The 139,909-nt window shown below is 38.7% G+C and overlaps 12 protein-coding genes, 1 long non-coding RNA gene and 1 pseudogene across 38 annotated transcripts; 7 read left to right on the top strand and 7 right to left on the bottom strand.

Annotated features, from left to right (window-relative positions):
- Positions 1–677: 677 nt before the first annotated feature.
- On the bottom strand, positions 678–13,119 carry LOC126596071 (transcription factor WER-like). 3 transcript variants are annotated; one of them, XM_050262540.1, is made up of 3 exons: positions 12,683–13,119; positions 12,030–12,159; positions 678–1,203 (listed from the first exon to the last, which is right to left on the bottom strand). In XM_050262540.1, exons 1-3 carry the CDS (start codon positions 12,798–12,800, stop codon positions 792–794), a joined length of 660 nt encoding a protein of 219 aa, XP_050118497.1. In that variant the 5' UTR covers positions 12,801–13,119; the 3' UTR covers positions 678–791. The 3 variants fall into 3 exon arrangements, with proteins under 3 accessions (XP_050118497.1, XP_050118496.1, XP_050118495.1); XM_050262539.1 differs by lacking the exon at positions 12,030–12,159 and adding an exon at positions 1,773–1,902 and having other exon boundaries at positions 12,683–13,115; XM_050262538.1 differs by lacking the exons at positions 12,030–12,159; positions 12,683–13,119 and adding exons at positions 1,773–1,902; positions 2,052–2,289.
- Positions 13,120–18,485: 5,366 nt separating this feature from the next.
- Positions 18,486–23,805, bottom strand: LOC126596070 (2-methylene-furan-3-one reductase-like). The gene is made up of 4 exons (XM_050262537.1): positions 23,327–23,805; positions 22,214–22,537; positions 21,933–22,092; positions 18,486–19,357 (listed from the first exon to the last, which is right to left on the bottom strand). Exons 1-4 carry the CDS (start codon positions 23,744–23,746, stop codon positions 19,092–19,094), a joined length of 1,170 nt encoding a protein of 389 aa, XP_050118494.1. The 5' UTR covers positions 23,747–23,805; the 3' UTR covers positions 18,486–19,091.
- Positions 23,806–24,004: 199 nt separating this feature from the next.
- Positions 24,005–27,044, top strand: LOC126596072 (uncharacterized protein At4g28440-like). Of its 2 annotated transcripts, none has more exons than XM_050262541.1 (3): positions 24,005–24,153; positions 24,648–24,916; positions 26,517–27,044. In XM_050262541.1, exons 2-3 carry the CDS (start codon positions 24,694–24,696, stop codon positions 26,705–26,707), a joined length of 414 nt encoding a protein of 137 aa, XP_050118498.1. In that variant the 5' UTR covers positions 24,005–24,153; positions 24,648–24,693; the 3' UTR covers positions 26,708–27,044. The 2 variants fall into 2 exon arrangements, with proteins under 2 accessions (XP_050118498.1, XP_050118499.1); XM_050262542.1 differs by having other exon boundaries at positions 24,017–24,153; positions 24,654–24,916.
- Positions 27,045–31,655: 4,611 nt separating this feature from the next.
- On the bottom strand, positions 31,656–32,959 carry LOC126596074 (uncharacterized). Its single transcript, XR_007613820.1, has 2 exons — positions 32,699–32,959; positions 31,656–32,015 (listed from the first exon to the last, which is right to left on the bottom strand). It is a non-coding gene; the product is annotated as an uncharacterized LOC126596074 (long non-coding RNA).
- Positions 32,960–37,046: 4,087 nt separating this feature from the next.
- Positions 37,047–40,042, top strand: LOC126596069 (polygalacturonase 1 beta-like protein 3). 3 transcript variants are annotated; one of them, XR_007613819.1, is made up of 3 exons: positions 37,047–37,214; positions 37,385–39,271; positions 39,714–40,042. XR_007613819.1 is itself a non-coding variant. In XM_050262536.1 (2 exons), exons 1-2 carry the CDS (start codon positions 37,143–37,145, stop codon positions 39,209–39,211), a joined length of 1,899 nt encoding a protein of 632 aa, XP_050118493.1. In that variant the 5' UTR covers positions 37,047–37,142; the 3' UTR covers positions 39,212–39,430. The 3 variants fall into 3 exon arrangements, 1 of the variants encoding a protein (XP_050118493.1); XR_007613818.1 differs by having other exon boundaries at positions 39,598–40,042; XM_050262536.1 differs by lacking the exon at positions 39,714–40,042 and having other exon boundaries at positions 37,385–39,430.
- Positions 40,043–46,765: 6,723 nt separating this feature from the next.
- On the top strand, positions 46,766–49,253 carry LOC126596346 (protein NUCLEAR FUSION DEFECTIVE 6, mitochondrial-like). The gene is made up of 3 exons (XM_050262900.1): positions 46,766–46,985; positions 47,315–47,433; positions 48,904–49,253. The coding sequence occupies exons 1-3, from the start codon at positions 46,810–46,812 to the stop codon at positions 48,921–48,923; spliced, it is 315 nt and encodes a 104-aa protein (XP_050118857.1). The 5' UTR covers positions 46,766–46,809; the 3' UTR covers positions 48,924–49,253.
- An 860-nt stretch (positions 49,254–50,113) lies between these two features.
- On the top strand, positions 50,114–52,661 carry LOC126596343 (uncharacterized). Its single transcript, XM_050262896.1, has 4 exons — positions 50,114–51,089; positions 51,245–51,457; positions 51,559–51,650; positions 51,747–52,661. Exons 1-4 carry the CDS (start codon positions 50,322–50,324, stop codon positions 52,468–52,470), a joined length of 1,797 nt encoding a protein of 598 aa, XP_050118853.1. The 5' UTR covers positions 50,114–50,321; the 3' UTR covers positions 52,471–52,661.
- A 699-nt stretch (positions 52,662–53,360) lies between these two features.
- LOC126596344 (uncharacterized) lies at positions 53,361–56,757 on the top strand. 3 transcript variants are annotated; one of them, XM_050262898.1, is made up of 3 exons: positions 53,361–53,552; positions 53,677–55,489; positions 56,425–56,757. In XM_050262898.1, exons 2-3 carry the CDS (start codon positions 53,718–53,720, stop codon positions 56,429–56,431), a joined length of 1,779 nt encoding a protein of 592 aa, XP_050118855.1. In that variant the 5' UTR covers positions 53,361–53,552; positions 53,677–53,717; the 3' UTR covers positions 56,432–56,757. The 3 variants fall into 3 exon arrangements, with proteins under 3 accessions (XP_050118855.1, XP_050118854.1, XP_050118856.1); XM_050262897.1 differs by having other exon boundaries at positions 53,672–55,489; XM_050262899.1 differs by lacking the exon at positions 56,425–56,757 and having other exon boundaries at positions 53,672–55,493.
- Positions 56,758–58,394: 1,637 nt separating this feature from the next.
- Positions 58,395–63,641, bottom strand: LOC126597288 (ubiquitin-like-specific protease 1D). 3 transcript variants are annotated; one of them, XR_007614207.1, is made up of 15 exons: positions 63,215–63,641; positions 62,888–62,945; positions 62,628–62,722; positions 62,273–62,538; positions 62,094–62,136; positions 61,782–61,867; positions 61,639–61,671; positions 61,432–61,527; positions 61,217–61,319; positions 60,714–60,811; positions 59,946–60,071; positions 59,738–59,852; positions 59,274–59,381; positions 58,778–59,155; positions 58,395–58,636 (listed from the first exon to the last, which is right to left on the bottom strand). XR_007614207.1 is itself a non-coding variant. In XM_050264069.1 (14 exons), exons 1-14 carry the CDS (start codon positions 63,563–63,565, stop codon positions 59,012–59,014), a joined length of 1,722 nt encoding a protein of 573 aa, XP_050120026.1. In that variant the 5' UTR covers positions 63,566–63,641; the 3' UTR covers positions 58,693–59,011. The 3 variants fall into 3 exon arrangements, 2 of the variants coding, with proteins under 2 accessions (XP_050120026.1, XP_050120027.1); XM_050264069.1 differs by lacking the exon at positions 58,395–58,636 and having other exon boundaries at positions 58,693–59,155; XM_050264070.1 differs by lacking the exon at positions 58,395–58,636 and having other exon boundaries at positions 58,693–59,155; positions 61,782–61,864.
- Positions 63,642–64,434: 793 nt separating this feature from the next.
- LOC126596014 (RNA-binding motif protein 25-like) lies at positions 64,435–69,514 on the top strand. 6 transcript variants are annotated; one of them, XM_050262442.1, is made up of 9 exons: positions 64,920–65,068; positions 65,462–65,544; positions 65,688–65,792; positions 66,365–66,609; positions 66,707–66,859; positions 67,038–67,452; positions 67,554–68,234; positions 68,340–68,938; positions 69,063–69,514. In XM_050262442.1, exons 4-9 carry the CDS (start codon positions 66,394–66,396, stop codon positions 69,312–69,314), a joined length of 2,316 nt encoding a protein of 771 aa, XP_050118399.1. In that variant the 5' UTR covers positions 64,920–65,068; positions 65,462–65,544; positions 65,688–65,792; positions 66,365–66,393; the 3' UTR covers positions 69,315–69,514. The 6 variants fall into 6 exon arrangements, with proteins under 6 accessions (XP_050118394.1, XP_050118399.1, XP_050118398.1 ...); XM_050262441.1 differs by lacking the exon at positions 65,688–65,792; XM_050262439.1 differs by having other exon boundaries at positions 65,688–66,609.
- Positions 69,515–77,769: 8,255 nt separating this feature from the next.
- On the bottom strand, positions 77,770–79,939 carry LOC126596015 (equilibrative nucleotide transporter 1-like). Its single transcript, XM_050262443.1, has 2 exons — positions 79,175–79,939; positions 77,770–78,676 (listed from the first exon to the last, which is right to left on the bottom strand). Exons 1-2 carry the CDS (start codon positions 79,707–79,709, stop codon positions 77,946–77,948), a joined length of 1,266 nt encoding a protein of 421 aa, XP_050118400.1. The 5' UTR covers positions 79,710–79,939; the 3' UTR covers positions 77,770–77,945.
- Positions 79,940–81,512: 1,573 nt separating this feature from the next.
- On the top strand, positions 81,513–111,379 carry LOC126595989 (probable LRR receptor-like serine/threonine-protein kinase At1g07650). 2 transcript variants are annotated; one of them, XM_050262396.1, is made up of 8 exons: positions 81,513–82,764; positions 83,025–83,069; positions 83,178–83,288; positions 83,371–83,484; positions 83,668–83,886; positions 83,969–84,084; positions 110,710–110,970; positions 111,063–111,379. In XM_050262396.1, the coding sequence occupies exons 1-8, from the start codon at positions 82,068–82,070 to the stop codon at positions 111,144–111,146; spliced, it is 1,647 nt and encodes a 548-aa protein (XP_050118353.1). In that variant the 5' UTR covers positions 81,513–82,067; the 3' UTR covers positions 111,147–111,379. The 2 variants fall into 2 exon arrangements, with proteins under 2 accessions (XP_050118353.1, XP_050118352.1); XM_050262395.1 differs by lacking the exons at positions 110,710–110,970; positions 111,063–111,379 and adding exons at positions 84,182–84,442; positions 84,535–84,717 and having other exon boundaries at positions 81,520–82,764.
- LOC126595988 (U-box domain-containing protein 19-like) lies at positions 84,787–87,159 on the bottom strand (annotated as a pseudogene).
- On the bottom strand, positions 90,243–128,746 carry LOC126595990 (aldehyde dehydrogenase family 2 member B7, mitochondrial-like). Of its 11 annotated transcripts, none has more exons than XM_050262404.1 (12): positions 128,358–128,744; positions 125,562–125,696; positions 125,284–125,426; positions 125,029–125,182; positions 124,716–124,945; positions 124,321–124,410; positions 123,874–124,047; positions 123,650–123,787; positions 123,490–123,544; positions 103,119–103,201; positions 102,953–103,014; positions 90,243–90,724 (listed from the first exon to the last, which is right to left on the bottom strand). In XM_050262404.1, the coding sequence occupies exons 1-12, from the start codon at positions 128,422–128,424 to the stop codon at positions 90,451–90,453; spliced, it is 1,605 nt and encodes a 534-aa protein (XP_050118361.1). In that variant the 5' UTR covers positions 128,425–128,744; the 3' UTR covers positions 90,243–90,450. The 11 variants fall into 11 exon arrangements, with proteins under 11 accessions (XP_050118361.1, XP_050118360.1, XP_050118357.1 ...); XM_050262403.1 differs by lacking the exon at positions 102,953–103,014 and adding an exon at positions 90,812–90,873 and having other exon boundaries at positions 128,358–128,743; XM_050262400.1 differs by lacking the exons at positions 102,953–103,014; positions 103,119–103,201 and adding exons at positions 90,812–90,873; positions 90,978–91,060 and having other exon boundaries at positions 128,358–128,743.
- Positions 128,747–139,909: the final 11,163 nt, after the last annotated feature.

The following is a 139,909-nucleotide window of genomic DNA, read 5'->3' as shown; positions in this document are numbered from 1 at the left end:
AATAACTTATTGTAATGGAAGGTACCAGATTCTAAGGGCTGTCTATTTCCCAGATTGTTTTATTTATGGACTTGGATTCTCTGCCCTCTCATTTCGATGCCCTTCTCGTACCCTTCTATTTTGTGTGGTCACGATTAATCCATGCTAACATTTTATATTATTTTTTATAAAAATAATAAAACAAAAAAAAAATAGTAATATAAAATATTGACGTGGCTTAACCGTGACCACACAAACAGAAGGGGCACCGAATTGAGAGCGCAGAGAATCCAAGTCCTTTATTTATCATCACAAGCTAGCGCAACTCGTGTTTTTTTGACAGACAGTACATTAGATTATGAGTTCAAAAGTTGATCTATGCAGCCGAAGTTCCGAGTTCCCTTTTTTCTTCATGTATTTATTAATAGGAAAATTAACGAAAATTGTTTGAAAATTTTGAGTTTTAATCAAAAGAACAAAAAATGTTATAAGTAAATAGTACTAGGAGTAACTTTTTAGATTAAAAATATCATTTTTGTTAAAAATAAACAGTACCATGATTGTTTCATTAAAACTCCCTTTATTTATATATACACAAATATATAATTAGTATGCAAATTTTAAATTTAGATTAAATCCAATTTATGTGTTGCTTATAATGCTAATTAAATTACATCTTACTTTTTCATGGCACATAATTCAGATAAGTGAAGATTATTATTGATCATAAACAAATCATTTATCAACTCAAACTTATGATCAACCAGAACAACCAGAACAAGTTAGAATTTTAACTACAACAGGTCAAGAGGTTATCCTTGTAGAAATTCCACCATGTCCCAGCTAATCATATTGCCATAACTAGAACAAGAAAGCAACTCAGTACAATGCTTGGCCATCCATTCTATCTCTTCTTCTTCTGCATTAGAATCCTCAGCTGCAACAATATCCATATGTGGGTTTTGATCATTACTCTTCGTGACGGAATTTGAGTCCGAGTCCGGCACCTCGAGTAGTTTGTGTTGCTGTACTAGTTTGTCTCCTGCCAGTTCTTGAGCAGCAGAAGAGCTGTGAGTAGTTGTTTTCGACGTCGAAACAACAGCAACTTTTCCAGATGTCTGCTGCTTTTTTATGGCGTTAAGCTTTTTGTACAAATGAGTTTTCCAGTAGTTCTTTACTTGGTTGTCGGTTCTTCCTGGTACACGCCCCGCAATCAGAGACCACCTTGGCGCAAATTAAACAGGATAATCAGTGATTAATTAACAACTTTAATAAGAATAAAACGAGTTGTGTTATGCGTGTACCCATCACGGAGTTAACTTATATTTACCCATATATATTTCAATTATTGGTCTTACCAGTACTCCAAAACAGAAGGGGATCTCGCTTCACTGTTTATGGAGCGAGATAAAGTAGTGCTCTCCTATTTGACTGTTTCGTGACCAAGTAGCGAGTATATATATAATGAATGTTTAGCGTTTAGTGACTTTGCCTTATTTTCTGGCTCAACATTATAACAAGGCTATTATACATGGTTAATACATGGTCACGAACACGTCAAACACAAGAGCATTAGCTATCAATAGTAGAGCGCGATCCCCTTCAGAAGGGGTTTCGTGTGTGTGTGTCGTGTATTATGTTTCTACATATATTGCCTGAGTATGTAAATTGCAATATATATATATGTGTGTGTGTGTGTGTGTGTGTGTGTGTGTGTGTGTGTGTTCCAACTTCCAACTATTATATGGAAAGAGGAAAAAGAAGATGAAATGAAGGAAGGATATAGCGATAACCTGTTTCCAAGGAGATTGTGAAGTCTGATAATGAGGTCTTCTTCTTCCTCAGAAAAATCCCCGCGCTTCACATTTGGGCTGAGATGGTTGAGCCACCTCAACCTGCAGCTCTTCCCGCTCCTCCTTAAGCCTACGTATATAACTAAATCAGTACTATAATTTTTACGAATAAAAAAGAATTTAAGTGCATATATTGCATAATTATACACTAGTACTATAGATTTGTGCAGCACATATATAGATAGATAGATATATAGATATACCACTGATAGCTCTTACCGGTGACCTTGGGAATGCGGTTCCAGCGGCCTCTTCCATGTACCCTTATGTAGTCCAGGAGAATCTCATCCTCCTCCTTTGTCCATAACCCCTTCTTGTACTCATATTCTCCTTCCATTTTTTCCGGCAACACACACAGATTAGGAGACAAATGAAAGGGCTCCGAGGGCTTAGATTTTAGAGGAAAGTTATAGCTTGTGTTTTAGATGTTCAAGTGTATATATATACATATAATTATGTAGTACTGAACTTGTTAATTTCCGGGTTTGCAGTAGTACTGCAGGGGAAGTCTTTTGTATTTTTGTAAATAATTTGGATTGTCGGCTAGGCAACCGGAGAGCATTGATTTCCATGGATTCAATTTAATTATAATATTATATTAGCTAACTACCTTGACAGTGAGTGGTCGACTCATGCACCTTGGTACATTTTGGTATATGGGATGAGACAGAACGCACTCATTTCACGTTTGGTGCGCGAATTTACTTGTGATATTTTGTCCCGTGAAATAAATTTTAGTTAATTTTGTGTGCCACCCTTCCCCTGGAACGACTTGTTCTAGCTCATGAAACACAAAATTATAACTTTTTTGGACAACAATACCCCTCTTCTTTTTCATTAATTTCACTATATACCCTTTCTCCCGTAGCCTCCCTCTCTTCTACCCTCCCTCTCTCTTGTAGCCTCCTCCTCCTCTACCACAAACCCAGCAACCCAGGCTAACCCAATCCCAATAAACCCATCTGAACCCAACCCCACCTTCCTCCCACCGCCTCCCTCCTCCCTGCTAGTCCCACAACAAGACCATCGCCCTTCGTCACGAAAACCTCAAGACCACGCACTCGCAAGATGTGGCCGACACCATTGCTTGAGGGATGGGATGGCGAGGATTAGGCGGAAGATGTGAGGGATGACATTGAGCTCGTCGGCGGTGGCTCATGTAAGGTTGAACTCGTCGGAGTGGATGGGTACGATTGTCATTTAATCCTTCATTCCATTCCGGCCTGAGCGTACACCAAACGTAGCATAAAACCTCCGTTTCATTCCGTCCTGCTCTGTCTCATTTTGTCCCGTTTCATCCTGCCTGCGTACCAAACAGTACCCTTGTGTCCAAGGACCAACCTAACCACTTGGGTGGCCTAGCTGCTAGAAAATGCAGCATCTACGAACGCAAGTATGTCCTTTCTCGATCGTTAACCTTCTACAAATTTTCAAATGATGTTTCATGTTGGTTTGGATTAAACACCTAAACATGTGTCATGGAGAACAGCAATCCCTTTCGTTCAAATTTCTTTTTCATTTTTTTGTGTCTATATAATTTAGTGTATCACAAAATCAATATTTTACGTGCGCCCAAATATGACTCGAAAGTAAAAGGAGAAATTACAAATTAAGAATTCTTTAGTTCTCTCGATCACATGATGTGCACCTTACGAGTTGGCAAAGCTATTGGTACATATATTAGTTAAACGTAGAATATAATCGCCATAAAATGTTTTCGTAAATTAAAGCAATGTTATATATGAACAATTGTTGTTTGATCGTCTAAAAGAACGCACGTGCACAAATGAACTTCCAAGAAAATGTAAACTTGCTTGCCCCAGTTATACTGCAGCTTCACTAAACTGACTAGTGTTGAGAAGCATCATCACGACATCTGAGAGGTACTGAGGATTTGAAATCACTGCCTGACCATCAGTACTAAATAGCAATAATATTCAAGTCCCTACATGTCATTTCAACTGCTGCATGCATGCATGTCCTTGTTTTTCAACGGAGAGAAACCATGTAAGCATCGTTGATCATGCACAATGCTTCACTGGTATATGGAATGCATTGATACAGTAAATGGTTGAATTTTAATGGGGTGGTGTTATTTACACTTATTTTTACTTCTCACACTTTCTTCTGAATTTTCAACCGTCAAATCAAATGCATGTACTCGGAATACAAAGAATACACTACATGTCATTATATAAGTGGTAGAAAATTTTATTTTTCAATTATCTCTCCACTTGTATAATTATTTATGATATATCATCCGCATTCCAAAAACAATGAAAATCTCTCCTATTGCATAGCTTGGTTTTCCTAATTTCCTAACGTATTACTGTTGCATGTTTCCATGACTTGACGGTCATTAAATTCCTCCTCCAACTCTTTGCACAATCTTAGCAAGTAACAATAATTTGTACTAACCTGTAGGGCAATCTAACAGGTTCACGTGCTACCGCACAGCAGTTGGTTTCCCTCACCTCTGATTGCAGTACTACTCTCTGCTCGATCTGTTTCTTCCACAAGCTGTCAAAACACTTCGGCTAAAAACCCAAGAAATCGTAAATTTATACATGCAGCATGCGTTGGTCAGGGTAAATTCCTGACTATTTACTTTAGGAAAGCTTTTGTTACAGGGATCACATTTAGAAAAATATAGTGTTATTCACACACTTGTTTGTATCTCTTACACATTTTTATTAATTTTTTGTCATTAAATTTCTTCATTTTATTCTATTTGATGGCAGAAAATTAAAAGGGTAGTTTTATTGGCACCCCACAATATTATGAATACACCCCGTTTTCTTTTATTTGGTTTGGACTTCCTATGTTACCCTTATTTAAATTAGATAAAAAGCAAACAAACAAAATCAGCACCACCTTCTTCACCATACTACTCCTCGACAGTCACCCACCAAATGATCTTAAGTATACCAAAACATATGCCGACTTACAATTAAAACTCATAGAAAGTCAATTCCTAGTCACTTACAATTAAACTCATAGAAAGTCACTTCCTAGTTGACTACGGAAGGATTGCTTCTCTGCAAGTAACATTTTTCCAGAATTTTCCCGCCCATCACGTCGGTATCCCTAGCTGATTAGGCTGATTTCGGCATTAAAAATTTCAATTTTATGGTATTCCATGTCTTGTAGAATATTAGCAAAAGTGAGAATTCTAGAGAGAGAGAACGGCGGGAAGGAGGTGGCTATCATTGGTCGACGACATTGACAAAAAAGGTGGCGGTAGGTGAGCTGTTGAGATAGGATGTTGGAAGGTTTTCATTTGTTAACTATTGTAAAAAGGTGGGGTGTCTTCAACAAATAAAAGGGCTAAAATTGGAATTTTAGAAAATAATTTTGAACTTGGGGTGTATTCATAAGATCGTGGGGGTGTTAATAAAAGTGCCCAAATTAAAAAGAATGTGTAAAAAATAAAAATAAATATGTCAATAGTACTATCCTAACCACGTACTAATACAAGGTGTGACTTGCTTGAAAATGTGGTACAAATAGTTGTACAATTGACATTTAATTTACTGAGAGGAGGCCAAATACCAATTTAGTTTTGGACGATACTATCAAACATATCAATGTTATTTACATGCAGTGGCGGACGTACATTACAACTAAGGCGGTCTCAAGACTATTTGGAATCTGAGAAATATACATATGGAGGTCTTCTAACGACTCTTCCAATATTTGGTATGAGTTCTTTTTGTGTTCACTAAGTGTTTAATGTAATACCTAGCTAGGCATAGCTCAACACCACTCGGCAGGTTGCGTCGAAAGTACTCGACAAATCCTCTTGACAACACTTATTAGATTGTTTCGGCATATGTCAATATCTATTCACATGAGTGCAACACGGTTCGGCTAACAACAACAAGCCCACCAAGTATTCGACAAAATATCTCAGTAAATAAATTAAATTTTTTTGCACACTTTTTTCTCTGTTTATATTAAAAAAAAATTGGACTTTAACATTAAAATCCTCCGATATTCGAAGTCTAGATCCGTCGTTGTTTACATGTGTAGTATGATTAATCTAGTCTATGGATTGGTATCCAGTATCAAAGAATATTTCTCCCCTTTGTTGCTTTTATGTCTTTAGTTGGTTTTTATTACTTGTTAACCTAATTTCTACAATCCACGCTAGCACAACACTGAGAGTTGAAAGAGATGGAGGAGGCCACAGTCCGCATAGCTTAATTATTGGTGACATTCTGGACAAATAATACAACGTTTTATAATTCAAAATTTTCACATAAATTATACGAAATTATACGATTAATTTGAGATACGTCATTTTGACAGATCTCATTTCATATTAGTTTTCTCAGATTATATACGTGAATCGATATGTATTGGATACCGGTCGTTGGGAAGTCATGATGAAGCAGTCAAATAATATACAACGATGTACACGTACGAATAGTAAATGTTGTCCATCAAACAATTAGGTGGAATATCAGTAGACGACTGATATTTACAGTGTATGTTGCTGTACAACATTTATGTTCTTCTGCCCAGGGATTAAATGATGAAACATCGCTGTAAAACTGCCACAGTTATATTAGAAAAACGGGTGAAAGAGAGAGCATTATCAGAAAGCAAACTCTCAAGCTGCTGTGGAATAATCAATCACTGCTTAAGAGTTACCCCTATATATATATATATATATATATATATATATATATAGCGTGGTGCTATTACACACCTATTTTTTCTTTTCACACATTTCTCTCAATTTTTGATATTGAATGAATTGAAGAAGATTAATACCTAGAATTAACAATGACGTGTGAGAAGTAAAATAGGTACGTGAATAGCACTTTCTATAAATATATATATATATATGTACGTATGTATGTATGTATAACAGCAGCTAGCTATACTGCAATATATATGGAAGGCGGATTCGTAGTACTACTTTTTTTATACAACTTTTGACACAAATTTTCATGGGACTCACATGTATTTATATGTATAGCAGTAGCTAGCTATACTGCACAATATATGTGATCTCATATTTCCAAAGATCCGAATCGTCTATCTTTTAGAATATCATTCATAGATAATTCTTACAAAAAATTAAATCAATTCAAAATCGTTAAGACATTTGTCTGTAGTGAAAAAAATAGACAAATACGGTTTAAAAAAAATCTTAAATCAATCTAATGGTCATATGATTTCAAATTTGGGTGATTTTGATACACTTAATATTTGAGGATATACCTAAAAGATATACGGTTCGGATCATTGAAAAACATTGTAGAACAAGTCCTACAAAAACTTATGTAAAAAAATTATATAAAAAAAGTAGTGCACACCCTGTATATATATGTACTGGGTCCACTTTAACTGGGTAGATTTGTATTATAAATATTGCAGTACAGATCTGTATATTTAACTTATGGACATCTTGGTTTTTGAATCGCTATGAATTCTCGTGGTAAATGCTTTTAAGGATAAAATACAAATCATTGTACTTGTTCTGGCCCTAACTGTTATCCATTTTTATCACAATTAATTCACTCGTGGTTAAAACAATTTACAGTATCAATTTGGTATTAATTCTCTTGTTGCAAAAAGAATTCACCATGTTTGTTAAAAAAACCATATGGTCCATTTCAATATAACTGGTATTTAAAAAACAATCACAAAATAAAGGGTTTGTTTGATAAATATTTAAATGAAGAATTATAGAGGGGAAAGAGGGTGCGGCGGCAAGAGGGAATTGGTGAATTCTGAAGTATATTTTATCTCATCCCGTTATATGGTAAGAAAAGGAGAATCCTTGTAATTCAAGTAAATCTTAATTAGGACACTATCTAGAAGATACTATAGAATTCCTAAAGAATTTACACAATCATTCCTAACTAAAGTAAGGCTGCAACAATTTTTTTTTTTTTTAATTGTGAGTTATGTTCAACTTATTGTCGGTTTAAGTTATAAGTGAGAAGTCTAAGTTATATTGAACTTAATACTACGATCTAGTAGTATTTCTCTTCACTTGTAAGTTAAAGGTTTTAGGTTCAATTTTCGCAAAAGACGAAATTGAACACATTATTATGGCAAGTCCATTGTAAAGTTTAGCCCACTCTTGCACCCCCCTCAGTATAGATACTATGGTTTGTTAAAAAAAAAAAATCGAGTTTTTCAAGGTCTAAAATATCGATATTATCCAAATATTTCCATCGAAATTTCCGTATTTTTAGACTACCGACATTTCTGATATCATCGATATTTTAGACCTTGATAGGAACTCTATGTGGTACTAAGTCACTCATGTATCTTACCATGCAATGTATAAAGTGTAAAATATTGTACTAATTCATTATATATAAATGATTATGGTGTGTCTAAACTTCTTTTATTAATTACTACATATTTTCTACACTCACAATGTTTGCCAGCTCGCTATATAATCAACTTAAATCAATTAAATCCATCATGCAATGCATTTCCTTCTAATTTTTGTGATAAACTAATAGATAATTGACTAAATAAACATCCTGCAAAGTTTCAATAAAAATTTCCAAGTTTTTCTTACAATTTCCGTGGTTTTTATTCAATTTTTATCGATACCGATAATATCCTGATATTTCCATTGAAATTTTCGTGTTTTTGGACTACTGATATTTTCGATATCATCGATATTTTAGACTTTGAATTTTCCCTCCTAATCTTGTGATGACATCACATTACCAGAGTTTCTTATTCGAATTGGGCTTTGGTAGACACCTTTCATTCCAAATTTGGTGATTGAGAAAAGCGAACTTGTTGACGGCCCAAAGGTTTAAATATTTGGGTTATACTCCAAATAAGCCCATCAACTACTTTCATCACTCAACAAAGGCCACGTTCTGGAGGTTAACCACGCCGTTTTCCAGTCAAAATCTTGTTCTCCAAGGCAGCTAGTCCGACGTACTGATCGTTATATGGGAATTTGGGGTTCAGTTTGTAACGTTGTAAGAAATCCAACCATGGGGAATTGTAAGAAATTGAACTACGAGGAACGTTAGGTACCAAAGACAAAGCAAGTCTTTTTGGCATCATGCTTCACATTCAGCAGGTAACCATGTAGATATTACTATGCTAGTATCATTTGGTTCTGAACAGTGCAGTGGTTTAAATTTATTGTACGTTGCATTTCAGGATCTTGTCTTGAAGTGCAATTGGACTTGGATTCAATGCCAACACAGAAAATGCGAGACTTGTACATGGAGTTCTTATGCTGAAAACAGCTGTTGTATGGCATCATTCATCTCTTAATCTTAATTATGTTACATTGACACGACATGTTTTATTGAAAGAATCCTTTTTGTTAGATTTTTCATGTCTGTGTAAACTCTAATAAAGCTCTGTAGTTCGTGGTTTAATCAGATGTTTGATATACCTTGATTGGATGAAAATAACTGAGTACTTTAGTCAGCTATTACATAAGAGGCTAAAAGAGAACCTCTTGGTACTTGAGGGCTACTAATTAATCCCAGATTTGAACTGCTACCAACTATTATTGGGTAACTTATTGTACCTCCTTTCATTCATTTTGATTTGCATCTTATTAAGGGACTAAAGAGAACCTCTCAATTGGCAGGTGGTTTGAAATGTTCATTATAAGGTTGGATGAACCATTGTCCTGGCCTCCAAGAATCTATGTATGGTAAATGTCTGATGCTTAATCAAACTCACAATATGCTTGATGCTAATATGATGTTAAGTTTTCATATATATTTTTTTTGTACTACTATGTTGTTATATATTGCAGCTCTGCCTCATTTTCTACTATGGTGCTATATCGTCCCAAGGTTTAAAGTCACAATTGATGCTCTTCAGTAAGCCACCTCTTGCTTGATGACAAATGCTCACATTTCTGATATTGCTATTATTAAACGAGAAATATATAATTGCACTCGTAATATAATCTTTTTAAATGTTTGAGTTTACATATGCGGGGTTATTGAACTTTTGAAGGTAATTTGATCTAGAGCTGGGATTGTGGAACTAAAGACTCTAATTTTAGGAGTTAGACTATGAGAAGCTTCCAGTATATTTTTTACGATCTCTATCATTATTTCAATATAGTGGAATGATATTTAGCACATTTGAGAGCTTCTAATCATTATTGCAATCTAACTGTTTACGAAAACTATGACTTGTAAGGTTGTGAATGACAATGAATGATGTATTGGATTACTTATGTTGTAGGCCACTTGTTTATTGAGTTGTTAACAACTTAAGTAATCTGATAGTCCAAATGAAATAAGGATTATGGAGTCTTATCCTTTGCAATTGACCTAAAAGAAATCTGATGGATTTCACTACAAAGATACAGTATCATGGTGGGGCTTAAACACTTAAGTGATAGGGTTCTACTTTCACAACCAATAATAGGCTGGTTATGATTAAACCCTAATGATATAAATACTATGGTTAAGTCCCTGCTTCCATACGTTTGTTCTCTCATTCACGCCAAACCCTATTCACGGTAGAGAGATATTTTGAAGTATTGGAAGTAGAAGACAACCTAGTGTTCATCAATGACTTCACCTTCATAACCATATCTTCCATATTTTACAGATAAGTTTAATATAATTAGTCGATCTCTATTTTATATTGATTTGTTTTATTCGTGATCCTAATGTCTTGTTGTTGTGATTTCAGAATATGTCTTACATGACTACCTCAATAGATTCATGGCTAGTCGATGCAGGGAGTTCAAGTTTGAGTTACATGAGAGTTTGGGTCGCCTGAGGAGCCATTAGCCAATCCTGTTGCAGAGATGGACGAGAGACCATGACAATGGGAGCTTTTGTGTGAACAGTTTCAGTCCACGACTTTTGATATTTTTTATTTGGTTCATGTGTAACATTCTTTCAAAGAAAAACTAATGAAAAGAGCTTGAAAACTTTGAGTTTTAACAATAAGGACAAAATCAAGGATAAAGTGAATAGTACCAGGTTTGACTTTTTAGTGTAAAAATGTGATTTTTTGTTAAAGTAAACAGTACCACGGGCTTTTCGTCAAAACTCCCTTCTTTCAATTGTTTTATGATTTAACTAACGATGCTTTTGTATAGCACTCTGGATGTACATTCAACATATCAATCAGTAAAATATTATTTCTTAACAATTGTCTATTATATTTTGATATGCATATGTAAGAGCTGAGCATCAAAGCATTTTTTTTATATAAATTAAATGTCTTCCTGACAAAACCAATTTGTCGGCCGAGAGAAGGTTGTGCCGACAAAATATCCATGACGACAAACACATTTTGTAGGCTAAAAAGTATTATTCATCGGCTAAAAAGGCTTGTACCGACAAAAATGTTTGTTGGAAAAGACGGAAAAGCCAACAAATAAGATTTCGACGGGAAAAGTTGAATCTTAGTCAAAGAAATACCAAAATTCATCAGCAAAAATCTTAGGCGACATGCTTTGTGCATCAAAATTGCCGACAAATTTTTTCCTCAGGAAAGACACTTTGCTGACAAATTTTGAATTTTGCCGAAACAACAGCAGCTTTTCTAGGTGTCTGCCGCTTTTTTATGGCGTTAAGGTTTTTGTACAAATGATTGTTCCAGTAGTTCTTTACTTGGTTGTCAGTTCTTCCTGGTACACGCCCCGCAATCAGAGACCACCTTGGCGCAAATTAAACAGGATAATCAGTGATTAATTAACAACTTTAATAAGAATAAAACGAGTTGTGTTATGCGTGTATCCATCACGGAGTTAACTTATATTTACCCATATATATTTCAATTATTGGTCTTACCAGTACTCCAAAACAGAAGGGGATCTCGCTTCACTGTTTATGGAGCGAGATAAAGTAGTGCTCTCCTATTTGACTGTTTCGTGACTAAGTAGCGAGTATATATAAAATGAATGTTTAGCGTTTAGTGACTTTGCCTTATTTTCTGGCTCAACATTATAACAAGGCTATTATCATGGTTAATACATGGTCACGAACACGTCAAACACAAGAGCATTAGCTATCAATAGTAGAGCGCGATCCCCTTCAGAAGGGGTTTGCGTGTGTGTGTGTCGTGTATTATGTTTCTACATATATTGCCTGAGTATGTAAATTGCAATATATATATAAGTGTGTGTGTGTGTGTGTGTGTGTTGTGTGTGTTCCAACTATTATATGGAAAGAGGAAAAAGAAGATGAAATGAAGGAAGGATATAGCGATAACCTGTTTCCAAGGAGATTGTGAAGTCTGATAATGAGGTCTTCTTCTTCCTCAGAAAAATCCCCGCGCTTCACATTTGGGCTGAGATGGTTGAGCCACCTCAACCTGCAGCTCTTCCCGCTCCTCCTTAACCCTACGTATATAACTAAGGCCTCGTTTGGGATTGAGGTGATTTTAAAAAAAGCCACTGTGAAAAAAAGCTGAGGGTCATTTTTGTGTTTGGTAAACTGAAAAAAAATGGCTTATTTTGGAAGCTGCTGTGAGAATAAGCTGAAAATCAAAGGAAAAGCTGAAGCTGCTATTTGCTGCTTTGAAAAAAAGCCAGTTTTTTCAAAGCACACGGAGCTACAGTGCTCCTTCAATGAAAAGACACACTATCATCCTGCTTTTTTTTCCAAAAGCACTTTCACAAAAAAGTTTACCAAACACTCTACTGGCTTTATTTCACAGCCGCTTATTCTCACAGCACAGCCGCTTATTCTCACAGCAGCTTTTTTTCAAAGCACAGCAATACCAAACCAGCCCTAAATCAGTACTATAATTTTTAGGAATAAAAAAGAATTTAAGTGCATATATTGCATAATTATACACTAGTACCATGCATTTGTGCATCATATATATAGATAGATTATAGATATATCACTGATAGCTCTTACCGGTGACCTTGGGAATGCGGTTCCAGCGGCCTCTTCCATGTACCCTTATGTAGTCCAGGAGAATCTCATCCTCCTCCTTTGTCCATAACCGCTTCTTGTACTCATATTCTCCTTCCATTTTTTCCGGCAACACACACAGATTAGGAGACAAATAAAAGGGCTCCGAGGGATTAGATTTTAGAGGAAAGTTATAGCTTGTGTTTTAGATGTTCAAGTGTATATGTATACATATAATTATGTAGTACCGAACTTGTTAATTTCCGGGTTTGCAGTAGTACTGCAGGGGAAGTCTTTTGTATTTTTGTAAATAATTTGGATTGTCGGCTAGGCAACCGGATAGCATCGATTTCCATGGATTCAATTTAATTATGATAGTGATACTTTGGATGCGGTCCCTAATCCTTAGTATTTAAAGTTTGATCAAAATCTCTTGACTTTGTACACCTCATTATAATTAATATATATATATTTTTATAGTTTCGATATTAATTGTTTGATATTTTATGAGATTTATAATCCTATAAATTTAAAATCCCTTATTATAATACTATTAGAAACGGTTAAAATAAAAAAATTCAAACATTTTGATTGAATAAATGAATAAAAAAAACTATGTAAAAATAAGAAATAATAAATGACAAAAGAATGTATCCATGGTGTTAAAAAAATTGGTACATTTTACAAAAAAATTGGTACATTTCACATATAACAAAGTGGTACATTAATAAAGAAGAATTGGTACATTATAAATAAATTAGAGTACAGATAAAAGATTAAAAAATTATGAGTACAAATGAATTTTTAAAAAATATAGGCGCTAAAAGAAATTAATGCATGGGTACAAAATAAAACTAAAAAGAAAATACTACAAATTTACAAAAAAAAATGTTGCAAATTAAAATTGTGTACAAACTAAAAATATAAATATATGATACAAAGTTTAGGCATAAAACATAAATATATCATATGTAATGTTTCTATCATTGATTAAAGGGAACTTTCATGAAAAAGGCTTGACTAAGTTTATTTTAATAAAAAATCATGTTATAACTTTTTTTAATTAAAAAGATTTAAATTTTAATGAAAAACCCTTAAATTTTAATAAGAATGACAAAAGAACTTAAATTTTAATGAAAAAGACATAATTTTAATAAAAAGGACAAAAAATTTGACGCACAGACTCACGGTACACTGTTTATGAAACTTACTACACTGTTTATGAAACTTATGACATTGTTTATGAAACTTATGAAACTGTTTATGAAACTTGTTTTCGCATAAACATAATAAATCAAAGAAAAAAACTTCTTTTTCTCTTTTTCTGGTACCCACTCATATGCCTCAAATGGGAAGAAGAGTTGAAAGCACATAAAGCATAATTTAATTTCTTAAATTCTCTTTTATTGTACCCACTCATATGCACACTCCTTTTCACACCGACATTTCCTTGAAGACGATGTGAAAACACATAAAGCATAATTTCCTTTCTCCCTTTTGCATTGACTAATTGACTTGGTAGTTGGTATCGACCAGACTTGGTGATCCAGTGTGTAGATCAATTGAGAATTTCTGTTCTTACATTCCTTTTACTCTTAGCTGCTCGATCATCGCCGACCAAGTGCGATTAATGGTTCAGAGGCTTTGTCAACCATCATTACAAAGCTCTACGTCAGAAAACAATCAACACCTCTTCTTCTTCTTCTTCTTCCTCCTCCTCTAGTCTTCATTGGAAAAACGATGTGTTCATCAATTTCAAAGGGGAAGACACTCACAGGGGCTTCGTCAGCCATCTTTACCGAGCTCTGCGTCAGAAACCAATCAACACCTTCATTGATGTTGAAGAGCTCATAAAAGACGACCACCTTTCCAAGCTCCTTACAGCGATTCGAGAGTCAAGGCTTTCGATTGTAAAGATTATCAAAAACTCTTCTTCGGTATTAGTTTTTGTTTTTTATTTTTTTTTATTAGTCTTTTGTCCTTATTATTAAATAAAGTTTATGGGTGGTTTTTTTTATTAAAATGTAAAGATTTGAAGTCTTTTTCATTAGTTTTCATTTATTTAAATATAAAATGTCACATGACGGTATACACATGGGTACAAACACAAATAAAACTTTAAAAATATGGGCACAAAAAGAAGCTAATATATGGGTACAAATTAAAAATGAAAAAAAAATTGGTACAAATTAAAAATAGGTACAAACTAAAAATAAAAATATATGATAAAAATTTAGCCATAAATATAAATATACTAATTGTAACATTTTTAACACTAAAGGAATATATTTAAAAATAAAAATATTTTATTATTCAAATAAAATGATGTTATTATAAAAAATTGAAAATGAATAGGATTTTAATCAATAGAGTAGCAAAAAGAAGGATGTGAACCTAATTTCTCCATTATAATATTATATTAGCTAGCTACCTTGACAGTGAGTGATCGACTCATGCATCTTGGTACCGTTTGGTAAGTGGAATGAGACGGAACACATTTGTCCCACGTTTGATGCGCTAATTTGCCTGGGACGTGTTGTTCTGTTGAACAAATTTTAGTTAATTTTGTGTGCCACCCTCCCCTTGGAACGACTTGTTATAGCTCATGGAACACAAAATTATAACTTTTTGGTCAACAATACCCCTCCTCTTTTTCATTAATTTCACTATCTACCCTCTCTCCCGTAGCCTCCCTCTCTTCTACCCTCCTTCTCTCTTGTAGCCTCCTCCTCCTCCACCACAAACCCAGCAAAGCAGGCCAACCCAATCCCAGCAAACCCATTCGAACCCAACCCCCACCTTCCTCCCGCCGCCTCCTCCTCCTTGCTAGTCCCACAACGAGACCATCGCCCTTCGTCGCGAAAACCTCAAGACCACCCACTCACAAGATGTGGCCGACGTCGTCGCTTGAGGGCTGGGACGGCGAAGATTAGGTAGAAGATGTGAGGGATGATGTTGAACTCGTCGACGGTGGCTTAGGTAAGGTCGAACTCGTTGGAGTGGATGGGTACGATTGTCATTTATTTCTTCGTTCCATTTTGGCCCGAGTGTACACCAAACGTAGCATGAAACCTCCATTCCGTCCTATTCCGTCTCGTTTTGTCCCGTTTTGTCCCACTTGCGTACCAAACGGTACCCTTGTGGACCAAGCTAACCACTTGGGTGGCCTAGCTGCTAGAAAATGCAACATCTACGAACGTCTTTCTCGATCGTTGACCTTTTACAAATTTTCAAATGATGTTTCATGTTTGGTCATGGAGAACTGCAATCCCTTTCGTTCAAATTTCGTTTTCAGTTTTTTGTGTCTATATAATTTAGTGTATCACAAAATTAATATTTTTTAACAGACCTCGTTTCATATTATTTTTCTCACATTATATACGGGGATCGATATGTATTGGATACCGATCGTTGGGAAGTCATGATCAAGCAATTAAATAATGTACCTAAACGATTTTAACGTACGAATAGTAAATGTTGTTCATCAAACAATTAGCTGGAATATCAGTAGACGACTGATATTTACAGTGTATGTTGCTGTACAACATTTATGTTCTTCTGCCCAGGGGATTAAGGGATGAAACATCGCTGTAAAACTGCCACTGTTATATTAGAAGGGACAATATAAAGCATTATCAGAAAGCAAACTTTCGAGTTGCTGTGGAATAATCAATCACTGCTTCAGAGGCTTCAGAGCTACCCACAGATATATATATATATATATATATATTTTTTTTGCACATCCATTTGTTCTTTTCACACATTTCTCTTAATCTTTGACATTGAATGAATTGAAGAAGATTAAGGGCCTATAATTAACAAAGGCGTTTGTGTAGTAAAAATAGGCAAGTGAATATCATTATTCTATACATACATATATATATATATATATATATATATATATATATATGTATGTATGTATGTATGTATGTATGTATGTATGTATAACAGCAGCTAGCTATGCTGCAATATATATGGGATGCGGATTCGTGGTACTACTTTTTTTTACACAACCTTTGACACAAGTTTTCGTGGAACTCACATGTATTTATATGTATAGCAACAACTAGCTATACTGCACAATATATACGATCTCATATTTCCAAAAATTCAAATCGTCTATCTTTTAGGGCATCATTCATATATCATCCTTACAAAAAATTAAACAAATTCAAAATCATTAAGACATTTGTCTGTAGTGAAAATAAATAGACTAAACGGTTTTACAAAAAAATCCTAAACCAATCTAATGGTCATATGATTTTAAATTTTGATGATTTTGATAGACATGATATTTGAGGAAATACCTAAAAGATATACTATTCGGATCATTGAAAAACATTCCAGAGTAGCCCTACAAAAACTTATGTAAAAAATTATATCAAAAAAGTGGTGCACACCCTGTATATATCTGTACTGGTCCACTCTAATTGGGTAGATTTGTATGATAAATATTGCAGTATAGAGCTGTATATTTAACTTGTGGATATTATCATTGATCTGCATATTTTGGTTTTTGAATCGCTATGAATTCTTGTGGTAAATGCTTTTAAGGATAAAATACAAAAGAAAACTAATGAAAATAACTTAAAAACTTTGAATTTTAATCAAAATGACAAAAATGTGTTGTAAGTAAATAGTACTATGAGTGACTTTTTAGTGTAGCAATGTCTTTTTTGTTAAAATAAACAGTACCAAGAGTGTCTCATTAAAATTCTCAAAATACAAATCATTGTACTCGTTCTGGCCCTAACTGTTACCCATTTTTATCACAATTAATTCACTCGTGGTTAAAACAATTTACAGTGTCAATTTGGTATTATTTCTCTTGTTGCAAAAAGAATTCACCATGTTTGTTAAAATAAAAATCATATGGTCCATTTCAATATAACTGGTATTTAAAAAACAAACACAAAATGAAAAGTTTGTTTGATAACTATTTAAGAGAAGTGTATTCAATTGAGAATTTGAGAGATTTTAATGAATTTATAAATCTATAAAGTTTAAAAATGAAGAATTATAGAGGGGAAAGAGGGTGTGGCGGCAAGAGGGAATTGGTGAATTCTGAAGTGTATTTTATCTCACCCCCTTATATAGTAAGAAAAGGAGTATCCTTGCATTTTAAGTAAATCTTAATTAGGATACTATCTAGAACATACTATAGAATCCCAAAAGAATTTACACAATCATTCCTAACTAAAGTAAGACTGCAACAATATTTTTTTTAATAAATTGTGAGTTATATTCAACTTATTGTCGGTTTAAGTTGTAAGTTAGAAGTCTAAGTTATATTGAACTTAATACTACGATTTAGTGATATTCCTCTTCACTTGTACGTGAAAGGTTTTAGGTTCGATTTTAGCAAAATGCGAAATTGAACCACATTATTATGGCAAGTCTATTGTAAAGTTTAGCCCACTCCTGCACCCCCTCAGTGTAGATATTATTGTTTGTTAAAAAAAAATCTAGTTTTCTCTTCTAATCTTGTGATAAGATCACATTACCAGAGTTACTTATTTGAATTGGGCTTTCGTAGACACTTTTCATTCCAAATTTGGTGATTGAGAAAAGCAAACCTGATGACTGCCCCAAGGTTTAAATATTTGGGTTATACTCCAAATAAGCCCGTCAACTATTTTCATCACTCAACAAAGGCTACGTTCTGGAGGTTAACGACGTTGTTTTCCAGTCAAAATCTTGTTCTCCAAGGCAGCTAGTCCGACGTACTGGTCGTTATATGGGAATTTGGGGTTCAGTTTGTAACGTTGTAAGAAATCTAACCATGGGGAATTGTAAGAAATTGAACTACGAGGAACGTTAGGTACTAAAGACAAAGCAAAAACAAGGAGATGTCGTTCGTTTCAACAAAGTTTGTGGCATTCTTCCGGCGATCCTAGAGTTTTTCCTACCATTAGCATTGGAGTGACACATTCCGTGCCTTCCAAGAACGTTAGTCTGCAACGAAGAAGTCCCATATTGGCAAACTCCATGCGAGTCTTTAGTGACTACGTATCAGAGAAACAAAAACAGGTGAAGTGCTCCACGCCCTGGTACTAAACAAACTCTTTGCCCCAACTTTCCAGGAAGTCACATTTTTCCCGCTCAACATATGTTGTAGATTTTCCTTGTATTGTCAAGGTTATCTAAAGTCTCTTCAGTTTCGACAAATTGTGTTAGGTTTCTAATCACTTCGAGCGAGGAGAAGGTAGGCTTTTTTGAATCACTTCGAGCAAGGAGAAGGTAGGCTTTTTTGAAGTTATAATTTCCGCACTGACAAGGAGCATCTACTTATTGGCCAATATGATACATGTCAAATATGACGCAAAACATGTTACAAAGAGATAAGGCAACATCATATGTTCATCTTTATGTACACAGCAAAAGATGGCTCAACTGTTTTCTGTTTTCCTTCTCATTCAATTGGATGTATGACTACCTTTCCGGTGGCCCGATTTGTTTCAAGGTAAGAGAAAGCCTCCACAAGCTTGGAGAAGGGGAAGGGCCCTTTGGGGTCTATCACAGGCTTCACCTTCCCAGTCTCTAAGTACGGGTTTAGTTTCTTCAGAACTGCTCCGTTGGAAGTAACCACGAATCTGAAACCCGGAGGTGTTACTGCACCTGTTAAGGCCACCACACTGCCCCCTTCTTTCACCACCTTCACTGCTTTGTCACATTGACCTGCCATTATAATAAAAGGGAGAAGAAGTCGCTTTTAGATAGGTTCAAAACGAGCAATAAACTCAAAAACAATAGCTAAGGTGGATGATTAGTCAGTGTACTTAAACAACAGCAAGAACTACAAGGACTAATCGTAATAGTGGCTATCATTTTTCATTTGAAAGAACAGAAATTTGTAATTCTAGATAGAACATGTTGTGAGTAATTATGAGTCATGTGTTAACAATAATGAAGTGACATGTGTTTGCTTTCAGTGAAAATATCACATGATGTGGATTGCATGAAAGTTGCAGACAAAGTAAAAGCAAAAGTTTGGTGGACATCATCATGAGTAAAGATATAATGATGATGCTTGCTTTTACTTTAATGATGATGTTTGTTTTTTGCTTTAATGATGATGCAAGACACAATGATGATGGCTATGATGGCTTGGCCTTATAGTGAGAAGGCTTGCCGAGTTAGGGAGAGAGATAGAGCATTCGGCTCTTTCCTGAGAATGCATCAGAGAGCATCCAAAGGGGGAGAGCATTCGGCTCTCCCATGGGAAAGCATGGGCACAGGTGAGAGAAAATCAAGAGAGCTAGAGTGAAAAGTATTCTAGTGAAAGAACTCTTGGGGTAGAATGAGGCTCTTGGGAAAATTCTATGAGTGGGTGTGCAAGGGATTTGGGATTGGGTTATGTTGATTTAACTCATGTGTACTTGTACTGTTATTCTCATAGTGAAGAGCAATATCTCTCCGGGGACGTAGGCAGATTTTTGCCGAACCTCGTAAATTTCTCGGTGTCTTTATTTCTTGTATTTTATTCTGTTCAACTGAGTGTGATTTTGGTGAGGTTGTAATCTGAATCTCGTTTCCGCACTAATGAACGGACCAAGGCACAACAATTGATATCAGAGCATCGTTTGAGGCTTTGGTTCGTTAGAGGTCCAGATTTGTTGTTCACCATGAATTTTTCAGTTGAGCAGTTTAATGGGAGAGGCGGTTTTACTCTTGGTAAAGGAGAGTAATGGAAGCCTGAAGAAATGGAAGCCGTGTTCAGGGATGCTTGGATCAACTGCGAAAGTTGATGTTGAGGAAGAAGAAAAAGGCCTCTTTCTTCTTACCTCACTTTCAAATTCGTACGAGAACCTTGTTAAACTTTACTACATGGAAATATACAGTAAGTTTGGAACAGGTGCAAGCTTCTTTGGTGTGGAATGATACACAAAGAAAACCATGGATGATGGTGGGCACAAGACTGCTTAAGTTATTAAAGGTTGGAATCGTGGAAGAAAATTGGAAAGAGGATCTGAGAGAGGCAGCAGGTTCAGATCCGGTTCCGGAGGCAAGGGTCCACAGTGCTACGAGTGCAAGGCCGGGTTGTAGCAAGTTTGTGGCGAAAGACTTTGAGTATGTCCTCTAGGTACTCGAAGCAACACTTCTCCAGGTGATGTTTAGTCTCAAGTGTTGCAGGGGTTTTGCAGCAGGAGGAGCTATGGGATTCACAGGTGATGAGATGGTCCTGAGGTAGGAGAAAGTGTTGGAATTTTGTCTGGCTCGATGGGTTATTGCTGGAAACGGGTGCGCTGACGAGTTTCCAGGTTGCAGACAATGAAGATGAGGAAAACCTGCTTGAGGAGACGAGGATGTGTCGAGATCCTGTCTAAAGCTAAATTGTGATTTTTAGCTTGCAGCAGCTGCACATGCATTGGCAGTGACTGAATCGGAACAGGACCAATGAGGTGGATTCAGAGTGTGCATGTTGGTACATAAGGCCAATGGACTTTGGTGATGGGTGCAAGGATTTTTGCATGGTGTATTAGCCAAGGTGGAGATTGTTGTGTTTGGCTCATACATTTGTGAGTAATTATGAATCATGTGTTAACAATAATAAAGTGACATGTGTTTGCTTTCGGTGGAAATATCACATGGTGTGGGTTGCATGAAAGTTGCAAACAAAGTAAAAAAGCAAAAGTTTGGTGGACATCATCATGAGTAAAGATATAATGATGATGCTTGCTTTTACTTTAATGATGATGTTTGTTTTTTGCTTTAATGATGATGCAAGACACAATGATGATGGCTATGATGGCTTGGCCTTATATTGAGAAGGCTTGCCGAGTTAGGGAGAGGGAGAGAGCATTCGGCTCTCTCCTGAGAAGGCATCAGAGAGCATCCAAAGGGGGAGAGCATTCGGCTCTCCCATGGGAAAGCATGGGCACATGTGAGAGAAAATCAAGAGAGCTAGAGTGAAAAGTATTCTAGTGAAAGAATTCTTGGGGTAGAGTGAGGCTCTTGGGAAAATTCTATGAGTGGGTGTGCAAGGGATTTGGGATTGGGTTATGTTGATTTAACTCATGTGTACTTGTACTGTTATTCTCATAGTGAAGAGCAATATCTCTCCGGGGACGTAGGCAGGTTTTTGCCGAACCTCGTAAATTTCTCGGTGTCTTTATTTCTTGTATTTTATTCTGTTCAACTGAGTGTGATTTTGGTGAGGTTGTAATCTGAATCTCGTTTCCGCACTAATGAACGGACCAAGGCACAACAGAACACTCATCCACTGCAATTGAAAACACATGGAAACTCTTACCAATAGCATCATAGACGACATCAAATTTTTCCGGCAATTCTTCCAAGTTCTCCTTAGTGTAGTCGATCACTAAATCAGCACCCAAGCTCTTCAATAACTCCAGCTTTCCAGTGCTTGAAGTGGCTGCTATTCGTGAAGCTCCAAATACATGTTTTGCTAGCTGTTTCGAGTTTGAACCAACAATTGTGACTCAAAAGGGAAAAACAAAAGCATGAAACATACGATTTTGTCAAGCAACGCTTTCAGTTTGCAATCATGGGCGGAAGAGAATGAATTGGTACCTGAATCACCAGGCTTCCAACTCCACCAGCACCATTCAGAACAAGCAAAGATTTACCGGCAGAAAACCCGGTCTTTTCAAGACCCTCATAAGCTGTCTCGATTGCAAGAGGAAGTGAAGCAGCCTGAGCAAAATCCAAATTCTTGGGCTTTGGTGCCAGTAACCTCTCTTCAACAGCAGTGTACTCTGCAAGAGAGCCAGATTGTTTAGGCCCTTCCAATGCTTTCTCATGTATGTCTCCATACACTTCATCCCCCTCTTTAAAGTCCTTCACCTTACTGCCAACCTTCACCACCACGCCGGCAACATCATAGCCTGGAACAGTCTGCAGGGAAACAAAATAAACTAACCCTAGAGTTTGGTGCCATTCGATGAAGCTGACGCAAGCGGAATCATATAGGAAATCAAGGGAAAGGTACTATTTTTTTTTTTTTCAGTTAGGGGTGAATGGTTTTTGGGTAATGTTAGAGAGATTAAATTTGTAGACAAAGTTTTGAAAACTAAAGGACATGGAAGTTGATAATTAGTTTATTACTTAAACGTTTATAAACGTGTTTATTCCAATTGGTGACATATCATTTAATTTGCAAATTTAGTCATCTTAACATTACCTATGATTTTTTATTGAGGAATGCTAGGGAAACTAAATTTGGAGACTAAATTTGCAAACTAAATGATGTGTCACCAATAAAATCACGTTTATCAACGTATAAGTAATAAACCAATTATCAATTTTCACGTCCTTAAGTTTTTTAAACTTTGTCCACAAATATAATCTTCCTAGCATTACTCTTTTTTATTTTGTGAGGATTGAAATTTATAATTTTTGCAAATGAGTATTCCATCAACTACCTTCAAGTCAGACAAAATATCTTCGTTTCTTCCTTCAGCATACCTCGAGTATAGTAGAGTTATAACCCTAAACACAAACCATCCCCATATACACAATTTTAACAAAAAATTTGTAGTCCCACATTCTCTACTATGATTCTTTGCGTAAAATGTTCACTTGTTTGTCAAACCCAATTTCAAATTTAGGCTTCTTCTCCCACATTTTCTCAGCATTCAAACAGAGCCAAATGGAAGAAAACCCAAACCAAGAAACCGAAATTACCGGAAGAGGAGAATCAGTGTTCTTGAACTTGCCCTGCCTCCTCTTGAAGTCAACCGGGTTGAGAGCCGCAGCGACAACCTTAACCAGAACCTGGTCCTCCAGCAACTCAGGAACCGCAACTTTGGTGTCGAACTTCAAAACATCAACACCCCCGTATTCCCCATAAACCCACGCCTTCATCTCCGACGGCAGAACCGTGACCTTTGACGCCGCATCCGAAGCAGGGGCAGACTGGGAACTAACAGACACTCTCAGAGCGGGAAAACCAGCTGAAAGCTTGGATCTTTGGGTGGTCGAGCTTTTGGGTAAAGCGATTCTGTTGTTATTTTCCCGGAAAGTGAAGGAAAATCTGGGAGAAATTTGGTTTGGGGATGTGAGTTGAGAAGCAGTGGAGGTGAGAGCGGCGGTGGTGGTTAACATGGTTGTTTCCGACCTCAACCTTAAACAGCTTATCTCTTTCTCTTCCGCTTCGTATGGCCACGTTTTTAAACTTGTTTTTATGTCCGTACTGGGGTGGGACAGAGTCAGGATAAAGTGTGGTCGGGAGCAGATTTTTAATATACAGTCGGCCAATAGCGTTGCTCCAAATCCGAAGCGCGAAAGTACGGAAGGCGCGACACGGGAACGCGACTTGAGGGAAAAAAATTAAAACACGTGGACGGCAGGGATATCTTGTCATGGGATTGGAGATCGACGGTCAGGAACTCAGTACGGGTAAAGCATAACCCTTTTTTACTTCGGAGTTCGTAGAGAGCTGTGGCGACCGCGGATTTCTATTTAGTCAGATTTTCGCTCTTTCTCTCTGTCGCATTCGTAGGTTGTCGGAGGTAATTTACACGATCCGTGTTTCTCTTATGTTATACTTCGATGAATCGTTTGTTTTTCGATATTTTTTTTGTATTTTTGTTGGAAAATTTATGAATTTGTTAGATTGTAGTGCGTTTCTGACCACTGTAGAGCGATTAATTTTCCGATCCGTCGTTTAACGTAGAAATTTTCTCTGATCTGCTTTGTGAATCGGAAGGTGTCGTTGGAAATTTGTGATTAATCTTGTCAGCTTACAGTTTACAATTAGTTTCTGCAAGAACATTTGATAGCATTCTGTAATTTTTGTTTGGTTGTGATTAATCTTGTTCATCTTCTCGGAAAAACAGATAATTAAAGTAAATTAGGGGTCTTTATTCTAATTTTTAGTTTCATGTTTGACCTTTCGAATTTCATATTGCGATAAAAATCGAAGCTTGATAATTCTTTTTCTATGTTACGGTTATGGCTTGCAATTCTACATGTAATGTACAACTTTGTTTCTTGAATGTGTTAGTTTTAGTGATTGAGCATTTCGTGGGTGTGGATTTTGGGTAGCTGCAATGGCTGAAGCGAAACCAGGATTGAGGAAACCAGTATTCACCAAGGTTGCCCAGCTCCGCCCAGGTACTTCTGGGCACACTCTGACGGTAAAGGTTGTTAATACTAAGATGGTGTTACAGAAGGGTCGTGCCGATGACCGTCAAGCACGCCAAACGCGAATTGCTGAATGCTTGGTTGGTGATGAAACCGGATTGATTATCTTCACAGCTAGAAACGATCAAGGTGTGTATTTCAAGTTTACTTTTTACTCTCACTGGTGAACACAAAATCTATGCTCAGCGGTTGCTGGATCAAAATCCAGTGACTCCTAATAAAAACCCGTAAAGTAGGTTTTTTTTTTTTTTTTTTTTTTTACTAAATAATATCAGAGGTTGGATTTGAATCTAGTGGTTGGTAGGCATGGATTTTCGTGGTCATGGGCGAGTTAGAGATCATGAGTTATATATGTGTGGGGGGTATGTATGTGTGTAAAACAGAATCACACATCTTGTGTTGAACTGGTGTGTGTTAAAATGTGACTACTCCAATTTTCCCTCATGTCGAGGGTTTGCGGCCTTTTTGAATATTCTTGATGGTTGCTGTTCAATATTGTTATTTCGTTTATTCTTGGTTCTAATTTCTAAACCTTGAGTCTAGTTCTTTATAGTTTAGCAGTTTTCAGCTGATGTTTGATGCTGAATTAGGAAGTTTAGTGGTGTTACTTGAATAAATTCACATGCGGGTCAATGCCGGAGTCCCTTAATTAGTCAAACAAGATGATATCTTGTGAAAATAGTGCTTTTGATCCTGGGTAACAATATTTTAAATATGGGATGGGGATACAAGTTGTAAGCTGGATTAACTGTACATTGGGTTCCAAACCACAGGCATAGTTTTGGTTGAATTGTTCCGGAGCAATTTATCTTCTTAGTCTTATACATGAGGTAGACAGATATGCTCATGGATACTATTCTGTGAGCAATTGTTTTGCTTAAATGTCATAGTTTTTTGCTTCCGCTCTTAGCTTGTCAAGTCTTCATCTTCTGAGGTTTTCGGTATTGAATTGCAATTTACTAAATATGCTAGAATTATGTACATGATTTACTTTGATCCTTTGATATGCTTATTAGATGGTGCCTTAATTTTTGAGTTTGGTCAATAAGGCATGATGCTTACGACTTCTGCATATTATAATGCCTGTCCATGCATATCTTGTTTCCTACTGGTGAGCAATGGTTTGGAATCATGGAATTCTAAACGCTCCCCTGTGGATGATGGTTTGTTTTGTCGAATTATATTTCGAAATATGAATCATATACTCATCTTTGTGTTGTCTTAATAATAAGGAATGATTTGAATGATCAACCTTCCTGTAATCTCTGATTACGGGTGAGTGTCTTCAAAACCTATGCTCTGTGATTGTAATGTGCCAGTTTTATCTTCTTCTTTTTGGGTTCTAGGTCTAAAGTATTTCAAGAGTAAAACTTCATTTAAAGCCTTAACACAGCTCACTTCAAGAAACCTCCTTTAATGGAGCCAGCGAGGGAAATCTAGACCTAAGATAAAGCAACAAATAACAGTGCATGAAGGTGGCTGCCGGGTTGCTGAAAGAAATGACATCTAGGAAACTGAGAAAAAATCTTAAAAATTATGAATATCAACACATATTTCTCAAAAGTGTGATCCAGTGTGAACAGTTTTGAACCCTCTATAAATCTTTGCTAGGTGTACGTTCAGAATTGATGTCTTAATATTGGGTGTGATATTCATTTTGATTTTGCCATGGCATTGTGTGTGATATACATAACCCGTTATTAATTGATGTCATGATGGTGTTGTGTAGTGGACTTGATGCAAGAAGGTTCTACCATAACCCTGCGGAATGCCAAGATTGACATGTTTAAAGGATCAATGAGACTTGCTGTGGACAAGTGGGGCCGTGTCGAAGTTGCTGAACCTGCCAGTTTCACAGTTAAGGAAGATAACAACCTCTCCCTGGTTGAATATGAACTTGTCCAAGTTTTTGAACAGTAACTTGTTTGGATGGAGTTCGGTTCTCTACCTTGTCTTAACCGAAAAACAAAAACAACCCGAAGAAAAAAGTTCTGTGCTTATATGGGGCATCTAATCTCCAAAATGTTCTCGGAAGTTCACTTTTAGGAAGAAGAAATCTTGAAACTAGTTCTACCCGAGTCTTTTCTTACGTTTGCAGCTACTCGTGATGGAGCTTTGGTTGGATTGCCAATTAGATGGCAATGGCTGTAAGTTTGTGAACATGAGGGAACTGGCTTTCTCTGTTTTACTATCTATTTACATTTGGAAAAGTACATATGGGATTAATGTTATGCATTATGTCTAATACTTTTTGTAACTTGTGGTTTTGCTGCGTTATTTCTGCATTATTTCGTATGTTTTAATTCGTGTATATGGGATTAATGATATTGGTATTTGTAAAAGTTCTTTAAAACGTGAGAAATGCTAAGGAGACTCAAAAAGTTCTCTAAAGAGTGAGACTCTCCATAGACTTTGACACTTCACAGTTTAACGTCAATTATCATGCTAATATTACAAAACATTGTGTTAAAAACATGAGGTGGTAGAAAGTTCATGGAGAATCCTACTTTTTAGAGTCCTCTTTGCATGTCTCAACACGAGCTCTAAAAGCATTGGTTTAGTCCTTATGATCTGTACAAGTTATAAAACATGCTGGATTCCCAACAAGGAATGAAACATGGCAGAAAACATGTTCCTTAAATGGTGTGGGGTTTCGTTGTTTAGAACTGTAATTGCTTATATCACCATGTAGAAATTTAACTTACACTTGCAGGTTGTCAACTTCTGATGTTATTTTAAGTCACGTTTTAATTTTTTGTTACATCGGATTGAATTGAATCTTTGTATATCAGAGGGAAATCTCAGCCCACCTTTTGGCACATGTTAATTATTTTGATTCTCGACTTCTCCTATGTTTACCAATTCATATTACAGATTCCTGATTATCTAGTGTTTAATCATGGCATGTTACTTGAAATGGAATCGAACCCGAGCCTATATTATGCCATGTTTTCAAACACGAGAAATAAAAAAAATCATGTAACTCTTACTCAAACAATCCGTAATGCAAATTATTAAGGGGGAGTAGTTGATCATATTCCAATTTCCTATGCTCCCTTATTTTTTACTTCTCCGATTCATTCCTTCTTCAATTTCGACCAAGTTCTCGTCGTGCTTAGTGAATCACGTTTTTGGTAATGCTTAATTGTATTCTTTTTATTTGGGGAGGCAGTTGAGTTGAGGCCAGGCATGTGTCACACTGTCACAACACATCACATGATTAGCATTAAACTAATGTTATACCAAACATTTAGGCAATCAGAAGCAGGTGGATCAATCATTAAACATATCATTAACTTAACATAAACTTAGTTAAAGTTTCTAAATCCATCCATTGGATGACAAAATTATAAAATAGTTCCAAATAGAAGAAACCATGAGAAAATCTTATCCAGAGTCTGATATAATTCTGCAGACAGTTGGAGTTGTACCTGCCCTACAAATACAACTAGAAGCCAGTGGTTTTTGAAGATAGAACAAGATTCGAGGATTACAAATAAGTGGGGAATGGGTTGCCCTACACTTTTGCGGGATGTCCTATTCCTGATCGGAAATGGTTGCCTTTGCCTCAGTGGAACTTCGGCTCCATTCCACATTCCAATTCCAACTCCATTCCATCTAGTAATGAGAGGACCACTCACATCATATGACCCATAAAAGTAGGGCTACCATATGACGGAATGAGTGTGTGTGCATGGCATTACGATTGACTGACGTCACGCATGCAAATATATGTGTGAGTTTTTGGAAGATTTAGGGGGTGAGTTTTGATCAATATCTGTTTGATATGCAATGATCTTTGGAGATTTGTCCATTGTTGTCTAGTTCTTACCCTTGGTCTTTGTAGTTCTCGTTCTTGAATTCGATTGTGGTCTTGTTAAGTGCACCAGGAGGACATTGCCGATCACAATTTACAGTTTTGATTTATAATTATTTGACAAACATAATATATTACATATGACCCTTCTCATGAATAACAGACATTTTCTTTTCCGCTTGATTAAGCTTACCTAACTTCTTTGGGATCGATTTTCTATTATTTCTTTCAATTTTGGACTTGCACTGAGTGCTTTTGGATCGAATATAAAGTCATTGCCTTACTGGGTATGTGCTAATTGATTATTGTCTGGCGCAGAGAGAAAGAGAGAGAGAGAGTGGTAGTGCGCCCATGTTTATATATTCTATTTCTCTTCTCTTTAGACCAAAGTTATAGGTGGGCTTGATTTTTTAATCTCTCAACGGATCATTTGGCATTTTGAAGTCGCACAGCTTTCTTAAATTCATCATTCTTAGTGAAGAAATTAAAAAGCCACTCTCTCAGGAGCTCGTCTGGTCTTTAGCAAACCCTAAGGTAGTTAATTAAGTTCATGCAAAAACAAATCTTCATAATTCCTATATATTAAGCAAACCTAATATCTTACTTTTTCATAACCATAATATATCCATTCAGACCTCATTTCGTAATTTTCATTCTATGTTCACCTGAGTGAAAATTAGTTCTCCAAACTATTTTTTTTCACAAAAATCAGTCATTGAATTATAAAAATCTGCCAATTACATCTCTAATATTAGATTCAAAGCTACTTTTTTTAGTACATAATATTTTTATACAAAGGGGAGGGGAAGTTCAGCAAAGCCAGACAATAGTCAGCCTAATTTGGTATCGAATTCGTCATCCACAAGATTCAAACCTAAGACCTTTCACTTCTAAGTGAAGAAGAATAACACATACCATAGTATTGAGTGGCAGATTCAATAAAGCTATTATATTCAACTTTTTGTCAATTTAAGTCACGTTACTTGCATGTGATACACATTGGGTAGATTCGTAATTTTACATAAAGAAATAATGTATGGAGTTAACTTTGGAGAGTAAATTAGACGTTAGATTTGCAACCTATATGAAATGTTAAGAGCTTATAGGTGAGAAAATAACGGTATTATACTTTAAAGTGTGTGAAGTGACTTAAGTCGACGAAAAATTGGATAAACTAGCTTTGAATATAATAGTATGATGAAATTAGCAATTTTTATAGGAATCTAATTTTCACTGAGATTATAGTTCAGTCACTAAATCAACACTTCACACTATATAAATATCAAAATATACTTGTTGGAACGCACAAAAAGTAAAAGATAGCTACCGTATCTCTATCTCTATATATTGCATTAAACTATCAAATTTAGGTTTTAATTGGTATTTTTGGCAATTTGATGCGAGTTTTCTCCGACCCTCGTTCTCTTTGTGCTTGTAAACATGCCGTATAGAGATCAGTTGTCAAATTGCTTTCTTTATGAGCAGAAAAAGGTTGCTTCATTTCTGAGATCACTGTACTAGTGGAATCAGATCATGAAGAGAGAGAGATAAAGGGTCCATACATGCCATGAGTAAGAAATTTTTTTATAGTAAGGCAGCTTGATCACGCTAATACTTATTACTAACTCACAAAGAAATAAATCATTCACTGTACTTTACTTAAACAAGTTTATATTCCTCACATTTTAGGGTAGGTGACAAATTTTGGATGTCAAAACATTTGTGGCCTATAGTGTGAGGCAAAATATATAAGGTGATGCATGCAACGTTCCTCTCGTATATACAATACTCTGGCCACCATTTTCTCACATTCTTCTAACCCAAATTACCAGTTTAAGATCAGTACGTAACGTTTCAATTTTTATGAGAGTTTCTAACTAACCACGTAATCAAACTTTTCGTACTGTAGTCTTAGATATGATGCCATCATGATGTCAGTTTTTTGACAATTGCTTTGGTCAATCTGTTAATTAGTGGCTGAACAAAAGCTTGGCTTTGGATGCATAAACCGTCCTTTGAAATGGGCATAAGCTTTTGTTTTCAGTCAAGCCTCGAGACGGCATCGTTTAAAGTAACGTCTTTTTCAGTATAGCTTGAATTTGCAGAAAAAGAGAAGAGCAACTTTCAGAGACACTCTCCTTAAAAATAATATGATTATACATGTGGGCGCAGAGCAGGTACTGAAGTCGTTGGGTAGTATATATCTTACTTGAAATGACTGCCACTTTGACTTCAAATCCCATTTCCATGACTTGTTTCCTCTGCTGAAAATGCTGTCCATGTGAGAGCACATGATGATTGGGCCAAGACTTTGGATTCGAGATCCAAATTTCTATTCATGAAGCTGCTCTCCGCATCCCTACTTAACAATTGATCAAATATGAAAAGTTTATAGACAAAAATAATCGTCAAGAATTAATTACTTTTCTCTGGAACTATCTATAACTGTCAGCCACAGTGTGAAAATTAGAAATTTGTTTCTGTACTTGGTCGGCAGTTTTATTTTATAGGATTATATATCACTTAACTGCGGGAGCAAGGTCAATTAAAAATGATATCACTTTCACTCGAATGTCTGTCTGATCCATGGGCATGACATGTGGATCATGATTGACGGTAGGTTCTAAAGAACTAGGGTTTTTCTGTCTTTCTATTGTTTTTGCTTAAAAAAGTAAATAAAAAGTAATGCATGCTTATCTGGGGTTTGAACAGAACATGGAATCTGCCCCAAACCCTACTTTATATTTAAAAAGTCGTATTCAGTATACGTTCTTCTGTAATATTAGACAATGTGAACGCAGGTATATTAAGGGTTGTTCTCCCTTTTTCTCATTTTCCTACTAGCTATTTATAACATAGAGAGATAAATGCAAGAATATTGTGGTTTATCTTTTCGTCACGAGGAAGATATATAGACATAAAAGATCAAAACTCTACTCATAGAAAGAAAGACCCTCAGCGATTCGAGATATTGATTCATGACGTAGGACAGATATCATATACCATTATTTTTAGGGGAGAGAAATGCAGAAGCAAAGGATACTGTAATCGTAATGTGGGAACGGGAAGCAATTAATATTTATATATGTATTTCTCTACATCTCTCGAATCAAACACCGACAGAGACTTTGATCAAATAGGTAACTAATTTTGGCGGAATAAAAAAAGAAAAATAACAATTTCAGGTGGAATCTGGCCATAAATAATTAGAAACCAGATGGGGTTATGTATGAAAAGTCGTATGGGGCAGAAGAATTAGATACAATACAAGTCACATGGATTAAAGTTGGCCCATTTCTATTTCCGGATGGACTGAAATCAGATTTCGAAACCCTATTGTGTTCTGTAGGCACCAAAACAAGTGATCACCACATGCATCTACTGGCTATTGATGAACTTCGTTGCAGTATGCTGCAAGACAGAAACCACGAAAAGCATTGATGGGTTTAAAGAATTTGAACTATAGGAGCGCTAGAATTAGTCGTGTTACGCACTTATGAGTGACCTATGTAAATTCTTAGTTTATTAATTTACTAAGTATGAACAACCAGAATCAGTCTACAGATCATGATTTATAAATTGACTTTGAAAGAAAGATAAATAAGCAAATCGTATGTTTTAAGCACGTCGCATTGTATGAGCTGATTAATGTATGCTTTATAGATTAATCCATATGCATTTACAAATTAAAGTCATACTAAAAAAAAGTAAATTTTTCTTTAACCAAAAGAAAAAGAATGTAATACTTTCTTTTTTAGGTTAAGTGATGCTACACTTACCATGTATTTGTATCATCATTTATACAATCTCTCTAATAGAGGTAGAATCATCCGACACATGTAAGTCTCATCTCTATTAGAGATGTGATATAAATGATGGTACAACTATATAGTAAGAGTAGTCTGTATATCTTCCTAAAGATATATGTTTAGTGAAAAGTTAAAACATTCCTAAAGATTATGTTCTCTACAAGTCTATATCTTCCTCTTTCCGCCAGTCTAAATTTACATATACTTTTTTATAAGCAACTAATTTTATTAAAAATAAAACACACTAAATAAAATGAGGTAAGTTCAAAGACAATCCTTAAATACCTTCTGTGCAGGTTCAAAAGAGCGGATTTCTCCCTTTTTATGGGGATTTTCGACGACCAGAGGTGCGGCCACACCTCCTTGCGCTGCTGTGGCTTCGCCGCTGATTGCATGATCACAAGTACGATATTTTTTTTAGTGCATGTTCTTCCTGAGATTTGAACTCAAGCCTCGTTCAAAAAAGTAGAGTAGGAATGCATTGCATTTTCATGTGGATGATGGGTGCATGCAACCTATACCATTCTAAAGCCAAACATACCATGTTCATACAATCGAATAGTACTACAAATGTTAATCATGCAAACTATCATTCAGTCCTTGCTTTTTATATGTAAGTATACAAAAGCACTCTATAGCATCGTAGCTCCATTCCGCACATACTTTTGGAGAAGCTAGCATTTTCTACTCTTTCTTTATATTAATATGTTTTTTTTATGTAATATTTTTTGTTTTTTTTTTCTTCATATTTTTTGGGGCTTTTCAATATTATAGATGTAGCTAGATAGCACCAAAATTGATTTGACATAAGATTATGAAAGCACAAGATTTTTGTAGTGTCGAGAATGAGTCATACATTGATGGGAAGAGAGATTTTGCAAGACTTATAAAAAGTTTGGCTACTCTCCATATTGCCAATTAATTTTATATTGGAATCTAAACTTTCTTCGTGGTTTCAGAGTAGGTTGGCCCACAAGTGAAGCCCAACGTCCATACGTGCTTCATGTCACTTTGTTTGTGTTATCCACATATTAGCTTGAAAATCCGTCACACGTGAAAAGACATGTTGAGAAATAATCACACATTAATGGGGGGGGTCCGTTACACGTAAGAATGCGTATTGACAAAAAATCCCACATTGATGGGAGGAGAGCCCTTACAAGAGTTTATAAGAAGTTAAACTACTCTCCATATTGCTAATTAATTTTATAATGGAGTCTCAACTTTCTTCAGAAAATATATATAACATGACATCATTCGACAACACAATTTTGTCACGCATGTTCGATCTATAACAATTAAAAGGTACAAGGACTTATCTTTAAAGAACCTTTAAATTTATTAATGGGTCCCTATATATTCTGATGCAGTCTCATTTGTCAAAAATCCTAGTACCAGGTCAAGATCAGAGAAAATTCTTCATTGTTTCACACAACATAAATTGGAAAGCCTGTGTCCTTGCCCATGTCTGATTCTTCATGTCTGTGTTTTGCTCATGAAATACGAATAATTTTAATTAATTATGAAGCGTGCGGAAAATGCATGATAATTAACTATACATAAAGCGACACAATCATATGATTTGGTGATCACGTACATTATTGAAAACACATGCCGAATATTAATTAGGATTAGTCAAGTTTACAAACTAATGATTTGAGATATTGATCCGCAAGCGATTATGAGTTTACTCCAAGTTCCTCACTTACGTGTCCCTTTTTTTGTGAGATTACACTTATATGTTTGTCTCTTTTTCCTCAAAACAAATAAATATGATGTCCTCAAAACAAATAAATATGATGTGCGTCATATATACATTGGTGGATTATTCTCTGAGAACTTAAGTTTCGAGGTTAGCAGTTGTCTAACATGTTTTGTTAAGTTAAAAGTAAAAACAAAATGATTATCAAATGACTTGTTAAGTTTCAATAAGACTCGTGGTAAGTTAATTGCAATGTTCTAAAAATTGGCCTAGTCGAAAGCCTAAGTGCTAGGTGGTGGCCAGCCACCGAGACTGAGCCATAATCGAGAGAAAAATCGGAAAGGGATTAGGCAGGCATTGAGGCGGCTCTAGGCAGGTGATTAGGCGTCTTAGGCGATTTAATTTGATTATTTTATAATTCGAAATCTTTTTTTTTCTGCTTTTCAAACTTGAGAAAGAATGAATGGACAACTACAGTTTTTGCACACTTTGGTCCAACCAAGAAGAAGAGATCAAGGAAGAAGAACAAAGAGTATCTCTCTCTCATTCCCAACCCATGTGACCTCTCAACTTTCACCAAATCTTTTTTTGGTTTTTGTAACTATTGTCCAATTAAGTTGCGTCACCTAGTTTGCTAGTTAACATGGACTGAAAGTTTGGCGCCCTTGCTTACCTTCTATGTGACCCACTTTGCCAATGTTTTTAAGATCATGTGTTTGATACTGTTATTTCTCCTAAAATTCACTATAAATTCATACAAGTTTTGACAAATATCCTTTAAAGTACTACGGACTCGTAATCACTTAAATTTTCATCTCATACAATCAAACTCACCAAAATACTAAACAAAATTTAGCGATATTTTTATATATTATATGTTATATAATAGATTCAAATAAAATAAAGAACCGCTTAGATCTCGCCTAAGCTCCTCCCAGACGTCCGACTAACATCTACTGATTTTTAGAACAATGGTTAAACCTCGTTATAGCTAAGACTAGTTGACAAATTAGTCCAATCATCCCCGATCGTAATCGATCCACACACATTTTCAAGTGGTAATTCACGCAATCATGTGATATAGCAAGCGAACAAGTTGGAGAAATCTCTTCGACAATTCCGAAAACAACCCCATCACTCTCGCTGAAACTACAAAACCTGCCAAAGCTCACGAGCTTTGGCACTGTCCATGATATAATGCAGCTTGTGTTGAATCAATTCTAATAATGCATGCCTTCCCGTTGGGAAAAAGAGGGATCACGAAAAGATTCCGGATTAGAGAACAAAAACTTAAGCGGCTAAACGCGTCAAAAATCTGTCTTAACAGCGACCCCCCGCCAATCCCACTTTGCCACCTGTGATCTACACTGTTTTAAGGGTTGCCACAACATCAGTGCACTCACTCTTTGTTCTCCTTTGCTAAAGAGTCAGAACTCAGTTTGCGGCCTTGAACTCGTGGACTGATTGACGTGGCGTTTTCTGATGTCGGTTAGTTCACTTAATTAAAAAGATTTACATGATACGAGTATATTGTTTAATGTTATTGTGTTTTCAGTTAATGTTGTAATGTTAGGCAAAACAAAACTCATTTATATTGTCGTAATATTGACTCTATATTTGTATTGTACGAGTCGCTCTCTTAATTAAGATTAAATTTCTTTCTTGTATTATTACTATACAAACTACGAAAAATAAGAAAATTTGAATTGAGACGTATTAGGGCAACTCCAAGCTAACAAGGATTCTATCTTTGCGAGACTCAATGAAGGAACGTTTATCGTACGCAACCTTATCATTACTTTGTAAATAGGATGCATCCACGACTTGAACCGTGACCTGTTAGTCATAAATGAGCAATTTTTCTATTACCCAAAGACTCACCCTCCGTTTTGCAAGGATCGAAATGAGAATGTCTGTTGTACGCAACCTTACCTCTTCCCTTACTTAATGGTTGTTTTCATGACCCAAATTAAAAAAAATAAAAAAGTAAAAAAAAATTATAAAATACAAGACGAGCAATCCATGACTTACTGAATTATTATATTTTTGGTTTCAGAAGTGGGGGTCAAATTCTGTATTGTCGTATCTATTGTATTTTTAGTTTTAGACAAACACTTTTGTGATTCTTTTGAATAAACATTTTAATATTGTTGACGCGTTGCCGTTGTACATGTTTATTTGTTATTTAAAGACAAAATTCTAGACTGCGTATTGACTGTCCTTTGATTCAAATCTAATTAGAGTGGATTTTTATTGATTACAGCTAGATTTCTCTTAATTGGGAAATTAAAGTTGCCCTAATCTTTTTCTTTCATAAGATTTTCTAATTAATTTGCTTCATTTTGATTTTTAGGTACTAAATTTTATAATTTTGTGGTGTTCATCTTAAATTGAATATCAATTGTTTTTTCTACATTGCGGCAAATCGAACAATTTAATAAAAATCAACGCGTAAATTACTGATCTTGATTCACTTGGATATTTGGTTTTCTTGTTCTAGCAAATCACGTGAAGTGTAGCAACAAGGTCACACCGTTATAATTAAGCATCAAACTCATCAAAATACATTAGAACATGAAACCTCCACAAGAGAGAGTGAGAGAGAGAGAGACATCAAAAGTCTAAACACACAATAGATTTTCAACGTGCTCATAATATATGCACTACGACATATATTATTATATAAATGAAGAAACATTTCATTATACTTATACAATAATATATGACGTATCGTATCGTATTTAAGCCATATTAAAAAACTCTCCAAACCCATATAAATGAATAAACATTTCATTATACTTATATAATAATATATGACGTACCGTATCATATTTAAGCCATATTGAAAAACTCTCCAAACCCACATACTCTCTCACTCACTGACTCATTCCCTCCTCTTTCTTCGACACCAATATATATACCTGCTTAGAACCCAACAAATCCACCAAAATTCTCAACCCTCCCTCTCTCTCACTTAAATCATCCCCGCACCCAATAAATAAAAATAAAAAATAAAGAAAAACAAAAATGCGGCAGCACACACAAATCTGCCTTGTGACTCCCTTCTCTCTGTTCTTTATCTTCTTCTCGTCTCTCAATGTAAGCCATCTAAATTTCTCTACCCAGATAACAGTAATCCAATTTTTTTATTTATTTCGTACCGTTTATGAATTAATTCATACTATTGATTAATTTTTGTACCGCATTGTTTCTGGCTACTTTAATTTTACTTGTTCCGACCGATTTGCCATTGTTATGACACAATGCAGGTTGCTGTCGCCGCCGCCGGTGGCAGCTCCGGCGCAGCCGAAAACCCATTTTCGCCAAAGGCCTATCTGGTTCGTTACTGGAACAAAGAGGTCCGGAACGATGCGGAGAAGCCATCGTTTTTGCTCTCGAAGGCCTCGCCATTGAACACGGTGGACTCGGCTGCTTTCGCGAAGCTAGCGGCTCAGAACGGCCTCTCGACTCGGCTGCCTGAGTTCTGCTCCGCAGCCAATCTTCTCTGCTTCCCCGATTTGGCACAGAGCCTAGAAAAGCACGACAAGGACGCGAATTTCGCGATCTACGCAGACAAAAACTTCACCAATTACGGCACCGATCGGCTTGCCGGAGTCGACTCGTTCAAAAACTACTCGCTCGGCAATAACATCCCTGTCGACTCGTTCCGGCGGTACAGCCGCGACTCGGTCAACCACAAGGACCAGTTCACCAGCTATGCCAACGACGGGAACGTGGTGGACCAGAGCTTCAACGGCTACGCCGCCGGAGCCACCGGCGGCGCCGGCGATTTCAAGAAGTACGCCGACTCGGTGAACGTTCCCCACCTCGGATTTAACTCGTACTCGGACGATTCAAACGGGCGGTCCCACGGATTCACGGGTTACAGTGAGAACGCCAACGCTGGCGACCAATCGTTCACTGGCTACTCCAAAAACGGCAATGGGGCCCCGAACGAGTTCACGGGCTACGGATCTAACGCCAATGTCGTCGGGTCCGGGTTCACAAGTTACGGCCAATCCGGGAACGGAGCAAATGACAAGTTCAGTAATTACGGAAACGACCAGAACAATCCAAAGAACAATTTCCAGAGCTACGGCGACGGAGGCAATGCCGGAGTCGAGACATTCACCAGCTACAGAGAAAGAGCCAATGTCGGCGACGACTCGTTTCAGTCGTACGCCAAGAACTCCAACGGCGAGAAGATGGATTTCACGAGTTACGGCAAGTCGTTCAATATCGGGTCGGATAAGTTCACCGGGTACGGGAAGGGCGCGAAGGGGCAGGATATCGGGTTCAAGATCTACGGCGTGAACACGACTTTCAAGGACTACGCCAAGAAGGAGACCGTAAGTTTCAAAAGCTACACCAAGGCCGGCGCCGGCTCCGTAAAAGCGGCGGCGGCTAGTGGCAGTTTGGTGAAAAAATGGGTGGAGCCGGGCAAATTCTTCCGGGAGTCGATGCTCAAGAAAGGAGTCGTGATGCCAATGCCCGACATTCAAGATAAAATGCCCAAAAGGTCATTTCTGCCCCGGACAATTCTCTCCAAATTACCATTTGCCACTTCCAAAATTGCCACCCTCAAGCAAATCTTCCACGCGGCGGATAACTCGTCGATGGAGAAGATCATCGTCGACGCCCTGCAGGAATGCGAGCGCGCGCCCAGCGCCGGCGAGACGAAGCGCTGCGTCGGGTCCGCGGAGGACATGATCGACTTCGCCACCACCATCCTGGGCCGAAACGTCGTCGTCCGGAGCACCGAGAACGTCAACGGGGCGAAGCACGACGTGATGGTCGGATCGGTGAAGGGAATCAACGGCGGGAAAGTCACGCAGTCGGTGTCGTGCCACCAGAGCTTGTTCCCTTACCTACTCTACTACTGTCACTCTGTTCCAAAAGTTCGGGTATACGAAGCGGATCTTCTGGACCCGGTTTCGAAGGCCAAGATCAACCACGGTGTTGCCATCTGTCACTTGGACACGTCTGCCTGGAGTCCGACTCATGGGTCTTTTTTGGCATTGGGCTCGGGTCCCGGTCGGATCGAAGTCTGCCACTGGATCTTCCAGAATGATATGACTTGGACTATTGCTGACTGATGATGACGTGGAGGGTTTGCCCGTTTGGTTAATTTGGGTTCGAACCTGTGGCTAAGAAAGGTTAGCCCCATGGCTCGACCTCGAGTTTTTATTCCTTTTTTTTCTTTGTTTTCACATTTGGAACATGTCTTAATTATGATATATGATCCTTGATAAATGTTTGTGTGTTGCTTCCCCAATAATTGGAAGCCAAATTAATGGAGCAATGAGTTTAATCTATATATTATTACTAATTTTTTATTATTGCATTATTGTTTTTAACTTTATATTAATTTTTTCTAATAATTTGGTTGAATATTAATAAATTCCAGTTGAAAAAATAAAATGAAATTGCAATTTTGTTATAGAAGTGATACTAAGGGAGAGATTCAAACTCATATTTTCAGACTTCAGGAGCAAAAAAGAATGCGTATAATTAAGTGGGAGTGTAGAGAAAAATGCCAGAGATCGTAGCTACTCGTCTTATTGCAAGTAATTACGAAATATTTAATTTAAAGTGCAGATGGCTAAAATGCGATGGGTTTGAAAATGAAGTGGCAATGCAGTGCTAGCCATTGGCGTGCAAAATGTGTTAGGCGTACGAATATATATATATAACGAAAGGCGGAGGCCAATTCGGCCGTGTGGGTAAAAGATGAGGTGGTCCAAAGGGCCACACGGTTTCTGCTATGTTGCAAATTCTGGGAATGAGAAGGGCTTATGACCCATGAAGGACAGCTGTTGTTGGAGGCACCGTCCTTTCTTTTGTTTATCCGGAAGAGTCCATAAGGGTCACGCCAATCCTTATTTTTGTCTCTGACCCTGAAAATTAATAGAAGTGGTCTTTAAATTTGTGTTTTGTAAATTATTTTAGTTATTTGTGAAAAGTTTATCAGTAAGAGTTGTTTTGACAAAAATACCCTTAAAAGGTGATCACGTATGTCATTCTTCAAGTGATAATTTAACGAGGATATTAATAGATTTTACACTGAATAACCAAAATGATGTACTAGAAAAAAAATTCAAAAACCGATTGAAAATTATGCAAATTTCATTAACCATTTTGAATAAAAATCCTTCACAATTTAACCCCCAACAATATTACTGGATGAGCAAGGATGTATAGAAAACTTGGGAAGGCTGCATACAAAACACAACTAAGTGTGCGTAATACGTATGTATCTATTTTTTTAATGTTTGTTTTTAACCTTTTTGGGAAATTTATTTCATATTTTGTTTTATATGTACATTGTATGATTAATTAATTTGACATTATTCGTAAAAAAATATGATATTATTATATAATGGGAACTCTAACGAAAAACTCACAGTACTGTTTACTTTAACGAAAAATCACATTTTTACACTAAAAAGTCAATCTTGGTACTATTCACTTTACCATTTATTTTGTTCTTATCGTTAAAACTCAAAGTTTTCAAGCTCTTTTCATTAGTTTTCCTATTATATAATTAGTTTTGCATATATAAATTAATAGGAAAAGCATGCAACGCAAGTTTCTAACTTTATTAGGCTAAATTATCGATTTTGTATAAAATCAATACAAAGTTACCATAGTGATAATAGATCAACAATATTTATGTTAATTACAAATAGGTCAATCATGTATTATGACACTTAAATGCATATAAAATAAACAAAAATTACAGAATCTGTCATTACATCTGGCACCCACTTCAACTAACACCTCATTTCTTAGACACTGCATGGCAGTGTCCATTTCCTAGTTCCCTTTTTTTCCATCACTCACACTCCTTCTATCCTTCATTCTTCGAGCGACCATTTATTTTTACGTTTAGATTCAGACACTACAATGCAGTGTTCATTTCCATGTCTTGTTTTTCTTGTATTACATTTTGATTTAGAAACTACAATGCAGTGCCTATTCCTTGGTTTTTTGTTTTTTTTTTTTTTTTTACATTTTGATTCAGACGCTACAACGTATTGTCCGTTTCCTAGTTTTATTTTTTTTTTTCTTTTTTACGTTTTGATTTAGACACTGCAATGCAGTTTTCTTGGTTATGTTTTTACATTTATACTTAGACGCTGCATTGCAGTATTCGTTTCTTGGTTCTCTTATTTTTGCTGAAATCTTTTCCACATTTCATGGAGTCTCTCTCAACCCTTAAAATTACTTCTTAAAAAAAAACTATAAATTTCATATCATAGAACAAAAGGAGATAGAACCCATCAAATTAATCAAAATGCAAAAAGATTTCAAACCCAAAAAAAGAAAACATCAAAACCATAAAATTCAACCCCAAATTCATCCCCACAGTTCCTCGTCACTACGCCTTGCAGGTGAAAGATGGCGGCAGTGAGGCGTATGTATTGAAATTAGAGCTGTTTGGATTTGATTTCGAGTTTTTTTCTCTTGCAGGTGGTGGTGGTGGTGTGGCGTCATCAAAGAGTCCCACCAAGAACAAGTTGTTGGATTGGGAGTGGAAGCAGGTTGAGAGAGATTGATGTGGTGTCTTGGCGGGGGAAGGCGGAGCACACGTGGACGTCTTGATTGCATATTTCGCAAATCTGCTTAACGGTTGGTTGTGGGCTGGAGGAGAAAGGTTGGGCAGCGTGTAGTCACAATTTTTTTGAAAAAATTGAGAAAGAAGGAGAGAAGGGTAAAATTTTGACTATTGATAATGCCTTAAAGTTCATGTAGCATTTATTATTGAGTTATACCTAATTAATAAAAATATATCACCGATTAAATCTAGAACAAAAATATATCACTGATATATTTTCAAATAGTTAAGTTTTAATGATAAAGACAAAATAAATGATAAAGTGAATACTACCAAGATTGACTTTTTAGTGTAAAAATGTGATTTTTCGCTAAAGTGAAAAATACCATGAGTTTTTTGTTAAAAATTCCTAAAAAAAAGTATGCCGTTTAATATTGACTGCTATATATTTAGGATGAAGGCCTTTAATTTTATATAAATATTGAATCATTACCCATTTGAAATTAGGTTAGAAAAATCGTTAAATGTGTAATGTTGACGTTGATGCGCAACAACTCTTCATATGATAGAAAGCGAAAGTGTGGCAGATATACTTTATCAAGTTTCAAGATCAATTAGAATTTAGAAGTGGACAATATGATAATGTTAGTTAGATTAACGTCACATATTAAATTTGTAAATAGCATGATGTGACATTAACTAAGCATATTAATTAATGTTAAATAATAATTTAATTATCAATTGAAATGCATCCAAAGTTTTTAGACTAAATTTACAAACAATGTAATGTATTATTAATAAAAAATAAACACATTAATTACTATTTAATAATTCAATTATCAATAATAACTTTATATAATTTATAAAATATAATTTAAAACTTTCTAAACGCGTCCTATTTTTTACAAAAGATCCAAGACGAAAATATCACATCCATAATTCACTTTGGATCCTGAAGTTTGAATCATAACTTTGGATCCTGAAGTTTGAATCATAAATGGCTATTCATTTTCAAACATGTCAAATCAGTCATTTGGCTTGAATTGGATATCATCATTGTCGATGTTATTGACAACGTATCATCATTGTCGATAATGTATGAATATATCTTTCAAATCCATGCACAGTTAACTGTATTATAGAAATTAAAATTCATGAACGTTTTTGCGGATGGTGTTCTAAAAGTTTTCGTCTAATGTTGTCTAGGCGTTAGTCGGCTAATCACTACCTTAATTAATTTTTAAGCGTTTAAAAAAATAAGAAAAATCATCTAGACTTGTCAAAGCATCTGTTTAGATTGCAATTCTCGGGTAATATGCTAACGAGATTAAATTTGTAGACAAAGTTTTCGAAACTAAAAGATATGAAAGTTGATAATTGGTTTATTACTTAAACGTTGATAAACGCATTCATTTTTATTGGTGACACATCATTTAATTTACAAATTTAATTTTTCAAGAAAATTGATAACTACCCGGCCGATGTGCTTTTCAGTTTCCATGCATGCACAAAAAGTGCGGTTCTTGGGTTCCATCGATTAGGGTTTATACATATAGGAGCTTTAAAGGAGGAGGATGGGATTTTCTCAACTACGTAGCTGCTGGTGCTAGTATATAGGTGGACCACAGACAAAGACAAACCAAGACCATCACTACTTGCCATACATTTGGTAGCTATGATATGAAGCAAGAGTCCTTTAGGTTTAGGGAGGAAGCTCTGCATTTCCTTTCCCACCATATCATAAAACCAATGCCCAGTTTTTGGCCATGATATCAGACCAACCACTCTCTGCCTGTCATAAATTTCCAACACACATGGTGAAGAAAATTTATTTTCGGAAAATTTTATAGTACTGCAGAGTATTTCTTTGTGATTTTTTAATCGTATTTTGATTATTTATCATATACCGAAAAATCCCTATTATCTTCCCTTTTTCCCTCTTTTTCACTTACAATATACGTACACTCTTGTAAGATCTATTCTACATTGTGTTTCAATGATCGGAACTGTGTAATTTGTAGTTGCAGACGTCTTTCCTCAAAACTCACAGAAATAATTTTTTTGTTGCGTAAACGCAAAATGCTGCAGGATGGTGATGGGTAAAGATCACGTTGCTGCTAGGGTGCTGCAACAGTGCTTTGAAGTGTGAGAGAAGTTGTTGCAGGGTGAAAACTGCTTTTATGGCTTTTGAGTTGTTGGGTCAGTCTCAGTAGATTCTCAGGACCCGGAGCGGATTAAATGCAACTAGCTCACCCCCCCTCCCCCCCCACAAAATAACTCTCTCTCTGGTATCCAATTGTGATGACTGGCTTTACATATATTAATTTCAAGGGAGACTTTGGATGCGGTCCCTAGTTATGAACAATCTTTGACTGAAACTTTGTTGGTTTTCAATTTTTGATCCAAGTCCCTAAAATTAATTGATAATTTATTTCTATGTACGTTACTATATTTTTTAAATTAAAAATTAAAATTTATAGTTGTTTATATTAATGAGATTTTAAATAAAAAACATAATTTGTGGGATTAAAAATATTAAAATATAAATATACTATTGTGTGTGTGTGTGTAAACATGGGTACATTCATAAAAAATAACCAAAAAATTATTGTATCAAAACATGGGTACATTCTTCAAAATGGGTACATTTAGCAAAAATAAAAATGGGTACAAATAAATTAAAAAATATGGGTACAATACAAATAAAACTTTAAAAAATATGGGCACAAAAAGAAATTAATATATGGGTACAAATTAAAATTGAAAGAAAAATTGGTACAAATTAAAAAAGGGTTGCAAATTAAAAATGGGTACAAACTAAAAATAAAAATATATGATAAAAAATTTAGCCATAAATATAAATATACTAATTGTAACATTTTTAATATTAAATGAATATATTTATAAATAAAAAATATTTTATTATTGAAATAATTAATGATATTATTAATACAAAGGACCTTGATCAAAAATTGAAAAGTAATAAGGTTTTAATCAATAGAGTAGTAAAAATAAGGATGAAAACCTAATTACTCCTAATTTCAATTTCGATAAAATATTGTTCTAGTCTGGAAGGCAAAGCAGCTGACGCTGCAAACCCTAGCTCAAGAATATATCAGAATGCGAATCAAGAGTAAATTGCGTACGATAGACGTTCTGACTCTTGCAAAGCATAGAGCCTTGTTGGCTTTAAATAATTACAAATCAATTGCTAAAGATGCAGAGGTTCGATATATTTTAAGCTTTTATACTAAATTTTTATCCCTCTATGTCATATATTCTCACTATTCCCCTTTATGAAAAAAAATTCTTGAGACTGAATGTCTAGACAACATCTTAAATTAAGTAAAACGTTCATCTATGGCTTCTAATCATTTTTATTACAACAATTTTCTTTAATAGAATTTTTTCGCTCATGAGACTTAGCATGTAAATAGCTTGCTACAAAACAAAATATAAATTGTGAACATATTTAGTGACAATAGATGGATTGGCAAAATATCTTTAAGCTCTTATGCTAAAATTCTATCCTCGCAAAACATAATATTTGTTTTTCTTTTAAATACAACGATATTCTATTTTTTTAAAAGAAAGAGAGATTTTTGTAGCCGATATTTTACTTGCTCACAGTCAAAAGACAATCCTAAAATGGTATGTTTTTCCCAACTCCAAGTATATATGTTAATTCGATTGTTGATCAAATGGGTAAAAGGGTGGTCAACAAATTTATGATTGTATGTATACTTAACAACACTAATATAATTCAATTAGGATTAGCTTCTATTTGCAAAAGCAAATGAAATCATGGTGTATCCTTATCCAAGAGGCATTGCAATTTCCAGATGAGTAGATGAGGATATAAAATTAATTATAAACAATGTTTAAAAGCTTAAAATTATTCAAATATTTAGTTGTTAGAGAAGTGTCAATGAGATTCTCTTAAAAATAGGATTTTTCATGAATTCTCTATCATCTCACAGTTTAACATTAATTTATTTCTTTTTTTTCATGATGACATGCTTTTCAGATTAAAACAGCTACGTGTTTCAAAATGAGGATATCATTAACGTTAAGCATAGTGCTTAATGTACAATCAAGTTCGAATTGGAAGGGTTTGGCCAATAACATCACCATAGATGAAAATGACCTACCTTGATCAAATGCATGCTTTTATTCAAGTATTTTGGCTATAACAATTAACATGGTGTTTACCAAATGAATGGTTTACTGTTTATAGTTCCAAACTTTCAACAATGAGATAACTTTTTTGACAAGACGAGATTTAAACTTTAAACTGTGATAATTTACGATAGGGTATTCAAATTTGTGCGCCATGAGGCATACTGCAATAGCTATTTTTTTTGGTAAAAAAAAGCTTAGGGAGAGATTGGTTACTTTCACCACCAACGGCATTGCCGGAAGAACTTATGCGTGGCATCTAGCTGTCATTTGCCACCAGTATGAATTTACATAGAAATTTACAGATTGCGCGCAAACGAGAACTAACGGCATGACTTGAAGTTTTGAACCATGGTGAGGTGACACACAAAGCTGGACCTTACCAACCTAGCGAACCCTCTTCGGCCTGCAATAGCTAATTTGAGAATATTACAGGCTTAGGGTTTACTTGGAAGTTAAGCCCAAATTCCCCTATTTTACATTAACAACGAACTTAATTAAGTACTTACAAGTAATACACGTTAGTGGCCCAACTAAATATTTGTGGCAAACCACATGATACACAGTATTCATGACAAAAACGATACGTTTATGTGAGTCCTCCTAGCTTCTAGAAGAGTGAACTACTAAAGTCACCACTACTCCCTTTTCTAATGAAAAAAAAATGTTTATTAGGTATTTGTGGCTTAACATTACATATGAAAGGGCGTGAACGGGTGCGAAGACGCTAGTATAACTAATTAACAATGGAAAGATATATTGAATTTCAGGATCCAGTTTTGTGCCAATTATTTAAGTTAATAAGAAGCCCATGGGCTCAGCCACTCAGGCTTTAAAATATTGGGCCAATTGGCATGTGGTCCATATATGTTGTCAGACTCAGCCCACAAACAATTCTTTGACTGGGAGTCCAGGATCAAAGCTTTGAGCTTTGGAAAAGAGTCGAGGGAAACAGACATGGCGGCTAACTGCGCGAGGCGAACCCTACAATTCTCTTCAGCTTCTGCAAAAACCATTCTGTCCCGTCCACCGTCTTCACCTTTCGCCTCCAATGCTTCTAAGCTGACCGAACTCACTTCCCTCAAGCCTGCTTCTGCTCCTCGACTCGCTGCCCAGAAGCTCAAGTTCTCAAGGTTCGGTTTTTATTTTTGGAACTTTAATTTTGTTTAGCAATTGATTGAAAAAATTCAATTGGAAAACTGAATTTTGGGTCTTTGTGCATACGGGTTTTTTATTTTATTAATTTCGGTTGTATGATTAGTTTTTTATGTTCTTCATTTTACTGAAATTTCGAGCATTGTTAGGACAACAGATGAATTTGTTACTAAATTTATAGTCAATATGATTTGAGAAAACACCGTTTGTGTTCAATTCATGAACTTGTTATTGTTGTGGTGAGTGGTTGGTATTAAATTTAAACTGTGTTGGGAGGCTTTAGAGGATTTGTGTTTTTCACTTTCAGGCTTCCGGTGGAGTTAGGCGGTGCGCAGTCATTGATCCCGTTGCACAGTGCTACTGCTTCTGCATTGTTCACGTCGCTTCTGTCTTTGCATAATACCAGCTGGGGGTGCCTATCAGAAGGTACTCTTCGGAATTTTTCGTTGGTTTTCATACAGTGGATTATGTAAGTGTCATATGTTTTTGAATGTCGTTGCATATTATCATTTATCATTTCCGAGAATCCATAGCATGTTTCTCTTCGATAGTGTTGTTAGTGAGTTGTACTCTCTGAAAATGAATAGGCGTTTTATGTTGGAACATCGTGAATGTGACTTTTGATTTATTACTCGCACTTGGTGCGATGGCAAGTGCCTTCGCCCATGAGCAGTAGGTCTCGAGTTCGAGACTTGGGAGCAGCCTCTCCATAAATGGGGGTAAGGCTAGCCGACATTCACCTCTCCAAGACCCTGCGTAAAGCGGGAGCCTTGTGCACTGGGTACAACCTTTACCTTTTTTAAATGGTTGTTACCATGCCATGAAGGGAAAGGTATTTTTACTGCAGAAGAGGGTGTAAGATATGAGATTTCTCTTATTACCTGTTTTTCAAGTGAGTTGAGTTGGACCTGCGGTCTACTGATGTTTGATGCTGCACCTAGTTTTTAAGGGGTCGCAGTGTGTTTCCAAATTATATGTCTCATGCTTTTTCATAGTGGTCGGATGGTATTGTATTTTACGGTACCAAGGGCTATTCTATAAAATATGACCTCATTGGTTACTCTGTCGTTTATTTTTCCATGAGAACGTTAGCCAGCATCAATATTGTTGGGATTCATAATCTCAACACTGAGTAATAGCATTTCTTATATCTGATACAGATGGCTAAGTTGCATACGAAAATAAGTAGCTGAATGCATTGTTCATAGTATTCTTCATACATATTCTTGTGACATGGTGAAGGAAGGGGGAGAAACATCTCGACTCTGGAATTCGTTCTATTATGTATAGGTAGAATGACATGCCAAGTGTATTATATATATAATTTTTGCTGTTTTTCATGGTTTTTGAATGTTGTCCATGAAAACTTGTTGGAACTTTAGTTTCCTAGACATCCTTATATCAGACGTACTTCGATGCTTTTGTTAATTGTAATACATACCAAATTAACTAAGGGTTCTATTAATGTGGCAACTCATCTTTTAATTTGGTAACTCTGGTCGCTAATAAATCCCAAATCAAACCTTAACCCTAAAACAGAGAAGAAGATGATTGCAATACTCAACAACCTTTCTAAAACAGAGAACATGGCTTATAAGCCACTAACAAATCCAACGACTAACCCCAGATCTAACAAACACTTAACCATAATTAACTGATTCAACTAACAATTAACTCAGGTTACTCTCAACGAAGGATAACAATGGCTATTTGAGCCCCCCACCAATCATAACATGACATTTGGTACCTAAACCGCCACTCTCCCATATTTCCTGTTAATAATGGTTTCGTTACTGATGGGTGATTGCGATCAGAGAGTTTCGTTACTGAAGCATGACTCTATGTCCTCCAGGCTTCCTTCATTTTCTCACCTTGTATATATGTAACTGGGTGCAGGTTTTGCAACTCCACTATAGCATGGCCACTGAGCTGCTGTTTCTGGGTACACGCGGGATCATGAATACAAGAGTTTGTTTCTGATTGCAATTGAACTTTAATGTAACTTCAAAAAGTAGATTATCGTTTCATTCTTTCTCGATGTTTTTCAGACCTTAGTTATGGTGACCTGACATTCTTCATGTCCTCGTTAGAAATTTTGAAAACAAGAGATCGGGAATATCTTGGTACAAATCTGCGACTAGCTTACTGTTGTTTTTGAAACAATTGGTAAAATGGCTGTTATGCTTATCGGTTTTATTGGCGATAAAGTTTGCAATACATTATTGACAGGGTCGATTAACTTAAAAGAGTTAGTTTGATAACCATTTCATTGCTAGATTTCAGTTTTCGTTTTCTGTAGTGGGAAAGTATTGTAAACTTTGTAGTATTAACTTTACAGGAGCCTGGATCAAAAAAGAAAAAAAGAAAAAAAAATTTACAGGAGCCTACTAGTTAATGGGTCGTGACAATCCGTGTTGGATTAATGGATCATGTAAGAAATTGTCATGCTTAATGTTTAAACCCGGCAAACGGATTGTGTTCGTGTTGGATCCGGCTCGTTAACAAGTTGACTTGGAAAGTGTTATTTTTTTGTCAATTTGTGTCCAATTAACAGGTTGTAGAAGAAATTGCAAGGACCTGTCAAAGCCACATTGCGTAATTTTGGAATTTTATAATAGGAAAACTAATGAAAAAGAGTTTGAAAACTTTGAGTTTTAACGATAAAGACAAAATGAAGGGTAAAGTGAATAGTACTATGATTTTTTAGTGTAAAAATGTGGTTTTTCGTTAAAGTGAACAGTACCACGGACTTTTCGTTAAAACTCCCGTTGTTATTGTGAATCTGGTTTAATTGGTAGATCAAACTGGTTTGAGCACAATAAAACTTCATACCAAATTAATAAAATAAACAACTCCCTTACCCCTTTTTGGGATCAATGAAACGAGCAAGTCGGGATATTTTTTATTGGAAATTGTTATTAGTATTCTAAAAATTTCATTCTACACTCTGAATCTTTTATATTTGGAAAAAAAAAATACACTTATAAAAAGGGTAGAAAAATACACTTCCCTTTCCATTTTGAAAAAGATTACGTGACGCACCAGCAAAATCTGACCGTTGGCCCAACGTTCGAAAATCTCCGAATTTTTAAAAAGTAACCTTTTGGCACAGATAGTTCCCGTTGCCAACGGTCAGCTTAAACCTCACCAACTTCTTATCCCCAAACCCTTCGACGAGTTAAGAACTGTCTTCAACTCAACAAACTCGGTCGATTTCCCACTCAAATTTGCTTGATTTTCCGACAAAATTGCTACCTGAATCTTCGACTGCGATCGTCATCTTCCCCAATTCAACAACCTCGAAAAGGCGAAAAATGGCAGCTTTGGCACCGGGAATTCTACTCAAGCTCGTGGACGGAATGAACACAGGGGTCAAGCCCACGGGCGAGTACCGGAGCGCGCTTCTGCAGGTCACCGACATCGTCCCGGTGGACCTCGATGAGAAGAGCCTTTGGCCCACACAGGGCTTCTACATCAAAATTTCCGATTCTTCCCACTCAATTTACGCCAGCCTTCCTCCGGAGCACAATGACTTTGTTCTCAGTAATAAAATGCAGTTGGGTCAGTTTATATATGTCGATGGATTGGAGCCTGGGTCTCCGGTGCCGGTGGTGAAGGGAGCCAAACCGCTCCCCGGCAGGCATCCTCTGATGGGTACCCCGGAGCCGTTGATGGGGCTGAGGGAGAAGGGAGAGAAAAGCGAACAAATGTCGAATTTGAAGCCCACTAGAAGGGGGTCTTGGGGAACAGGGCTTAATGGAGCTGATGGGGTTTCGTCTCCCATGTTGTTAAAGCCTGTTCCTTTGGATTTCGATCAGTGCACTCCTGTTAAAGAGCGAGGCGGGCGAAACGGGTCGATGTCTCCAATGATTAGGGGGAGAGTGGGAAGAGACGGAGGGTTGACTTCGGGGATTCGGAGTTCATTTGGTGGTGGACTTCTGGCTAAGATGGCAGATTCGAAGGGAGGTGAAAGCCCTGCGTTGAGAAAGAGCTGTGTCACGCCATCTATGTCGAAGTTTCAGAGAAGCAGAAGTGTGTCTGATCGAGAGCCAAGGATCCCAATTAGCCCCTTCAACTCAGCTGTAGGTACATTGTTCCTCTTTAGCATATTTTTCTGAGCTGCACAGATTGATTTTTCTAGTTAGTAGAACTTTTGTTTGTGGAAGAATGTTTGATTTTGTTTGTTGAAGACTGTTGTATTTGTTGGCTGAGAAAGCGAATTCTTGCTTTGTTGTAGGAAAAAAAGAAGAGCTCGACTCCACCACCGCGATTACGAAATGCAAGAGTGGCAACTTCACTCAATGTGGCTGGAGATGCAGCACAGAAATCCTCCAACTTGAAGGAGACAAATACGAATTCTCAGCAGCAGCCGCAGCCTGGTAATGTGTGCAACGAAAACAGCACTATCCTCCCCATGAATTTACCAGGAAGGCTCAGCTTGCTTGGCAAAGTAAGTACTTTCATCTCCAAGTGTTGCTTCTAGTTCTAGTTTACGACCGAAACCAATTTTTTTTGGGTTTTGACTCTTGAGATGAGATTGTATTTATGCAGGAAGCTGTGCAGCATAGAGATTCTGCTCAGAAGATTGCCCTTAATGCACTCAGAGAGGCTTCAGCTACGGATACCTTAGTTCGATCTCTCAAGTAAAGCGAATCCCCTCCTTTTTCTTATATAGTAGTGAAAAATTGAACTTCGAGATATTTGTTTGCTAAGATCAATACCAATGCTTGCTTGTGCAGGATGTTTTCAAACTTGTGCAGAACAGCTAGAGCAGATGCCCCATCAGCCTGCTTTGATAAATTCCTCGAATTCCATCACCAAATTGTCCAATCAGTAAACGATATGGTGTCGATACAAGCGGCTACTTCAGCTTCTGAAATGACTCAGACCACTCCAAAAGTTAAGCAGCATAAAGATAAAGATCAAGATGATGAAGAATTTTCCGTCCTGCATGAAATTGTTCAAAACTCCGTGGACTCTAAACTAAACTTGTCGAAAAGAAGGTGCGCATTGTACAAATCAGTTGCAGCCGTTCCTGAAAGAAGCGAGCAGAAAACAACAACGTTCGAGAAGCTCCTGAGAAGCTCTACTCATCAAAAGCCGAAAGCACCATCCACTCCGCTTGGAAAGCTGAGTCTTGAAACCATTGGTGAGAACGACGAAAACAAGAAGCCGGCTTCTGCTAGTATAAGCAGCTTAAGCAACACAATCAGGTTGAGTAAGCAGATCGAAACGGAAGCTGGGAACTGGTTTATGGAGTTTATTGAGATGGCATTGGAGACGGGGATGAAGAAAACAAAAGGCACGACAACGGATAAAGATATCCGAAAAGTGCCCCAATCTGTCATTCTCAGATTGATTAATTGGGTGGAAGTAGAACAGTGTGACAGCAGCAAGCGGCCTGTGCATCCGAAAGCAGCCCAGTTGGCTCGAAAGTTGAGGATCAAAGTGAAGAATCCTTGAAGTGTTGGCATTGCTAGTGTTTGCGTTAGTAACATTATTTGGGGATTCTTTCTTCTGTTGCATTTGTTGAATTGAAATATCTTATTTGCATATGTTTTCTTGCATGTAATGGTGATAGCATAGGGTGTAGTGATTCAATATAGACCATCCCACATACACAAAAAAAGGGACTTGGATTGTCTGCCCTCTAATTTTGGTGCCCTCCTGTGCCCTCCTGTTTTTGTAGTCATGGTTAAGCCACGTCAACATTTTATATTACTATTTCTTTTTGTTTTATTATTTTTATAAAAAATAATATAAAATATTGACGTGGCTTAACCGTGACCACACAAAACAGAAGGGTACGAGGAGGGCACCGAAATGGGAGGACAGACAATCCAAGTCCCTAATTCTACTACACAAGTCAGAACTCCAAAAAAGAAATAAAAAGGAATAAATTTAAAATACCAATAATACCCTCACAAGTTTCTCGAAATGACACCCCTACTATCCCCAACAGGGATGAGGATTCTTCCGGATCCAAATGGTGGGGATCATATAGATCTTCACATCTTAACTGGTTATCATATATCGTGCGATCAAAAATCATTTGAATTTTATTATTTAAAATTAAACATAAATAGTATATGACGAAAATTGACTGTACGATATATGATGAATAGCTAAAATGTGAGAATCTTTAGAATCCTATCATTTAGATCTAAATGGAATCCTCATCCATTAACAGATCCTCTTCGGATCTTTTTTATAAGAATCTTAGAGATTCGTAAATTGTATTCATTTATCGTACATCATATAATTTTTGTTTGTATTTAATTTTAAATAAAAATATTTAAAATAATTTTTAATAGCATAATGTACGATAAATAGATATGATTCACGGATACCGAGATTCACAAAGAGAATCCGGATTCCTACTACCCTTCTCCCATCCAGCGTCTAGTCGGTTTTCTTTCCCTCTTCGAAGTTCGAACGCAAATCGAAACCCCTGGAAAACCCCAATTTATTCCAAAACCTCAACCCCGCCAAGAATCCTCCTGTGCCCACCCTCGCGACTGCCGTCTTCCTTCTCCAAGCCGCCGGTAAGTATCTTTCTCGATCCCAATCTAATTTTTTTATTTCCCATCCAATCCCTCTCTTCCGGTTTCTTTTTGTTCGATTTCCAATTTCAAATTTAATGTATAAAGTCTCAATTTTTCAGCACAGGGACCAAATTTAGGTCTTAGGGTTCGTCTTTGTTTCTATGAATGGATCTTCTCCGAGCATACTCTGATCAAAACGACGACGAATCGAACGAGCCAGAGGAGCACAACCAAAACCCTAAATCCGCACCGTCCTCCCCAGACGCGTCGCCGCCTCGGCTCCTCCCCGCCAAGTCCGCGGCGCCCAATGTCGACGACACTATGCTGGCCCTGGCGGTAGCCGGGGCCAACCGGTCTTCCACCCGCCCCATCGACCCGACCCAACACATCGTCGGCTTCAACCCCACGTACGACCAGCTATGGGCGCCCATCTACGGCCCATCCCACCCGTACGCCAAGGACGGCATCGCCCAGGGGATGCGCAACCACAAGCTCGGCTTCGTGGAGGACGCATCGATTGAGCCCTTCGTGTTCGACGAGCAGTACAATACTTTTCACAAGTATGGGTATGCTGCTGATCCATCGGCCTCTGCTGGGTACAATTATGTTGGAGATTTCGAGGCCTTGCAGAAGAACGACGCCGTCTCTGTGTATAACATTCCCCAGCACGAGCAGAAGAAGCGGAAGATTGAAAAGAGGAAGGAATTGGAGGAGAATGAGGGTGAGGGTGAGGATGAAGATATGGACCCCGAGGAGGTCCAGAACCCGGCTAGTGACGTGTGGTTGATGAAGAATAAGAAGAGTCCGTGGGCGGGAAAGAAGGAGGGTCTGCCAACGGAGCTGACTGAGGAGCAGAAGAAGTATGCTGAGGAGTATGCCAAGAAGAAAGGCGAAGAGAAAGGGGCTGGCGATAAGGGTGAGGCTGTGGTTGAGAAGACTACGTTTCATGGGAAGGAAGAGAGGGATTATCAGGGTAGGTCTTGGATTGCACCGCCGAGAGATGCTAAGGCGTCTAATGATCACTGTTATATTCCAAAGAGGTTGGTGCACACTTGGAGCGGGCACACGAAGGGTGTGTCTGCTATTAGGTTCTTCCCTAAGTACGGGCATTTGATTCTCTCTGCCGGGATGGATACCAAGGTGAAGATTTGGGATGTTTTCAATACCGGAAAGTGTATGAGAACTTACATGGGTCACTCTAAGGCAGTTCGGGATATTTGTTTCTCTAATGATGGGAGTAGGTTTTTGACTGCTAGTTATGATAAGAATATCAAGTACTGGGATACTGAAACTGGGCAGGTGATATCTACATTCTCAACCGGGAAGGTTCCTTATGTTGTCAAGCTGAATCCAGACGAGGATAAGCAGAATGTATTGTTGGCAGGTATGAGTGATAAGAAGATTGTTCAGTGGGATATGAATGAGGGGAAGATAAATCAAGAGTATGATCAGCATTTGGGTGCTGTGAATACGATTACATTTGTGGATAATAACCGTAGGTTTGTTACTTCCAGCGATGACAAGTCGCTTCGCGTATGGGAGTTTGGGATCCCTGTGGTTATTAAGTATATTAGTGAGCCTCATATGCATTCTATGCCATCAATTTCACTGCACCCCAATTCCAATTGGCTTGCAGCACAGAGTATGGACAATCAGATTCTGATTTATAGCACTAGGGAGAAGTTTCAGCTCAATAAGAAGAAGAGGTTTGCCGGGCATGTTGTCGCCGGGTATGCTTGCCAAGTCAATTTCTCGCCAGACGGACGGTTTGTTATGTCGGGTGATGGTGAAGGTAGATGCTGGTTTTGGGATTGGAAGACATGCAAAGTCTTCAGAACTCTCAAATGTCATGAAGGGGTATGCATTGGGGCTGCATGGCATCCCTTGGAGCAAAGTAAAGTTGCAACATGCGGCTGGGATGGCTTGATTAAGTACTGGTAAGTAAAGTTTCATTTTGTAACACTTTAGGCCGCTTTGTAATCATTCATACGTGCAATACTTGGTTTTCTGATTTATGTGTCTATTAGTTTAATTAGTTGTTTTAACCGATGTGCCTATATGCATTCATGTCTGCAAAAAATCATGCCATGAATTCGTAATGCCAACTTTTGATGCTCGATATATCTGGTAGCTAAGTAGGGTGTATTGATGTAATGCGATGCTCTGTATATTTTGTGTATGTAGCAATTTCAGGATACCAAACTTGACCTTGTTCGCATCTAGCCTCTATGTTTGCGAACTATAAATGCAGGATTCAGACTTGAGATGTGTTGCTTTCTCTCTGGAAGAAGCTTCTTTTCCTCCACCCACGACACGGATATAGGGTGGAGCAGGAATTTTTTTTCTTTTAAGGCAGGAATGTGAAGCAATAATTTTGTTTTAGAAAAATATAAGTTTTGAGGATGGGAGAAATCCCCCTCCACCCTGTTCCTTTATTTCGAATCATTCTGTCTTTCCCTGTTTGTGCTATAATGTCAAAATTCAAAAGTTCTCTCTGTGCATGCATGTGTTTTACCTTTATTTTGAAAAACATCGAAATAAAGTCAATGTGCTGACTTTATTTTATCAAACCTTAAATGGATAAATGCTACTAATTGTGCTATGGAATATGTTTCTTTGTCGTGCATTATATCGCTTAAAACAAGCTCGTCACTTCTCATGTTTGGTAGTTTAGTTTGAGCCATCAAAATTAGTTATGCGATTGATTTTAACGACAGTAGGTTCCATCCCGCAATTGATTCATTGGTTTCATTGTTCGTTAAGAGATGTTGCAGTTGCTTTACACGCATGTGTATCAGTTGACTAAATTTTCCATACCTTGCACTCTCCTAGAATATACGAAGTCTGATTAATCTTTTCGTGTGGTTTGCAGGGACTAGCTGCATTCCACTTCGGTTTGGATGAGGGACGGTAACTTGATGTACCCTTTTCTGTTCCATATGTGGGGGGTATGGTGCCGTTATCATCGGATGTGCCCATCTTGGGGATTGCCGGACTTAAGGTTACGTATAAAGATTGCAGCACAAACTCTGCCTACATCTTTATCTTACTACAATCACCATATGTACTTGTAATACAAATTTTTCGGCGTTTTGTTGAATCTGTTCTTGTAGTTTTGAAGAATTTGAGAAGTTCTACAGGAGTAACGTTTTTGCAAATGTTTATGTACTTGTATTTTATCAAGACTTTGAGAAGTTGACAGCCAGTGATAGTCCTCCTCTGCTTGCATATAATCTTGTAGCAAAAACTGCACCTTCCACTATATGGTGCAATACATGTCCCACACGTTGAAACGTCAGTGGCAGGTAGAAAATATTCGACTTTGGTTTTGCATTTTCATCCACAAATTATCTAATGAGGAACTAATTACATGAAGGTAGCAGATGTGTTTGATACGACTGATCGTTAATCCACTACTTAAATTCTGCAACTATCCCTTAGATTTATCCTGCATTGGAGTGGGATATGAGGAATTGTTGATTCGTCACTCACATTCTACAACTATTTCGTGTTTGGGTTTATAAACAGAGAAAATTTAACTTGGAATTTGAGATCTCTAATTTTTAAGTTTAAATTCCATATAAATGTGTTATTTTTAAAACATATCCTAATCTCAACTACCTACCTCACCAAATTATTTTTTGCTGTACATCAATGATATTATTGGTGGGTCCAACACAATTTCCTCCGTTAATTCATTCACTTGGCTATAATACTTACACGTATTAATATAGTCATAATCATGACGATAAAAAGGTGATTGTACTAAACATAAATATTCACATGCATACATTTGTCCGTTAGATGGTCACTTTGAAGTTACACATTCGATCAAAAGCTATTAAATTATTTGATTTAACGAAATCTAACAATTTTTGCTTAGATGTGTAAATTAAATGTGAAACCAGCAGAGTTTGGAAGCACTGTTCTAAAAATCTCTGCCTAGCACCGCCTAGGCGCTAGGCGGCTAATCACCGGTTCGATTAATGCCTAGGCGTTTGAAAATTAAGAAATGACGCCTAGACCAATTGAGGCGCCCGCCTAGCCCGGCCAGACCCATCTAGGCACTTGCCTAGGTTACGACTCACATAGATAGAAAATATATCTTTCAATTTGCTTTTAATTTTTTTCAATAAATTGTAAGAGACTTGTTGAATACTTAAATAAGCACACACTATATGCTTGTTTCCCATATTTTCATTATGTTCCAATACTTTATAATACATATATCATTCTATTTTGTAGTTTATGATGAAATTATATATATTTTAAGTATAAACAAACACTTATTTACACAAAATATAATGAATTTATTTAAATCTACCTAATCCACCTAAGCGTGCCCGCCTAGCAATCCGATTAGCGTCTAGCATCTTTTAGAACCTTGTTTGGAAGTGCGAAGACGGCTGCGGGTAATGTTGACATACAAAGTTGTAAAACACTACACATTTTTTAACACTTTAATTAAAAGTTGAAAATCCACAGAGGTGGAATCACTTTAAATAATATTGACATAAAGGTGGAAAAGTAGACATAAATGTCCAGCATTATCGTTCGAATAGATTGCTTGTCCCCCCTTTCAACTCTCCAGCACTATTGTTCGGAAATAAGATTCTCTTCTCTTTTTTTTTCCCTCCCCGTCCCTACTCTCATATTTCATCGGTCATGATTAAACCATGTCAACATTTTATATTAATTTTTTATAGAAAAAGAGAGACAAAATAGAGAATGTGAGAGGTGAGAATGGAAGGGGATGGAAAGAAGAAGGAAGAGAATCCTAATCCGTTTGGAAGTAAAGATGTTTGTGCACACCGCGGAGGTTTGGCCTCAATGGGAAAATCAAACAGAGAAGCTAACAATGTACTTCATAGACCAAGAATTACAAGATCGCTCCTTTCACTTTTGAAGTGACAGAGGGACCGTATCATAAGTTTTCTTTTCATGCTTTTCCCGGAGGTTTGGAAACAGCTGCAATCAATAAGATTTTTCTAATCCTCCCTTCCCGAAAGAAAGAACGTGAAAATTATTACTCATGCGTGAAATGCTACAAGTGGGTATGAATCGACCACGTTGCTTCAGCACTCCTAAAGAAAATGGCAGGAAATCACTTTAGGAAAAAGCATCTCTTCAAAGCATAAGGTGTAAAATGGTGAGCATTGCATTAAGAAATCTATCAGCACTATCTTTGTTCCGTACTATACAGTTGAAGCACCATGCTAACTCACCAGAAATGGTCAGTACTGCAGACGACTATGATGCACGCCTTGTCCTGGCCAATCTGGTATCTTCTTAGCTCTCGAAAAAATGGCATTTTAACCGATTTTCCCACGCTATACAATGCTAAACTCAAAAGATCATTTACACCCTCTCTGAGCTGTACATGGATGAAAGACCTGATTCAATGCTGAGTTAGTTGCTACATCTGTGCACCGGATTCAGTCAGTATCCCATATGCCGGTTCATTCTTCAGAAGCACCAACCGCTGGAGCAGATTCTTTTGAGAGGTTAACAAAATATGCATCTCGAAATTCTTGCCTGAGTTCCTTCCGGATTTTCTTTCTCAAACTTGAAGCTGCTTCAGGTTTGAACCACCGCCTGCCAAACTGGGAGTTCAAAATAATTAATCGAAGACGGAAAAGTTAAGAACAGAAGAAACATGTTTGAGATCATTCTATTTTCTCTTTAAGGACGGAAAGGTTGAGAACAGATGAAACACAATACCATTGACAAATCTTTCATTTTCAGCCTTTCAGGGGCCTCTTCGATGAAGCGCTCCATGAAGAAAAGGACAAATAGACCACAATCATATTCATTTCGCTGTTGGGGGACCTGGTGGGAAATACAAAAAGTGGTAAGCTTCAGACCAACCAAGGCAGGCTAGTCATTCAAGCCCAACATGCCCCGCACTTTGGGGATAGCTGGGTATTCTTTGGATGTTAGCAACCTTTCCAACTTCCTAGCCACAGTGAAATTTGAAGTTTTAAGTGAAATTTGAAGTTTTAAGTGAAATGTCCAAGAGCTTTATGATCTTATACAATTTTAACACATAACATCTCAAAATTAAGTAAATACTGTACTTGTAATTCTAATAATCATATGCCAATGGAAATGTGGAACAAATTTTCTTTTTTGATAGTAATGGCATTCTAACATTTAAACTTCAACAATTTAAGAGCAAAATGTACCGCAAGTTTTCTCTCTTCAATTTTTTGGGGAAGATGCTTCCATATACTGTCGGAAATAGGAAGATCTGAAACGGCAACTTCTGGACCCAAATAATTCCATTCTGCTCTCAGATAGCTGCTTAGGACATTAGTCATCAATTCCATCACCATTAACTAATTGAAATAACCTAGCAAGACGTAAACAGATTAAGGGCATGTTTTGTCTCACCTTTTAATATTTTGAAAAACTGATCTAGGAGAATGGACTCCGGATAAAGAATCTAAATGAAGTACAATGGGTCCTGATTCTTCTTCCTTGTCAGGGATGCAGATAATCACTAGACTCCAATGTTTACTGGATACATCAAACACCAGAATGAAATCATATGTTTGGTAGTTTAAGTAACAAAAAAAGAAAAAAAAGCTGGAAACTAGGATACAGAAAACATACCACAATAGTTTATCATAACATTTGAAAATTGATGAATACTAAAACACTGAGAGAAAATGATTTATATAAGTTTTTTTTTTCTTGAGCATTTTGTGTTTATACCATTCATCCGAGTTCAAAAGTCAACCATATTGATCCAGCCTCATCTTAGTTAGATACAGGATTTATCCCGCTTACTGCTTTTTACTACAATGGTAGCAACTATATAAAAGTCATTAGTCATTGGCAAGGCAGTCAAGTCAACTAACCATGCCAGACACGCAAGTACAATAACTTCTACCCACATTCGCGTGAGCATTAATCCAGACAAGGCTTCCAACATTTCATCCTTTTTCTTCTGTTAAGGAGCATCTCATCTTTCAGTACTTGATCAAGTAAAAATTAAAATTAAAAAAAAATATATCAAATAAGCACCAAGATGGCAAACAGTTTATTCCACTTATGAGCTTTCTAGCAAGTATTTCCATTGTCATCTGCCACATTTTTCTACCATGAACAATCTTACAACTACAAGTACATAATCTTAGCAGTAACAAAAAGACTTACTCTTCATTTATAGGAATAAGTACATATGCCTTCTCAAATATATTAACACCCTTCCACCATCTCCTAAACTTGCCAAAATGTTTATCCTTGTCGTCCCCCTACATGGTACAAGGGAAACAAGCTAGGAAAAATGAGCATGATATAGCCATTGCATGATATACTGATATGTGTGTGTATGTACATATATATGTATACATCATAGGAATATGATTAGTATTTTATCATACACAAGAAAAACTGTCTATTCTTGTGAATAAGAGCTTTTGAGTCAAGATCTAGGCCAGATGTCTCCACTCACTTTCTAAAAGTGTAAAAGAAATTATATGGTATGAGTAGTTTCCTTCGTCTCTAAAGACTTTGAAAGTCTCGACCATATTGGCCGATCATTAAGCACATAAAAAATGGATTCTGAGTTTCTAAAACAAATGGATTACCAATTTTACTAACCCAATTTTTGGAACAGAAACAGCAAGCACTGAAAGTAGAACAAGATAAATACTTACCTTATATGCTACATCCTCCTTGAGTTTCTCATAAAAAAATGTATTAAAGAAATGAAAGTTGTGTAACGCTCTGTCTGTTGGGGATGTTTGTTGTTGTAGATATCTAGTCAAAAGATATTGCAACATCACATATATGATATGAGAAAAGATAGGAATGTATGTCTGTTATTGTGACCTATAAATCTGCATTTACAGATACATCTAAAACAGCTTACCGAATGTAGAAGTTCATGATAGTTGATGTCAAGTAGCCTTCAGGATCAAGGCACCCAATGTCCGCATAACAGATTTCTACAGATTTGGGATCATTTCTGAATAAGACCAAAAAAAAAAAAAAAAAACCACATGATTATCAGTTGTGCTCTATATCCTCAAAATTCAAAGGGGTCTCTTTGCATCATCTCCAAAAAGGGATTTTGTACCTTGATGGGTAGTAGATCTTAACCTTGCTAATGCTGGAAAAAGAGACAAGGTAAACAGATTATTGTTAATATCAACCTCAAATTTGGCTAAGCCTGAAACACGGTAAAAAAAAAATAGCAACAGTTTTTTAAATTATAGGTACCCCTCAGGAAGTTCTTCTTCTTGCTCTGCTGTGTCCGCAGGTTCAGCATCCTCCTCATCCAGAATTTCTACAACTGTCTGACCCTGCTATAATCATGAAACTATGGATTTAATTACTAAATGGAGAAGGTGACAGGATATATAAACTGTGGCAGGAAAAAAACACAAAGCCCATAAGGCAATGATCACACTAAAATATATCTAATTGTAGCAAAAGTTTCACCCACCAAGACAACTTCTCACTAATTCCAACATTTCCAGTTAAAAAGAAGGTGCCTAGATAAAATGTAGAATGAAACACAAGACATTGTACCTTTTGATGCCTTGAACCATTTATTTGAGAAGCATCATTCCAGCTGGAAAGAAGGAAAAGAGAGAAATGCAAGTTATTAAATAAAAGGGGTATTAGCCATTAAGGCTATCTAGTGTAGTTAGAATTTCAATAGAAGATAATACACTGAAAGCGAATGAGGTAAAAGAAAAGATCATTACTTTCTGCCACAACTAGACAAGTCTTCTGCAACGTGGCGAAGTGAACAAGGGAAAGAAGCCCCGCCTTTATGACCACCATTTGAAGGAGAACATTTTTCTTGTTTATGATTAAAACTGCTAGAGCATTGACGAGGTACGTATCTTGATGAAGATCGACCTTTCCGTCCTCCTTTTTGCAATAACTTTCCATTGCTTTTCATGCTCTGCCGGTTGCATGGAAGAAGAGATGATTCTGTTTGAGTTTCACTGGCTGTCCTAGAATCAGACTGCATTAAGAATAGACTGAAGCAATTATATTTAAATTTTAAAAGCTACTTATTCAAACAATAGAGAAGAATATGGTGGATCGCATTACCTTTTCTTCCATCTTTTGTTCAAAATGGCAAGCAAATTCAGACTTTGGCTTTGCCAGAGGTGCTGCAGTCTCATTTTTGAAGCCAGTAGAATCATCTAGAAGCCACATTTAAGTTTCTTAAACACGAGTACCGCAAAACATATAAAATGATATTTGCAACACCACACTACTTAACCATGCAAACAATCCGTAGCAAATTCGGTTCAATTAATGTGTAACCTTTTAGTTAACACAACGTATCGATGAAAGAAAGGGCTTACCCATGTTTCTGTTTTTACAGCTCGTGGCTTGTGCGAGCTCCTCCCACCTACTGGTGTTCTATTCAATGAAAACCAAAGCAACTACAGTCAGAAGACTCAGAATCAATTTTGATAAGCACTTTTCTGAGAAGTACTTCTACATAAACATTCAGAATTCTGATTTCCAGCAATTCCAGCCAGACTGAAAAGGGTATGAAGCACATCAATATAAAACTAGAAATGAAGTATTAAACCCCCCCCCCCCCCCCCCAAAAAAAAAAAAAACTTTGCATTCAATTTTGCCTCCATTTTGTGAGAAACCAAACAGAACAGAAAAGCAAAACGCACCTTTTCAAGCAGACTGCATCTCCTCCGCTCCTTTTCGTCCTCCAACAGCATAAGAGCCACCCGGAGCTTTTCGCCTTTGTCCGGCAAGCTGCGGCTCAGTTTCTCAATGTTACTCTTCTGCCGCTTAATCTTCTCCTCCAGCTCGCGATCGCCTATGTCCTCGAATAAATAATCCCGCTGCTGATCACCGCCCCCCATTCCGGACTGCTTCGGCGGCTGCTCCTCCGCGGCCGTAGCTTTCCGCTTTGACTCCGGCAAAACCACCCTCTCAAGCGGGTCGCCGCTGTCGTCGAGACTATCCAGCACCTTGCTGACATCGATCCTCCTCTTCCTCCCCGTCTCTTCCTCCATGCAGAGAATGCGAAACCCCCAAAATGTCGACTCTCCCTCTCTCTTTAATTGGAAGCTCTCACACTCCCTTCTCACCGATTGTGATTTTATACTGACTCACCAGCTTCTTATGTCACGACAAAATAAAAAACCTAATAAAAATAATGTTCGGTAGACCAATTTTTTAAACCAAATACGTCATATAATTTATAAAATTTACCCTAATATTACTTGAATATAGGTAGACCGGGCTAATCAAACCGAATAGTAACTTTCATTTTGTTTTCGACTTTAGCTAAAAATCGAATTATTGTAAACCAAATTAAATCTTATTGTTTAAACATTGAGACGATTGTGATTTAATTCTTTTGACATCGGTCAATTTACACATTTTATTTGGCTAATTATCTGATCAACCATTTAGTCTTATGCGTGCCTTCTGAATGTAGTAGTCATTCCATAGAAAATACACAAATGTTTTACATGTGTGACCTATACTTATAACGTCATTAGTTAACGGTTATCCACAATCAACCTAATGAAATATATAAATTGGATGTCAAAACATCTACACAAAGTCAAGTGGGGACCTAAAAAGTGTGAATTTTATGTCATATCATGTTGCAATAATGTAAAATCTGTAAAATCTACTTAAAATATAATAACACGTGATATATTATCACAGGTCCTATACACACTAAAATATAATTTTGAAATGACACATATAAGACGATTAATTATTACACCATAGTTTTTGTGTTGAGCAAAAATACTCCCAAGAATTAAGGCCTATATGTTCTTTTGAGTTTTGTTGGCCAATAGAGGGGCGACACGTATACTGCTAATCTAACAAATTTTTTACTTCTTCCCGAACGCAAACTATTGTAATTCGTACATAAACCCTTCCCTTGTTCTCTCTGTCGCTCTCCCTCTCCTTGTTTCTCTCTCCTAGGGCACAAAAACAGCAAAAATTCACCCGCAGATTTCAATTCTTTCTAGCCATGGCGGACGCTCCTTCTTCTCCCGCCACAAACCCACTGTCCAATCCCCAATCCGGTAACCCTAATCCCCAATCTAACCAACCTGATCCCGTACCCGCCTCCAGCACACCACCACCACCACCACCACCATCACAATCATCGTCGTTATCATCCACACCTATCACCGTAAACCCTGATTCGAATCCGCCTCTAGTATCTCTGCCGCCTCCACCGTCATATCCTTCGATCTCCTTCGCGCCACAACAGGTTTCCGGCGCCTTACCGCCGGTCGCGCCGTCTTTCCGGCCGGTTCCACAGTTCACTCCAATACCGAACCCCGGTGTGCCCAATCCGAATTATCAAATCCCCGGTGTCCAGCCGCCTGGTGTGAGCTCCGGAGCTCCGATGGCTCCTGGTGTGCCCCCGCCGTCATCGGCCCCGCAGAATATGATGCATTACCAGATGCAGCCTATGAGACCGTACGCACCGATGCCTAATGGATACGCACCCATGTCCACTGGTGCTCCCCAAGGCGCCTTACCTGGTGGGTTTTTGCTTCTCTCTGTAATCACTTAGTTATTTCGTATGTTTTTTTTCTGCTATTCAATTTCAATTCAATTCCAAATATTTGTATATATTGTTGGTTCTCGTATTTCAATTGCTTGGTGCTGTTTTGGTGTGTGTTGTTCAAGAAATACTTAGGTCCAGTTGATTAATGTGCCACACGGAATTGCTTGAGTGCATCAAGCTTTTGGTTTTTGTCTCGAAAAAGTGAAAAGTAAATAACTTTGTTTAATCTACGGATAGCAATCAAATTAAGACTAATGGTATAATACAGTGGGAAGAGTTTGCTAAAGCAGAGTTCGGAGTTTGTTCAGAAAAGTTAGTGTAGTGTGTTAGATTGAGGGTATCGATGACAGGATGTTTTCTCGTACAGTGTCTTGATTGAATTCGGTGAGAAAGGTTGGAAGGCTTGCTTCATATTGCTTTGAGAACCCCCCATCTACAACTCCTTTTTTGGTATGCACATATTTTGAAGTTTTATTCAAGCTCAAGTTGGTCTGGAGTTCAAAATATAAATGAATATTCCCAAAATTCGGAAAATTTTACTGTTCAGTTTGTCATGCTAAAGTTACATTACTATGTCGTGTTTATTTGAGTAGGATGCTTTCTGGTAATTTTAAGGATACTTTCCCTTTCATGGGTTTATGAATTGCCAGAAGCAGACCATGTTTGCAACTGAGTGCTCATTGCCCTTGTGTTCTAAGGTACTGAAGTCTTTCTATCCATAGATACATATATATGTCCATCATCCATTCATCTGACAATCAATCAATCTATTTATATATACATTTAGACATCTAATCATGTGTTTATTTGTGCATGTTTGTTAAAATTTTGTTTTTAATCTTCTAATGTTCTCATGCTGCATTGCATACTGCTAACCTTTTGAGATGAATTAAACTGTCGGTATATCAAGTATGTTTAATTCTCATCAACCCCTATATGCATGAGATGTTGGAGGTTTTATTTTACTTGAGAAGGCTACTTTGGTCTAAGTGGATGTGCAAGGTAAGCACAATTTATTCATTCATGGTTTATGAACACGATGCTGCTTCTTAATGTTTCCTTCAGGTTATCTGTTCAGCTGGTGGTAGTTGCTATGCCTGTGCTGCCATCTATAATATGCTTTTAATGTGTGGTAACAAAAGTCATTATTTAGAGTCATACTGTATTTCATACATCTGTTTAGCTTGGGGAGGGTCACCTATCTATCATTGGATCCAGTTCATAAGCGTTCTCTGACATATTTGCAAGATATTTATTTGTGTTTTTGTAGGACTTCCTCGTTATCCTTCATATCATCCAATGATTCGGACCCCGTTTCCTCCACGCCCACCGGGAGCAACTGGTTTGCTTCAGCGTGCCCCTGTTCCTGGGATTCCTGGAGTTCGCCCAATTATCCCTCCTGTTGTTAGGCCGATTCTTCCTATTGTCACTCCAGCTGAGAAACCACAAACCACTGTTTATGTTGGGAAGATAGCACCAACGGTGGACAATGAATTTATGAAATATCTCCTCCAGGTGTGCTGTCAAATTACTGCGATTTCTGTTGTTCTTTATCAATTTTCCCACTGTTTTGTTATGTAAGTTGACTTCTAATGGTTTACCTTTTGTGAAGTTGTGTGGACCTGTCAAGAGTTGGAAACGTGCTCAAGATCCCACAGATGGTACTCCTAGGCGCTTTGGGTTCTGCGAATTTGAATCTGCTGAAGGGGTTCTTCGGGCATTGCGTCTTCTCACTAATTTGAGCATTGATGGGCAGGACCTTGTTGTATGTCGTGATTCTAATTAGATAATTTGTCAGTTTAATTGTGTTTTTTTGTCATTGTCATTATGGTGCAATGGAAAATCTCACGGCCTTCCTTAGTAATCATGCCATATATACTTCTCCGCGCGTTCAACTTTGCTTATATTTATCTCTTTATATTTGATGTTGTAAACATAAACAGTTAAATGTTAATCAAGCAACAAGAGAGTATCTGGAGAGGGTTGTTAAAAAGAAGACTGAAAACTCAAAGAAGCTCAAAGAAGCTGAAGCAGCTGAGAAAGGTGATGGAAGTGCACTAGACGTTGAGAAGATTGTACCTTCAAATCCTTCTGTACAATACTCAAAGGAGGAAGATGGTAATTCGAGTAACAAAGAAAATGACCCTGCCAATTTTGGTATTGTGACTGACGAAGACAAGGAAGCTGACCGGGAGGCTATGGAGAAGCTTACAAGTTTGATAGAGGAGAGAATAAAAAACAAACCTCTCCCTCCTCCGCCACCTACACCAGCCCCTGGTGATGGTACTAGGAATTCAAACTCAGCGCTGCCAGCTAAATCAAGGGATGGAGACTCTGATGTTGATATAACGAGAAATGGTAAGTCTCATGTTTGTACTCAATAAGCAAAGAAGTTGTTTAGAGTCATTTATTAGTGGCAGTTTGTTGTTACACTTATAGTTGGTACTTTAACTTTTCAGATGCTTATGAAGAAAAAATTGATGAAGAGATAACTAGTGACAACAAAACAACAAGCGAGCAGGGGAGCCCTCAAACAAGCTCACATGATAGGAGCAGAAAGCAAGATCGGAGGAGCAGAGACAATGAGCGAGATATGAAACGGGAAAAGGAGCGTGAGATTGAAAGATACGAAAGAGAAACAGAGCGAGAACGGGTACGGAAGGAGAAGGAGCAAAGGAGAAAACTGGAGGATGCTGAGCATCAGTATGAAAAATGTCTCAAAGATTGGGAGTATAGGGAAAGGGAGAAAGAGAAACAGAGGCAGTATGAGAAGGAGAGGGAGAAAGAGAGGGAACGCAAACGGAGGAAAGAGATAATTTATGAAGAAGATGATGAGGATGAAGATTCCAGAAAAAAATGGAGGAGAAGTGTGTTGGAGGAGAAGAGAAAGAGGAGACTACGGGAGAAAGAAGAAGACTTAGCTGACAGGCAGAAAGAGGAAGAAGAAATTGCTGATGCTAAAGGGAGGGCTGAAGAGGAAAAGCAGCTGCAGCAAGAGAGAGATGCATTGAGGGATTCATCTGGCCATGTTGCAAATGGAAGCGAAAAAGCTGCTTTGGCTGAAGAATTCGGTGTGCAACTGAAAGATAAGGCAACTGAACAGGATAATGGGGGTGATTCTGGTCATGAGAATCATATAGGTAAATTACTCGGGAAGTTATTTATTGCTTTTATCGTAGTTTTCTTTTGCCCTCTTTTCCCTTTTCTTTTCCTTTTTGTTCATGTCGTTGACTTTGATGCGACAGGTGATGGGACTTTACAAAATGGTAACAGTGATGATGAGTCAACCATGACATCAGTTTCTGCATCAGAACCGCAGCAGAGTGGCAGTGCCCCAGCAAAGAAGTTGGGTTTTGGCCTACTGGGTTCTGGAAAACGTACCGCTGTTCCTTCTGTTTTCAATGAGGAGGATGATGATGCACACAAGGACAAAAAAATGAGGCCCCTGGTTCCCATTGATTATTCAACCGAAGAACTACAGGCTGTCCAACCAATTTCTGGGACAGCTCCATCAAATTTGGCTGCAGCGGCTGAATTCGCAAAGCGAATATCAAATGCTAGTTCTAAAGAAGAGAAGCCAGTTACAGAGAAGGAAAGAAGTAGACGTTCTAATGATAGGTCAAGCCACCGGGATAGGGACCAGAATGGTGATGACTCTAATCGGACTAGAGATGAGCACAGGGAGAAGACTATTGACCGTGATACGGATCGAGACCATGCGATGAATAAACCAAGGACAAAGGATAATAAGAAGCTTTTGGATGCAAAACAACTGATCGATATGATTCCAAAGACAAAGGAGGAATTATTCTCCTATGAAATAAATTGGGCTATTTATGAACATGTAAGCACAGCCCATGATTTTAAATTATTTTGTTTAAACTTGCAAGATTTGCTTCCTGGTGATCATTCATTCAAATAGTCTAATAACTGCTCGTACTAATGTCTGATGTGTTCTGCTTTCACAGCATGCACTACATGAACGCATGAGACCATGGATTTCGAAGAAGATTACGGAATTCCTGGGAGAGGAAGAGACCACACTGGTAGATTACATTGTATCTAGTACTCAGGAACATGTTGGAGCAGAACGCATGCTACAGCTGCTTCAATCCATTTTAGACGAAGAAGCCGAAATGTTTGTTCTCAAGATGTGGAGGATGCTCATCTTTGAAATTAAGAAGGTCGAGACAGGTCTGGCTTCAAGAACAAGAACTTAATAGTTTTCTCTTGTCAGTTGTACTTTTGCTGCTGTAGACCCGAGTCTTGTTAGCATAATACGTCCTTTGGCCTCCAGCGTCGTTACCTAGGATGGATAGCATAGATGGCCGTCAAAGCTAAACTAAATTCTTTCTGTTTGTGTTGCTTCACAATACATTTTGCTCCATAAGCTATTAACGCCCGCTGTTTTGTTTCCTCACTCTTGTGGGTTGTTTGTAACGTGGAATATAGGAACCTTAACGGGAAAATCTATGGAAGTAGTGGAAGTTATGGTGAGGAGAAGGATAAATATTATGTGCCTACAAGAAACTAAGTGGGTTGGTAGTAAGGCAAAGGATCTAGAAAACTCAGGGTTTAAACTTTGGTATTCGGGCACAAATAGAACGAGAAACGGTGTTGGCATCATCGTGGACAAGACCTTGGTACAAGATGTTGTAGATGTCAAGAGGGTAGGAGATAGAATCATGGCAATCAAGATTGTAATAGGACAAGAACTTATCAATGTGATTAGTGCGTACGCACCTCAAGTAGGGTTGGATACGAGTTCGAAGGAGAAATTTTGGGAAGATCTTGGAGACTTGGTGCAAGGAATTGCTCAGACGGAGAAGTTATTTATAGGAGGAGATTTAAATGGACACGTGGGCAGGGAGACAGGCAACTATGGAGGTTTTCATGGTGGCCATGGTTTTGGGGAGAGAAACGAGGATGGGGAAGCTATCTTGGATTTTGCAATGGCATATGATCTCTTCTTAGCCAACACCTTCTTTAAGAAGAGAGAAGAACATGTGATCACCTACAAGAGTGGGTCGTCAAAAACACAAATAGATTTTCTTCTAATGAGGAAAGGGGATCGTATAACTTGTAAGGATTGCAAAGTTATACCAGGAGAGAGCGTGGCTAATCAACATCGCTTGTTGGTGATGGATGTACATATCAAAAGAGTAAGACAAAAGAACAAGACTTGGAAGTGCCCAAGGACTAGATGGTGGAATCTAAAAGAAGAAAAACAAGCCATTTTCAAAGAGAAGGTAATCACCCAATGTGTGTGGGATAGAGAGGGGGAAGCTAGCCAAATGTGGGATTCCATGGCTAGTTGTATCCGAAAAGTAGCAAAAGAGGTATTAGGAGAGTCCAAGGGCTTTGCCCCACACCAAAAGGAATCTTGGTGGTGGAATGAGGAGGTACAAACAAAGGTGAAGGCTAAGAAGGAATGTTGTAAAGCCTTATACAAGGAGAGGACTGATGAAAATGGTGAAAGGTATAGAAAAGCGAAGCAAGAGGCGAAGAAAGCTGTCAGAGAAGCTAAGTTAGCGGCTTACGACGATATGTATAAACGACTAGATACCAAAGAAGGAGAGTTGGATATCTATAAACTATCTAGAGCAAGGGAAAAGAAGACAAGGGACCTAAACCAAGTGAGGTGCATCAAGGATGAGGATGGAAAGGTTCTTGCTACAGAGAACGCGGTTAAAGACAGATGGAGAGGTTATTTTCATAATCTTTTCAATGAAGGACATGAAATGAGTGCTTCTTTAGGGAAGTTGAGTAACTCAGAAGAGTGTAGAAACTACTCTTTTTATCGTCGAATCCGGAAGGAAGAAGTGGTTGTAGCTTTGAAGAAGATGAAGCATAAAAAAGCAATAGGCCCAGACGATATACCAATCGAAGTGTGGAAACTTTTGGGAGAGACAGGTATAACATGGCTCACTGACCTTTTCAATAGGATTTTGAAAACGAAGAAGATGCCAAATGAGTGGCGAATGAGCACTTTGGTGCCTATCTACAAGAATAAGGGTGACGTACAAAATTGCATGAACTATAGGGGTATTAAGCTAATGAGTCATACAATGAAGCTCTGGGAGAGAGTCATTGAGCATAGATTGAGGCAAGAGACACGGGTTTCGGACAACCAATTCGGGTTCATGCCAGGGCGCTCAACCATGGAGGCAATCTATCTCTTACGAAGATTGATGGAAAGATATAGAGATGGGAAAAAGGATTTACACATGGTCTTTATAGATTTGGAAAAAGCGTATGATAGGGTCCCAAGAGACATTCTTTGGAGGATTTTAGAGAAGAAAGGAGTACGAGTAGCATATATCCAAGCTATAAAGGATATGTATGAAGGAGCAAAGACTGCCGTAAGAACTCATGAAGGACAAACCGAAAGCTTTCCCATAACTGTAGGATTACATCAAGGCTCATCCTTAAGTCCTTACCTTTTTGCGTTGGTAATGGATGAGTTAACACGACATATTCAAGATGATATTCCTTGGTGTATGCTTTTCGCAGACGATATAGTGTTGATAGATGAAACTCAGGAAGGGGTAAATGCAAAGCTTAACCTTTGGAGAGAAGTGTTGGAATCTAAAGGTCTTCGCCTAAGCCGATCAAAGACAGAATATATGGAGTGCAAGTTCAGTGCAAATGGAGGTCAAAACGAGTTAGGGGTGAGGATCGGAGATCAAGAAATACCAAAGAGCGACCGTTTTCGTTACCTAGGATCTATCTTGCAAAAGAACGGAGAATTAGATGGAGATCTCAACCATAGAATACAAGCTGGATGGATGAAGTGGAAGAGTGCATCCGGCGTGTTGTGTGACCGCCGTATGCCACTGAAGCTCAAGGGAAAATTTTATAGGACGGCAATAAGGCCGGCGATGCTGTATGGCACAGAATGTTGGGCGGTGAAACATCAACACGTACACAAAATGGGTGTAGCGGAGATGAGGATGCTTCGTTGGATGTGTGGGCACACGAGAAAGGATAAGATTAGGAATGAGGATATCCGGGGTAAAGTAGGAGTAGCCGAAATTGAAGGAAAGATGAGAGAAAATCGGTTACGGTGGTTTGGACATGTGCAAAGAAGGCCTACTGACGTTCCGATTAGAAGATGCGACTATGGGACAGAGGTTCAGGGCCGAAGGGGTAGAGGAAGACCTAGGAAAACTTTGGAAGAGACTCTAAGAAAAGACTTAGAGTACTTAGATCTAACGAAGGACATGACACAGGATCGAGCACAATGGCGTTCTAAGATTCATATAGCCGATCCCACTCAGTGACTTGGATTTTCCAAGTCTCCAACTGAGAAGTTTTCCTCACTCGGGAAATTAAGGGAACACTACCCCAACCTACATGCTCCACTCAGAAAGCTTCAACATACAAGCTTTAACAAAAGAAAATTCAAAGAACTTAGCGAAGAAGACTTTGGTGTATTTAACACAATACGTTGAAATGAAGGAAAGCTTATTTATTGATATCCCCGATAAGCTACAAATATGTACATATACATGAGTCAAAATAAGCACACAAGAGGGAGCCTTCACAAAGGTTGCTTAGGAGAAGTCTCAGCAGTCGGTAGAGCCCCAGAAAGAGAAGGCACCGGAGGGGGATCATTTGGAGCCTCAGTACTGGACAGAACCCTAGAAGGAGGAGGCATCAGAGGTTGATCATTTGGAGCTTCATTACGCGGTACAGCCCCAGAAGACGAAGGCAATAAATGCCTTTGGAACAAACCCACAAATCTCTGATGATCAAGTAAAACCTGACCATCAGTTTCCTTCATCTGGTCAAGCTTCCTCTTCATGTTTGTAGCATAGTCATGTGCGAGCCGGTGCAACTGTTTATTCTCATGCTTGAGCCCTCTAATCTCCTGTTTGAGACTCATCACTTCAGCCGCCAATGATTCAACTTGGCGGGTTCGAGCAAATAGGCGTTGGGCCATATTAGACACAGAACCTGCACACTGAACACTGAGAGCCAGCGAATCCTTAACAGCTAACTCATCAGACCGTTTGGAAAGTAGTCTGTTATCTTTGGGAGTGAGAAGGTTCCTGGCCACCACCGCAGCGGTCATATCATTCTTCATCACGGAATCCCCAACGGTAAGAGGACCAGTAGGGGAGACGAAGGATGGGCGCCATATGTTGTCTGGAGAAGGCGGGGCTGCCTCTTCAACAAGGTTCAAGTCAAAACGACGGTCGGAGGGGCCAGACATTTTCAAAGGTGTTGAAGAGAGAAGAGGTCGGACAAATCAAGATCTTAGAAGTGCAAGAATGAAGCTTCTACTGGTGGAGATTCAAGTGTGCTTTGGAACTTAATGCCAGCCCCTATAAAAATCTGCACTCGACGAAGCTTCAGAAATCGAAGAGGCGCCTGCTCAGAAATCGAAGAGGCGTTTGCTTTCTCAAAAGCTGGGCTGCTTAGAGATCACGAGGGTTGATCTCAGAAATCGAAGAGGCGTTTGCTTTCTCAAAAGTTGGGCTGCTCAAAGACCACGAAGGCCGATCTCAAAAATCGAAGAGGCGCTCGCTTTCTCAAAAGCTGGGCTCCCCAGAGACCACGAGGGCCGATCTCAGAAATCGAAGAGGCACCTACTTTTCCAGCCTTTTCCAGCCTTGTCAGCACCTGTCACACGCACACTCAGTTTTGCGGAAATTATGGGCATTCTGTCAAAGACTTCTGGGGAAGTAGAAAACACATGAATCTTACTGTTCAATCACCCACTTCCCACACGCAACAATAGCTCATGGGTACCACAGATAACTTTGCCAAAGTTCTCTGCCAAAGTTGAGCACGTGAAGCTTGCAGCTCCCACTACATCGCTCTGACCAAGAAGGGTAAAAGAATAGCAAAGAAACAGCACTAACAAAGTTTAGACCCATAAATTTTGAAGGTCTAGCTACCATATTATTACCCACAAGGGTAAAGGAACAGTACCACTGCTGGATAATTGGAAAGTCCCTGTGTGTCAACCTCTGTGCTTCGTGGCAAGGTAGACTAGCAAACATGCCCAACCTTTACTCACATTCGAGAAAACACTCCCAATAAGATTGCTTGCTCCAAAATCGAAGAGGCACCGTCCTCCGAATCTCGAGAGCCAGACTCCCAACATGACTACTTTCTTAAAAATCGAAGAGAGGGTAAAGGAACAGTACCATTGCTGGATAATTGGAAAGTCCCTGTGTGTCAACCTCTGTGCTTCGTGGCAAGGTAGACTAGCAAACATGCCCAACCTTTACTCACATTCGAGAAAACACTCCCAACAAGATTGCTTGCTCCAAAATCGAAGAGGCACCGCCCTCCGAATCTCGAGAGCTAGACTCCCAACATGATTACTTTCTCAAAAATCGAAGAGACACTGCTCCCCGAATCTCGAGAGCCAGACCCCCAGCATGATTGCTTTCTCAAAAATCGATGAGGCATCGTTCTCCGAATCAATCGAAGAGGCGCTCGCTTTCTCAAAAGCTGGGCTGCTCAGAGACCACGAGGGCCGATCTCAGAAATCGAAGAGGCACCTACTTTTCTAGCCTTGTCAGCACCTGTCACACGCACACTCAGCTTTGCAGAAATTATGGGCATTCTGTCGAAGACTTCTGGTGAAGTAGAAAGCACATGAATCTTACTGTTCAATCACCCACTTCCCACACGCAACAATAGCTCATGGGTACCACAAATAACTTTGCCAAAGTTCCCTGCCAAAGTTGAGCACGTGAAGCTTGCAGCTCCCACTACATCGCTCTGACCAAGAAAGGTAAAAGAATAGCAAAGAAACAGCACTAACAAAAGTTTAGACACATAAATTTTGAAGGTCTAGCTACCATATTATTACCCACAACTGTAAAGGAACAGTACCACTGCTGGATAATTGGAAAGTCCCTGTGTGTCAACCTCTGTGCTTCGTGGCAAGGTAGACTAGCAAACATGCCCAACCTTTACTCACATTCGAGAAAACACTCCCAATAAGATTGCTTGCTCCAAAATCGAAGAGGCACCGTCCTCCGAATCTCGAGAGCCAGACTCCCAACATGACTACTTTCTCAAAATCGAAGAGAGGGTAAAGGAACAGTACCATTGCTGGATAATTGGAAAGTCCCTGTGTGTCAACCTTTGTGCTTCGTGGCAAGGTAGACTAGCAAACATGCCCAACCTTTACTCACATTCGAGACAACACTCCCAACAAGATTGCTTGCTCCAAAATCGAAGAGGCACCGCCCTCCGAATCTCGAGAGCCAGACTCCCAACATGATTACTTCCTCAAAAATCGAAGAGACACTGCTCTCCGAATCTCGAGAGTCATACCCCCAGCATGATTGCTTTCTCAAAAATCGAAGAGGCATCGTTCTCCGAATCTCGAGAGCCAGATACCACAGACCACTTTTTCAAAGTGCTCTGACAGAGTTAAAACATGTGAAACTGGCAGCTCCCACTACCGTGCTATGACCAAGCAGGGTAAAGGAATAGCATTACTACTTGTTGTTAGGGAGACTCCTATATATGTCGACCTCCATCCCCAACGGACAGGCAGACCTGCAAAAATGCTCAACCCTTCATCATATCTGAGAGGGCACTCCCAACGAAGCCTTTCGAAATATTCAGCTTTCTTTCCTCCCGATAATACCTCTGCAAACAAGCTATACTAGAGCAAGAATATCTCATATCATCAGGGTTAAAAGCAAGAGTATCCCATATCATGCTTTTTCCCTGTCTTTTCTTTTGGCCTTGTTTTTACCTGCAAGACAAGGAGAAAGAGAGCAATCAGTCAGCACTTGGAATCAAGCTCCCAGCCAGGAACTGACTGCCTGGAACCCCTTACCTGATTACTTACCTGGCATTGCTCTCGAGTACTCATCTTCAACATCTTATGTTTCCAGGGAAGATTCCGCATCTGCTTGAGGAACAGATAGGGCAAGTGCGAAGGATACAAGGAAGCATGTGGAGACAAGCGTAACAGCACACGTGCCGATACATTCATTACTCTGTCAAAAGCAAAAGTATCCCATATCAGCAGGGTGGAACGTACTCTAGATTTGATGGACTTGTTTTGACCCTCAAATTCTTCAGTCGGCCTTATACTCTGGAGGAAACCAGAAAACCCTCCAGCTCAGTTCAAGAATAAGCCTGTGGAAAGTTACTTCTTCAAAAGCAAAAGTATCTCATATCATCTCTTCTCATTTTTCTTCTCTTTATCCTTCATGCTGCTGCAAGATGGGGAGAAGGTGAACAATCAGTCGGAGCTCTGATTGCTTACCTTGTCTGTCACCTCTTTCAGCAGACCCCCTAGCTCGGCGACTTGGGGGACTCCTACTACATGGTTTGTATCGCGCTTGACCAAGCCTGAAACTACAAGTAAGCTTCAAGTGAAATTGATACATTACCTTGTGCATCTCCACCAGTTAAAGATACCACCCCTGGATGGAGGAAGAGTACTTCCAGAGAAGATGCCACATCTACCTATGAGACAGATAAGGCAAGTCAAGACGACACCACACTCCGATACTTAGAAGTTTCGTGACTACGAGATCATTCTCCCACAATATTTCCTAATGTCATTTGTACTAAATCATTCACTTGTACTCACTAAATGAGAGCTTGAACCTATGTACTTGTGTAAACCCTTCACAATTAATGAGAACTCTTCTATTCCGTGGACGTAGCCAATCTGGGTGAACCACGTACATCTTGTGTTTGCTTTCCTATCTCTATCCATTTATATACTTATCCACACTAATGACCGGAGCAATCTAGCGAAGATCACAAAAAGCGATCGTTTTCGCTACCTAGGATCTATCTTGCAAGAGAACGGAGAATTAGATGGAGATCTCAACCATAGAATACGAGCTGGATGGAAAGAGTGCATCCGGCGTGTTGTGTGACCGTCGTAGGCCACTGAAGCTCAAGGGAAAATTTTATAGGACGGCAATAAGGCTAGCGATGTTGTATGGCACAAAATGTTGGGTGGTGAAGCATCAACACGTACACAAAATGGGTGTAGCGGAGATGAGGATGCTTCGTGGGATGTGTGGGCACACGAGAAAGGATAAGATTGGGAATGAGGATATCCGAGGTAAAGTAGGAGTAGCCGAAATTGTAGGAAATATGAGAGAAAATCGGTTCCGGTGATTTTGAACATGTGCAAAGAAGGCCGACTGACGCTCCGGTTCGAAGATGTGACTACGGGACAGAGGTTCAGGGCCGAAGGGGTAGAGGAAGACCTAGGACAACTTTGGAAGAGACTCTAAGAAAAGACTTAGAGTACTTGGATCTAACGGAGGACATGACACAAAACCGAGCGCAATGGCGTTCTAGGATTCATATAGCCGACCCCACTTAGTGGGAAAAGGCTTTGTTGTTGTTGTTGTTGTTGTATACTGGTACTTTCATTCAGGCCATTGTATTTTGCAGTGCATGACCGGGGAACCCTTCCAACCATTACACCTCTGTTATTCTCTTTTAAGAACTCCAAGCACCGGTGCGTATTATTTTTGTTTTCAATCCGAGGGTGTGATTTGATTCACACTCCCGCTTTCCCATTCTACGCTTCTCCCTTTGTTTTTGTTCCTTGATCTTCCTTTGGTTTACCGAGAAAACGGAGTGCGAAAATCACATACCGAGAAAACGGAGTGCGAAAATCACATCTTTAGCAGTTAGCATGGTATCCGATTCAAATTCAGGTTTACATAAAGATGAACAAATTGATAATCAACCATTTACATTTCATAATCCATGTTTAAGAAAATATTATTAACAGTAGAATTACAAAGCTATACAGAAAAACAACTGAGCCAGCAGTGGGATCTCGGCAATAGCAGGTTTTAGAGTTTTTAGTATGTACGCAATTTGCTGAGCAATCAGATGACCCAGAACCAAGATACAACTGAGCCAGCAGCCAACCCCAGAACCAAGAACAGCACGATCACGATCCCGGCGGTCTCGGCATGTTGTAATTGGACAACTTTGGGAGCCAAAATCATCAACACACTGGTCAAGTAGCCGTTAGTGAGTCCCAAAAGGCAAGTTAGTATCGTCACTGGAATCTCTGTTCGGAAGAATTTGGGGCCGTGCAAGCACCCGTAGAAGAGAGGAAAGAAGAGCAATCGCACAACTGTACTGCCGATTGCAACCTTGGAACTTCTGGGGAGATACACAGAAGTCAGAGACTTGCCAACGAGATCAAACACGTTGTAGCCGGCGATAAGGATGATTGGGTACCAATCCTTAAGAATCTGAGAATGCACGTCTTCGGTAATGTATCCCGGGAATATCGACAAAGTCACGATATAGATGAGGAGGATGCTAATTCCATACCACTTGACTCTATCGACTACGTGCCACAGAGTTGATCTCAAAACAGTCACGGTCAGCGGACCCTTCTCTTCTGTCTCATCGTTTACAGCCTGAACCTTCAAATCTGCATAATACTTCATCACCGGAATCCTTGGTGCCACATTGTAGAAAACAATGCATATGACAATAATGACTATCCCGACGGCGAAGTAAAGGTTAGCACTTTTCCTCAGGCCCTCGGCAGTTTGTGGATATACAGCCTTGGTTACGATCCTTAGAGCAGAAACGACGACTCCTGTAAAATCATCCAAAATTTGGAAAGACCTATTGGGAAACTCTGATGAACTCATAACCAGTAACCTAGAGCAGAAAAAATTAATATGCTTCAGCAATGAAATTTTCATTTGATACTTCCATAGAGACCTAAAAGTGCTTATGACAATCGAAAGCGTTTCTAACTACATTTGGTAGGAAAACAGGCCTCCATGGAGAAGGTTTTCTGCAGACTTCCAAGTGCTTTTCCAGAATGCAGTTAAACTTTCAATAACAATTTCAATGTGTATCCATTAAAAGCACTTCTAGCAGAAGCGCTTATGACCAGAAGAGTTTCCCAAACGGCCATTCAGATTACACAGAGATTCAGAAAATCAAAGAAGGTCAACTGGGATTAACTAAAATCAGAATTTAATTCAGAGAATGAAACAATGCCCAGAAACCAAAATCAAACAAAGAGAAAACCCAAAAATTGAAAATCCAAAGTCGACCGGAAAATCCAAAGAGCAGGGAGTTTTACCTGAACCAGCAGTCCCGGCCACAATGGCTTGTATATAAGTTCCGGGCAACTCACTAGCCGCCCCAATGAGCGAGCCTTGGACCAATGCATCCGCCACGCCGGAAAGTGCAACCGCCGCAACCGTCACGTAAAACCCGTCGTACAACCCGACCCGACCCTTGATGTAAAACACATCCATGAGGGGAACGACTAGCAGCGAAACGACGAAGAGGCCCAGGCCCACATTGATCCGGACATAGGCTTCGGACATGTGGGAGTAGAAGATTATCAGGAGGAGGCAGAAGAGGCCCACCACCATGTACACGACGGAGAATATACGGTCGACGCTGGCATCTGGGTAGAGGTAGGCGAAGTAATCGACGGCTGTGATGAACGCGTTCCATGGGAGGAGGTAGCCGAGACCCAGTGTGAAGTAGATGATATAGGCCAAGTGGAAGGAGTCCTTTGGGATTTTATTAGGTGCGGCGGCGGTTACGGTGGGGAGCAGGAGGCTGGCCTCAGAATTTTCGTCGGCGGTTTTGGCATTGAAACCCATCGGAAATTGGTGGATGTTTCGCAATGGGTTTCCGGGTTCGGGTTGAGGGATTGGATCAGCTGAGAAAGCTCAGATCTTTGAGTTTTGCTCTTGGATTCAGGGAAGATATTTTTGGCGATGGAGATTTGGTAGGACTGTTGGAGGTGAAGGCGGAATGAGACGTTGTCGTTTTAGTCTCCAATTATTGAATTGAGATTTGAGACGTAACCAAATGTCATGTGCTTCTTCCTTCTTTTGTGGGAGTTTGAAGGGATGTGCTTTTTTTATTAAGGCAACTAGGTTTTGGGTTGTAAACTTGTAAGCACACTTCTTTTTTAAGATAGTGTTGTAGGTGAAGAATTTGGTCTCTTGCAAACGATGGTTGGCTCGGTTGATAAGGTAAAACCTTATGTGTCGTTTCACTAAAATTTGAGTTTCGTTGCCAACCGTTGGTGCGTGATTTGTAAATTTCTACGTGAATCTATATCAGTGGCAGTGGCAATTAGGTGTCACGTGTAAGTCCTTCTCTCTCAAAGTTGTGGGTATGTCTTGGCTCTGGTGGTGAAAATTAACTAATCCCCACTAAATTTTTTGTTACCAGAATAAAAAATTTGAACCCTAAGCGGGTAAATATTTTTAGGCAGGATGTGTATCTTTATTAAAAAACGAATGCAGTACTAACGAAATTGAAAATACAGAATCAAGTAGCTCTTAGTCTAATAGTGCTTTTCTTTTCAATTCTTGATGTTGAAAGAATTCAGTCTCCATATTTGGTTTAATACGCAACGAATTTTACATTAGAGGTGGAGGATTATGGCTCGGATCTTCATCATTGATTAAAAAAGAAAGGAAGAGGACAGGGTTGTTGATTTAGAGCCCAATAACTTGGGGCCCCAAGAATGAGTCCCGAGTCTCATGACCTGACAAAAAAAATTAAAAAGAAATAAAAAAATAGAGCCCAACCAATGATAGCAAGAAGGTTGATTTGGAGTGAGAATTATCACTATGGCCGGAATACAGGGCAGAATATCATATGTTATTGTATAGTTGTAAAAAAAAATTCTTTTCAAGTATCTCTTGAATTGTATAATATGTGTTGTTATGCCTTGTATTTTGACACACTGAAAAACCTCTCCAACTTGAGGGGGACGTTCCCATTTGGCACTCTGAATTGACTTATCTAATTTTAGGTGTCCAAATTGCATAACTGCTGGTGTTTGTGTGGCATAAAATTTATCGCATTTGTGATCTTCATCAAGTCAAACAGTTCTTAGAAGATAGTGTGTTTTGGAATTGCGACTTTTACAAAGTAATTTTCTGCTATTAAATGATATTCTTTGGGTGATAAATGTATGCTTGTCAAACCAGAGAGATATGATCATACACCAGCTCAAAGTCTCAATTTTGAAAATTGACCTTTAGAACTGAAGTTAAGAATCTTCATCTTGAGTGCAACATCTGTCTTTGAGAAGGAAATCTTAGGTAGGGCCGTAGAGCTCTCTGATTAGGGAAACTCTCATATTGGGTGAGACTAGCGTGAGGTCAAGTGAGACCAAAATACATAAGGGCTGCTATTATTTTTTGGGAGAAGACATGATCGGTTGTCCCTACACAGGGTTTTCTCGATTCTTAGGTTAAGTTTATTGTATTCATTCCAACCGGCCTTCCATCATTTTTAAATGAAATTTTGACCTCCAATGAGCTTGATTAGCTGGAGAAACGTACCATGCGTTTTGTCCCATTGGTTTGTCATCCCTTAAATTCTTAACAACCAACTTCAGAAATCGCTCTCAAGATTTCTACATTCGGCATTACTCTTTATTTATATCAATAAGATATTGTGGTTTGATTGATTCTTAGCTAATTGTTTGATTAACAAAATGCTAATCTTGTTTAGATTAGCCTGCATAATACATGGCACGACAGAGCTATCTCACACACACCAGCTTTCTCTCTTCTGCATCACCTCACAGCCATTTGCCTTGTTTGCCTTCTTCCAACTTCAAATAACTCCAAACACACTCTCTCTCTCTCTCTCTCTCTCTCTCTCTCTCTCTCTCTCTATATATATATATATATGTATGTATATATATATATATATATATATATGCATACGTACATATATATTTTGTATATAAGTTTGCAGATAAATTTATATGTGACAGCCGTCTCTTCTGAAAGATAGATATCCAAGCCAATGATTAATCCTATTAGATTCTGAAATCATTCCAGATACCAAGTTTGAAGTTTTTGAGCATCCGTTCGTCACAGAAACACAAGCACTAAGAACACATAATCCTCCCGGGGACGGTTTAAGGGGGGCATAATTCTGGCATCTAAATCTACCCTTTTGTTTATGATCCTTAAAAACCACCCTCCATGGCCAAACTTCTGTTGAATTTCCATCGTCTTAATCCAATGAAATATCACAAACCGATAGTACTCTTTCTATTCCTCAGCGCCTTAAATTTTTCCTTCTCACAAACCCCAGATATTAAGTGTGTCCTTGATGTTCAAGACTCTTCAGCGTGGCGCGGCACGAGTTGTGAAGAAGGAAATTGGGGTGGATTTATCAGCAATTGTTGCGGAGCTGCTTTTGGTGATTACTTATACGCCTTGGGGCACAGGGCAAACCGGACGGGGCACAGGGCACCCCGGACAGTGCAGCTCTTCTTAAACTCGACAGAGCAGACAAACTGCTTAATTTCAATGAAGGGTATTAAAGATGATGTTTTGAGTTGTGGAATTGACAAGCTAACAAGTGGAGCAGGCGGATGCTCTGACTACACGAAAGTAGATGTTTTCGACAATCTGAGGAACACATTGGAAAATTTAGATGAAGATTGTAAGCTTTTGGGCACGGGCGAAAAGTCCGAGCAGGATCAGGCTTGTATTGCATGTCTGAGAAGGTGGGAAGAGATTGTGGCATCGTCGGAAAATGAGTCATCGTCGTCAAAACTTGAAGCTGATATTTGTGGTTTTGCAGTTTTGGTAACTTTAACAAGCAGGAGGATTGATGATAAGAATTGGGTTACAGCACTGTATGAATGCCTTGGGGATCAGAAACTTTCAGAAGGTATAGGCTGTCAAGAAAGAAACTGATACTATTTCATGTCTGCATTTTTTACAACAGTAAGTTGTATCATTTTGTTTAACTGTTGGACTGCTTCCGTAGGAAGCACTTCTGCTATTAACTCACAAGCGCTTTTACTGAGTGGATTTAGAAACAATAGTCAGAAATGCTTTTGGTTGTAAGAAAATTCTTTTAGCCCTTTTAGAAGCAGTCCCAAACAGACCCTAAACTGGAGCTGAGTATCGCCTTTGCTTCTGTTGCAGATGTGCAGAGAAGTTCAGGAAGTACGGGTGTAAACTTGAGAACAGGTAATCTAACTTACTAATTGTCAGCACAACCATGAATGGGAAATCGCTGGCAGTTTTTTTTTAAGGTCAGTCATGATGGTGTTTTCATTAATTTCATGAGAATGTCAGGTCTGTGGATTCTATGTGGAGGTGTGGCAGGAATTACAGCAATAATTCTCATTGCAACATGGACCGTATGCAGAAAAAGGACTCATGAGAGTATTTTAGCTCGAAAAGATGGTATTTCTGCAACAAGTTTCATATCTTACGAAAAATTAACATAACAATTGTGAATTGTTGCTGACCTTGTTTTACTGGACAGCATCAAATGATTTACTGTCTGAAGAATCCGTCAGCCTTAAGATATCAAGCAAGGAAATCTATTCAGCAACCGACAATCTAAGCGCAGTCAACTTCATTGGGCAAGGAGGAGCTGGTAAGAATCTTCCAGAACAGTAAGAAAATTGGTTAGTTTTATGTAGGGTTTCCGTAAGTTCGGATATGAGTTTGAATATGTTGAGTAGTGCAGAAGCGACTCGAAAATGGCCATATTGTTTGGGTAGTTTTTATGTAGTTAATCCAAAGTTTCCTTTCTGATACCATCTGATAATATTTCCAGGAAAGGTATATAAAGGCATACTATCAAATGGGAAACATGTTGCAGTGAAGCACATAATCAACGATGGATCTGTTGAAACATTCATCCGCGAAGTAACGAGCCTTTCTGATGTTAGACATCCAAACCTTGTAGCTTTGCTTGGCTCTTGTGAGGATGTAGAAGAATATTTCCTGGTCTATGAACTGTGTCAAAATGGGAACCTTTCGGAGTGGCTATTTGGTAAGTTTCCATTTCCATTCGCGTAGATTTTCTCTAGCATTTTCATCATTCGGAAAGCCCATTCAATCAAAGCCGATTGCAGGTAAAGATAAAAATCTGCCATGGAGAACGAGACTCGAGCTTGCGATTGACAGTGCTAGGGGCCTTTGGTTTCTGCACACTTATCCGGGAGGCTGCATTGTTCACCGTGATATCAAGGTAGGAATATATTTTCTTTCTTTAAGCCGCCTCTGTAGCTGTTCCTTTGCCACTCATTTCATCAAAGTTCCTTTCTTGTCGCGTTCCCAACTGGCAGCCAACAAACATTCTCATTGATGAAAACTTTCAAGCGAAACTGTCAGACTTCGGGTTATCTAAAGTTATGGACTTGGGACAGTCTCATGTGAGCTCAGAAGTGAGAGGCACATTCGGTTATGTTGATCCTGAGTACCGAAAGAATCACCGCGTAAATGCTTCAGGAGATGTCTACAGTTTCGGAATAGTTCTTCTGCAACTTATCTCAGGGCGCAGGGTCATCAATCTAAACTCAAACAAACCAATGCCTCTTAGTAAAATGGTAACAAAGTTCGTACTTTTTTCCCCACATATTGGCAAAACTATTTCGAGTCCCTGATTCGGCTTCTTATGTTCCGTGTCTTTGTTCTTCAGGCAAGGGCTCTCACAAAAGGCGGTGATGTAACAGAATTCGCAGATCCCAAACTTAACGGGGAGTATTCGGTAGAAGCTTTTGACCTTGTGTTCAACCTAGCTTTGTCGTGCACAGGACTAAAGCTGCAGAGGCCAAGCATGGAGCAAGTGGTATCAAAACTCGAAAGGGCACTTGATATCTGAACCCAAAAACAGTCGGCTTCTTTTACCCTACCAATCAAGGCTGGAAATCGGAGAAACTCGAGCAGCTAGTTTTGTATATTGAAACAATCATGAATGATTTATTAGTGATTTTAAATGGTAAAACAATTACAATACATTGCAATATAACAATGATTTTGGACAAAGCTTCGTTGAAAAAAATAGAAGCTGATCATATCATACATACAGTCATTAGCTCTTGGAAAAACCAAGCCAATAACGAAACCAAACCAGAAGAAAATCAAACTAAAATAACACGATATATACACAGGACCCTGGATTTACAGGAGGGCCTGAAAAGAATCAAGTCATGTAATTCGCCCCACTAATATTCGGGGTTACCTAACGTGAACGAATCGCTCTTGTGGAAGAACCGGAGAGATTGAGCCGGATGACCTTTCATGGAACTCATGCAGGACCCTGATGAGAGAACTGGCCTTTTTGCTTGCTCGGGATGTGCCTTCGCTGAGTTGGGAATACAAAGTTCCCATAAGCGAAGGGCTCTTCGCCAGAAGAGCAACCACATCTCCGCTGCCATTTACACAAAGAGCAAGCAACAGAGATACACAGAACTCCTTCCCCGCCCTTGGAATGGAGGAGTTCAGGATCCCCACAATCGAATCCAATGGTTTGCAACGCAAAATTGCAATCGATCCATCAGCTTTCTCTGCGAGAGTTGACAGAATTGCCAGAGCATCCATGACGAGAGCTTCACTATCAAATAATGTTAAGACATGAACGAGCAGAGGAACTGCTCCTGCTGCTATCACCCTCCTATGATTTGCAGGGTGTGTGAGGAGCCCGAAAATCGCAACCAATGCGTTTTTCCTGGCTCTATCAGTCCCATCCTTGATCAGCGCCATCAAAGCCGGTATGGCATCTGCATTTTCTCCAATCAATCTCCTGTACTCCTCGGTCGAAGAGAGATAAAACAATGTGCCAGCAGCATGCTGACGAGCCTCTGATTTGAGACCTTTCTCCAACACACCTACCATCAAATTCAGACCCCCATTTTCGACAATCACGGCCTTGCTTTTCGAATACTTCAAAACATTTAGCAAGGATGCAATGGCATCAGCTGAACACAACAGCTTCAACAAATGTGGAACCACACCGGCTTCAACCAAACAAGACCTGTTAAAAATGCTTGTTTTCGTAAGAAGCCGGATTTCATAAGCAGCCTTGTTCTGCTCTTGTTCTGCTCTTCTACTGTCCCAACCGCAAGCCTTCCATTAAGAAACTCGGCCACCATTTGCATGGCTCCCTCATCTGCCAAACTCCCTGCAACTGCAAGCCTAGCCCTCCCAATGTCGAGATTTCGACGACCCGAATCAGCAAACGCACCACCATTTTCGAAACAGAGCTGCTGGATCAACCTCTTCAGCGCCAAATTCGGCACCACTTCCGTGTTCTTGAGCTTCTCCCCTGTCTTGGGACAAATGAGATTGTCAGCTCTGAACGATTTCGCAATAGAGCACCGATCGTAACTCTGCCCTGTTGCTACCGTCACCGGATCAGCCATGATTTCCAGCGAAATTGGGCACCGGAAATCTTCTAAATTGAAGCAACCCACCGCCTCGCCGTCGCCGCCGCATTTGGTCTCGGATCTTCGACCCGGTTCCCCATCGACAACATCGAACAACACACATCGACAGTAGCACATCAACCCCTTCAGGCTGCTCAACAATGCCACCTCTCTCTTCTCCTCGCTCAAATTCTCGAGACCAATTTCCGAATCCAAGAACTTGACTTGCTTCTCGCACTTGCCCCACTTCCTAATCCCGAGAAACTCGAGAACCCGTTTCAAATCTCCCACGCCCGGAAGGACCCGTTTCTCAAACCCGGACAAAACGGACCATACCGCCGACGCGACCCGAATATCATCCGGGTCGACTTCATACCCCGCCTTTCGCGCTTGCCTGGCCACCAATAGCACGTGCTCCTTGACCTCGACGGCGGCGCTGACCAACCCGAGAGGGAGAACATCGAGAGCCGTACCCATGGCCCGACTCAGGACACGGAATTGACTCGCCACGCGACTCGAATTCATCAGCATCCATACCCGGGCGTCGTCCCGGGCCAAGTCTTCCAGCAAGAACTGAACTTTCTGGAAGGCCAAGTGGAGCTCCGACAAGCTCAGAACCGCGGAGGCCGGAAGACCCAACGACCCGTCTCGGACTTCTTCGAAAAAAATCCGTACGAGCCGATTTTTCGGATAATTTCCCGGGCGTTTCTGGCGTTGCTGGCGATGAATTTCGACTTGAAAGAGCAAATGTTGCGGGTGAGAGCGATGAGCGACGTCAGGAGTGTCTGCTGAGCTATGGCTTCGCGGGGATGAACCGCCGGGTACGTGAGAGTCCTGCGACCCGAACCGTTGGATCTTTGGATCATCGAAAAGAACGGATGAAAAGGTCCGATCCTCAGATTTGGTTTTTGTTTGTTTGTTTGGGTTCAGGACGTCCGTGAGTTTATATAAGGGGATGAGTACGGGACACGTGTTGGAAGTCTGTGCGTCGCCGACGTATGCGAGAGATCGGAGGGCTCCATACTTGGGAGTTCACCGTTCGACACGTGTCCTGTGAGACACGTGGGTGTTGGGAAAATGGCTGCTTCGTAGAGTGCTTCGAGTTGGGGAAGGCTAATGGGAGTGCGACGCGTTTACTATTCAATGGCGTAGTTAGAAATTATTCGATGGGTGGGTTAAGTTAAAATTATAACTACGAAATCAAATTTTTAATCCTATTTTACCTACATAAAGTTATATAATAGTAAAAACTTGAATGTAATGATTTGAAGCAAGAATTTTATGCTATGTTTTCTAGGTTTCTAGCCTTCAAAGCTTTCAAGTGAATAAAATAAAGAACCATTTGTGGTATGAAAGTTTTAATGTATTACTATTAAACATAATATTGGTTAAAGTGATGAGTTTATTTAACATCCATTAGCTCTTACTATTCTTAAAAACAATCTTACTAATAAAAAAAATCATTTGTTAAGTGAAATATGACAATTAAAAATCATAAACTAACCCAAAAATTAATATTTTTAAGCTTGAAGAACCAAACTCTCTCTATGCTATAGCCCAGGGGAGCCTTGTACTTGGCTCCGCCCTTGCGTCGATTATGGGAAGGGAAAGTGTACGTGAAAAGAGGTCGCTGACACTCGAGAGAGTCGACAGAGAGTTGGGTCTAATAACGTGGAATTATTTTTAATTGTTATGGGAGAAATAATATAATTTGGAATTGATTAAATTTTGTTTTTCAATTAATTTATGCCAAGTCGAATGTGTTAATTAGTTATGACTTGTGAAGAGAGGAAGGGAAGAAGAGACTTTTTAATGATTATTGTGACTTGGGCGTAATTTTGTAATAGTTATAGAGAATTTAAAAATTATCTTAATTTTTGATGAGCAAAGAGAATAATTATAAGTCGTTGCATTAAAAATAGGGAGTGGAATAATTGCACAAATAAAAAAATTTGTCTAATAGAGATGATGTTGGTATGTAGCAAGAGTGGACTCACTCCAAAATCATGAAGAATGAGCAATCAGGAATGAACAAGTGGTGTGAGTACCACATTTCGCTAAAGTTTATATTGTCATCAAATAGAATGGTCGAGTTGATCGAATATATTATATCAATGTATAGGACTATGTTTGATTCAAGAATGATTAGTTGGAAACAAAATTTTTGATAAGCTCACTATGGAGAGAGCCTAAAAAAACATCATAAAAGCAACAAAAATTTATTGAACACTATTTGATTTTCGAAGACAATTCCATTATTGAACATGCCTTGATGTAGCGTTCAAATAATTAAAAAAATGAAAATGACGGATCGGTATGACACTAATGATTGGTACTTGGAGCAATTGCTACCTTGCTAGTGACAGCTCTTGTCGACAATCGGCAGCAAAGTAACGATCGTATCATTTTCAAATTTATTTATTTATTTATTTTCTGTTTTTTTTCTTTTTTCCATTGAATTGTTTTCTTCTTACGTTACTTTATTTGGATTCAAACACCTTTAGATTTAGATTTATATCCTTGTTTTTTTGTGCGCCGAGCCACCCCGTTTTGAGTGCAGTATTTTTTGTGTGCCGAGCCAGCCTCAGCTTGCACGACAGATCCTGCCTCGTTTTGCATGCCTAAAGCCATAACATTTTTTATGAGCAAAGGCTGACTCGTTTTGCGTGAATGGAGCCCGCTTCTTTTTGTGTGCCAGGAGCTTGTCTCGTTTTGCGTGCACGAAGCTCATTTCGTTTTTCTTGCGTACAGGTTCTTCTTGTTCTGCGTGCGCAGAGTCTGCCTCATTTGGCGTGTGTGCCTAACACCGACGTTTGTTTGTTAAAAGTTCAAATTTTTTATTTTCGCGAAATATTTTTCGGGAGCATTTATTTATTTACAAATTTGTAAAACCAACTAAAAATCGTGAGTGTCAACCCACATTTTTGCCATAAATGCAAAATTTTCATTTTTGTGAAATATTTTTCATGAGCATTAAGTTAAATTTTATAGGAATTTGAAAGCAGTTTTATGGTTTTTTGAGCAACAAATGTATATTTAGTAGAATGTTTAATCCGAAAACTAAAAAAATAAGTAAAAAATATAGTAGTGAGACCCAGAACATTCTCAAATGAGGTTCTACATTCAAGAATGTCAATGGAAAGTCTCAACTTAATTTTCAAAACTTCATAGTGAGGTGAATGTGAAAATAAATAGATTGAACGGTGATTTATTTACGAATTTGCAAAACTGATTGAAAACCGTGAGTGTTAAAACCCACGTTTTTTTGTAAAAAAATAAATGCAAATTTTTTATTTTCCCAAAATACTTTCCGTGAGCATTTAAGGACATTTTTATAATGTATTGGAAGCGGATTTAAGATTTATTGAGCAACAAGTGTATCTTTAGTAGAATATTTAAGTCGAAAAGTAAAAAAATAAGTGAAACATATAGCGGTGAGGCCCAAAACATTGTCAAATGGGGTTCTACCCTCAAGAATCTCAACGGAAAGTCTTACGTTAATTTTCAAAACTTTACGGTGAGGCGAAGGTGAAAATAAATGGATTGAACGATGATTTAAGTTTTGGGTTTAGTTGGCTCTGTAGACACTAAAAGGTTTTGGATTCAGTTGGCACATGGTTAGATCAGCGTATCATAATTATCAAAACAACTAATTAACATACTATTAATTTTGACAAAAAATAAAATAAAAAAATAACGAGCTGGTGGTCCAGTGGTAAATGACGGATTACGAGACTTTCTTAAAACTAAAATCTAAAGGTCTCGGGTTCGAAACCCACTGCTGGTGTGGAAGCCAGACTTGAAACCAAGGGGAGGCTGAAATGTCTCTGTGAGTCTTCCCGACCCTCAAAGGGATGGATAATCGTGGCTTGCCACCAGTTATCTCCCTTTAAAAAAAAATGACTGATAGAGTAAGACACAATAATCATGTAAATTGAGTCTTGATTTGTGATTTGAAAAGGAGAAAATGGATGCATCAACGAACCATAGAAAGTTGATTTGTCATTAGACGAACCACTAAAATACTGATTAACTTAACCAACAATTAATTCAACAGAAACATTTCTAGAGTTCATCACAAAGAAGCAAAAGTTTTTGTCAACAATAAATGCCATCATGACATCACAGCCACTTATTTTGATGCAGTTCTCCATTTATTTTTGGCAATGACAAAAAAAAGCTTATGAAGTTCATAGCCATGCAGGATTCTTCAGGGGGGTGACAACAGCCTTGACTTGCAAGTAATTGGAAAGACCGTAAATGCCCTTCTCTCTTCCGATTCCACTCATCTTGTACCCTCCGAAAGGAATAGAGGCATCAAAGACATCAAAGCAGTTTATAAATACACTACCGACGCGCAATGCGCGAGTCAATGTGTTTGCAGTGTCTATGTTTTGTGTAAAGACCCCTGCAGCAAGTCCATAGCGAGAGTTATTTGCCCTTCGTATCACCTCATTTAGATCCCTGCAATCAGCCATATCGTTAGGTCCAATGGAAGCGCCGGACGCTGTAATCACAGCAGGCATAGAGAAAGAGGATTTTATTGCTTACTTGTACTTCAAGATGGTCTGCACCGGACCAAATATCTCTTCGCGAGCTATTCGCATGTCATCCTACTCCACGGGACAGCAATGTTTTGATCAATATAAATATATAATCACGTTTCGGTTTCTCGATAAATATTATGGTTTTTATGATCTGCAATGTAAATTAGTACCTGAACATCTGAGAATACGGTGGGCTTAATATAGAAACCCTTTGTGCCAACCCTCTCTCCTCCGGTTTCCAGTTTAGCTCCAGCTTTAACACCGTAATCTATGTACTTCAGGATCTTCTCAAATTGATCTGAATCGATCTGATTTAGAATAAAAAACCGGAAATGCAGGTGAGGCTGTGTAAACAACATTCGACAGCGGTATGTTTAATGGTCAGAGATTAATAGAGGTGTCACTCGTTTTACCTGAGGACCTTGCTCAATGCCCCCTTTGAACGGGTCTCCAACAAGGCGCCTCTCAGCACAGGCTTTTGCTTTCTCTAGGAACTCGTCATATACTTTTTCATGTACAAAAGTACGAGAACCAGCGCAGCAGCATTGACCCTACAAACAGAGGTGTCATGTAATCAGCAAATGGATTTCTTTGCCTCTTAGAATCAAACTTTTTTCTGAAGACAATGCTTAGATACCTGATTAAAGAATAGAGCGAAATGTGCCATCTCAACAGCCTTATCTACATCAGCATCCTCACATACAATGAACGGGGATTTCCCACCAAGCTCCAAAGTTACGGTCTTAAGATTGCTTTTGGCAGCCAATTCAAGTATTTTTTTACCTGTGTCAGTTGATCCAGTAAACGCAACCTGTGGAGGGATGAACGGTAATTTTAGCAGGAACATTGCAATCAGATAACAAATTGATGCAAAGTTGCAAACTGGAACACAACATCTTCAACAAATGTGGAACCACACCGGCTTCAAACAAACAAGACCTGTTAAAAATGCTTGTTTTCGTAAGAAGCCGGATTTCATAAGCAGCCTTGTTCTGCTCTTGTTCTGCTCTTCTACTGTCCCAACCGCAAGCCTTCCATTAAGAAACTCGGCCACCATTTGCATGGCTCCCTCATCTGCCAAACTCCCTGCAACTGCAAGCCTAGCCCTCCCAATGTCGAGATTTCGACGACCCGAATCAGCAAACGCACCACCATTTTCGAAACAGAGCTGCTGGATCAACCTCTTCAGCGCCAAATTCGGCACCACTTCCGTGTTCTTGAGCTTCTCCCCTGTCTTGGGACAAATGAGATTGTCAGCTCTGAACCATTTCGCAATAGAGCACCGATCGTAGCTCTGCCCTGTTGCTACCGTCACCGGATCAACCATGATTTCCAGCGAAATTGGGCACCGGAAATCTTCTAAATTGAAGCAACCCACCGCCTCGCCGCCGCCGCCGCATTTGGTCTCGGATCTTCGACCCGGTTCCCCATCGACAAAATCGAACAACACACATCGACAGTAGCACATCAACCCCTTCAGGCTGCTCAACAATGCCACCTCTCTCTTCTCCTCGCTCAAATTCTCGAGACCAATTTCCGAATCCAAGAACTTGACTTGCTTCTCGCACTTGCCCCACTTCCTAATCCCGAGAAACTCGAGAACCCATTTCAAATCTCCCACGCCCGGAAGGACCCGTTTCTCAAACCCGGACAAAACGGACCATACTAAAGAGTCAAGTAAAATTAGTTAGATGTTTGTTAAAATGTTTGTTAAGTTTCTTATGTAAATAGATAGATTAGACAAGGATATAATTGTAATTGCAAGAGCAGTGTACTGTCTATATTTACATTGCTGCATCACTGTAAGATTATTACATTGAATCAATAGATGAGAGATATTTAGAAACTGTGGATCTTGACTTTCTACATGGTACCATCGCCAAACCGCCTCACGGCCTCTTCGATCCTGCAATTTTCTTCTTCAATCTTCCGCTCCTCTCTGATCGTCTTCTCTGACGTGATTGTTTGAGTTGTTGTTATACTCCGATTCAGATTCTTGCTTTCTTTTTCTTGAATCTTGATGGCATCTCCCTCTGATTCTTCTTCTCCAATTAAGTCGGTGCCTCCTTCAAACCCTAATTCCTCTTCCCCAAATCTCAATACCTCTCAGATGTATAATTCTCTCACGATTCAGAACATTGGCAGTATGGTTCCGATCAAGCTCCGGCGCTCCAATTATCTGCCGTGGCGAGCCTTGTTTGCTCTGATCCTTCGTCGCTACAAGCTTCTAGGGATTGTTGATGGCACTGAGCCCTGTCCATCTCCCTTTCTTCCAGATCGCTCCCTCAATCCACACTTTGAGCAATGGTATGAGAAAGATCAGAATCTGCTTATCTGGTTCAATTCGACGCTCTCTGAGGAAATCATTCTGTTCACCGTCGGTGTTTCCTCCGCTCGTGATCTCTGGCTCAAACTTGAGCAGCGTTTTGGTGGTGTCTCGGATGCACACATTCATCAATTGCGTTCGAAGCTTCAAAATATTCAGAAAGACTCTCAATCCATGGCTGACTATCTTCAACAAATCAAAGAGATCTCCGATTCTCTCACTGCAGCTGGTGCCTCTGTCACCGATCGTGATCTCATTGCCGCGACTCTTGCCGGTCTCACTGATGATTTTGAATCCTTCACTGATTCTATCTTACTTCGCCTTTCTTCTACCTCGTTGGATGAATTACATGGCCTGTTACTCACTAAGGAGTTATCCATGGAGCGTCGCAAGAAATCTTCCTCTTTTGAGCCTTTTCATGCATTCTCTGTGCAAAGCCAAGCGCATCTCCTTCCTACACCACCACCACAAGCTCTTGTTGCTCAAAATCCTGGAGCATCACCACTTCAGAATTCCTTTCGGTATAATTCTACCAGAGGCTACACTCGTGGTTCTAACCGAGGCTTTACCCGTGGTTCTAATCGCAACTACAATCGTGGTTCCAATCGTGGTAATTTCAACTCTGGTTTCAATCGAGGATCTTATAACTCTGGATTCAATCATCATGCTTCTTCTTCAGGTCATAAAACTCATTGTCAAATTTGTGGCTCTACTAGTCATGACGCTCTTGATTGCTTCGACCGAATGAATCCAGAAATCTCAGGCAAGTTTCCCCCAGCTAAACTTGCTGCCATGTGTGCTCATTATACTGCAAGTTCCTCCAATTCTTGACTCATAGACTCGGGTGCTACCTCTCACATTACGAATGATATATCAAATATCCAATCTCCTACTCCCTATCATGGTGAAGACAAGGTGTACATCGGAGATGGTAAAGGTTTGTCTATAGATCATATTGGCACATCTATTTTGCATACTCCTGCTCACTCTTTTAAACTGCACAATGTTCTTCATGTGCCTCAAATGAAACATAGTCTCCTCTCTGCTTATCAGTTTATTAAAGATAATGATTGTTCTTTGACTCTTGATATTCATGGATCCTCTGTCAAGGATCGTTTTACGGGGAGGACGTTTTTGCGGGGCCAAGTTAAAGATGGATTCTTTCCGCTCCATAGTTCACCTGCTCTCTCCAATGTCACTTCTTCTCCTACTGCACTTGTAAGTACTTCTGCTAATGTTCGCATATGGCACAGCAGACTTGGTCATCCATCTTCTGCTATTTTTCGTAAAGTTTTGTCTACCAATAAAGTTGTTGTCCAAGGCACATCCTCTCTGGCCTTCTTCTGCAAAGACTGTGCTTTAGCAAAGAATCACAAGCTTCCTTTTGGTACTCCTCAATCTGTATCTACTACAAGTCTAGGACTGTTGCACTGTGATGTCTGGGGGCCATCTCCTGTTGTATCAGTGAGTGGCTATAGATATTACTTGCTTATTGTTGATGATTACAGCAAGTATAGCTGGTATTTTCCCTTAAAGTCCAAGTCCTCTGTATTTTCAACTTTTGTGGAATACAAGTCCTATGTAGAGAATGCTATTGGTAATAAAATAAAGGTTGTTCGCTCTGATTCAGGGGGTGAGTTTACTAGTCATCAATTTCAAAATTATCTTAAACTTCATGGCATTTTACAACAATTTAGTTGTCCTCATTAGGGGTGGGCAAACGGGTACAGGAACCGCGGGTAGGGGCGGGTAATCAAGGTTCGGGGCGGGTACGGGCCGGTTCCAATTTTTTCATAAGTGAAACGGGGCGGGGCGGGCCGGGGTTTTGAAATTTTAGGGGCGGGCCGGGTTTAGGGGTATAGAAAAACAGGGCCCCGGATGGCCCGTTTCTAACTATGGTCTCTAACCCTAATCCATTATCCATGATTCACTCCCTCATCCGTCCCCCTTCTTCCTCGTCATCCTTCGTCCCCTTTCTTCTTCGTCCATCCGCCGCCTTCGAGTCCACTGATTCCCACTCAAGTCCTCGACTTGAGACTTCCTTCCTCCCACCCACACTATTCTCCCCCTAGACAACGACGACACGAAGACGATCTCATCGCCACAAAGACTCTCCTCTCCTTAGTCCTCCCTTTCGAATCTGTCGATTCTCGATCTTCTCCCTCTCAATTCTCGATCTCACTTTTCTGAGTTCCAAATCAACCAATAATTTTGTACTCTGGGTGGGCATGGGCGAATCTCATTGTGTGAAGCCCGTTAGGTCTTCTTCTTACATTGAAGGAAGTTTGGTTGCTGGAAGGCCGTCCTCTTCTGTCTCTGTGCCTATCCCTGAAATTGGCGGTAATTATACTCCAACCTTTGAACTGATATCAGTAACTTCTAGTTATTTATGTTTCCATTTGTAAATTGTATTAGATTGCATGTAAATTTATGTTCTGAGAATTCTATGGCAGGAATGGTTCTGGTTTTTTTTAACTTTATGGTGTTTTAATATTAATTTTGATTTCAGTTTCTCTTAAGAAATATAAAAATCGAAACAACTACAGAATTTCATTATATTGCTTGGATTCGATGCTCTGCGTACTTGTTTTAACTACAGAATTTCATTGCTTAGTTCTATGACAAAATCATCCTTATGAATAGACATCTTTAATAAAATCTTTAATAAAACCATATGTTATTCCCAACTTCGGATGTAGTATGAAAGGAATCATTGGTTAGTAGCAGGAATTATGTCTGACTTGTTCATTAATTGTATTATTTGATTTACAGGTAATGGAAGCAGTTTTGTAGACAATGGGTTAAGTGAGGAAAATTTTACTTATCGGGCAGTGATGGAGGCAGTTGGCTCATGTCTCACGAACAAGTGTTCAGAAGGATTACCAGGTAAAGGGTACATATACTACGACTCAGAGTAAGCATGGAGGTGTTGCTTGTGAGGATGTTGGCCATGGTGAGAAACGTGGCGGTGCCGGCGCGGGGCTCGGTGGAGAAGCTGTGGCGCGACGACGAAGGCAGCATGGCGGTGGTTCTGGAGTCCTTTCCGTAGCGGTTTCGCAAAAAAAAAAAACAAAAAAAAAAAAAACCAAGGACCGGTGGACCCGGCCCGGACCGGCCCGTTTCAAACGGGCCGGGTTCGGTCCGATTCTTGTAATGAAATATGATGTACCCGACTCGGCCCGGCCCGTTTCTTTTAACCTCCGGTTCCTTGAAAATTAGGTCCGGCCCGGCTTGGCCCGGCCCGTGCCCAGCCCTAGTCCTCATACTCCTGAGCAAAATGGATGTGTTGAACGGAAACATCGTCATTTGGTTGAAACTGCTCGTACACTCTTAGTGCAATCTCAAGTGCCTCATATGTTTTGGGTTGAAGCCTTTTCAACTGCTACTTATCTGATCAATCGACTTCCCCTTGGTGGTGTACTGCAATCCCCTTGGGAACTCATCTTCGGCACTTCTCCAGATTATTCTCGACTCAGAATTTTTGGTTGTTGTTGTTATCCATGACTCAAACCCTATACTACATCCAAGTTGGCCAGCAAAAGTACATCATGTGTTTTCCTTAGGTATAGTCTTCAACACAAGGGGTATCGTTGTCTTGATCCAGTTACACAACGAGTCTATATCTCTCGGCATGTCATATTTGATGAGACTACCTTTCCATTTCAGAGTATATCTTCTGCTTTTCCTGGTGCATCTAATGTTCTTCCTGATACTTCTCAAGTGCATTCATCTATCAATCTGCAATTCACCATACCTGCTGCTCAATCTGGTACATCTACAGTACCTTAAGTGAATCTTCCAGTACCTGTTGATGTTCCAGTACCTCAAGTGAATCTTCCAGTAACTGTTGATGTTCCCGTACCTCAAGAGGATCTTCCCGTAACTCATGAGCCTTCTTCAGTTACTAATACCCATCCTATGATCACTAGGTCTAAAGCTGGCATCTCTAAACCCAAGGCCTACTCAGCCACCAAACACCCTTTACCAGATACGGTTGATATTATCCCCACTACTTATCTTCAGGCCTCAAAACATGTCCATTAGAGGTCTGCTATGCAGGATGAAATTAATGCCCTGCAGTCAACCAGCACTTGGTCTCTCGTTCCTTTTACCTCCCAACAAAATATTGTTGGATGTAAGTGGGTGTTTCGGGTCAAGAAACATCCTAATGGCACTATAGATCGATACAAAGCTCGGCTTGTGGCCAAAGGATTTCATCAACAAGCTGGTTTGGATTACAAGGAAACATTCAGTCCTGTTGCCAAACCCGTCACCATTCGAATTCTTCTCTCTCTTGCAGTCCAATATGATTGGTTTCTAAATCAATTGGATATCAGTAATGCTTTTTTGCACGGTGACCTTCAAGAAGATGTCTACATGCAGCAACCTCCTGACTTCAGTGATCCAACTTATCCCAATCATGTCTGCAAGCTTCGAAAATCCTTGTATGGCTTGAAACAAGCCCCTCGGGCCTGGTTTGACAAATTATTTGCAGTCCTTAAGTCCTTGGGATTCCATCAATCTCAATCTGATGCTTCTTTATTTGTGCTCCAAGACATTGTTCCTGTTATTGTCTTGGTGTATGTCGATGACATACTTGTCACAGGTCCAAATCCTGCAGCTTGTCAAAGTTTCATTCAGAAACTCAGTACTGTTTTCCCTGTGAAGGATTTAGGCCCCTTGCATTATTTTTTGGGTCTTGAGGTTCAGAGATCTGCTGATGGTCTTTTCTTACATCAAAGCAAGTATATTTTTGACTTACTTCACAAGACCCGCATGGATGGTGCTAAACCATGTCTCACTCTTCTGGGATCTAATAAACTCGATCACACCGGTCCATTGTTACCTGATCCAACAGAATACATATCTATTGTAGGTGCATTGCAATACTTAACTTGGACTCGACCTGATTTATCTTTTGCTGTAAATCAAGTCTGTCAGTTTATGCATGCTCCCCGAGAACCCCATCTTCAAGTAGCCAAACGTATTCTCAGATTCCTCAAAGCCACCGTGAGTCATGGTTTGTGGTTCAAGAAAGGTAATGTTCATCTTACTGCCTATTCTGATGCTGATTGGGCTGGCTGTCCATTTGATCGCTGATCTACTAGTGGCTATTGCATATTTCTGGGATCCAATCTTATTAGCTGGAGTGCTAAAAAGCAACCCACGGTTGCTCGTTCATCAACTGAAGCAGAATACCGATCGTTAGCGCACACAGCCGCTGAAATCACATGGATTTGCAAAGTGTTCAAAGATCTCGGCCTTCATCTTCCTCAAGTCCTTCTCTCTGGTGTGACAATCTGTCTGCCATATCTCTTGCATCCAATCCAGTCTGTCATGCTCGAACCAAGCATATTGAACTCGATTACCATTATATCCGAGAGTTGGTCCTTGCTAATCTTCTCAAAGTCCAGTATGTGTGTTCTCAAGATCAGTTCGCTGATATTCTTACTAAATCTTTGTCTAAATCTGGATTTCTGTATTTGCAATCCAAGCTTGCTCTTGGACCTTTCGATGCCTCCAAGTTCAGCTTGAGGGGGTGTAAAGAGTCAAGTAAAATTAGTTAGATGTTTGTTAAAATGTTTGTTAAGTTTCTTATGTAAATAGATAGATTAGATAAGGATATAATTGTAATTGCAAGAGCAGTGTACTGTCTATATTTACACTGCTGCATCACTGTAAGATTATTACATTGAATCAATAGATGAGAGATATTTAGAAACTGTGGATCTTGGCTTTCTACACATACTGCCGACGCGACCCGAATATCATCTGGGTCGACTTCATACCCCGCATTTTGCGCTTGCCTGGCCACCAATTGCACATGCTCCTTGACCTCGACGGCGGCGCTGACCAACCCGAGAGGGAGAACATCGAGAGCCGTACCCATGGCCCGACTCAGGACACGGAATTGACTCGCCACGCGACTCGAATTCATCAGCATCCATACCCGGGCGTCGTCCCGGGCCAAGTCTTCCAGCAAGAACTGAACTTTCTGGAAGGCCAAGTGGAGCTCCGACAAGCTCAGAACCGCGGAGGCCGGAAGACCCAACGACCCGTCTCGGACTTCTTCGAGAAAAATCAGTACGACTCCAATTTTTCGGATAATTTCCCTGGCGTTTCTGGCGTTTCTGGCGATGAATTTCGACTTGAAAGAGCAAATGTTGCGGGTGAGAGCGATGAGCGACGTCAGGAGTGTCAGCGTAGCTATGGCTTCGCAGGGATGAACCGCCGGGTACGTGAGAATCCTGCGACCCGAACCGTTGGATCTTTGGATCATCGAAAAGAACGGATGAAAAGGTCCGATCCTCAGATTTGGTTTTTGTTTGTTTGTTTGGGTTCAGGACGTCCGTGAGTTTATATAAGGGGATGAGTACGGGACACGTGTTGGAAGTCTGTGCGTCGCTGACGAATGCGAGAGATCCGAGGGCTCCACACTTGGGCGTTCACCGTTCGACACGTGTCCTGTGAGACACGTGGGTGTTGGGAAAATGGCGGCTTCGTAGAGTGCTTCGAGTTGGGGAAGGCTAATGGGAGTGCGACGCGTTTACCGTCGATTATGGGAAGGGAAAGTGTACGTGAAGAGAGGTCGCCGACACTCGAGAGAGTCGACAGAGAGTTGGGTCTAATAACGTAGAATTATTTTTAGAGATGTGATATCTACACACCTATTTTTACTTTTTTCACATTTTTTTAGTTTTCGACCGTCGAATCGGATGAATTAAAGAAGATCAACGGACAGAAATTAATAAGAGGTGTGTGAGAAGTAAAAAGGGATGTGTGGATAACACACCCCTATTTTTAAGAGAACTTTAATGAAAAGCACCGGTACTATTCACTTTAAAGAAAAACCACATTTTTACACTAAAAAGTCAATTCTGGTACTATTCACTTTACCCTTTATTTTGTCATTATCATTAAAACTCAAAGTTTTCAAACACTTTTCATTAGTTTTCCTTATTTTTAATTGTTATGGGAGAAATAATATAATTTGGAATTGATTAAATTTTGTTTTTCAATTAATTTATGCCAAGTCGAATGTGTTAATTAGTTATGACGTGTGAAGAGAGGAAGGGAAGAAGAGACTTCCCTTTTGTTTTTAATGATTATTGTGACTTGGGTGTAATTTTCTAACAGTTATGGAGAATTTAAAAATTATCTTAATTTTTGATGAGCAAAGAGAATAATTATAAGTCGTTGCGTTAAAAATAGGGAGTGGAATAATTGCACAAATGGAAAAAATTGTCTAATAGAGATGATGTCGGTGTGTAGCAAGAGTGGACTCGCTCCAAAATCATGAAGAATGAGCAATCAAGAATGAACAAGCGGTGTGAGTACCACATTTCGCTAATGTTTATATTGTCACCAAATAGAATGGTCGAGTTGATCGAATATTTTATACCAATGTATAGGACTATGTTTGATTCAAGAGTGATTAGTTGGAAACAAAATTTTTGATAAGCTCACTTTGGAGAGAGCCTAAAAAAACATCATAAAAGCAACAAAAATTTATTGAACACTATTTGATTTTCGAAGACAATTCCATTATTGAACATGCCTTGATGTAGCGTTCAAATAATTAAAAAAATGAAAATGAGGGATCGGTATGACACTAATGATTGGTACTTGGAGCAATTGCTACCTTGCTAGTGACAGCTCTGTTGGACAATCGGCAGCAAAGTAACGATCGTATCATTTTCAAATTTATTTATTTATTTTCTGTTTTTTTCTTTTTTCCATTGAATTGTTTTCTTCTTACGTTACTTTATTTGGATTCAAATACCTTTAGATTTAGATTTATATCCTTGTTTTTTTGTGTGTCGAGCCACCCCGTTTTGAGTGCAGCATTTTTTTTGCGCCGAGCCGATCTCAGCTTGCACGACGGATCCCACCTCGTTTTGCATGCCTAAAGCCACAACATTTTTTAGCAAAGGCTGACTCGTTTTGCGTGAATGGAGCTTGCTTCTTTTTGTGTGCCAGGAGCTTGTCTCGTTTTGCGTGCACAAAGATCGTTTCGTTTTTCCTGTGTCCAGGTTCTTCTTGTTCCATGTGCGCAGAGTCTGCCTCATTTTGCGTGTGTGCCTAACACCCAAGTTTGTTTGATAAAAGTTCAAATTTTTTATTTTCACAAAATATTTTTCGGGAGCATTTATTTATTTACAAATTTGTAAAACCAACTAAAAATCGTGAGTGTCAACCCACATGCAAAATTTTCATTTTTGTGAAATATTTTTCATGAGCATTAACTTAAATTTTATAGGAATTTGAAAGCAGTGTTATGGTTTTTTGAGCAACAAATGTATATTTAGTAGAATATTTAATCCGAAAACTAAAAAAATAAGTAAAAAATATAGTAGTGAGGCCCAAAACATTGTCAAATGAGGTTCTACATTCAAGAATGTCAATGGAAAGTCTCAACTTAATTTTCAAAACTTCAAAGTGAGGTGAATGTGAAAATAAATAGATTGAACGGTGATTTATTTACGAATTTGCAAAACTGACTTAAAACCGTGAGTGTTAAAACCCACGTTTTTTTTATAAAAAAATAAATGCAAATTTTTTATTTTCCCAAAATACTTTCCGTGAGCATTTAAGTACATTTTTATAATGTATTGGAAGCGGATTTAAGATTTATTGAGCAACAAATGTATATTTAGTAGAATATTTAAGTCGAAAAGTAAAAAAATAAGTGAAAAGTATAGAGGTGAGGCCCAAAACATTGTCAAATGGGGTTCTACCCTCAAGAATCTCAACGGAAAGTCTTACCTTAATTTTCAAAACTTTACGGTGAGGCGAAGGTGAAAATAAATGGATTGAACAATGATTTAAGTTTTGGGTTCAGTTGGCTCTGTAGACACTAAAAGGTTTTGGATTCAGTTGGCACATGGTTAGATCAGCGTATCATAATTATCAAAACAACTAATTAACATACTATTAATTTTGACAAAAAAAAAATAAATAAATAACGAGCTGGTGGTCCAGTAGTAAATGACGGATTACGAGACTTTCTTAAAACTAAAAATTAAAGGTCTCGGGTTCGAAACTCACTGCTGGTGTGGAAGCCAGATTTGTGGCCAAGGGGAGGCTGAAATGCATCTGTGAGTCTTCCCAACCCTCGGAAGGGATGGATAACCGTGGCTTGCCACCGGTTATCTCCCTTTAAAAAAATGACTGATAGAGTAAGACACAATAATCATGTAAATTGAGTCTTGATTTGTGATTTGAAAAGGAGAAAATGGATGCATCAACAAACCATAGAAAGTTGATTAGCCATTAGACCAACCACTAAAATACTGATTAACTTAACCAACAATTAATTCAACAGAAACATTTCTAGAGTTCATCACAAAGAAGCAAAAGTTTTTGTCAACAATTAATGCCATCATGACATCACAGCCACTTATTTTGATGCAGTTCTCCATTTATTTTTGGCAATGACAAAAAAAAGCTTATGAAGTTCATAGCCATGCAGGATTCTTCAGGGGGGTGACAACAGCCTTGACTTGCAAGTAATTGGAAAGACCGTAAATGCCCTTCTCTCTTCCGATTCCACTCATCTTGTACCCTCCGAAAGGAATAGAGGCATCAAAGACATCGAAGCAGTTTATAAATACACTACCGACGCGCAATGCTCGAGTCAATGTGTTTGCAGTGTCTATGTTTTGTGTAAAGACCCCTGCAGCAAGTCCATAGCGAGAGTTATTTGCCCTTCGTATCACCTCATTTAGATCCCTGCAATCAGCCATATCGTTAGTTCCAATGGAAGCGCCGGACGCTGTAATCACAGCAGGCATAGAGAAAGAGGATTTTATTGCTTACTTGTACTTCAAGATGGTCTGCACCGGACCAAATATCTCTTCGCGAGCTATTCGCATGTCATCCTACTCCACGGGACAGCAATGTTTTGATCAATATAAATATATAATCACGTTTCGGTTTCTCGATAAATATTATGGTTTTTATGATCTGCAATGTAAATTAGTACCTGAACATCTGAGAATACGGTGGGCTTAATATAGAAACCCTTTGTGCCAACCCTCTCTCCTCCGGTTTCCAGTTTAGCTCCAGCTTTAACACCATAATCTATGTACTTCAGGATCTTCTCAAATTGATCTGAATCGATCTGATTTAGAATACAAAAACGGAAATGCAGGTGAGGCTGTGTAAACAACATTCGACAGCGGTATGTTTAATGGTCAGAGATTAATAGAGGTGTCACTCGTTTTACCTGAGGACCTTGCTCAATGCCCCCTTTGAACGGGTCTCCAACAAGGCGTCTCTCAGCACGGGCTTTTGCTTTCTCTAGGAACTCGTCATATACTTTTTCATGTACAAAAGTACGAGAACCAGCGCAGCAGCATTGACCCTACAAACAGAGGTGTCATGTAATCAGCAAATGGATTTCTTTGCCTCTTAGAATCAAACTTTTTTCTGAAGACAATGCTTAGATACCTGATTAAAGAATAGAGCGAAATGTGCCATCTCAACAGCCTTATCTACATCAGCATCCTCACATACAATGAACGGGGATTTCCCACCAAGCTCCAAAGTTACGGTCTTAAGATTGCTTTTGGCAGCCAATTCAAGTATTTTTTTACCTGTGTCAGTTGATCCAGTAAACGCAACCTGTGGAGGGATGAACGGTAATTTTAGCAGGAACATTGCAATCAGATAACAAATTGATGCAAAGTTGCAAACTGGAACACTAGCAGACGCATTACTATTACTCAAATTCGTTGCAGCCTTGAGCAACATTTGTTCATCATGAGTTTGGAGAAGTTATGCTTGATTAAAAGATGTTATTGCGGATATAATAAATATTTGAGAAATTCTCAGTTCTTATGAACTTATATAAGATGGCTAATTACAAGAAAGAAGCTTACATTAATTATACATTACCTTATCAACGTCCATATGACTAGCAAGAGATGCACCGGCAGTTGGACCAAAACCACTAACCACATTCAAAACACCTGGAGGAAGTCCGGCCTGTGAAAAAAAAACCAAAAGGAAAATCAATCAGCATTAGTAATTGAAATATCAATGTGAAAGCTCATTCACATAATCCACTCGCAGCAGGTTCAACTCAAAACGGAAAGTTGTTAAAATCCGTCAAATCAGAATGAAAGGTAAAGCACCACAGTAAGCATGGAAGGGCGGATTATCTCTAATAATTTCAACTGGACTCGAGACACCATTGAAGCAAATGAGACCACATCGAAGCAAACGCATGGGAAAGTGAACTTATCAAAAAAGGTGACGCAGAAAATTTTGATTCGTGAAGTACCTCTTGCAACAGGGTTGCTGCATATAGAGCAGACAACGGTGTCTGCTCTGCGGACTTCAGAACAATGGTGTTGCCGCATGCTAAAGCAGGCGCAACCTTCCAAGCAAACATGAGAAGAGGGAAATTCCATGGTATAATCTGACCTGCAACACCGATAGGTTCATGCAAGGTTTGCACATGATACTCTCCATCCGCTGGAACCGTGAGACCATGAATCTTGTCCGCAAATCCTGTGGCATATCCAAGATCAGAACATAAATTTTGTTCAAACTCCATAAAGCATAAGGTGTAGTTGTGTAAAAAGGTCCATACCAGCATAGTAACGAAAAAACCGAGCCACCATTGGTACTTCAATTTTAGCAGCCTGTTCAAATGGCTTCCCATTATCCCAAGTCTCAAGGGCTGCAATTTCATCATTGTGCTTTTCAATCAAATCAGCAAAGCGGAAAAGGACTCGTGATCTTTCCTGCAAAATGATGTTCTATTAGAAAAATTTGAACAAAGCACTGAACTTGAAACAGTTCACATAACCATATACTATCATTGAACAAGTAAAATGAATAGTTACATAAGCTGTCATCTTAGGCCACGGTCCTTCATCAAAGGCCTTGCGGGCAGCAGAAACTGCGCGGTTTACATCTTCAGCATCGCCTTCAGCGACATGAGCAATCACTTCCCCAGTCCGGGGGTCCAATGTGGGAAAAGTTTTCCCTGAGACCAAATCCAAGCGTCACACGAAGAACCAGAAAATGCTAAATTGAAGTTAAATTACAACAACATGAATGCTTGACACAATGCTGAGAAACACAAACTGTTTAGACAACTCGTGAAGGAAAAGAAAGATCACCTGATGCAGAATCTACAAATTGTCCATTAATTAGAAGTTGAGTATAATTTACTTTGACGGATGGAGAGATTGGTGACTCAATGGAAGCATCGGTGCTATATTTACCAATTCCTCTAACCACAGAAGAAGACCTCCCTGGTTAAAGTAAAATCAAGTCAACTGAGTAAAAAATATAAACGGGGTAGAACTACAAATGTCAAATATCCAGTCAGAAAATACTACAAACACCAAAATTAAAGAAAAGTACAGGAAGATAGACATTTATGATTATTAATATTTCTATATTGGCAGATGATATTTTAAACTACTATAATCTACGAAGTATGGAGACTTCAACTTAAATGCAAATAAACGGACACATTATGCTTTGACTAATTAATCAAACTCATGTATACTTAAGTAACATATTTGATCACCAAATAGTGTGACAAATGACATGATAATGTGGTAGGGACATCTTTTGAGATAATCATGACTAATGTGACATATTGCTCGTTAAATAGAAGGGCTATTTCTCCTAAAAAAATGCAAGTTGGCCAGTTGGGTACATATATGATTGAGTTGAGATTCTTTTTAATTTTTGTGTTTGAAGTCTAAAAATTCAAAGATTTGGATAGTTGAAGAGAGAAAATAAGAGATTCAGACCTTAGGATGGGCTGATAGAATGACTAATAAGGATAGTAAAATTTAAAATGAATGATCTGAATCTCTAAGATTATCATTTTTGAACACACAGATTTGGAAAAGATTTTATTTCTATATCATAGAAAGATACAGTGGGTGATTGAGAAAAAGCCAAAAGCCACCGTTGAGTTTGACTAATAAGAAAAGCTAAAAGTCAGAAATATGGATAGCAAGAATACTGAAATGATCATCTCCGGATTTCTTCGATCAAATCCACCAAGTTAAAGAATCAAGGTTCTTAAAATTTGATTAAACGGCTAAAAACATGAGTCATTTTAAAAGTTATATTAACTTTAGCTGTTGGATCAAATTTTAAGAATCCGAATTCTTTGATTTGATGGATTTGGTGGAAGGGATCCTTTCTGAGACAGATTGTCTACCCTTCGGTTACCATGTTAATCTTATCTCATCTTATTTGTGCGACACGGTTAAACTATGTCAATACTTTATAACATGAGGGCAGAAAAACCGATCTTTCCGGAGGCCTACATCAGCCAGCAAAGAATAAGCCAGTGGTGGGGTCGGTTTCAGGGCCACTTGAGATCAGAGATCCAAAAACGCATGCATCTAACCCTCCAAAATTCTACCTAATCTATTTCATGGAAATCCAAATTTTGTTTATTCAAACAAAGAAAATTTTAATCAAACCACAATAAAAAAATAAAGGGAACTGATTTCACACTTTTTTTCTTATCCAGAAAAATCAAATGACGAAAATAAACAAGTTACGTCGAAAGAAAAAAATGTGCAGAAATTATTTTTTATTCAAATGTCAATGTAAACTGAAGAAAAACTCAAGAATTCAAGAAATACAATTTATGATTATCAAATTCAACATGGGTTTTGTGTATTTTGCAAAATTTTACACCCAAGTTCTGAAAATTTCGAAAAAGATTCAATCTTCAGTTCTTCATCCTACATTTTTCTCACCAACCAAACAAAGATGGCAGCTAATGCATGATATTACAAAATGCAGATCACAAACCGATCGGACCCGTCGGCCATATGATCCAGGCAGCAGAATATAAACAATAAAAAAAAACACAACAGATCGAAAAGGCGTTGGAATTGGGGAATTGGGTTAGTAGATTGATTACCTTTGGAAAACATAGAAGCAGAAGTGAAGGAACGATTCAAAAGCGAGCCGACCCTCCGAGTCACCATGATCGATAGTTTGCAGCACCACCACTGATCTCTTGCTCTCTCAAGGTGACAGGTGACGGGCTTCAAGGTGCAACTCCAAAGGTGTGATATATACAATATGAGAGAGAGAGGCCTCAAAATATATAATTATACAAAATCAAATGCACATCAACAGTTAGTGGGAATTCCACAAAGATAGGCGTTTCTTTTGCTGCTGCTGGAAGGTTGCAAACTTTATTGCGTAATATTATTGTATTATTGAATTGTTATTACTGATTGGCTCACGAATCATGGCCAACCCACCACACTCACAAGAGATTTTTCAACGTGTTTGAAACACAAAATAGTACTTCAGACAGTATATATGTAGTATTTCGAGCATACTGAAAAATCAATTTAAATGAAAAATGAAAGCATGTAAAATCTTCATGTTTATGTTTCTTGGATTTGGATCTCATCCAAATTCTCTTTATGAAGATCCTAAAGATTCTCTTTGTGAGGATTTCAGAGATTCTCTTTCACTACCTATCTGTATATCATACATTGTACGATCAGAAATCATTTTGAAATTTTTATTTAAAATTACATACAAACAATACGTAACGAAAGCTGACCGCACGACTACCTGAACGGTGAGAATGTTTGAATCCCTAGAATCCTCACAAACCAATGCAAGAAAGTAGATTTGGAGTGAAAATTATCATTGTGGCCGGAATATAGGGTAGAATATCACATATTATATAGTTATAAAAAAAATTCTTTTCAAGTATCTCTTAAATTGTATAATATGTGTTGTTCTACCTTGTATTTTGGCACACTAAAAAACCTCTCCAACTTGGGAGGGACATTCCCATTTGGCGCTCTGAATTGACTTATCTTAAGTTTAGGTGTCCAAATTGATAACTGCTGGTGTTTGTGTGGCATAAAAATTATCACATTTGTGATCTTGATCAAGTCAAACAGTTCTTAGAAGATAGTGTGTTTTGGAATTGTGACTTTTTACAAAGTAATTTTCTGCTATTAAATGATATTCTTTGGGTGATAAATGTATGCTTGTCAAACCAGAGAGATAATCATACACCAGCTCAAAGTCTCAATTTTGAAAATTGACCTTTAGAACTAAAGTTAAGAATCTTGATCTTGAGTGCAACATCTGTCTTTGAGAAGGAAATCTTAGGTAGGGTCGTAGAGCTTCCTGATTAGGGAAACTCTCATATTGGGTGAGATCAACATAAAATGAGATCAAAATACATAAGATCTGCTATTATTGTTTTTGGAGAATTGCCCTACGAATAACGTGATCGGGTGTCCCTACACAGGGTTTTCTCGATTCTTAGGTTAAGTTTATTGTACTCATTCCAACCGGCCTTCCACTATTTTTAAATGAAATTTTGACCTCCAATGAGCTTGATTAGCAGGAGAATTGTACCGTGCGTTTTGTCCCATTGGTTTGTCATTCCCTTAAATTCTTAACAACCAACTTCAGAAATCGCTCTCAAGATTTCTACATTCGGCATTACTTGTTATTTATATCAATAAAATATTGTGGTTTGATTGATTCTTAACTAATTGTTTGATTAACAAAATGCTAATCTTGTTTAGATTAGCCTGCATAATACATGACACGACAGAGCTATCTCACATACACCAGCTTTCTCTCTTCTGCAATTGTTGCGGAGCAGCTTTTGATGATTACTTATACGCCTTGGGGCACAGGGCAAACCGGACGGGGCACAGGGCACCCCGGACAGTGCAGCTCTTCTTAAACTCGACAGAGCAGACAGACTGCTTAATTTCAATGAATGGTATTAAAGATGATGTTTTGAGTTGTGGAATTGACAAGCTAACAAATGGAGCCGGCGGATGCTCTGACTACACGAAAGTAGATGTTTTCGACAATATGAGGAACACATTGGAAAATTTAGATGAAGATTGTAAGCTTTTGGGCACGGGCGAAAAGTCCGAGCAGGATCAGGCTTGTAGTGCATGTCTGAGAAGGTGGGAAGAGATTGTAGCATCGTTGGAAAATGAGTCGTCGTCGTCAAAACTTGAAGCTGATACTTGTGCTTTTGCAGTTTTGGTAACTTTAACAAGCAGGAGGATTGATGATGAGAATTGGGTTTCAGCACTGTATGAATGCCTTGGGGATCAGAAACTTTCAGAAGGTATAGGCTGTCAAGAAAGAAATTGATACTGTTTCATGTCTTCATTTTTTACAACAGTAAGTTGTATCATTTTGTTAAACTGTTGGAACTGCTTCTGCTATTAACTCATAAGCGCTTTTACTAAGAAATGAATTTAGAAACAGTAGTCAGAAACACTTTTTGTTGTTAGAAAATTCTTTGAGCCCTTATAGAAGCAGTCCCAAACAGACCCTAAACTGGAGCTGAGTATCGCCTTTGCTTCCTTTGCAGATGTGTAGAGAAGTTCAGGAAGTACGGGTGTAAACTTGAAAACAGGTAATCTAACTTCCTAATTGTCACCACAACCATGTCGGGAAGTCGCTGGCAGTTTTTTTTAAGGTCAGTCATGATAGTGTTTTGATTAATTTCATGAGAATGTCAGGTCTGTGGATTCTATGTGGAGGTCTGGCAGGAATTACAGCAATAATTCTCATTGCAACATGGACCGTATGCAGAAAAAGGACTCATGAGAGTATTTTAGCTCGAAAAGATGGTATTTCTGCAACAAGTTTCATATCTTACTAGAAATTAACATAACAATTGTAAATTGTTGCTGACCTTGTTTTACTGGACAGCATCAAATGATTTACTTTCTGAAGAATCGGTCAGCCTTAAGATATCAAGCAAGGAAATCTATTCAGCGACCAACAATCTAAGCGCAGTCAACTTCATTGGCCAAGGCGGAGCTGGTAAGAATCTCCTAGAACGGTAAGAAAATTGGTTAGTTTTATGTAGGGTTTCTGTAACTTCAGGTCTGAGTTTGAATATGTTGAATAGTTCGGGAGCAACTCGAAATTAGCCATAATGTTTGGGTAGTTTTTATGTAGTTAATCCGAAGTTTCCCTTCTGATACCATCTGATAATATTTCCAGGAAAGGTATACAAAGGCATACTATCAAATGCGAAACATGTTGCAGTGAAGCACATAATCAACGATGGATCTGTTTAGACATTCATGCGCGAAGTAACGAGCCTTTCCAATGTTAGACATCCAAACCTTGTAGCTTTGCTTAACGAGCCTTTCCAATGTTAGACATCCAAACCTTGTAGCTTTGCTTGGCTCTTGTGTGGATGTAGAAGAATATTTCCTGGTCTATGAACTGTGTCAAAATGGGAACCTTTCGGAGTGGCTATTGGGTAAGTTCCCATTTCCATTCGTGTAGATTTTCTCAGGCGTTTTCATCATTTGGAAGGCCAATTCAATCAAAGCTGATTGCAGGTAAAGATAAAAATCGACCATGGAGAACGAGACTTGAGCTTGCGATTGACAGCGCTAGGGGTCTTTGGTTTCTGCACACTTATCCGTGAGGCTGCATTGTTCACCGTGATATCAAGGTAGGAACATATATTTTTTCTTTACGCCGCCACTGTAGCTGTTCGTTTACCACTCTTTTCATCCGACTTCTTTTCTTGTCGCATTCCCAACTGGCAGCCAACAAACATTCTCATTGATGAAAACTTTCGATCAAAACTGTCAGACTTCGGGTTATCTAAAGTTATGGACTTGGGACAGTCTTATGTGAGCTCAGAAGTGAGAGGCACATTCGGTTATGTTGATCCTGAGTACCGAAAGAATCACCACGTAAATGCTTCAGGAGATGTCTACAGTTTTGGAATAGTTTTTCTGCAACTTATCTCAGGGCGCAGGGTTATCAATCTAAACTCAAACAAACCAATGCCTCTTAGTAAAATGGTAACAAAGTTCATACTTTTTCCCCCACATATTGGCAAAACTATTTCGAGTCCCTGATTCGGCTTCTTATGTTCCTCATCTTTGTTCTTCAGGCAAGGGCTCTCACAACAGGAGGTGATGTAACAGAATTCGCAGATCCCAAACTTAACGGGGAGTATTCCGGTAGAAGCTTTTGACCTTGTGTTCAACCTAGCTTTGTCGTGCACAGGACTAAAGCTGCAGAGAAGCATGGAGCAAGTGGTATCAAAACTTGAAAGGGCACTTGATACCTCAACCCGAAAACAGTCAGCTTCTTTTACCCTACCAATCAAGGCTGGAAATCGGAGAAACTCGAGCAGATAGTTTTGTACATTGAAACAATCATGAATGATTTATTAGTGATTTTAAATGGAAAAAGAATTACAATACATTGCAATATAACAATGATTTTGTACAAAGCTTCATTGAAAAAAATAGAAGCTGTTCATATCATACATACAGTCATTAGCTCTTGAAATAACCGAGCCAATAACGAAACCAAACCAGACAGATAATCAAACTAAAATAACACGATAAGTATGAAAGTGCAGAAAAGGAGATTGGGTGTTACATACCTCATATTTAAGATATTGAGCGTGCCGTCTCTGAGCTCCGCTCTACTGCTTATGCAAAGGATGACGAACTGATCGCTGCTTATAACCAAGTGATCCACTTCAAGAAGGTCGTTGACAGGCTTGAACCTCAAGTGTTGGAATTTCAGGGTGCTTTGAAGATCAATGATAGTTTGAAGAAGGAAGTGGAGGAGCTGCAGCGCGTCCGTGCTAGTCTGCTCGAGGAGAATGAGCAGTTGAAGGGTGAGAAGGCTAGGCTCGAGGCTTCGCTTACTCAGAGTCAAGCTGATTTCTACAAGTTGGATTATGTAGACCATCTCTTTGGGCGGCTGGCTGACTTTGAGTTTTCTGGTAAAGACTTCGAGACCTTCTCCATTTCTTCAGAAGAATTGCTCGCCTTTACTTCCGAGGCTTCCATTGGTGAAATAGTTAGAGAAGCTGATGCCCAGGCTAGAGCAGCCGGGGGTAGATCGTTGAGTGGTGTCGCTGCTGAGGGTGCCACGGCTGCTGAGGTGTGGAGACCGAGTAGTCACGGAGCGTCCAAGCTGTTGAGGAGTAGTCTTGTAGGTAGTCTTTAGGATTTTCTTCGTTTTACTTTTTGCTTTTTGCTTTGCTTGAACTCATTCGATATTTGCTTGTCGTTTATCAATTTTGCTAGAAAATTTTATAAACTCACTTCTTTCACTTTTCTCCATCTTTGCTTATTTTGTTCATGCCCTAACCTTTAGACTTTATAGACCAGTGGCAGGCATGCTATTTTTCTATAAGCAGACAGGCCCGCGTAGCCTATGTAGCCGTAGGTGTTGGTGTAAAACTTTACAAAGTTGTTAGCCATAAGGTTGACAGCCAAACGCCTTACTTACAGAAGCAGACAAGTCTGCATGACCACTAGGCTGTTAACCTTGGCTTTCTCCAATTATGTGGGTTGTGTAACAAGTATCACAACACTTTAGGACTTGGTGTAGGTCGTTCCGCGCTTTGGCAGAAATGAAGCCCATCGATTGCGTAGCATGTCGACAATGGATGAAGCTTTGTATATGCGTGCTAACTTGTTTAACCTCTCCTAGAAACGTGCGATTGTATAATTTTAGTGCGGCTTACTACTCGAAGGGCAAACCGTAGGTAGTCTTTTGGAAACCGTAGGCTACCTTAGTGCACTTGGTAGCAGCTTTAGGGTCCCAAGGCAGCTGTCCATAGGGCGTATTGTGTAATGTGCCCCTTCCGTCTCTGAGGCCCAGTTCCTCGCGGATTAGGCCAAGAGACCCAAAATCCTTCAATTAGCTAAGCTTTGAAAAAAACCATTGTGGCTACTTCTAGAAATCCCGACGCAAGCCATCGTGCATCTAGTTATACTAGGGCAGCCAGGCTCATCCACGTCTGGATATTCAGAGTGTTGAGTTTATCCTCCTGTTTTGGAGAGTAGACCCATGTGGTTGTCTGAGAATTGGTTTACCCTCTCGCATTAGAGAACATGGTTGGTCTTTCAGGGGGGTGCAATTCCTGCGATGAGTCCCTAAGTAGGGCGTGATCTTCTTTTGAAATGCAAGAGTGATCAATTGTTGTAAGCATGTAGTTGAGCCAAGTTGTAAATTACTTCTGAATTCCTCATTGAAAAATGAGTGAAATGAACAAAAAACTTGGCTGTAAAGTAGATACTGCATAACAATTGGATAATTCTCGGCTCGCGAAGTGGTGCCCGTTGAGCTGCTTGAGTTCTTCAGGGTTCAATGTAGTGAGAGGTCACACATGGTGCTTCCTCAGATTGTAGGCCTTCTACTGCTTTTCAATCTCTTTGTCGTTCATGGTGGCGAAGGTGTAATTACCTTTGCCGCCTACCCAGCTGATCTTGTACGGACCTTCCCATATGAGATCCATCTTTTTTTAGCCTTCTATGCAGGCAGTGATGAAGGTTTTCCTTAGGACTAGATCTCCAGGGTTGGAACTGCCGGATCTTGGCCCTTTTGTTATAGCTGGAGAGGAGCTGCTGGTGGTAGGCTGCGATACGGGTGATAGTCTGTTCGCGCTCCTTCTATGCCAGATCTAAACTTATGGCCAGCTCATTACTGTTTTGCTCAATGCTTAGCAGTAGAGTGCTAATACTTTGCACGATGACATTGGGAGGAATAATTGCTTCTAAACCAAATGTTAAAAAGAAAAGAGTCTTACCAAAAGCTCGTCGCTTGGTCGTGCGATATGCCCATAGACATCCGAGGAGTTCGTCTGACCATTTTCCCTTCTTGTCGAAAAGGGATTTCTTGAGGCAGTCGAGAATCATCTTGTTGGATGCTTTGGCCTGCCCATTACCTTGAGGATATCTCGGCATGGACATGTACTGCTTGATGATATACTTTTGGAAGAACTTCGCCAAATCTTTACCTATGAATTGCGGGCCGTTGTTGGTGACGATAGATTGAGGGATGCTAAATCGGCAAATGATGTTCCTCCATATGAAGTGTTCTATGTTCGTTTGAGTCGTGGTTGTCATTTACTTCTATCTATTTGGTGAAGTAATCGGTTGCCACGATCATCATGCCTTTGCCCCCAGTAGCGGGCGGCATTGGCCCTACCAAGTTGATTACCCATTACATGAACGGCTAAAAACTCATCTGCGGGTGTAGTTTGCTGGCAGGCAATGCTAGTACCGGCTTGTAGCGTTGGCAGCGATCGTATTTTTGTATTAACTCCTTAGCATCTTGGTGCATGGTAAGCCAGTAATAGCCTGCGTTAAGAGCCTTTTGCACTAAAGATAGGTCTCCATAGTGATTTCCACAAACATCTTCGTGGATTGAGCTTAGAACTTTTAGGTCGTCGGAAGACGCTAGGTAGTGGAGATGTGGTCTACTGTAGGATCTTCGAACAAGAATACCGTTCCACATGTAGTAGTATGCTGCCTTTATTTGAAACTTTCTAGACTCCAACCTTTTTCGTGAGGAGAGTGTTATTGACCAAGTAGTCTATTATAGAATTATGTCAGTTGGAAGTAGCACTAACTTATGACATATCGGCTGTCAGCTTCGCTTCTATGCTTAGTTTATCTAGATACTCCACCAGAATTGAACGTTTGAGTTGGTGGTCGAGGGCGGAGCCTAAGTCGGGTAACACGTCAGTGTGGGTGTTGTCTGCCAGCAGAACTTGAGTAAGGGTGTAAGTCTGAAATGCCTCAAGTTGCTTACGTAGCTTATCTAGGTATTGCGTCATCCTCGGTTGTTTTGCCATGTACTCCCCAGTAGTCTAGCTGGTGATTAGTTGGGAATCAGAATGAATTGCAAGCTTTTTCACTGCCAAGTCTTTTGCCATTCAGAAGCCTGCTAGTAGGGCCTTATACTCTGTTTCGTTGTTGGATGCTTTGAAGCCTAAAGTAATCGTTTGCTCGGGCATCGAACCATCTAGGGTGACAAGGACCACGCCTGTTCTTGAGCCTTTGTAGTTGGATACGCCGTTAACATGCAAATGCCAGAAGTCTACATCGGGTGGAGCAGGCACGACTAAGTTGTGTTCGGCTATTTTCGAGGCGTCGTTGTGCCGCTCTGTCGCGTTGCCTAGGCTAGGCGTAAATCCTGCTATGAAGTCTGCCAAAACTTGGGCCCTTATCATCGTACGGGGTCGGAAAACTAAACTATATTGGCCAAATTCCAACACCCATTTCATCACTCATTGAGAAGCGTCTGGACCATGTAAGATTGATCGTAGAGGACATTGAGTCATGACGATGATTATATGAGCTTGAAAGTATGGTATGAGCTTTCGAGCCGTAACAACTAGTGCCATAATTAATTTCTCGATCTTCAAATATCTAGTTTCCGCATCAAGGAGAGCATTAAAAGTGTAGAATACCGGTAATTGGGCCCCCAACTCTTCTCATATGAGGGTAGAGCTCACTGCTACTTATGAGACTACCAAGTAGATGTATAAGCCATCCATTATTTCCAGCTTGGATAATAAGAGAGGTGATGTGAGATACTTCTTCAGGTCTTGGAAAGCTCTTTCGCACTCATCATCCCATTTGTCTCGTTGTGCCATCTTGATAGCCTTAAAAAAAGTTTGCATCAATCAGTGGACCGCGAGAGAAAGCGGTTGAGGGTGGCTAATCGTCCAGTCAAGCTTTGGATCTCCTTCAAGTTAGTTGGAGACTTTATCTCTAAGATTGCTCGGATTTGTTTGGGATATGCTTCGATTCCTCGTTGGGTTATTAGGTACCCTAAAAATCTGAATGAAGATACTCCGAATGTGCATTTAGCAGGATTAAGCTTCATCTTGTACTTTCTAAGGATGTCAAAAGTTTCTGCCAAGTTACCGATGTGATCTGATCGTTGCCTGCCCTTTACTATGATGTCATCGACATAGACCTCCATGGTTACTCCAATTTGCTTCTTAAACATCATGTTTACTAACATTTGGTAAGTGGCTCCATCGTTCTTGAGGCCAAAGGGCATGACCTTAAAGCAGAAGGTGCCCCGTTCGATCAAGAACGTGATTGTCTCCTTGTCGGGCTCGTACATGGCTATTTGGTTGTAGCTGAAGTATACGTCTAAGAAATTAAGCAGCTGGGTCCCAGTAGTCGAATCTACTAATTGATCGATTCGGAGAAATGGATAAGGATCTTTTGGGCATGCTTTGTTGAGGTCGGTGTAATCTATGCAAACTCTCTACTTGCCATTCTCTTTCTTCTTCACTAGCACAACGTTAGCAAGCCATGCTGAGTGCGCTACCTCTTCTATGAATCCGGCTTTGAATAACTTGTCAATTTTAGCTTCGATAATCGTCACCCGCTCGGGTGTGAAATGTCTTCTATTTTGGATCACCTGTTTGGCAGCGGGGTCGACATGCAGCTTTTGGCGAGCTATCTCGAGGTCGATGTCGGGCATGTCAGAAGGTGACCATGCGAAGATGTCACTTCCCTAAGGAAAACTGTGAATTCTTCCTTTTCCTTCAGGCTCAGACGTGAGCCAATTCTAATAGTTTTCTCCGGCTGCTGGGGATCAAGAACGATGTCCTTAGCGTCTTTTTTGGGTTTTCATCCTATCTCATCTGCTTATGCGTCGGTTTGGACACCATCTTCTTGATCCATTTGCGATAATTGCTATTTGGTAACTTCATCGTCCATTTGGACCTTGGAAACCTCTACGGGGGTAAAGGTCTTATTCTTTGATTCATTCAATACTTGCACAGTGCATCGTCGAGATGCGGCCTGGTCAGACTTAATTTCTTCGATTCCTCCTTCTGGGATGCGGAATCGAATTTTTTGATACTTGACGGAAGTGACAACATCCAGCTTTATTAGCCAATGTCTCCTTAAAATCCTATTGTAAAGAGACGGGTCGCTTACTATTATGAACGTCTGCTTTAAGACAACTGGCGGTGTTTTCACGTCATGTGTGATATGGCCGATGGCAGTCGAGGTGTGTCCGTTGAATCTGGTAATTACCTCCGCTCGGCATATGATTGTGCTTTCCAACCCCATCTTATTAATGACTGAGAATTGAAGTAGGTTGACTGCACTTCCATTGTCCATCATCATTCTATCGACTATGGCATGGCCAATTGGACGAATACTACTAGTGCGTCGTCATGCGGGAAATCGACACCTTCAACATCCTGCTCATTGAAGCCAATGATGGGTCCAGGCTGGGTGTCAATTGCTTGGACTTACGAGACTAGTAGAGCTTGCTGGATCTTCCTATTCTTTGAATTATTGGTAAGTGCTCAGATTCGGTGAAGATGTCATTAATCTGGTCTTGTTGGGTGGTTATTCGTCGGCATCCACATTCCTTCTAGGCTACGTAGTCAGCTTGTCCAAGTATTTGTCGACTTTACCTTCTTTCACAAGCTTCTTTAGGTAGTTCTTCCAAGCGTAGCAGTCGTCAGTTGTGTGACCAGGACCTCGGTGGAATGCGCAGTACTTGGTGTGGTCCAACTTGGAAGTGTCTCCCTTTGATTACTTTGGTAGCTTGAACCATGGTTCGCTCTTGATATCACAGAGGATTTGGTGAATCAGGATATAGAACTTAGAGTAACTCTTGGGTGTTAAGCTTTCTTTAGTCGTGGGTCGATCCTTACGCTTGGCATCCTGCCTGCTTTTGTTGTACTACTTCGTGTCCTTTTTCTTTTGAGCCACTTCCGACTCTTTTTAAAGCTACTCGGGTGCTTTGTCTGCTTGCCAAGCCTCGTCTCAAAGTGTATGCTTCTCTGCCACAGTGAAAAAGTCTGTCAGGGTTAAATCTTCTTTCATGATAACTCTCCAAACAGTGGGTGGTCTGATGGAAGTCCTTTTTGGAAGGTTGCACTTGCTATTGAGTCATCACATCCAACTATCTTTGCATTCTCTGCTTTAAACCTTTTCACGTAGTCGTGGAGCGACTCTTTTGGGTTCTTCTTCATGTTGAACAAGTGGTTGGACTTCTTTTTGATCAAGTAGTAGGATGAATATTCTTTGGTGAAAACTAAGGAAAGATCATCAAAACTCTGGATGGATCATGGTGGTAGGGTGTGGAACCAATATTACGCCTCACCTTGTAAAGTTGTGGCGAATATCTTGCACATAAGAGCATCGTTGTTCCGATAAAGGACCATCGCGCTTTGGTAGTGTTTCAAATGCCTCTCCAGGTCACCATCTCCTTTGAAGAATGTGAAATATGGCATGTTAAACTTGCGTGGAGACTCTGCCTACTCGATCTCGTCCATGAAGGGTGACCTGCTCATGTTGGTCATGTCTCATCGTAGCACTTCGTCAATGACTTCATTGCGTTGGAAATCACACAACCGCTAGTTCAAGAGCCTCTCTAATTCTTACTGAATTTTCCTTTGCTAGGGTAACGAAGCTCTCGACTGCCCCATGTCTTGACCTGCTGGTCTAGGCTGCTCTTATATATGTTCGACTCGTTTACGCCTCGATTGCAGTGCATGTGGTACATCCCTAGCAGGTGAATGAATAGTGTACACTACCAGAACGTTTGGTTAGTGGTTGGTCGAGTGGTTGCTTGCCAGAACGCTGCTGGAGAGTTCTTCGTCTGCCCTTGTCTTACTTCGAGACACCTCGTCAAGGGTACGTTTCATCTCGGTGTGTTGCAAGAGCTTATTCACCAAGGTCGTTTGTTGTGCGAATGTGCTCGTTAACTCTACGACTTGTCAAGACAAGTGTTATTTTCCATTTGGGTTGGAAGAGCTTGGACAGAATGCGTCTCCTTGAGTAGTGGAAGTGTGGTAGACTCCAGGCATGAGATTTGATTTGGGAAATGTCAAATCCGTGAAAAAATAGGGTGATAATAGCCCCGGTTCAATCGTCGGCTCAGAAATATAGAGCCGGGTTAGTTGAACTGGCCTTAGATCGATTTGGGCTGCTTAGGACACCACGGGAGTAGGTTGGATTGTATGTGATGCACGCAGGTGCAAGGCTAGGGCTCGGCTCGGTAACGCGTTGGGCTTGGGCAGCTCGGGCTAGCTTGACTTGGGCTTGGGCCCGTGTGGGCTTGAAGGGCACGGCTTGGGCCGAGGTATTGGCGACGTGGGCCTTACCGAGGGTGGCTGCTAAGGTTGCTTCCGTGGTGGCTACCACGGTGGGGCTTCATGGTGGTGGTGCCGCTTCACTTGGTGTCGAGTTTAGCCTCGTGGATCGCAGTGGTCTCATTTCTTAAACGTTGAAATTTCCTTTCGTCGAGGTTTTCGAATCTCTTGTCATTGTACTTATTTTTTACGTTTTATCTAAGAATTTTTATAAACAAAAATTTCAAGAATGATATTGTACGAAAAATCTACAAATAAACAAGAAAACAAAAGACCTTGAATGCGAGAGTCTTCTACGAGCGTGTGACTCAAACTCTCAATGAAAGTACCAATTTGTGAATGCAAATTTCCGCTTCTTCTTCTTGGACGAAAATGCACCTGCAAAATAATTAACACCTTTGGTCAAGGCCAAGAGCCTCACGCCCCCACGATGAATGGCTTTGGCCAAAAAACCTTTGATGCCAAAGTTAGAATTTGAGAGAGAAAGTGTTTAGAGAAATTTGGAGAATTTTAGAAGATAATTGGACTTAAGTTTTTGGAGAAATGTGGGTGTTTATATAGGGGTGTGGCTGGCCCCTATTTGGAGAAAAAGGGTCTAGCCACTTATGGTGATTTTTTGGCTCTAATTGCAAAATATTATGTCAAAATAATATCTTGCAATCAATTAGAAAATTAATTAATTAATTAGGAAATTAATCAATTAATTTAGGTAATTAATCCTAATTTGAATGAATAATTGAGGGTTACCTTGTGGAGAGGATTTGATGAGGATGGATGAAATAGGTTTTGAATAAATATCTATTTTGATCACTTTTGACCTTGATTGAATCGTGATTGTCCGCTACTTGCGCGTGGGAGTTCTGATGCGCCTCAAGAGTAATTTTGTCTTTTTACCCAAAAATCCACGTGTCGCAACCATATTTTCCTTGATTATTTTTGGCTCCACAAACACTATTTGATTTTCAAAGACAATTCCATTATTGAATGTGCCTCAATGAAGCGTTGAAATATAAATAAATAAATAAAATTTGAAAATGAGGGATCGGTATGACGCTAGCAATTGGTACTTGGAGCAATTGCTACCTCGCTAGTGACAGCTATTGTGGTCAATAGGCAGCGAAGTAACGGTCGTATCATTTTGAATTAAATTTATTTATTTTCTGCTTTTTTTTATTTTTTTCGTTTAATTTTTTTCCTTCTTACGTTACTTTATTTAGATTCAAAAATACCTTTAGATTTAGATTTATATCCTCATTTTTCGTGCACCGAGCCGACCTCAACTTGCGCTATGGATCCCACCTCGTTTTGCATGCCAGAAGCCGCCGCATTTTCGATGAGCAGAGGCTGACTTGTTTTGCATGAATGGAGCTCGCTTCTTTTTGTGTGCCATGAGCTCGCCTCGTTTTACATGCACAAAGCCCGTTTTGTTTTTTTTTGCGTCCAGGTTCGCCTTGTTTTACGTGCGTAGAGTTTGCCTCATTTGGCGTGGGTGCCTAACACCCACGTTTGTTTGTTAAAAGTTCAAATTTTTTATTTCGTGAAATATTTTGCGGGAGCATTGATTTATTTATGAATTTGCAAAACCGACTCAAAATCTTGAGTGTCAACCCACATTTTTTGTCATAAATGCAAAATTTTCATTTTTACGAAATATTTTTCGTGAGCATTAAGTTAAATTGTTAAGGAATTTGAAAGCAGTTTTACGGTTTATTGAGCAACAAATGTATATTTAGTAGAATATTTAATACGAAAATTTAAAAAAATAAGTAAAAATTAAGGAAAACTAATGAAAATGGCTTGAAATCTTTGAGTTTTAATGATAAGGATAAAATAAAGGGTAAAATGAATAGGACTAGGTTTGATTTTTTAATGTAAGTTTTTCATTAAAGTGAACAGTACCGTGGGCTTTCGTTAAAACTCCCTAAAAATTATAGTAGTGAGGCCCAAAACATTGTCAAATGGGTTCCACGCAAGAATGTCAATGGAAAGTCTCAACTTAATTTTTAAAACTTTACAGTGAGGCGGAAGTGAAAATAAATAGATTGAATAGTGATTTATGTACGAATTTGCAAAAGTGACTGAAAACCGTGAGTGTTCAAATTTTTTTTTTCCCAATATATTTTCCGTGAGCATTTAAGGAAATCTTTATAATGTATTTGGAAGCGGATTTACAATTTGTTGAGTAACAAATATATATTTAGTATAATATTTAAGCCGAAAAGTAAAAAAAATAAGTGAAAAATATAACAGTGGGTCCCAAAACATTGTCAAATAGGGTTCTACCCTCAAGAACCTCAACGGAAAGTCTTACCTTAATTTTCAAAACTTTACGATGAGGCTGTAGACATCGAAATTTCGGTAAATAAATGTTGACCGATAAATCAAAGTGTCAACGCTCATGTATTGCATAAATTTTGCACGTAGCATGTGACTCAACGAAAATTGAAATGAGTTGGAAAAGTCATCAAATAAGACACGTGTCAACACCTGGCAGAAACGACTTATTTCATCTGGGATATTATATTCAAAATTAGGTCTTGGAAAATTCTATAAATACAAGCCCATTTCATTCATTTTGAGAGACCTAAAAAAAATCATTAGGCAAAACTCTTGAAGCTCTGAAGCTCTGAAACTCCGAAGCTCTCAAGCATCCAGGTTCCCAAAGAATCAAGAAAGCGTTCTTCGTTCATCGTTCTTCCAAGATCAAGCCCCGACGGCCCTTTGGATCAACAATCATCCACCTTCAAGCCCAAGCCTCAACGGCCCCTTGAAGAAAGCGTTCATCGTTCATCACTGTTCTTCGAGATCAAGCCCAAAAGCCCTTGAAGATCCGTTCAAGCCCAAAAGCTCTCGAAGATCCGTTCGTCACTGTTCTTCGAGTTCAAGCCCAAGCCCTGACGGCCCTTGAAGAAAGCGTTCATCGTTCATCACTGTTCTTCGAGATCAAGCCCAAAAGCCCTCGAAGATCCGTTCAAGCCCAAAAGCTCTCGAAGATCCGTTTGTCACTGTTCTTCGAGTTCAAGCCCAAAAGCCCTCGGAAATCCGTTCATCACTGTTCTTCAAGATCAAGCCCAAAAGCCCTTGAAGATCCGTCAATCACCATTCTTCAAGATCAAGCTCAAAAGCCCTTGAAGATCCGTTCATCCTCGTTCATCCAAGATCAAGCCTCGACGGCCCTTGGATCAATCGCACATCCCACAAATCAACACCTTACGGAGATCGAATCAGAGGATCAAAACAGAGAGAGATTGTAACCTAAAATCATCAAATACAAATATTTTGTTTGTGCACGTTGTTCTTGTCTCTTTCGTTTCAGGAATTTTCCGTGTTCACAGAGGCGAAGGTGAAAATAAATGGATTGAACGATGATTTAAGTTTTGGGTTCACTTGGCTCTGTAGATGCTAAAAGGTTTTGGATTTAGTTGGCACATGGTTAGATCAGCGTATCATAATTATCAAAACAACTAATTAACATACTATTAATTTTGACAAAAAAAATAAACATACTATTAATGACAGATAGAGTAAGACACAATAATCATGTAAACTGAGTCTTGATTTGTGACTTGAAAAGGAGAAAATGATGCATCAACAAACCATAGAAAGTTGATTTGCCATTAGACCAACCACTAAAATACTGATTAACTTAACCAACGATAATTACACAAAAACATTTCTAGAGTTCATCACAAAGAAGCAAAACTTTTCATCATCATCATCATCATCATCACCACCCTAATGCCATCATGACATCACAGCCACTTATTTTGATGCAGTTCTCCATTTATTTTTGGCAATGACAAAAAAAAGTTTATGAAGTTCATAGCCATGCAGGATTCTTCAGGGGGGTGACAACAGCCTTGACTTGCAAGTAATTGGAAAGACCGTAAATGCCCTTCTCTCTTCCGATTCCACTCATCTTGTAACCTCCAAAAGGAATAGAGGCATCAAAGATATAGTAGCAGTTTATAAATACACTACCGACGCGCAATGCACGAGCCAATGTGTTTGCAGTGTCTATGTTTTGTGTAAAGACCCCTGCAGCAAGTCCATAGCGAGAGTTATTTGCTCTTCGTATCACCTCATTTAGATCCCTGCAATCAGCCATATCGTTAGTTCTAATGGAAGCGCCAGACGCTGTAATCACAGCAGGCATAGAAAGGAGGATTTTATTGCTTACTTGTACTTCAAGATGGTCTGCACCGGACCAAATATCTCTTCGCAAGCTATTGGCATGTCATCCTACTCCACGGGACAGTAATGTTTAGATCAATATAAATATATAATCATGTTTCGACTTCTCGATAAATATTATGGTTTTTATGATCTGCAATGTAAATTAGTACCTGAACGTCTGAGAATACGGTGGGCTTAATATAGAAACCCTTTGTGCCAACCCTCTCTCCTCCGGTTTCCAGTTTAGCTCCACCTTTAACACCGTAATCTATGTACTTCAGGATCTTCTCAAATTGGACCGAATCGATCTGATTTAGAATACAAAACCGGAAATGCAGGTGAGGCTGTGTAAACAACATTCGACAGCAGTATGTTTAATGGTCAGAGATTAATGGAGGTGTCACTTGTTTTACCTGAGGACCTTGCTCAATTCCCCCTTTGAACGGGTCTCCAACAAGGCGTCTCTCAGCACGGGCTTTTGCTTTCTCTAAGAACTCATCATATACTTTTTCATGTACAAAAGTACGAGAACCAGAGCAGCAGCATTGACCCTACAAACAGAGGTGTCATGTAATCAGCAAATGGATTTCTTTGCCTCTTAGAATCAAACTTTTTTCTGAAGACAATGCTTAGATACCTGATTAAAGAACAGAGCGAAATGTGCCATCTCAACAGCCTTATCTACATCAGCATCCTCACATACAATGAACGGGGATTTCCCACCAAGCTCCAAAGTTACGGTCTTAAGATTGCTTTTGGCAGCCAATTCAAGTATTTTTTTACCGGTGTCAGTTGATCCAGTAAACGCAAACTGTGGAGGGATGAACGGTAATTTTAGCAGGAACATTGCAATCAGATAACAAATTGATGCAAAGTTGCAGACTGGTACACTAGCAGACGCATTACTATTACTCGAATTCGTTGCAGCCTTGAGCAACATTTGTTCATCATGAGTTTGGAGAAGTTACGATTGAGCAAAAGATGTTATTGTGGATATAATAAATATATGAGAAATTCTCAGTTCTTATGAACTTACATAAGATGGCTAACTACAAGAAAGAAGCTTACATTAATTATACATTACCTTATCAATGTCCATATGACTAGCAAGGGATGCACCAGCGGTTGGACCAAAACCACTAACCACATTCAAAACACCTGGAGGAAGTCCGGCCTGTGAAAAAAAAAAAAAAAACCAAAAGGAAAATCAATCAGCATTAGTAATTGAAATATCAATGTGAAAGCTCATTCACATAATCCACTCGCAGGTTCAACTCAAAACAGAAAATTGTTAAAATCCGTCAAATCAGAATGAAAGGTAAAGCACCACAGCAAGCATGGAAAGGCAGATTATCTCTAAAAACTACTTCAACTGGACTTGAGACACCATTGAAGCAAATGAGACCACATCGAAGCAAACGCATGGGAAAGTGAACTTATCAAAAAAGGTGATGCGGTAAATTTGTATTCGTGTGGTACCTCTTGCAACAGGGTTGCTGCATATAGAGCAGACAACGGTGTCTGCTCTGCGGTCTTCAGAACAATGGTGTTGCCGCATGCTAAAGCAGGCGCAACCTTCCAAGCAAACATGAGAAGAGGGAAATTCCATGGTATAATCTGACCTGCAACACCGATAGGTTCATGCAAGGTTTGCACATGATACTCTCCATCGGCTGGAACTGTGAGACCATGAATCTTGTCCGCAAATCCTGCGGCGTATCCAAGATTAGAACATAAATTTTGTTCAAACCCCATAAAGCATGTGGTGTAGTTGTGTTAAAAAGGTCCATACCAGCATAGTAACGAAAAAACCGAACTACCATTGGTACTTCAATTTTAGCAGCCTGTTCAAATGGCTTCCCATTATCCCAAGTCTCAAGGGCTGCAATTTCATCATTGTGCTTTTCAATCATATCAGCAAAGCGGAAAAGGACTCGTGACCTTTCCTGGAAAAATATGATCTATTAGAAAATTTGAACAAAGGACTGAACTTGAAACAATTCACATAACCATATACTATCATAGAACAAGTAAAATGAGTAGTTACATAAGCTGTCATCTTAGGCCACGGTCCTTCATCAAAGGCCTTGCGGGCAGCAGAAACTGCACGGTTTACATCTTCAGCATCGCCTTCAGCGACATGAGCAATCACTTCCCCAGTCCGGGGGTCCAATGTGGGAAACGTTTTCCCTGAGACCAAATCCAAGCGTCACACAAAGAACCGGAAAATGCTAAATTGAAGTTAAATTACAACAACATGAATGCTTGACACAATGCTGAGATACACAAACTGTTAGACAACTCGTGAAGGAAAAGAAAGATCACCTGATGCAGAATCTACAAATTGTCCATTAATTAGAAGCTGAGTATAATTTACTTTGACGGATGGAGAGATTGGTGACTCAATGGAAGCATCGGTGCTATATTTACCAATTCCTCTAACCACAGAAGAAGACCTCGCTGGTTAAAGTAAAATCGAGTCAATTGAGTAAAAAATATATACGGGGTGAAACTACTAATGTCAAATATCCAGTTAGAAAATACCACCAACACCAAAATTAAAGAAAAGTACAGGAAGATAGACATTTATGATTATTAACATCTCAGTACTGACAGGTGATATTTTAAACTAATTTAATCTACGAGGTATGGAGACTTCAACTTAAATGCAAATAAACGAACATATTGTGCTTTGACTAATTAATCAAATTCATGTATACTTAAGTAACATAATTAATCATCAAATAGTGTGACAAATGACATGATAATTTGGTAGGAACATCTTTTGATTTATCATGACTAATGTAACACTAGCCTTCATGCACGCGCGTGATCACTGCGCACTACGCGTGATTTACACGTTTTAAATGTATTTATATGCGTAAATTGACAAAAGGAAAGTCAAATATTTGAAGGAAATGAATAATCTTAGATCAAGCTAAAAGAAACTCCTCATAAACCAATTAAAGCAGTTGAATTCACATAATAAAATCGGTCTCTAAAGAATTTACATTAAGAATAGAGAAAATAATATTTAATAAACAATTGATTGAATCACATTATTTTTAACATATTGTAAGGCTAAGCCCACCCCTCCCCTTAGTATAGATAATATCATTTGTAAAAAAAAAAAAACAATTATTTGACAACTAATTTAACCACATTATTATCCGCGTGCGAAAGACGTTTTTTATAACCACCATTACACGCATCTTAAGATGTTTTGAACGTGTTTAAAAATAGAGAAAATAATATTTAATAAACAACTGATTGAATCGCATTATTGTTAGTCTATTGTAAGACTAAGCCCTCCTCCTTAGTGTATATAATATCGTTTGTTAAAATAAAAAATAATCATTTGACAACTAATTTAATGTAATTTAATCACATTATTATCCGCATGCGAAAAACATTTTTTATAACCGGCATTACACGCATCTTACGATGTTTTGAATGTGTTTAAAAATAGAAAAAATAATACTTAATAAATAATTGATTGAATCACATTATTGTAAAGTTAAACCCACCATCTTCCCCCTTAGTGTAGATAATATCTTTTGTTAAAAAAAAAAATCATTTGACAACTAATTTAATCACATTATTATCCGCGTGCGAAATACTTATTTTATAACCGGCATTGCACGTCTCTTAAGATGTTTTGAACGTGTTTAAAATAGATAAAATAATATTTAATAAACTGATTAAATCACATTATTGCTAGCTGGTTGTGAGACAAAACTCATCCCTCCCCCTCCCCCTTAGTGTAGATAATATCTTTTGTTAAAAAAAATCATTTGACAACTAATTTAACCACATTATTATCAAAGTGCAAATGACATTTTTTATAACCGACATTACATGTCTCTTAAGATGTTTGAACGTGTTTTAAAATAGAGAAATTGAATCACATTATTTCTAACTTATTGGGATGTACTAATTAAAATAATAATAATAATTATTATTATTAAAAAATACTGTTAAAATGACGAAAGTGCTGCTACCTTATTTGATGCATTATTTTGGGATAACTTTGAAATCTTTTGTCTTAGAAGCATTTTTGTTCAATTATATTTTGTTGAAATTTGATGGCATCAAATCACTATTCATCTTTTTCATTGGCGTTATACATAGATACTGCTCGTTAAATAGGAGGGCTATTTCTCCTAAAAAATGCAAGTTGGCCAGTTGGGAACATATATGATTAAGTCAAGATTCTTTTTAATCTTTTGTGTTTAGAGTCTAAAAATTCAAAAATTCGAGTTTTTGAAGAGAGAAAATGAGAGATTTGAACCTTAAGATGGAGGATAATACGATTTAAAATGAGTGATAAAATTGTGGACACAGATTCAGAAAAGATTTTATTTCTATATCAGAGAAAGATACAGTGGGTGATTGAGAAAAAGCCAAAAGCCACTGTTGAGCGTGACTGATAAGAAAGCTAAAAGTCAGAAATAGGGATAGCAGGCATACATCAGCCAGGAAAGAATAAGCCAGTGGTGGGGTCCGTTTCAGGGCTACTTGCACCAAAAAGATCAGAGATCCAAAAACGCATGCATCAAACCCTCCAAAATTCGAGAGATTTTTTAATGTGATTTATTATGATAAAATATTTTATTAAAAAGTATATAAAAATACGTAGTTCTATGTTTCGATCAAAAAAAAAATTTCTCCCAAAATTCTACTTAACTTAATCCATCACATGGAAATCCAGATTAAACAAAGAAAAAAATAAAGAGAACTGATTTCACACTTTTTTTCTTCTCCCGAAAAATCAAATGTAGAAGATAAACAAGTTATGTAGAAAGAAAAAGAATGTGTGGAAATTATTTTTTATTCAAATGTCAATGTCAACTGAAGAAAACTCAAGAATTCAAGAAATACAATTTATGATTATCAAGTTCTGAAAAATTCGAAAAATATTCAATCTTCAGTTCTTCATCCTACATTTTTCTCACCAACCAAACAAACATGGCAGCTAATGCATGATATTACAAAATGCAGACCGCAAACCGATCGGATCCGTCGGCCATATGATCCAGGCAGCAGAATATAAACAATCAAAAAAACACAAAAGATCGAAAAAGCGTTGGAATTGGGAAATTGGGTTAGTAGATTGATTACCTTTGGAAAACATAGAAGCAGAAGTGAAGGAACGATTCAAAAGCGAGCCGACCCTCCGAGTCGCCATGATCGATAGTTTACACTTTACAGCACCACCACTGATCTCTTGCTCTCTCAAGGTGACAGGTGACGGCCTACAAAAATAATTCTGAGGCTGGTTGATTTTTTATTAACTGAAAAAGGGAACTCTTTTGCGAGTCGGAAAAACTCATAGATGTATTTTAATTTGTCTCTCATCACTATCTAGCTATTCATCAGTTCTAAAAGCCGAATTCAAAACGTGCAATGTGAAATATGTGCTTAGAATACATCCCCAACTACTAAATCACCCGTGCAAGGCTGGTTGATTGCATAAAGTGTTTGTTGCCTGACCAACTTTGACAAATCAAAACGTGTAATGGTGGATAAGTAGATAAGACTGAAAATTTTGGTTTGCTTTGGATAAGTTGGAATATTTGGTGGAATTAAATAGAAGACTTTAACAAAAAAACTTCCGGTAATATTTACTTTAACGAAAAATTACATTTTTATATTAAAAAATCAATCTTAATATTATTTACTTTACTCTTTATTTTGTCCTTATCTTTAAAACTCAAAAATTTTAAACTATTTTCAATAGTTTTCTTTTGATCTAATTGGATGCAAGACAAGAACATTATGACGACAAAAATCTGTATTTATAAAAAGACTGTTACTGTTTGGCAAAAAAAAAAAAAAAGACTGTTACTGCCAAATGCAAAAGTTACCTTTTTCTTCCATATATTCTTTCTTGGAAACTCCCTGTAATTGATCAATTATCTTACTATTTGAGGCTTTTTTCCTATATAGGGTTTTGTTTTTCATCTTTTATTCGATTTTTTTAAGATGACAATTTCCCCAATTTTATTTTTTTTCTTATTCTTTAGTATATATATTTTTTTATTGTTTTTAACCCATCTATAAAAAGTAATATTAAATATATTCAGGTTAAGCAGTAATTTCATATCCGAACTTATGTTTATTAAAAAAATATATAAAAATTAAAGTTTTTTCTCTCTTCCACCTTTCTCTTCGTATACATGTTTTTCTAAATCCTTTATATTTACACACATAATATGCGTGCTCCGTCTAATCTGTAGAGAATTCTCTATGTCAATAAAAAAAAATGATAACTATGACCTTTAAATACCAGAGATTTTGTCACATTCCGGATTCAATTCCGCCGTTGCACGATATTGTCCGTTTTGGGTCCCAACCATAGCCTCACGAATTTGTTTCTGGGAACTCACACAAGTAGAACTTCCCAGTGGGTCACCAATCCTGGGAATGTTCTCGCCCGAACTCACTTAACTTCGGAGTTCTGATGGAACCCGAAGCCAGTGAGTTTCCAAAATGTCTCGTGCTAGGTAGAGATGAGAATATACATATAAGGCTTACAAGATCTTCACCCCTGGGCGATGTGGGATCTTACAGATTTTCACCAATTAATATTACAATCTAATGTTATTAATCTTCACTTATAAATAAGATGACTTAGGGTCGATTCTTATTAAAGGCAAATTCGAACCACATTATTATGATTAGCCTAGTGTGAGGTTTAGCTCACTCCTCACTTCTTAGTGTAGATAATATCGTTTGTTAAAAATGCTAGAGATTTTCAATATTTGTTTTAAAATTCAAAGCCAATATTGTAATTTAGTTTTCCAATTACTACATAACGTCGTATGCCCGTGCATAGTATGTATAAAAAGAATAATACTTAAACACTCATTAGTGAGTACCCTATATAATATTGGGAACTTTAACGAAAAGCTCCCGGTACTGTTCACTTTAACGAAAAACCACATTTTTACACTAAAAAGTCAATCCTGGTACTATTCACTTTACCCTTTATTTTGTCCTTATCATTAAAACTCAAAGTTTTCAAGCCCTTTTCATTAGTTTTCCTTATAATATATACTCATCTTTCGATTTTAGCCTAATAATAACTTACACATGTTTTATTGCCTTAAAAAATCAGAGTAATGCTAGGTAGACTAAATTTGTAAACTAAATAATGTGTCACCAATAAGGAATAAACACGTTAATCAACACTTAAGGAATAATTTAATTATCAACTTCCATATCATTTAATTTACAAAATTTAATTTACACATTTAATTTCCCTCGTATTACCCAAAAAATAATAGACACGTTAACTAATTTTTCTTGGGTTTTTTTTAATAAACGAAATTATCTACATTAAGGGAAGGGAATTGACTTGGCTTCACAATTGGCTAACAATAATCTGATTCAAATTCGTCTATGGTGAGAATTGAACATATGACCTTCACTTCTAAGTAAAAAGAAATATCACTAAACTGTAATGCTAATAGAAAAAATATGACATTTTGATTGAGCCGAATCAGGTGAGTATATAAAGTACTAAGGGGGCGTTTGTTGCGCCGGACTATCTCGGACTGGACTAGCTTCAAGGACTAAGCTGGACTGGTTTAGACTAGACTAAGCTAGACTAACTTAGTGAAGCGTTTGGTGCAGTGTTAGACTAAGAAGCTGGATAATAACAAATTCTAATATTATATTATTTAATATATAAATTATTAATATTTTATTATGATCTAGGTGACCGGAGATGATGAGGAGTCTATCGGGAGTGGTTGTTGAGCATGACGAGGACGAGAGATGATAGTCTTAGTTAGTCCCATGGTTATTGGGGGGTCTCACTAAGACCTCTTAGTGAAGGGTTTTGTCCATGCTAGTCCCCTTTAGTCTCATTAATGTTAGTCCCAGCATGGAACAAACACAGTATTGGACTAACAGCTAGTCCAGTCCAGTCCAGTCCCACTTAGTGAGGGCAAACAAACGCCCCCTAAGGGTTACCCGGTGTAGAAGTTGCTAGTTTCAAATGGATTAGTGCACGTTGTTCAATGTATTGGATTAAATTTAAGTCCTATTGTACAAGCAAGAAAAATAAACCCGAAATCCCCAACTTTTTGTACGTAATACAGTTGAATAAAGGGGGTGTAACACTTATAATAACATGCATTTTATCATTTATATAGTAACATATAAAATATCTTTATGTGTTTCGAGCATTTTAAAAAATCTCTATAGATTCTCATCCTTTTTTATACTGACACATTGTGCACGGGTGCGTTTGGTACGTGGGACGGGACGGGACGGAACGGAACGAGGCGTTCCGTCCCGCGTTTGGTGCGCCAAAAATGGGTGGAACGGGCTGTTCCACGGCACAGATTTTGGGTGTTTTTGCGTTCCACCTCCCCCCTGGAACGGGTTTGTTCCACGTTTGTGGAACACAATGTTTTACCATTTTAAGACAAATATACCCCATGTCTTTTTCAAAAATTACACCTTCGTTCCGTCTCGTCCCGTCCCGTCCCGTCCCGTCCCGTTCCGTCCCGTCCCGTTCCGTCCCGTCTGCGTACCAAACGCACCCGTAGTGCACCGCTATGTGGACGAGATGATCGAGAGATTATTTTATGCAGTTCTATCACCTTGAAATGCACGTCCATATAATATAAATTATATGCCATTCATATCATTGTATTGCGTATTTGATCCCATACACATGATATAATACAATACAAACCCAACAGCTCAGCAGCATCATAATTTATCTGCAGTTTCCTAACATGTGCATGCATTTTTTTTTGGGCAAAAGATTGTTTATTACCCTCAAGTTTCGTGGTTTTCAACATTTAGTACATCAATTTTTTTTCATCCCAGAATCATACCTAAAGTGTTAATTTTGGGACAATCTCATACATCTGTTAGTCAAACTGTTAAGTCTGCCGTTAACTGATGACGTGGCGCCCATATGAGCAATGACTAGGCGCCACATGTCATCCACGTGAAAATTAAAAATAAATTATTTATAAAATAAAATTAATTAATTTAAATAATTTTAAAAAAAAAACCCTTCTTCCCCAAATCTAACCCGGGCCTAGCCTCCCAGCCTCCCATCACCCACCCTTTCTCCCACCCCCCAACACTCTTTCTCTCGCACCTCTCCTACCTCAACCCCCGATGGTGTTTTTCATGCCGAGTTGACAAGACTAGTAGTGTGAAAGGAGATAGCTTTTACAGCATTGCTAGTGGGCTTGACGACCTATAGAGCTATTCGAGAGAACAATCCGAGAGTTTTCGCCGTAGGGGCTTGCTGATAAGCTTCAGTTGGTGATCCCCTTGAGATGTGCTTGGCCCTCATCATCTCAACTTGTGAAACAATCAAGACTCTTGATTTCATATCCTGTGAGTGAAGGCGAAACAATTTTTTATTTGGCTGTTAAGTTCAAAACAACACAAGAAGCTACCGTATCCGCAAATAACAGATCATTCGAAAGCTTTAGACCTAAAAGTTCCCTCTTTTTCTCTCTTCTGCACACCCATTCCACACACCCACCTTCAATTCCCTCTCCCTGTACATTCCACCAAAACCTTCAACATCTTCAGCCTGTGATGCTTCACACACAAGTGCAACCTGGATTCAAAAATCAACAAAATGGTAAAAACCAAGATCGTAAATCGACGAGAAACGTCCATGCTTCAATGTTTGAGTCAGATCTGGAAGAACCCAGAAGATAAAATACGCAACAAAAACAAAAAATCGGCACATTTTCCATATGGGTTTTCGAATTCAACCAAAATTCAATCACAAAAGCTAATCAAAACTATAACTTTCACAGCACTAAAGATCTATAAAAGCTAATCAAAACTATAACTTTCGCCGCTGTCAATGAGGCTCAGTCTCGCGGATCTGGGGGTGGCGGTGGCGGAGAAGGCTACAGCCGTGAATGCACCATTGATATCTCCCACAAACATGGAGAAAGGAAGACCCATCCCCAAAATCACAGCAATATTTCCAAATCAAGGATGGAGAAAGGGAGAGAGAGGGAGAGGGAGGGAGAGAGAGAGAGAGATAGAGATAGAGAAGCCGTATATTTCCAGATCAAGGATGGAGGCGACGAGGTCTCCGGCGAAGGGAGAAGAGTGCTCGGACGATGGTGGGGATGGGTCTTCCTTTCTCCATGTTTGTGGGGTTAGGAATGGAAGCAAGCATAGGGCCTAGGAAGAAAGCAAGCAAACACGGAATAAGAGAGGGAAAAGGGGGGGTCGGGGTGGGGAAGACAAATCTAGTTTTTTTTTTTTTAATAATTAATTATTTTAATAGTTTAATTTTTTTAATTTTTTTAATGACACGTGGCGCCTAGTCATTGTCCACATGGGCGCCACATCATCAGTTAAAAGCAGACTTAACAGTTTGACTAACGGATGTATGAGACTGTCCCAAAATTAACACTTTAGGTATGACTCTGGGACGAAAAAAAATTGATGTACTAAATGTTGAAAACTATGAAACATGAGAGTAGTAAACAGTCTTTTGCCCTTTTTTTTTTCTTTCTGATAATGTGATATGAAAAAAGTTTTTTTAGAGAAGTGTTATTGGCACTTCAAAAATCTCATTTTACATTTCTCATAAGTGTATTTTTCTTTCATAATATAGAAAGTTTGGAGTGTATAATGAGATTTTTAAAGTGCTAATAACAATTCCCTTCTTTTATTCGGAAACCAGATTATGGGCAATGAGACGGGAAGAGAGAGAGCAAGACCAGAGAGTGATGTGGGTATGAATCTGAAATAAAATAAAAAATTGAATAACACAGGTGTTATCTTTTGTGTCTTCACCGTCTGTTGGAATTTTAGATCAATGGGCCGGGGCTCCACTAACGGATTCAGGATTTTAGATTCAAGGGATCCTAATAATAAAGAAGAAAAAATTATGGCGAAAAATGTCCTCTTTACGGAACCATTGATATCTCACTTTGTTGTGAAGTAGACCCTCAATGATATTCATAACAAAAATTTTCATCTCCATTGAAGCAATTGCAACCAGAAAAACCAAAGTCAAATGAATAAACAAATATACATATGCAAATGTTTGATGCAACCCTTTCTTCCACAATTTTTTACCAAGGTTGCAAATCCCCTAATTGAAAAAAATCACTACCATAGCCCACAAAATGAATATAAATATCATGTTTTTTGTTTTGGTAAAATATAATATCAAGTTCAACAAGGCATGGGGTGGGAGGGACGTGCTAGGGGTTTGGGTTATTTATTTATTTATTTAAATTTTTTTTATGTTACAAAGGTAAAATTTGTAACATCTCACGTCGACCAACAGAGAGGGGGTGATGTGCCTTATATGTACATGCTCCCCTTCCTATAGCACGAGGCCTTTTGGGGACTCACTGACTTCGGATTTCATTGGAACTCCGAACTTAAGCGAATTCGGGCAAGATCATTCCCAGGATGGGTGACCCACTGGGAAGTTCTCGTGTGAGTTCCCAGAAACAAAACTGTGAGGGCGTGGCTGAGACCCAAAACAGAAAATATCGTGCTACGACGAAATCGAGTATGGGATGTGACAAAATTCATTAGTTAACAAGAAAAGTTACAAAATAAAGACCCAAAAAAGTTACACATAGAAAATGTGGCCCTTGAAAACAAGAAAACAAGCGACACACCAACCAGCATACCAAAAGCTTAAGCAAAAGATTAGGCCCAAAAACATACAGCAAACCGAAGAAAACCAAACAATTGGCCTAAACGAGCGTTATGGGCCAAAAGTTTTAAAACAACAAAATTTCTTTCTTCTTCGCACGGTCGTCTTCTTCGTGAATTTCACATGTTTTCTATCGTCTCTACTTTCAGAATTGGCCTGCCCCTTGATGGTCCTACAAAGCTTGTCTCACGCTCCAAGGTAGCGTGTAAAAATCAGTCTTCTCAAGGTAGTTTACTTGAAGACGCCGCCGTTGCAGCCTTCACCGGTCGGTCTTCTCAAGGCAGTTTACTTGAAGACCACGCCGCTGCAACCTGCATTGGCCGTCGTCTTCGAGTACAGGGGTTTCTAGATAATTTAAAGCACATTTTAGGGCCTACGAGGGGTCCTGGAACCTCTAGGTCACTCTGTAGATCCGCCACTGGCCCACTTTAACAAGATCGATGTTGTCCCAAATTTGGTAATTACCACCTGCCCAATTCGTCAGGTGCGGAGTTTTATCATAAGAGGTCTTGTTATTAGTTAAAGTGGAGTAATCATATTTAAACTCATTCTTTCTTCTTTCCCCATCAATGTGGAATTGCGAACATGATCCGGGTGACAAACCTTTAAAATTATCGTGATTAACATTTGGAACTAGACTGGCCACTAGTTCGGTGCAACCAAGGGGCAAAGAGTCAGCATGAACACCAAGTTTTAAGGTTATAAAGATCAACAAAACCAAAGGAGACTTGGGAGACTCTTCAATAAATATTTTATTTTTCGGGTCATAAAAGTGTTTTCTACATAAGTAATCTCAAACGCCTCTAAATTGACAGTGCTTACCTCTCTTATGAGCATAAATACGTCTTACGTAAGTAGATCCCAAACGGGACATTAACATTCACCAAGTGCGTCATACACATGTCAACTTACACGACTTGATGTGCATTTCGAAGAGGCCAATATTTGGCCCAACAGGTTTCTCAGCTCTCAATGATACTTCTTCTATATATTGGCCTACAAAAAGACGTCAGAGAAATGATTTCAGAGGAATTAAAAACCGAACCCAAAGTTGATATCGGAATCATGCGTGCATGGGTGCATGCATGTTACATACGACAGACCAGCTCCGCATCCACTGCTATTACATCAAGTTAGGAAAGCCTAATTATTTGGCAAAAGTTCATCGTCCCTCTCCATCTCTCTCTGTCTCTCTCAACAGTGAAAGCAATCGCCCGCAAGTTGTGATGACCCAACAATGTGTTCACATCACACGCATCATTGCCTTCTGGGGCTGATCGATCTCTCCATCTAGAAGCCTGAAGCCATCATTGTGTCTGTAATTTTGCTGCTAATTGCTTTCTAAATAAATAAAAAAATTTGAAAAAAAAGACATGGTGGAATGCGGTGTGAAAGCCGAAAGATAGGTAGGGTTTGCTTTCCTACTTTGTTTACTGGAAATGCACCACACAACTTTCCACTCAGCACACACGCCCAATCAATTTCTCCAACTTATCTGTTCTTAGTTAGTCCGCAAATTTCACACTTTGCTAGTTTCCAAATTCATATATATATATATATGGAATTGTTATTGGCATTTCAAAATTTTCATTATACACTTCAAACTTTATATAATTAAAAAGAAAAATACACTTGTGAGGAGTGTAGAATGAGTTTTTGAAGTGCCAATAACACTTACATATATAACAATAAATAGATATGGTTATTGTATTGTATATATATCGACTCATGTATTTTTCTTCGATCTAGAAAATTTTAAAGAAAATTTGCAATGTGATTAATTTTTAGTGTTGATATAACATGTGATTTGTTATGTTTTATTTTTTTGTCGATGACACATCAACTCTTCTGTCTGCTCTATTATTTTAATCCCGCTCAACTTTGCTACCCCACAACTAATGTACCATGTCGCCCATTAACTAAAAACACTTCCAAATCACAGCAGCCAGCCACACATAGCCACCGCCCACATCTAATCTAATTCGAATAATTTCTTTACTTTATAATTACAGAAACCAAAAGTTCAACAAAAATAAAAAATAAAAGAATAAGCAAATCAGTGGTAATATTGGTAAAATACCCACAAAGGAAGGGCGTTTATTGCGCAAATATCAAGCACGTCAGACATGATATTTTGGGGAACATTTGTTTTTTTTTTTCCAACAAAAACAAAAGCCGAATTCAGCAAACCCTATTTGAGAACCTTATCATTTTATATTGACTTTCCCATTAAACAAATAATTAAATAAATAAATAACTAACATTTGCGAAAAAATTTTAGTTATGACGGAAACACAAGTGGCACACCACGTGTTTTAATATGAGTGGTGGAAAATTTTATTTTTTAAGTTATTAACTTTTTAGCACACATATCCTACAATTTGTATAATAACAAGTGATGCACCCCATGTATTAGTCACACTGAAAAATCTCTTAGTATTTGCCTACACACTTTGTGTGTATGAACACATTTTTTTAGAAAATGAGAGAGAGAGGGAGAGAGAGGGAGAGAGAGAGAGAGAGAGAACGTGAGGGGGGAGTGAGAGGTTTTTGTTTTTGTTTTTGGTTTATTTATTTATTTTTTAAAACATTTTTAAAACATTTCACTTTCATACCTCAAGTACTATTTTATTTCAAAATAATACCTCCGTTACATTTTCCATCCATTGATCCGTTAAGTGCTGACGTGGCTGCCAAATGTGTGCCACGTGGCTGCCAAATGTATGCCACGTGGCAAAAAAAATAATTAAATTTTTTTTTTTTGAAAAATCTGAATCTTCCTAAAAAAAAAAACAAAACAAAAGCAAAAGCAAAAGCTGAACCCCTTTTCCCCTCCCCTTCCGTGCAACCCATATAATTTCTTCACCAGATTCTCTAAATTCTTGAACTATGCGGAGTAATTGCTGCCCCCATCCTCTCCAACATAATCACCAACACTGTAATTTGTTTCGATAAACGGCAATCCTCCCTCTCCCACATTCTCTTCACTTCCATTTCCATATCTCTCCCCAGAAACCCAATCCTCCCTATTCACATCTCATCTCGGAATCCAAACTGTCTCAGGACTTCGATTGAAGTTGCAGTGCTTATATACAAAAACTCTAAGCTCACCCAACTAAAGGTAATTGCTCTCTTCAAATCCCTAATTTTGAGCCCCTTTCTCTCTCGAACTCGAAGCTCCGGGAAACTGTCTACGAGATCTTAGTCGGAGCATGTCGGATCTCCAAGCCCAAACCTCTCACCTACATCCCACAGTCCGAGAAGACCGACCGGAGTGCTCTAACTTTGCTTCTATCGTCGGTGGCGAGCCGGGTCAAAAAGGCGCCGGGTTTGAAGTTGTCGTTTGGCAGGAGACTCGGTGGCGGTGACACAGTGAGCCAGGGGAGGAGTTAGTGGACCAGGATGATTTGGGAGGTCGTGAGAGTTCAGATGAAGGTTTCGGAGCAGACTGGTACGAGGGTCCAGAGAGCACTTTTGAGGGTTGCTGTTGGTGAATTTTGATTTGAAAGACTTTTTTTTTTTTTAATTGGGATGCTAGGTTGTGTTTGGTTGCTGAGAAAATGATAGAGGGTGAGGGGAAAATTTTGGATATTTTAGTTTTTTGGTTTTTTAGTTTTGCTGGGTTTTTGAGGATTTGAAATTGAATGGGTAGGCTTTGCATATTCTTTCGAAAGACAACATGGTGTGTTTGGTTAGAGGGAATTGAGAGAAAATGGGTAGGAAATGTTTGGATTTCTTTGTGTTCTGTTGAGTGTGGGAAATTTTGGAACTTTTCCAGTTTTTGGCTTTTGGGATGGAGATTGACGAATCTGGAGCAAGATGGAGATTGAAGGTTGCGGGGGAGGCTCGGGTGATGGGGGATGGGAGAAGGGGGTGGGTGTTAGGGGGATAGGCTTTGGTGGGGGGAAGGGGTGGGGAAGACGAAGGGGACTTTTGGGTTTTTTATTTTTTTTATTTTTTTTATAAATTTTATATTTTTCTTTAATTAATTATTCTAATATTTTAATTTTTTTATTAAGTGTTTAACTAGGTGGCATAAATGTGTCAGCCACATCAGCACAAATGGGAACCTCATATTTGCCACGTCATCACTTAACGGTTAACTTAACAGAATTTTTAACGGTTGTATGAAATTGAAATAAAATAGTACTTGAGGTATGAAAGTGAAATGTTTTAAAGATGTTGTATGAGATTGTAATAGACCTCAAACCTGAGGGGCTACTATGTAATTTACCCAAAACAAAAGCCGAATTCAGCAAACCCTATTTGAGAACCTTATCATTTTATATTGACTTTCCCATTAAACAAATAATTAAATAAATAAATAACTAACATTTGCGAAAAAATTTTAGTTATGACGGAAACACAAGTGGCACACCACGTGTTTTAATAGGAGTGGTGGAAAATTTTATTTTTTAAGTTATTAACTTTTTAGCACACATATCCTACAATTTGTATAATAACAAGTGATGTACCTCGTGTACTAGTCACACTGAAAAATCTCTTAGTATTTGCCTACACACTTTGTGTGTATGAACACATTTTTTTAGAAAATGAGAGAGAGAGGGAGAGAGAGAGAGAGAGAGAGAGAGAGAACGTGAGGGGGGAGTGAGAGGTTTTTGTTTTTGTTTTTGGTTTATTTATTTATTTTTTAAAATATTATAGGTATTTTAACATCACTTGTATGTGAGGTTTCAATAAAAAAAATACTAAAATTTAAACCTGTGAAATTACATTCGTTTGTACCATATTTAGACCTCGTATAAATACTCGGAGGACTCAAATGTAATTATGTAATAAATGAAGGGGCAAATATGTAATAAGTGAGGAGCCCTTATTCTATAAAAGGACTCCTCACTCTCCTCATTAAGAGAGATCAAGATTCAGACCATGGGAAAAGAGAAAATAGGCTAGATAGCACACTGCCTTTAGCCTTCTTGTATATTCACCATTCAAAGTGAAACAATATCAACATCAGTGTGGACGT

The sequence above is a fragment of the Malus sylvestris genome, chromosome 13, assembly GCF_916048215.2.
Source record: "Malus sylvestris chromosome 13, drMalSylv7.2, whole genome shotgun sequence".
Taxonomy (NCBI): Eukaryota; Viridiplantae; Streptophyta; class Magnoliopsida; order Rosales; family Rosaceae; genus Malus; species Malus sylvestris.
Note: the sequence above shows the minus strand (reverse complement) of the source record. Positions and strands in the feature narration are given on the sequence as shown.

What these genes read in the sequence shown, in the direction of transcription:
- LOC126596343 (XM_050262896.1), top strand. Translation starts at nt 50,322, where the DNA reads ATGGCAGCTTTGGCACCGGGAATTCTACTCAAGCTCGTGGACGGAATG. An exon ending in TTAGCCCCTTCAACTCAGCT is followed by an intron (nt 51,090 to 51,244) that starts GTAGGTACATTG and finishes GCTTTGTTGTAG; the next exon opens with GAAAAAAAGAAGAGCTCGAC. An exon ending in GGCTCAGCTTGCTTGGCAAA is followed by an intron (nt 51,458 to 51,558) that starts GTAAGTACTTTC and finishes GTATTTATGCAG; the next exon opens with GAAGCTGTGCAGCATAGAGA.
- LOC126596070 (XM_050262537.1), bottom strand. Translation starts at nt 23,746, where the DNA reads ATGTTAACCACCACCGCCGCTCTCACCTCCACTGCTTCTCAACTCACA. An exon ending in TTGGAAGCCTGGTGATTCAG is followed by an intron (nt 22,093 to 22,213) that starts GTACCAATTCAT and finishes AACTCGAAACAG; the next exon opens with CTAGCAAAACATGTATTTGG. An exon ending in TGTCGTCTATGATGCTATTG is followed by an intron (nt 19,358 to 21,932) that starts GTAAGAGTTTCC and finishes TTATAATGGCAG; the next exon opens with GTCAATGTGACAAAGCAGTG.
- LOC126595990 (XM_050262406.1), bottom strand. Translation starts at nt 128,424, where the DNA reads ATGGCGACTCGGAGGGTCGGCTCGCTTTTGAATCGTTCCTTCACTTCT. An exon ending in GTCATATGGACGTTGATAAG is followed by an intron (nt 103,760 to 104,032) that starts GTAATGTATAAT and finishes ATCCCTCCACAG; the next exon opens with GTTGCGTTTACTGGATCAAC. An exon ending in TCGCTCTATTCTTTAATCAG is followed by an intron (nt 103,500 to 103,585) that starts GTATCTAAGCAT and finishes CTCTGTTTGTAG; the next exon opens with GGTCAATGCTGCTGCGCTGG.
- LOC126596015 (XM_050262443.1), bottom strand. Translation starts at nt 79,709, where the DNA reads ATGGGTTTCAATGCCAAAACCGCCGACGAAAATTCTGAGGCCAGCCTC. An exon ending in GGCCGGGACTGCTGGTTCAG is followed by an intron (nt 78,677 to 79,174) that starts GTAAAACTCCCT and finishes ATGATTTTACAG; the next exon opens with GAGTCGTCGTTTCTGCTCTA.
- LOC126597288 (XM_050264069.1), bottom strand. Translation starts at nt 63,565, where the DNA reads ATGGAGGAAGAGACGGGGAGGAAGAGGAGGATCGATGTCAGCAAGGTG. An exon ending in ATCATGAACTTCTACATTCG is followed by an intron (nt 61,320 to 61,431) that starts GTAAGCTGTTTT and finishes TCTTTTGACTAG; the next exon opens with ATATCTACAACAACAAACAT. An exon ending in CTTATTCCTATAAATGAAGA is followed by an intron (nt 60,072 to 60,713) that starts GTAAGTCTTTTT and finishes TGATGTATCCAG; the next exon opens with TAAACATTGGAGTCTAGTGA.
- LOC126596071 (XM_050262540.1), bottom strand. Translation starts at nt 12,800, where the DNA reads ATGGAAGGAGAATATGAGTACAAGAAGCGGTTATGGACAAAGGAGGAG. An exon ending in CCGCATTCCCAAGGTCACCG is followed by an intron (nt 12,160 to 12,682) that starts GTAAGAGCTATC and finishes TTATATACGTAG; the next exon opens with GGTTAAGGAGGAGCGGGAAG. An exon ending in CACAATCTCCTTGGAAACAG is followed by an intron (nt 1,204 to 12,029) that starts GTTATCGCTATA and finishes ATTTGCGCCAAG; the next exon opens with GTGGTCTCTGATTGCGGGGC.
- LOC126596072 (XM_050262541.1), top strand. Translation starts at nt 24,694, where the DNA reads ATGGCTGAAGCGAAACCAGGATTGAGGAAACCAGTATTCACCAAGGTT. An exon ending in CACAGCTAGAAACGATCAAG is followed by an intron (nt 24,917 to 26,516) that starts GTGTGTATTTCA and finishes GGTGTTGTGTAG; the next exon opens with TGGACTTGATGCAAGAAGGT.
- LOC126596344 (XM_050262898.1), top strand. Translation starts at nt 53,718, where the DNA reads ATGGATCTTCTCCGAGCATACTCTGATCAAAACGACGACGAATCGAAC.
- LOC126596069 (XM_050262536.1), top strand. Translation starts at nt 37,143, where the DNA reads ATGCGGCAGCACACACAAATCTGCCTTGTGACTCCCTTCTCTCTGTTC. An exon ending in TCTTCTTCTCGTCTCTCAAT is followed by an intron (nt 37,215 to 37,384) that starts GTAAGCCATCTA and finishes GACACAATGCAG; the next exon opens with GTTGCTGTCGCCGCCGCCGG.
- LOC126595989 (XM_050262395.1), top strand. Translation starts at nt 82,068, where the DNA reads ATGGCCAAACTTCTGTTGAATTTCCATCGTCTTAATCCAATGAAATAT. An exon ending in GGGTGTAAACTTGAGAACAG is followed by an intron (nt 83,070 to 83,177) that starts GTAATCTAACTT and finishes TGAGAATGTCAG; the next exon opens with GTCTGTGGATTCTATGTGGA. An exon ending in CAATGCCTCTTAGTAAAATG is followed by an intron (nt 84,443 to 84,534) that starts GTAACAAAGTTC and finishes TTTGTTCTTCAG; the next exon opens with GCAAGGGCTCTCACAAAAGG.
- LOC126596014 (XM_050262437.1), top strand. Translation starts at nt 64,546, where the DNA reads ATGGCGGACGCTCCTTCTTCTCCCGCCACAAACCCACTGTCCAATCCC. An exon ending in TCCCCAAGGCGCCTTACCTG is followed by an intron (nt 65,069 to 66,364) that starts GTGGGTTTTTGC and finishes GTGTTTTTGTAG; the next exon opens with GACTTCCTCGTTATCCTTCA. An exon ending in ATTGGGCTATTTATGAACAT is followed by an intron (nt 68,939 to 69,062) that starts GTAAGCACAGCC and finishes CTGCTTTCACAG; the next exon opens with CATGCACTACATGAACGCAT.
- LOC126596346 (XM_050262900.1), top strand. Translation starts at nt 46,810, where the DNA reads ATGGCGGCTAACTGCGCGAGGCGAACCCTACAATTCTCTTCAGCTTCT. An exon ending in CAGAAGCTCAAGTTCTCAAG is followed by an intron (nt 46,986 to 47,314) that starts GTTCGGTTTTTA and finishes TTTCACTTTCAG; the next exon opens with GCTTCCGGTGGAGTTAGGCG. An exon ending in CTGGGGGTGCCTATCAGAAG is followed by an intron (nt 47,434 to 48,903) that starts GTACTCTTCGGA and finishes AACTGGGTGCAG; the next exon opens with GTTTTGCAACTCCACTATAG.